General features: G+C 50.5%; 2 protein-coding genes across 2 annotated transcripts; both read left to right on the forward strand.

Moving 5' to 3' along the window:
• Positions 1-21615: 21615 nt before the first annotated feature.
• Positions 21616-60633, forward strand: TGM3 (transglutaminase 3). Its single transcript, XM_045810741.2, has 14 exons — positions 21616-21622; positions 24524-24635; positions 32271-32473; positions 32828-33070; positions 33698-33816; positions 35165-35293; positions 37934-38111; positions 38204-38339; positions 46732-46835; positions 49028-49273; positions 52541-52849; positions 55177-55334; positions 59555-59688; positions 60065-60633. Exons 1-14 carry the CDS (start codon positions 21616-21618, stop codon positions 60210-60212), a joined length of 2226 nt encoding a protein of 741 aa, XP_045666697.2. The 3' UTR covers positions 60213-60633.
• Positions 60634-90375: 29742 nt separating this feature from the next.
• Positions 90376-114337, forward strand: TGM6 (transglutaminase 6). The gene is made up of 15 exons (XM_087853951.1): positions 90376-90468; positions 90940-91057; positions 98018-98140; positions 100794-100967; positions 101502-101744; positions 102500-102618; positions 103891-104019; positions 105437-105614; positions 106148-106286; positions 108453-108556; positions 108634-108876; positions 109572-109913; positions 112764-112918; positions 113218-113351; positions 114184-114337. Exons 1-15 carry the CDS (start codon positions 90376-90378, stop codon positions 114335-114337), a joined length of 2448 nt encoding a protein of 815 aa, XP_087710077.1.
• Positions 114338-125944: the final 11607 nt, after the last annotated feature.

The raw sequence follows: 125944 nt of genomic DNA on the forward strand, positions 1-125944 counted from the left end.
CTTCCTGGAAACAGGTTGGCGTTAGCCATACAGCTGAACTATCGGGTAAAGTCAGAGTTCAACTTCTGTGTTGGGAGAATGACCCTACACAGGTATTTAGAAAGAGAGAGAGTGACTCTTAGAAAATACAAGTGTTGGAACCTCATTAAATAGATAATGATCATAAAATCAGCCACCATCACCCGTGGTTGCCACCCGAGCCGGCATTGTTAACGCACGTTCAGGTGGTAAGCACCGAAAAGTCATCCCTGACGTTGGTACGTGGCCTTTTAAGTTTGCCAAGTGCTTTCACAGCCCTGTCCCGTCGGAGAATCACAGCAGCTGTGCCTGGTAGGTAGGCTGTGTGTTATAATCCTTATTTTACAGACAGGGAGACAGAGGCTTACAGTGAGCAGCGAAGATGTCTGCAAGGGGCGGGGGTATTTGTTTTGTTTTTGTTTTTCATCACTACATCTTGCTGCCTTCCTAAGCTTCTCCAGAACTGAAAAGTGGCCCTGGTACCTCGTGCAACTGAGGGCACGTGCAGAACTTTGTAGAAGAGTGTGCATCTAGAGAGGTCCTAGCAGTTGAGCAGACTTTCTGCTAACTAAAGAGAACTCAAGCATAGAAGGAGGATGGCCATTCTTTCCTAAGTGTGGAGTCTTTTCACTTTGGACAGGATGGAAAGAAAGGAAAATAATTGTTCTCATCTACTATATTTCCAGTGGTATCAGCCACAAAAGAAGTAGGATTGCTGCTAAGAAACACTTTCCTAGAACCAAACGTAGTGGGCTTCATTGGGAAGGAAAAAATATTCCCGATCCCATCTTATATAGAAGATACAACCCCTTCTCTTCTGGGTGTACTTTACCATTTATGAAACTGTTCCACACAGATCTCCATCAATTCATATGTGTAGCAATGCCACAAGTAGAGAGCAGTCCGTACCTCTTACACACAGTGCTTTGCTGAGTGAATGAATGGCTGTATCTCCATTTTACAGATGAGAAAACTGAGATCCAGAGATGTTCAATGGTTTGTCCCAGCGAGGGAACCATGACTAAAACCCGCATCGTCTGAGTTCAGACCTGATCATGCTCTTACATGGATTCTCCCTTGAGATCTGGTTTCTAAACATGTATCACAGAATATCACGAGGGGAAGTAGTCATACTTTTCATGAAGTCAGGATTTGGGAATATCTCAGTTCTCTCCAATCATTCCTAATCACTTATATGTATATAAATTAAATCACCATTCACTCTCTGCAGCAGCAATAAAAGACCTAATTGACATTCCACCTGCCGAACAGCCTAAGGCAGAGTGGAGATGGCCGTGAACTGTAGCCACATTTCTAATCATCTCATCAAGAAACCAAAGCAGAAGGGTTAATTTATGAGCCATCAATCACAAGGGTAAAGTAATGCCAGCTTGGCAGCGAAGCTGGAAAAATACACACACACACACACGCACACACACACACACGCACGCACACACACACACGCACACACGCACACACACACGCCTGCAGAACAGGGTACTGAAATCCCAGTTTATGGGATCGATGTCTCAACAGAGAAGAGAATGCTTATTTTTTCTCCAAGAATTTCAAGATAGAAGAGAGAAATCTTACAAGTTGAGAAGTCCCTGCGTTTATTACCTAGTCTAAAAGGAGGGATGGCAGAGTTATTGGTGAGAGAAAGGATACGGTTTCTACAAATTCAGAGGTATTTGGAGAAAGGTACAAATCGTTTTCTTTCAGGAAGGACTCAGGCACTACTGGGCAACCTCTGCCCAGAAAAGCAAATGTCTTCTTATCAGGATTTTTCCAGAAGCCACACCTGCAAATCGAAAAGGACCTTAAGCTGACCATCTAGTGTAATGCCCTTGACCCTGGCTGATCTGACAACCGTCTCCAAAACATTTATGTCACGATCATCAAGCCTCCATTTGTCCTTCAGTGATGGGCAAATCCACCATCCCTTGACGTGCTGTTTCTCTTTACCTGAGCTCTGGAAAGTGTTGTCCTTACGTTGAGCTTCTACACTGGAGCCCATTTCAAACAAGGCCAATCCCTCTCCAGTGTCACAGCCCATCTGTTCTGAAGACCGTGATCATGATTCTTCTGTCTCACATAGCTAAACGTCTCTAAGCTAAATGTCTCCAGTTAGAGGGTAGTCCCTTAAAACATTCCGAGAAGAACTGGGTTCCCGGACTCACTATCCCCTTGGCCATCGTCCTGGCCAAATTTCAGCATTGACAGTGGGATACCGGAGATAACCTGAACTACAGAGGGCACTTCCTCTAGGGTAGTTACTTGACATCTACCTGTGACCTCAGAAAAATGCCCTCTCAGCAGGGAGACAGTGCAGGATGGAAGGATGGTCTCTGATCTCAGAGCTGGGAGCTTTAGAACTAGTGGGGTCCATGGCCCAGGACTGTTCTGGGTTGCCGAGGCAACAGGCAGCACCATGTCAATAGCTCAGCCCTGTATCAGGGCTTGGCCTTGGCTGAAGCCTGTGGCTGTGCGCCCAGCAGAGAGGCGGGGCCGCATTCTCCAGAAGATCCCTCAGGGGCAGGTGCACCCTCCCTCCCTGCAGCTCAGGCAGCAATCTTATCAGGCCACTCTTGCCACAGCAAGTTCCTTGTCATTTATACTCTGCCAGCAGCACAGCCTGCCTATCCCAGGCCTTGAGTCTCTCCAACACGGGTTCTATAACCTCAAGAGAGAAAATGTGCCCAGTAAATATCCAGAGATTAAAAAGGTGAGACAGTAGAGCAGGGACATGGAGAGGCAGTCAGGGGTCAGCCATGCTTTGGTCTTTGGCACGAAGCTCCCTCCCGTGGAACATTCACAGAACTATAGAGCTAAAAGAAACCTCACAAACCCAACTTTCTCCCTCTCGAAGATGAGGAAACAGGTCCAGAGAGCAGAAGTGATACCCACCCAAGGGCACGTAGTGTTGTAAAGGCAGAGGCTGGACCCAAAACCCACCTCCTAGAACGGCCAGTCTCGTTCTTTCTAGCATCCACAAGGAGACTCTGCTGCAGGAGGGCACTTGATGAGCGTGCTTCCCTTCCTTCACCCACTTTGCACGGATGGAATGCAAGCTCACAGACACTACGTCTTGACTTCCTACCTCAAATAGCTTAAGTATCACACTGTACAGAAACCGTGGGCTCACAAAGAGAGTGGGCACGCCATGCTGGACCCCGATGCCTGGGAGACCTCGGCTTCCAGGCTTCACTTCCCCGGTTTGTAGCATGGCGGGGATCAATTAGACACCAAGGTCTCTTCCAGCTCTGATTTTCTGTGATTGTCCTGTGGTCAGGCGCCCCGGGGACTCGTTTAGCTTATGTTGCAGAGTCAGCAGACTTAATAAGGAATCTATACCTCTACCAATTGCTTCTTTTAATGTCCCCAAAGAAGGAAGTGTTTTGAGGATGTGACAGGACGTGAAGTCCTAAACTGGCCTTGCTATCCATAATGTATGTCGGGGGTCAGGGTCCCAGGCTTTGGGTTCTTGTGAGGTGCCCTGGCACCCAGCAAGAGCAGAGTCCTTGGACCTGCTCAGTCGCCCAGGAAGCCTCCCTGCCCCCCAAGCCTGGTTCAAGGGCAACGCCATCATCAGCACCATCTCTGCACTGCATGGGGCTGTCTCTCCACTGTCTTGTTTACCCCCATGCCTGGCACGTGGTGAGTACTCGCCTCATTCCTAATGACAGAAAATGGGCAGAGCCTCTCTACTGAGACGGGAAGGCAAGACAAGAGCGAGGTTGTGGGGTGTTTGGAATTCCTCCGCTTCTGCTTGTCATATTACTTGGGCAAGTCCCCTGCCTCTTTTTTTTATCCTTAAAATAAGGGAGTCTGATTTGATGAATACTTTCCAACTGTTCAGTGAAATACTGGTTTCTTGGGTATTTGGTAGGAAAATAAACTGTCTCCTCGGGTAATTTGTTGCACATGGTAGCTCCCTCTTGGAGATTCACGTACACAGAATAGTGAAGACAGACTTAAAGACATTTATTTAATTTTATGCAAACCAACTTTCTTCAAAAGAGTCTGGGCTCCTCCTTCTATCTGAGGAACTGGTGTGGTGAAGCAAACAGCCTGGGAAATCCTGCACGAAATGATTTCCCCGTCCCCTGTAAACTATTTCTCCTTTAGAGACAGGGTCGCCTGGTATAGTGAAAAGACTGTGGGCCTTGGCGGCAGGTAGACCTGGGTTCAAATCTTGACTCTGCCTTTTAATAGCTGCATGGCCTATAAGCAAGTTACTTAATCTTCCAGACTTGCATTTCCTCATCTGTGAAATGAGCATGATAACCCTATTTGTTAAGCTTGTAGGCTGTTAAAACTATCAAATGAGATAACAGATATCAAATATCTAGTACAGTGTTTGATACACAATAGACCCGTAAGAAATACCAGTTCCTTTGCTCTATTACCCTTGACGCTCTTCTTCTGCTTCCCCGCATGCCCCCAAACCCAGAGCCAGCCACCAGCAGGGCGGAGAATGTAGCAGACGGGGATGCCGAGTCCAGATCTTCCTCACATGACACTGACCATGTTCTCTCAGTTTCACAGAAGAACTACACCCCAAAAGGACCAAGGCGAAGGGGCCAAGGGGGGAGGTGGCAGAGAATCTTGCCCTTCTTTGCCAAACAAGGTGTCTGTGCTAGGCAGCTAGATGCTGTCAGTAACCAGAGAAGATGAAAGAATGCTTTCAAACTGTTCAGAATGAACACCCACTGTCAGAAATGTGCTCCCTAAAATAGCAAACTCTTGCCAAGCCTCAACTTGAGGGCAGAGCCTTGGCTTGTCTGCCTGGGCAAGAAACTGAAACAAAAGTCATGATCTGAGTGATGGCAAGCACAAAGGGCAGGGTTCAGGGTGGCTTCCAGGAGACTTGGCACCAGGACAACCGTTGTGGGATCTGCCCTTGGAATGAAGCCACCACTTGACAAACACAAATCAAGCACCAGGTTTGTGCCAGACTCGGGTCTTGGCTGTGGAGGAGGAAACCAGGAGTCTACCAGGGAGGCAAGAATGGGCGGTGGGGCTTGGCTCTATGGAGACTGAATGAGCTGCTTGTATCAAACGCATCAGAATCTCTTTGGACCGATCTTGTTTCTGTACAGCTCTTTTCTTCCTCCCTGCCCACTGTTGGGCAGTGTTCGGAGAAGGACCACGGGCCTTAGAGACATAAGTAGTTTCCAGTCTTACTTTGTCTTTGCCAGTTTCATGGCACTTCTGGATATGAGTTTCCTTATGTGTAAGATAAGCAATCATCCCTACTTCCTAGGGTAGTTGAGAAGACCAAATGAGCTTATTTAGATGTATCCTGAAGTGTGGCACATGTAACTCTGACATGCGGACGAACATCTTTAAATTCTCATAGTTATATGTTGACTTAAATGTGTATTAGGAAAGTAACTAACATACCAAACCCTTTTAGAGATGTTATTGATAGGTACACGGCTAAAGTAGGTATGTAAGTCAAAGAAAAATGAAAAGAGAGTTAATTTAAAGAAAAATACTAAGTAAATATGGTGCGTAGATAGAATAAAACCCATGACATGCTATGGGAATGGCTGAAGCATGGGTAACTCAGAGTGGATACGGACCAAATACGGTGGTTGGCACATGGCAAGTACTGAGGGTCGTTTCCTCCTTTCTTTTTGGGGACTGGAAGGAAAAGAGACTAGGAAAGGAAGGGAGGAATGAGGGGGGAAGCAAACCTACTTACTTACCTGCCTACTTGACTTGAAAGTCTACTTCAGCCCTACTCTTCTTGTTCCAAGTTTTCCTTTACGTACAACTTGCTTCCCTTACCTGTGTTTCCTCCCCAACCCAGCTCTCAGCTCTCCCATCAGGACGTTCTTTTTGCCTTAAGCCTTCGGATATCTTCAGGCATCAGCAGCTCTAACCACCTATATATACCCAGTCCTCATCTCTAACACGCTCCAAAACGTCTCCCAGAGCTTTTTGGGAGAAAAGCATTGTAATAGACAATACAGCAAAGCAAAATCAAGAATACAAACCATTTGGGGCCCCTGGGTGGCTCAGATGGTTAAGCGTCTGCCTTCGGCTCAGGTCATGATCCCAGGGTCCTGGGATCAAGCACTGCGTCAGGTTCTCTGCTCGGCGAGGAGTCTGCTTCTCCTTCACCCTCTGCCGTTCCCCCTGCTTGTGCTCTCTTGCTCTGTCTGTCAAATAAATAAATAAATAAATAAATCTTAAAAAAAAAAAAAGAATACAAACCATTTGCATTTTGTTGAATGACACCCGAGGCTTTTCAAAGTCCTACATTCATTATAAAGATGCATCAACACTGGATCCTCTGACATACAGTTTTTGAATCTACTTTATATTTCTATAAATCGTGAACATCTGTGGTCGTCCGGTCGTTTTTTTTTAAAGATTTTATTTATTTATTTATTTGACAGAGAGAAAGAGAGACAGCACAAGCAGGGGGAGAGGAAGAAGCAGGCTCCCAGCTGAGCAGGGAGCCCCACACGGGGCTCCATCCCAGGACCCCGGGCTCGTGACCTGAGCTAAAGGCAGACACTTAACCGACTGAGCCACCCAGGCGTCCCTAGTCATTTTTTTTAATGGAAATTTGTTTTTTTGATTCTAAACATGTGTGATATGATTTATAATATTATTTATAAAAATTGAGAAAATATAGAATTTTATAAAGGATCAAGATCATCTTTTTTTGTTTGTTTGTTTTCAAGATCATCTTTTAATAACACCCCAGGGATGAGGGTTTATGTTGTAACACATTGTCTTCTGTAGACTAGACATACAGATTTTTTTCTGCGAGAGCAAGTATGTATATTTATGTATCACATTCATCTACAGTTGTCCAAACGTGTTCATTCATACTCATCATTTTGGTTTTTACTGAACATATCACGGACATCCTTCAATGTCAAATACACAAATACCTACGTCATCCTTTCTAATATCTGCATATGTGAATCCGCCGTGATTTAATAAAGCTTCTAGTGACCGAACACATTTTTTCTAAAATATTGCCTTTTATTAACAAACGTTATCAACTGTTGTTTTATATGTATTTGTATATGTATCCTTTTCCAGGTTTTGGTAGGCAGTGCCTCATTTTTTAATCTCCCAACATGTCAAAAGAGGACATGATAAATGTTGGGTGGGTGAATGAATAGAATCCAGAAGCAATTGTTTGCCCCTCCCTCAGATCTTTTTTCTTTTCTTTTGAGACCTCAGAGGAAGATCTACGGATCCTTCAGTCCACCCCCCTCCGAAGGGAAGGACCCAGATTAGAGGCAGGTGGTGCGTTAAACGAGCCACGTCAATTCTCTCCCTGAGAGGGAGTGCCTGGTTCTGGGTCTGCCTGGACGGGGCCTCAGGGCTGGAGCCAGAGTGGGCTTCCTGCAGCCAGCAGAGTCCCTGTGCCTCCCCACCGACCACACTCCCCTGGACAGCCTGCACCCCCTTTCCCAAGTTCTTCGTAAATCACATTTATACTCAAGCGACTTATGCTCTGTCATATGACAAGCCACACAGGTGTCATCCAAACATACATTTTTCTGAAACCCACTTAATATTAGCTCTAACATGAAGCGGGGAGAGAGTACCGAATTTGGGATCCAGAGTCTCCCATTGGAGTCTGGCTTCTCCTAAGATCCTGTGGTCCCTCTGGGCATTCGCTTGCTCCCCTGTAACAACGGCTGCTTCCAGGAGCTGGGTAAGGATCAGGGGAGACGGTGATCATAAGAGCAAATTTTGTGGCCGTTGTATTGAGTGCTTAACAATGTTAATAATATTTGCCGCTATTGATAACACGGACAAATCCTTCCCTACTCTTGCAGGCCACCCCGTAGGCCTTTCTAGGATGGGTTTCTCCCCTGAAAGGAAGGGGCAGGCTGGGCTGGTGCGGAGGAAAGCAGGTACAGTGAGCCAGAAAGGCTGCTCTCTAGTCCCAGGTGATTCGGGCTTCGGTGTCCTCATCGGCAAAAGGACAGGGGGACAACTTGACCAGTATACGCCCTGCGACACAGGTCAGTCAGTTATTTTGTGACCTCGGGCAAGTCTTTTCTCTGAAGGCCTGTTTCCTCATCTCTAAAATGACCAGGTCCAGCTGGATGACCTCTCGGATCGTTTCCTTTTCAGGATTTTACACAATCCCGGTGACCTGCTCTCTGACCGCCCTGACTTCCAGCATGCTCTCCGTGCCTCTGCCTGATGCAAACCACCACGTGGCCTTCCCGGTCATGGCCTCGGAGCCCGCACAGGACGGGCTGTGGCTTCTCTCCCCACTGTCTGGCTTTTCCATGGCTGGCTCACAGACAAAGGCTAGTGACAGCTGGGCAGAGGAAACCGCGGGTCCATCGGGAAGCCTCTGACACATGGCAAGCCGGGGCTGCCCACCACCCTACCTTGCCCACGCCTCCAGATGAAGTGCCCTCATTCTGTTTCGGGAGGGAGCAGGCCCCTCTGGCCCATTCTCACTGTCTTTGGGTGCCGAACATTCTCAATAAACTCGTTCGCACACTCCCTGGGCAGAGCTGCGTGCTAGCCTCCACTTGCTTTCTCCCTGTGATCTCAACCTTCAGGGTCTGCCCAAAAGGCATCCTCCTTGATAAATAACTCCTTATCTCCACGATGGTATAAATCATTCTTTCTGAACTCCCTCCATGAGCAGTATGCACATCTTTTTCGTTCTTGTTGGTTTCTGTCTTTTAAAAAAAGGTTCCGTTGCTCCGCATCTCTCTTCTCGGGGGCTGGGTGTCCCTTGGCACTGACTCCGCATGTCTTGCGAGCAGGCATTTGACGAGATGAGCACAACAGGACTTATAAGGACTTTACACATCTACTCTTCCTTCAAGGTTTTGTTTGTTTGGGCAGGAGTGGAAAATTTGGGCATAAACGTATCAAAGTGGAGTCTGATATTAGTCCTGGATGTGGGCTCGCCTTCCTGTTCAGCCCTGGGTTATTAATGCCATCATCACCAGGATCAGGGAGAGTCTCCTGAAAGAAAGACCCCGGTTTCACTGAACTGGAGAATTTGTCAGAGACAGGGTGGTAGAGACGGGGCCTCTGCTGTCAGGCAGCCCTGAATTCAGACCCTGATGATGCAACTGGTTAGCTGTGGAATCTTGGGAAGTTCTGTGGCTTCTCCCAGCCTCTGGTTTCCGATCTGTGCAATGGTATAGGAATCTCTCCCTCCCGGAGTTGTCAGGAGGCTTAAAAGCGAGCTGCTACGAACTCTTAGCACGGAGCCTGGCATCAGGAAATGGCAGCCAGCCATGTGGGCTGGCCCACTCCCCTCCCGAGGAAGCATCACTGACACATCTAGATGGTGTGTTGTTGGTGCCTGGTGAATGGCACAGGGTATATGTCCAACAGGCACCGAGGTGGAGGGAATCGATGTGATCTTGTGATTTACAAAGGGCTTTCCAGAAGTCATCCACGATTCCTCAGACTGCTCTAAAGTGCGAGGGGTGTGGGGATCATTACGTTTTTCAAAGGAGAACCCTTAGGCTCAGAGAGTTTCGGTGATTTGCCCAGGGTCAGTGTGATTATAAAAATACGTGCTCGCGATCAATGAAAATGTGTCTCTGAGACTGACACCTAGATTTGCTTGTCTCATTGCAAACCCTCTTTCCGCAATACACTGGCAGGATTGGGAGGGACGGAGAGACTTGCTTGGGGCCTTGGTAATGAGGAGAACTGGAGCCAGAAGGAATGGGAAGGTGTTCCAGGCAAGGGTGTTTTAGTGTAGAGGCAGGGACAAGCAGGTTGGGTTCTAGGAAAAAGATTATGTGTTTTGCTGAGAAGGAGAAAACAACGGAATTAAGGTTGAATATACACTGCAGGGCCCTGAATGCCAGACCAGGAAATTTGGGCTGCAAGGGGCCTTGGAGAGCCGTTGAAGGTTTCGGAGGAGGCGAGGAACAGGATCTCACCAAGATGGGGAGTGGTCTCTAAATCAGGACTCATCAGGAATGGTTGAAGAAACTGACATGGAACATGGAAAAGAGAAAACTTGTTGTGGGGCATGGGGGAGGTGTTTGCCAGATTTGCCCCCATGTTGAGGGAGAACATGGTCATGGTTGGGCGAAGGGAGAACGGACTTATTTCACGTGGGCTCAATGAGGGATTGGGGGGAAGCAATGAGGATAGCTGTGTAGATGCTCTAAGGGGACAAATTCTCAGTTCAAATGAGGAAGAACTTTCTGGTCCTCTCAATGCACTTGAACGGCAGTTTACTGAGAGCTCATGGCATGCCCCAGGCACAGGGACGCACTGGGGATCCAGGGACGGATGCAGACAGCTCCTGCCCTCGGAGAGCTTCTATGAAAAGGCGGAAGATACTCCTTGAACAGAAGCACCCCAGAAATGACTGTTATAGCCAGAGCTGGCTGGTGTGAGTGTGGGCTGCTTTGAGAGGGGCAAGTTCCCCACCATTGGAGTTTTCAAGAGAAATTTGTCAGGAAAGGAGATCCTTGGGCTTGCAAAGGCTGGGTCGATGACATCACATAAGATTCTGTGCCTCTCCACAGGTTGTAAATCTCCAGCAGCCCTAAATCCCTTACCTGGAGGGAAGAAAAAGGCAAATGATTCATTAACATTGCCTTTTTAATTTTCATTTAATTTTTATTTTTTTATTTAAATGCAATTAGCCAAGGTATAGTTACATCATTAGTTTGTGATATAATGTTCAATGATTCCTTAGTTGAATATAACACCCAGTGCTCATAATATCATGTGCCCTCTTTAATTTCCATCATTTAATGTTGTCTTTTATAAAAAGCCCCTATTTGGGGGTGCCTGGGTGGCACAGTCGGTTGAGCTTCTGACTCTTGGTTCTGGCTCAGGTCATGAGCTCAGAGTCGTGTGATCGAGCCCCATGTCCAGCTCCATGCTTAGTACAGAGTCTGCTTGAGATTCTCTCTCTCTCACCCTCTGCCCTTCCTCCCATTCTCTCTCTCTCAAATAAATAAATAAATCTTAAAAAAAAAAAAAAAAGAAAAAGCGCATATGTGCATGTTCCATCTTCACTGGAGTCCAGGGTGCAGAGTGTGGCCAAGCAGGAATTTCATCCTGCATGTAGCTGGGTGACTCCACCTATGAACTGAAAGTCATTTAGCTAAAATTGTGACATAAGCATGCAAATTACTGGGGCTGTGGCTACAGCTGTGGTGCAATCCGTCAGCAGCTAACATTAGGCCAACTCAGGGCAGACTCCGGGGTGGCACAGGCAGGGCCCTGCTGCTGGTCAGTCGGCAGGTTGCATGGGAAGCCGGCCGGAGCAGCAGGGAGAGGAGGAAGAAAGCCAGCCCTGACGTCTGTGCAGTGCCACCTTATCGACGGAGGAGGGTCATACGCAGGATTTCGTGGCGTTGAGCCTTGCTACAGCCCTGGGAGGTGTGGAGATAGGCCAGTGAGGAAACTGAGGCTCAGAGAAGTAAAAGAATTCCATCAAGGTCCCACGGTGGGCACGCCACCGAGCCCGGCTTTCCTTCGGGTCTTCTGAGTCCAACCTGGGCCTCTTTCTACCACACTGGGGTTAAGACTGATCAGCCACAGACCTTTCCAAGGGAAGACCAAGTGGCCAGGCACCACCATCCATGCTTGTGGGTCCCAGGGCAAAATCTGCACCACTCAGGACGGGAGGGTTCTATAAGGGTCATAAGAAGACTAATCATGTCCACGCTAGCAGACTGCACGGGGCTGTGCCAGGCAGACACTGGGCTGAGCACTTTTTTTTTTTTTAAGATTTTGTTTATTTATTTGACAGAGAGACAGCCAGCGAGAGAGGGAACACAAGCAGGGGGAGTGGGAGAGGAAGAGGCAGGCTCCCAGTGGAGGAGCCTGATGTGGGGCTCGATCCCAGAATGCCGGGATCACGCCCTGAGCCAAAGGCAGCCGCCCAACAACTGCGCTACCCAGGCGCCCCTGAGCACTTTTTTTTAAAGATTTTATTTATCTATTTATTTATGTGACCGAGAGAGAGAGACAGCCAGCAAGAAAGGGAACACAAGCAGGGGTAGTGGGAGAGGGAGAAGCAGACTCCCTGCTGAGCAGGGAGCCTGATGCGGGGCTTGATCCCAGGACTCCTTAAGCATAAGGACTGAGCCACCCAGGCACCCCCACTGAGCACTTTCTATTCATTGTCTCTTTTGATTCTTGCTGCACCTCAACCTCAACTTTACAGATGAGGAAACGGAGGTTCTGAGAAATGAGATGACTTGGCAGAACCAGAATTTGGGCCCATGTCTGTGTGACCTCGGCAGCACCGTCTCCCTGTCGCCTCTGCAAGTGGCCTCACCAGCTCGTTGAGAGTGTTGGGGAAGAAAAATGTCCTCTGCCCCTCGAGGTTCTTCTAGCTGCTCTCTAAATTACATTGATATGAAACAGATTAACAGGAGAAAATCAAATTTAATTCCATCCATGCAGAGAACCCACATAAACGTGAGAGTTTCCAAAGACAGGCAAAATGAGGTGTCTATGTCATTCTGGACTAAGGACTAAGGCGTCTGGAGCTTCAGAGGGAAGGAAGACCATGCTCGGGAAGAACGGGAAGGGTAAAGGTTTGGTGAGCAGATCTTTTTGCTGGGCTCCTCCCTGTCCACCGAACCTTGTTCATGTCATACTGCCATTATCTATGGTGACAGCTCCCTTCCTGGAGCAGGACCTCTCTAAAAAAACCCAAAAAAACACCAATCATTTTAGGCAGTTGGGGAAGGGGGGAGATCAAAGTTTCTTCCTGAATCTTGCTGGCCTTGATTGTTTTCAGTTCGAAATGACCCACATGCCAAAGTAGCACATCTTAAGGCAACTCGTTCTGAACCTCCGGGGTTCCCTCCTCTGAAACTTCCCTGGAAGTTTCACATCTTAAAAGCTGAGCCTGTGACTGTGGAGAGAGAAAACGGGCTAGTCGCTGAGTGGCAAGGGAGTTTCCACAGGAGGGAAGACACAGATTAATAGCGATGACCAACAGGAAAGAACAAGTAGAAACACATGTCCCCACAGCTCCTTAAAGCAGCTCTCAGTCCCAGGAGCGGGGCCATCCCATCGTGGGGCTGGGTGCGGCCACCTGGCACAGGGGATGTGCGCTCTGCACACGACCTGTTGAAAAGGAGCGCCAATAAGGGCAGGACACAGATTGAAAAGGCGTCCAGCGTGGCAACTTAGAGACAGGAAGTGAAACAGATTGAGACCCGTGCTCTCCAGCCAACTTTCTGATTCATGAATATGGAAAAGTATTAATAAGAAAAGGAGTGTTTTGTTTTGTGGTGGTTATTGGGTTGTAGTGTGAATGTAGGGTGTTTTTGTTTGTTCGCTTGCTTGTTTGTTTGTTTTAAAGGAGGGATAGGTGAAAGGAAAGTTGCCTGCTCCATGATCTTGGGAAAAGCTGTCTCCTTCATAATGCTGACGGCTTCTGATGCCTGGGAACTGGCCCCAGAAATCCTCCCATTAAGGTCACCTGTAGGGCTTGTCTCCAATGGTCTTGAGAGCAGTGATCAGCGTCTGCTTTGGTGTGGTTTGCATGAACCCAGGAGGACTTTTCTTGTATTTTGATAACAGCGTGGGTGGTTAGCAGTACCTTATAACGTCTTTCCCAGCGAGGCAACAGCACGCGTTTGCTTCTAAAGACCTGGATACACGCCCAGTCTCCCGGTCAGAAGAGATGGCAAGTCTCGCCCGTCAGTGGGGGCCATGCCTCTTTTACCTGTTGGTGATATGCTGCAAGTAGACTAGTTAGTTCTCACAGATAGCTGGTCATGGCATTAAATTGTTCACTTCAGTCCCTGTAATGTGCCCTTGACCACAGAAGTTTGAGAGATGCCCGTAGGCATTGGGTACCCAAATGCTACTTCAAAAGGAGTCAATCCATGTCCCCTATTTGGAGTATTCTGGATCTTTATAAGCGCCAAGAACAATGATTCTGGACATTTAAGTCTGGTTTCTTGACAGATGTTTCCTAAAGTCCTTTTTCTGTCTTGATTGTTATGTTCCACTTGCCCTGATGATCGAGGATGATACAGGGTATGAAATCTTAATGAGTACCCCAGAGTTTTTGCAAGCAAGTGGTTTATCTCTGCTGTAAAATGAGTTCCTTGATCTGATTCAGTCCCCAAAGGGATGCTAAAATGAGAAACCATCTCAGTTATTAATATCTTTACCGGTGTTTGTGGCATGAGCTTGTCTAGTCGGATGGCATCAGTCCATCCACTACATGTGCAGACAGTAACTGAAGAGTGCGAAGAGCCCAAGGCTGAGGGCACATGTACAAAATCCGTCTGAAGTACAGCAAAGGGCAGCGTGGTCCTACGGGGACTTCCTGGGCCATAGTGATTTCTTCCAGAAATTTGGTGAGATTCACAAGTAGTACACAGGAAAATAATGCGGTCAGAAATCTCGTGGATGCCAGGGCAAAACCAATTGGCTTTTAGCTCCTTAACTATCCCCTGTCTGCAAGTATGTCCCATTTGGTGGAAGAAAAGTACAAGCCAACAGGTTAAAAAAAAGAAGAAGAAGAAGAAGTCCGGGGCGCCTGGGTGGCTCAGTCGTTAAGCGTCTGTCTTCGGCTCAGGGAGTGATCCCAGGGTCCTGGGATCGAGCCCCGCATCGGGCTCCCTGCTCCGCTGGGAGCCTGCTTCTTCCTCTCCCACTCCCCCTGCTTGTGTTCCCTCTCTCGCTGGCTGTCTCTCTCTCTGTGTCAAATAAATACATAAAATCTTTAAAAAAGAAGAAGAAGAAGAAGTCATCCATTTGGCCCAATAAATATATAATCCATCTGATAATCGTTTGGCCCCCTTTTGTATGCTACTGTCTTTTTCAGATTGTGGGGCATCTGCCTGTAAGTTAATCACATCGGTCAAGGATGAAGGCAGGTTTGCAAATTGGGTGGAGAGAAGACAAGGGGGTCCGTTTTGGGCTGGGTATTTAGCAGCTCCGTGAGTCCTATCATTTCCTAAAGATACAGCATCCGTTTCCTTAATTTGGGAACAATGAACAAATGAACCACGGTGACTTTAGAAGGGAGGTGAATAGCTTGTAATAGGCCAACAATTACATGCCCATTGGCAATTGGAGTACCAGCAGAGGTTAAGAATCCACAGGATTTCCAAATTGTGCCAACAGCATGGCAGCCTCCAAAAGCATATTTGCCGTCTGTGTAAATAGTGGCAGTTTTCCCTCCTGCCAACGTGCAGGCGATCGTAAGAGCAAGGAGTTCAGCAGCTGGGTAAAAAATATGCCTCCGCTGTTTACATGGGGAAACTATGGCATACCCAGCTATTATGTTTCCCCAGAAATAGCATTTCTAGGAGTCATCACAAAACAGAAGTCAGTCTGGGTGTGTAAAGGAGTGTCTGAGAGAGCCTCTTGTGGCTCGGAGACCATTTCTATACTTGTAAGGCAATCGTGGGGAATAGAGTGGGCTCTCCAACACCGGGGGCAGTAAGGTAGCTGGATTTCAAGTGTGGCAGCCATCTAAGATGATGGAAGGGTCAGTCAAGAGCTTGTTCACAAGTGGTCTGGGTAGAGAGGGGCTGGGTTTTACGAACTTCTAAGAGAACAGACACCACATGGGGAACACAGAAGTGAATGTGAGTGCGTGGGCTTTGTCCATTAAGATGGCAGAAGCCACTGCTGCATGTAAGCATGGGACCACACCTGATGCCGGAAGGTCTAACTGGCACGAGAAATATGCCGTAAGATGTATCTGAGAGGCTCAAGGCTGTCCTAAGATGCCCATAGCAATCCCACGATTTTTATGGTAGTATAGATGAAAAGGGTTGTTAAAATTCAGCAAGCCAAGAGCTGGGGATGCTGACAGGTTAGTTCCAAGGCTTCGAAGGAGGTTCCTGTCTCTGAGGGCCAGGATATATGGTATCTAGGAGAAGGGCTTAAAGACGTTTAGCAAGGGTTGCAAAATTAGGGATCCACGGGTAGCCATAACCAGCTGCCCCTAAAAATTTGTGTAACTAACTGCTTTCTTGTTTTGGGAAAAGAGATGGACAAAACTGACTCAAGGCATTTTAGGGTGAGCTTTCAAATGCCCCGTGATTCTCTCATGTCCTAAGTAGGTAATAGTGGTTTGCACCCATTGAAGTTAGATCTGGAGGCCCTCTGGCCTGGTTCCGCTGGTGCCTTGAGGAGACTGAGGGTCTGTAAGAGCTTAGTTGGGTCGCAAAGTGAAAGATCATTCGCAGAGGGAACAAGCCGGAGCCTGGGGTAAAGGCTATAGAATCAAAGTCTGCTTTAAGTACTTGGAAGGTACTGAGGGAGACTCACAATATTCCTGACGTATTCGAGTCCGTCTTAATTGTCTCCCTCTGAATGTCGATGCAAAAAGAAATTTGTGAGTCAGGGTGCAGTGGGATAGAAAAGAAAGCCGAGCAGAGATCAATTACTACAAACCAGGCTGCCTCGGCAGGAATCGAGCTAAGAATAATAGCCAGATCTGGGACTCGGGATGCAGAGGAAGAACAAAGGTTTATGGCCCTTAGGTCTTGCACAAATAGATAGATCGGATTGCAGTCTCAGTCAAATTGACCTTCTTTCTTTACTGACGAGATTGGAGTGTTCCAGGGTGAAGACGTAAGGAAAAGTACACCTTGCTACGAGGGAAAGTCTGTTATAGATTCAACTCCTCACTCGGCCAGGCTGGAGAGAGGATCCAGGTGTCCCCCGCTTTTCAAAAGTTTGCATTACGTCACTTGGCTCTTACGGGAGCCCTACATTGGTCCCTGCGTTTGCTAACTGAAAGAAATCCCAAGAGGATTTTCGTTTTTATAGAAAAAAGGCGAAAAGCAAAAACAGCACTCAGCGTTTGTGTCGCAGGGAGCCCTTATTGAGGCCGCACATGCCCCCAGTGCTGAGAGCGGCCCCGCCGAGCTCCCTCCCCAGGACCTACACTCAGCGTCTCAGCGTGTGTCCGCAAGCACCTGTGCTTTGTCTGGATGTATTCTGTGCATCGGTCAGCAAAGATGTGTCCGAAGGTATCGGCAAAGCCAAAGAGAAGTTAATTTTGGGTCTGGGAACATTCAGAATTTTTTCTTTCCATATAAACTGATAGCAATTGCTTTTTTCATTTCCTGCTACTTTGGCTTGTGAAAGATTTCATAGGGACACTCTACTTATCTATAGCGGGGGAAACCTGTATTGAGCTACTGATGGAATCCATTTTTTCCTTCTCCAGCTTAATACAATGCACACAGGCTTGGCACTCGATCCAACTCCATTTGCATGTGTAGCCCAGGGACTAATTAGAACATCTTTTAAAGGCATCCTCTTGAGGGGCGCCTGGGTGGCTCAGTCAGTTAAGCGTCTGACTTCAGCTCAGGTCATGATCTCAGGTCCTGAGAGAGAGCCCCACGTTGGGCTCTGCACTCAGTGGGAAGTCTGCTTCTCCCTCTGCCCCCCACTCTGCCATGCTTTTTCTCTCTCTTTCAAATAAGTAAATAAAATCTTGAAAAAAGAAAGAAAGAAAGAAGAAAGAAAGAAAGAAAGAAAGAAAGAAAGAAAGAAAGAAAGAAAGAAAGAAAGAAAAACTAGAAAGGCGTGAATGGTGTCAAGAGAGCCTAAGATATTGGGATGGGCTAGGACGTGGGCAGTGAGACTCGGACAACCTGGATGGAATTGGAAGGGACAGGTGGAGGGAAATTCTCTGAGCAGAAGGTGGAGAAACTCACACCAGTGTCAGTTAAGAAATCCAGTTCCCCATCGTTTATTTTAGATTTAATGATGGGCTCTGGGGTGTGGCTAAGTTCAGCTGACCCCTCACTGGAGGGGAAATTGTCCCTCAGGAAGAGAAAAATGCACTTTCTGAGGGTGATGAGGTTTAGGGAAATTACTTCTTAAACTTTCCGTTTTTCTTAAGTCCAGCACAATATTTCTTTTAATGTTCTAGGTTCTTGCAACCGCTGCAGTTATCTGGAGGCAGATCCAGAACGGGTTTTGCATTCTCTCGGAGTCACGCTTGTGCCCTTCCAAAGATTCAGGTTGCAAAAGCAAGAATTGCGGCTCTCAAGTTTTTTGTTTTTTGTTTTTTGGTTTTTTTTTGTAAGATTTTATTTTTAAGTCGTCTCTACACCCGACGTGGGGCTCGAACTCGCGACGCCAAGATCAGGAGTTGCAAGTTCTACTGACAGCCAGCTGGGCGCCGCTGAAGTCTTTTTTTCCCCCCTGAGAGCTGGCACAGCCGAGCAAAGAGATCTTGGAGGGCCAGCCTCTCCCACTTCTAGTAAGTGCTCCTCCGACGATGGAGACCAGAGAGAGTATCCTCGCTGCTGGTCCTAAAGTGAAGCTCTCAGAACCCAGAACAAGATGAAAGGAAAAACCTCACCCAGTTTTTTTTATATGCACATTAACAACTTCAGCTAAGCCTTGGGTCCCTCAGAGGCCTGCGCTTCCGCCTGGGGGACTGTGCTGTCTTACAGAGCTCCTGGTCCCACGGAAGTGTCCTCGAGGTGGTCAGGTGACCTAGCGTCCCCCTAACCCACTCTGTGGCCCACTTATCCTCACCAGGGAGTCTCGGGGTTGGGGGGCACAGCTCTCAAGTGCTCCACCTCCACCCACCAATTTTGCGACTTTGGCTTCCAAGATGTCGCTTAGCAACAGCTTTACCTCGCTTGCACGTTGACCCACAGCACGTTTGTCCAAACACACGCTGGTCTGGTGAGACCCCTGAGCTCCCCGAGTCTGTAAGTCTGCTCCAGCTGCAGGCTTAGAGGACCTAGGCCTGCGTTGGTCGCCTACGGTTTTTCCTTCTTAGGACAAAGGACCTGAGAGACACAGAGAAAAGCAGTGACTCTCTCTGAGAGGAAATGGATGAGTAAAACTCAAAATTACCAGAATCACTAAACCCAAGAAACTACTTCCACAAGCATTTTTTCCCGCTAATCTCAACGTAGAGAGAGAAAAAGGACTCTCCCCACTTTGGCTCCACCAGACCCCACAGACAGTCCGGGCTGCTGACGGTAAGAATTCCTACTTCTGCTGGCGGTCCAGCCTAGGACCTCTCCCTGCAGCCTCTCCAGCCAGGGAAGTCTATTCTGCCAGCTAGGCCAACTACTAAGGAAGAAAAATCTTCCTCTGCCTCTCGAGGTTCTTGTAGCTGCTCTCTGAATTACATTGATAGGAGACACATTAACAGGAGAAAATCAAATTTAATTCCATCCATGCAGAGAACCCACGTAAACGTGAGAGGTTCCAAAGACAGTCAGGCAAAATGAGGCGTCTATGTCATCCTGGACTAAGAACTAAAGGGTTTGGGGCTTCAGAGGGAAGGAAGGCCATGCGGAGGAAGAATGGGAAGGGTAAAGGTTTGGGGAGCAGACCTTTGCTGGGCCATCCAGGAACAACAGGACAAAGGGAGGACTTGAATCAGACCCACCTTGCTGGGCTCCTCCCTGTCCACCGAACCTTGTTCATGTCATACTGCCATTATCTACAGTGACAACTCCCTTGCTGCAGCAGGACCTCTATAAAGAAAACATTGGAGGCCATTGGGGAAGTGGGGAGGTCAACGTTTCTTCCTGAGTCTTGTGAGCCTTGATTGTTTTCAGTTTGAAATGACCCACACGCCGTAGTAGCACATCTTGGGGCAGCTCGTTCTGAAAGGAAGGCCCAGGGTCCAGTTCTTCTCAGCTCCCAGCCAACAACGACAACGGGAGCACTAGTAAACAAACCCCTCTTGATGCCACACTCGAGAGTGTGCAGTGCACTTTCACACCCATCCACCAAAACAACGCACACAGTTCTCAGGGCTCCCGCAGGACCGACTCAGCCTAAGGAGGGCTTTGCTCGCAGTCACGGCCAGTGCCAGGGCAGGGGCCAGGACCCACAATCGGGGCCCAGCACTCCATGTCATACACCCCTCTGCCCTCTGCTCTCTTCTTGGTCATCTGCCAGAGCCAAGAGGGGGTCACATTCTGCCTGGCATGGGCGCAGTGCCACTGGATGTGGACCCTCCAGAGAACTCAGTCTTTCCCACCTCACTTGGCCAGCCAACGTCAAAGAGGCTCTGGAGTCGCTCACTTATGGGTGTGAACCTCCAGGTTGCAGAGACTCAAGTTCACCCGTTTCTCCCCGCGGCAAGATAGCAATAATAGTACTTACGCCATGGGCTTGCTCTAAGGATGAAAAAAGGTCATAGGTGGGAAATGTTTGACCTGCCCATGGTGAGCACTAAATTGATGGTAGTTAATATTTCCATGTTTATCGATTCACTTTTTCAAAAATATGTGTGCTCCTGCCATATGCCAAGCCCTCCTCTCGGCTCCGAGAATATGCAAATAGTACGCAGCCTGTGTTTGCAAGAGCTCGGTCCAGGGATGGGGGCAGACCTAAGCAGATGAACGACTGCAGTGAGATGCATATGGTCATCGGGGTCCCAAAGTGCGCCAGGTACGAAATGCTGCTGGAGCCGAGAGGACAGACGGAGAGGCTGATTCCTCTTTCCCATCCTGCCCGTCTGTCTGGTCGCCCCTTCCTCGAGGCCCAGACTTCCCACCTTCTCCCTAGAGACTCGATCTTGTCATCGAGGTTTGAGGTCTTCATTTCCACTCCACCCCCGGGGAGGCCTTGAGCAATCTCCGCTCTGTCATGACTCCCTGGACCATTATGATGTTTTTAAACCCCTTTGTTGATCGCAGGAAACCTTGGGACTTGTAAATATCCACACAAGGATTTGTGTAAATGACAAACCAGCCAACGCAAAATGCAGACGGCCAGAGTCATCCCCCTCCCCCCCTTCAAACCGTTGTAGAACCTGGGCCCAGAGACGGACTGTGACCTACCCTCCCTCCTGCAGAGAACTTGGGGCAGAACCGGGAGGAAACCGTGTCACCACGACCAGCTCTGTGGCTGTCACTGCTGCCTCTTTAGAAAGAACAGTCTCCCTTCGGTCTGGATTTACTCCATTGCAGTCCACATCCGTGCACTTCACACTTGTACCACCTCGTCTGATTGTTCCCAGCACTTAGGGAGCGGAGAAGGGTGGGCACAATCTCCCCTGGTCGCAGACAGGGCTTCCAAGGCTTTGCGCTTCAGTGATGGCCCAGGGCCCTGCTTGCGTCAGAACCCACGGCTTCAAGCTCCGAACCAAGGGCTCTTTCTGCAGCCCTGCAGCCTCGATCAGCCAGCTGTGGTGAGCGTCTCCTACCTCTTGTACAAGCAGAAAACACCAACACTGTGTACGTGCAGAAAGGACCAGGCCGTTTTCTGCTCCTGGGTTCTGTAGAAACATCCCTTTGACCTCCCCGAGGACGTCTTAGCACCAGTTCTGGACAAGGTACATTGAGCATGACATCATTTCCTAAACTCTACAATCCAGGAAGTGCATCTTAAAAAAAAAATCACAAAAGCAAACCCCTGGCATTTCTTATCTCCCTTCTCCTGCCCAAGCTGGTCTTGCCCAAGCAGGATGACCTTCCATTGGGTGACAAGTATGTCGTAAGTGAAACGTTTACAGGCACTACAGGAATGACCTGGTGCCTCGCCCACCTCATTAGAATTCTAATGAGATGTGTAGGAGAGGCTGCTATAAATGGTAAGGACATCCCCAGCCTTCTCACTACACCTTCCATCCGTCTGTCCGTGCCATTCCCACAGAAGAGGCAGAGGAAGGCGAACATGACGGGTGAGTGCATGGCATCTTCCCTCCAGGTCCTTGCTGGAAGCCCGGGCTTCCCCCCACCACCACCGGGGCCAGCCTGAGAGGCCCATCCGTGTTCGGCTAGGGACAGCTGCCCCGGGGCTCTGAAGGCGACACCTTAGTACTGAAGGATGGTATTTGCAGGCGCCTCTTTCTCGGGGGCCGCCTCGTCCCTCCAGCGCGATTCCAGGGGAAGAACAAGTTTGGAATGTAGACCCGAGTAAGGGGCAGGGTATTCCTCCCGGCTGGACATCAGGTCCCTTAGACAGATGGACAAGTCCCACCTTTTCAAGCCGGCTGAGACCTGCTTCCCCTGTTTCTCAATGCAATTGTTCCAGCCGTCAGTAACGCAGGCAAAGAAAAGCACGTCTCAGCGCTACAAGGGAGAGTGAGAGTGACAGCATGTAAGTTGATTTAAAAAAAATCATTAGCACAGCTGGAATGTTCCTAAGTAAACCACACATCCGGAAGCACTGCAGGCTCTTTGAAAGCAACTTGATGAGCTGAAATCTCCCGCGTGGCAGAAGGAGCAGGTGTGCTGTGGGGCTGTCCCTTCGAGCAGCACCGGGGCGGGGGAGGGGGTGAGAAAGAGCTACAGTGAGTACGGGTTCTCTGGCCCTGTGGTTACTGCCGAGGATCTGGGCTCTCGTTAGCTGGTGCCCCTGCTGGGCAGCGTGCTAATTACTGCCTGTCAGGGGTGCTCAGCCTCGTGGGTTGACAGCGACGCCAAACCCAAACAGGGCATGAGTCAACCCTCCTGTAAAATATCGTGAATGGTAGTTAGAACCTTGGGAAGGTTTGCCACGGAAGCCCTTCAGCATGATGCAAAAGGCGAGTGCTGGTGACTTCGGTAATCCCAAAGCCCAGGGCAGGGGGGCTGCAAACACGAGCCCCTCCTCCGTTCCCCATTGCCTCCTGGGAACATGCATTCTTGCCGGGTTGCTAACAAGAGCTCTGGACCCCACAGACGTTAGCACGAGGGGATGTCAGCGTCACCTAGGCCATCTCCCTCCCTCCGGTGGGCAGGCTTCCCCGGGGTCACACAGGAAGCTGGGAGCAGAGCCCAGACGAGGTCCCTGCAGTGCCCTTTCCACTGTCCTGTTACCAGAGCTGAGCTCGGAGATGAGCACATGTGACATCTGGGACGCGGGAAAACAGCACTGACCTTGGTTTCTCATTTGAGTTCTCTTCCCAGCTGCCTTTCTGTTCCTTGACATCACCACGCCCCAGGTTCCCGTTTGCAAGATGTGAGGCCTGGAGTCGACAGACTCTGGGCTCCTTCTGGTACTGACCGCTCTCGCCATGAGAGGAAACCAGGGGAAGGGAGCCTGGGTCCCGGCACGCACTCACCCCAGGGGTGAGTGCATGGCCATCACCCCACAGGCCCTGCAGGGACCCCCCAAATAGCCCGCTCGCGGCGAGACCATGCCACAGCCACACGCAGCATGTCAGTGCCCGTGACTTGTAGAGACGTTGAGCTCTAAGAGCTTAACATCTAAATCAGCCAGATATGGCCTAAAGTCATGACAGGGTGTAGACACTAACCAGTTAGAAAAAAGATCAACTTTTAAAAATGCAGGGGAGAGACAGGTGGATACCTTCATTCCCCTCAATTTGTCACGTTGTCACGCACGCCGTTCCTAGCTCAGCACCACGTCACTCAGCCAGGCAGTGCTCAGAAGATGTTTCTTGAATGAGTGAATTTTACGCGCGGGACATAGGGGAAGGAGCCACGGCGGGCGCAGTGGGGGACGCAGATATACAAGCTGTAGTCTCTGCCCTCAGTGAGCTCCAGCCTGACCGTGCTTGGAACACCAGTTCACAGGCAAGTGACCCGCAAGACGGACTGTCGTTCGCCTGCCTTGCAAACCCGAACCCAGCACTGTGGGGGCCGAGGGGAGGAGGACATTAGGCTCAGCCAGGGTTTGGGCTGGGGGAGACCCTGGGAAGCAGATGGCGTTTGGTCACGGACAATGAGTTAGGCCTGGTCAGGAGCCTCGTGGAGTGAGGAGTGTTTGGGGCACGGGGAACAGGAAAATGAATGTGGGTGGGCCGGCAGGTGTGAGCCAGGGGACCAGCAGGGTCCCATGGGCGCTGGTTGGAAGGCCTCTGAGTCCTGCTCCTAACTTCAGGTTCTAGTTGGAATCAGCAGGGGCTGAGGCATTCGTCCCCAGCTGGAGAGAGCAGCCTGGGCGGTGGTGGGGCTGACGGTGACAGAGGAGGGTGTGGCTGGCAGCCCTCTGCACAAAGTGGCACGGCATCCTGGGGCCCACCGTGGAGGGGGAGCCTTGTTCCCCACCCCCAAAGCCACTTGGGGGCCCTGAGTCAGAGGCAGAGTCCTCAGGGTCCACACCGGGGGTGGGGGGAAGGCCAGGACCTCCGTTCTGGGGACTAACCCTCTGCCCCCTGGGGCGGTGAGCTTTTCTTGCCCAACTGCTTTACTGGGCAGAGCACACACCTTCCCCGGCCTCGTGCCCAGTTAACAGAGGACCTGTGCCATTCGGGGCTGTGGGTCGGCCCCAACTTATTTTTCCTTGGAGCTGGGACACGGGCGGCTCTTGCTGCTGTGGGAGCAGCCGGGAAAGCCTCCTGGGGTCCTGCCCCCGTCTGTAAACCCAGGAGCGTGCAGCGCTCTCCTTGCCGGGGGCACTGGCTTCCTGTCTCAGCCCCTGGACCAGAGCAACACCTAGACTCCCTCTGCAGGCAGCTCACCCCTGCAGCTCAGGGGCTCGGGCTATAGCCACTCAGCCGCTCAGCCCCTTCCCTGTCTCAGCCCCCCACCCCGCCCAGCTTCCTGTCACCTGGGGCAGCCCGGGCTCCCTGCCCCCGCCAGCGGCTGCCTCCCCCTGCAGCAAGGGCTGCCTGGGGTTCCACTTTCGCTGCCAGGATTCCACAGGGGGGTAGAGCAGACGCAGGGTTACAAGTGCACGTCCTCGGATGTGCCGGGGGCTGACTCTCAGCGCTGTCCCTACCAGCTGAGTGACCTTGGGCAGGCTATGTAACCCGGCGTCTCAGGTTCCTCATCTCGAAAATGAGGCTGCTTTAGGGGCACCTGGGGGGCTCTGGCAGTTAGGTGTCCGACTCTCCAAGTCGGCTTAGGTCAGGATCTCAGGGTCATGGGATCAAGCCCTGCGTTGGGCTCCACCCTTAGTGGGGCGTCTGCTTGAAGATTCTCTCCCCCCCCCCATTTGTACTATATCTCGCTCTCTAAAATACATAAATCTAAATAAAATAAAACGGGGCTTTTTTAGTATCTACTTCATAGGCACTCGGGCCACATAGCTTATTATTACTTGGAAACTTCTTTCATGAGCCTGTTCTCTCACTGCCTTGGGGTCTGAAGAAAACCCCATGAGATAAAGTCCAGGTTTTAATCAAGGAGGACTTTCCAGGACCCTCTCCCCCTCCGACCCCCTCACCAGCCCCTTCTCAGCCCCAGTTCTTGCCGGTGTGCTGTTTCTCCTCACCTCCCATAATCTCTCCGTCTGTCTCCACCCTGCTGGGCCAGATCCACACATGGGGCAATGGTGCTCCCCAGGGCCCGCATGCCGGCCTGGGGTGTGAGCCCAGGAAATTCTTTTCCCCATCGCTTAGGAGTGGAGGGAACAAGGCCCCAGGGTTTCTGGTAGGGGCTGAGGGATGGGATCAGAAAGTGTCTGCCTTTCCTGCTCGTAGCTTCGTTTCCTCCTCCGTGATTTCCCCCGACCTCCCTCCCAGAGCTTCAGTGGGGCTCCGGCGAGACAGTTGGTGGGAGAGGGTGCTGATGTGTGTAAGACGGTGACTAGGCTTAAGGTAGGGATTCTCAGTCCTGCCTGCCTATTAGCATCACCAGGGAAGTTAAACCAAAGGACGAAAACCACCAATGCTGACCCTGTGCGTGAGACTCTAATTGAGGGGGCCTAGGAAGGGGCTCAGGCCACCATCACACTCTCCAGATGACTCTTCTGTGCAGTCAGGGTGGAGAACCCCTGGTTCAGGAGCTTTGGACCTCTCTTTGGAAGTAAAGGGGCCAAGGAGTCCTTCTTCCTTCCCCTCACCCTGACCACATCATGTCAAGGCAGGGAGTAGGCTACAGGTGGCTCTTTCTCTGTGACAGCTTCCTGGAACCGTGCCCAGGTCATTGACTCCCCAGTCACCTTAGCTGGCTGCGGGGCTGCAGCTCGGAGTCATGTGTAGTCAGCAAAACTGGCTTCCAGTCTGGGCTTGGGTCCAGGATCTGCCTGAGCGTGGGCTATGGGCAAGTGACATCACGCGACTGGACTTTCAGATCTGTCATCCGTGACATGGGGATAACGACATCATAGGGTTTTTGTCACTATGGAGGGACATAACGCAGGTAAGATGCACTGTGCCTGGCCCGTCTGAGGTCCTCAATGACAGCCCATTAAGAAGCTCAAACCCTCCTCTATCCTGTGTTGCTATTGGCATTCTGTATGGGATCCCAAGGGATTTATCCCCCTCACCCCCACTTCTGGGGGCCCAGGCGTTAGTGATGGGATCCCGATAATAACCCTACCAGGGAGGATGTCCCGGTCTCACTGTCCCCTTCTACAGATGGAGAAAGCGTCATCCAGAGATAAGAGCTCACCTGAGGCCCGAGGCCCTTCAGACCACCAGTCCAGAGCTCATTCCACATGACCCCAGGGGGCCTCGCTCAGCTGCCAATGGAACCCCATCTTCCCCACCACCTGGGTGGGTGCCAAGAAACTCTATTCCCCATGCTGCTCGGGGATCGAACATGTCTGAACATGGGGGGAGAACATAGGGAAACGGCCCAGGCTCAAGAGAGCTGAGATCTGGGAGGAAAACCCTGTGTGCCTGGGGCCAGTAGGGGGACTGGCCAGGAGCTAGGGGTGTCCCAGGTGCCCGGAGGGGAGAGGCAGGGAGAGGAGGGAGAACTGGGAATGGCTCACAGCCCCTCAGTGACCAGGATTCCAGACCTAGTTTCTGGGCCACGCTCTGCTTCAGTACTCCTCCTGAAATATGAGAATATCAGATTACATCACTGTTTTTTTCAAGCTGCCAGTTGTCACTCGTTAGAAGATTGTAAAATCAGTTTAGTGGATTGTGACCAGCAATCAAAAAAAAAAAAAAAAGTAGTAGAAGAGAAAATATCAGTACATTGTACAGAGTAAAAGTTAGTGTTGTTTTGTGAAACTCTGTATCTGTTATAGACCCATGTATTTCAACACTCTTAATTTCTTACTGTGGTTTCTAACAAAATGCTTGAAGACACTTGGTTAGACGATTTTTAGTATATCAGCCCTAATTAGCTCTAGAAATCTGTAAGATAAAAATCTGTCTAGAGAGGGGACATGGGGAATAGGGTCTGGGCAGGTGGCGAAGACCCAGGCGCTGGAGTTCTCAGTTACGTCGTTTGGACCACCTGCCAGCAGCTGGATGGTGTGGTCCCCTGGGAACAGGACGTGCAAGCCCCAGGGGCACACCAGGCAACCCCAGTCTGCTGCTGTCCTATCCGCGGCCGGTGGTTCAGTTATAGAGCCAGGCTGATAAAGACAGACAGCTGACTCCTAACACAGTCTGGAATCTGTTCTGTGCTTCTCGTCTTATCTCTGCCAAAGGTGGACCACAGACTGAGTGGGAGGGAGTTACTTTTCAGGTATATGGGATTAGGTTGGGTTATGAATGACCGTGAACTCCCAAACAGCCATGGCTTGGAGAAACAAGACAGAAGCTTGCTTCTTTCTTAAGCAATAGGTCTAGATGTGGGCCGTTCTGGGCGGGTGAGGCCGCTGCACACATCCCAAGGGCCCGACTCTGTCCAGGGTCCCAGTCTGCGTTCCCCAGGGGATGGGCCAGCATGGACTCAGATCTGGGCCTCGGGCCACATCACACCCACACTCCAGGCAGCAGGAGGGAAGAAGAGGGAGGGAAGCAGATTAAGGGCATTTGCCAACCGTTTTTAAAAAGAAGTGTCCTCAAAGGAATAAAAAACAGGTATTCAAACAAATACTCGCCTAAGGACATTCTTAGCGACACTCTTCCCAAGAGCCAAAAGGTAGAAACAACTCAAATGTCTCTCAATGGATGAATGGCTTAACAAAATCCGTTACAGCCATCTAACAGAATCGGGTGTAGCCGTAAGCAGGAATGAGCTCTGATAAACGCTGTCACATGGATGAACCTTGAGAACATTACACTAAGTGAAAGAAACCAGCCCTGAAGGCCGCAGAGCTGTGTGATTCCTTCTATCTGAAATGTGCAGAACAGGCAAACCCATGGCAACAGAAACAGGCTCGTGGTTGCGGGGGGGAATGGGGAATGACCACTAATGGGGGTGATGAGCAGATCTGAAACCAGACCACGGTGATGGTTTCACAGCATTGTGCACGACTATATGCCCCGAATCGTACACTTTAAAACGGCTGAAATGGTAAATTGGATGTTCTGTGAATTTTAGCTCAATTAAGGGAAAAAAAAGATGTTTCCCGGCAGCTATGTCATTTCGGCCTACAGGTCATTGGCCAGAACTCATTCCCATGACCCCCTGGCTGCAGGGGAGCCTGGGAAATGCAGTGCCCAGTTATATGGGGGCTTTTATTACCAAGAAAGAAGGGGCAATGGAATATCGGGATAGATACTTAGTGGTCTCTGCCATGCTGGGACCGCGGGTGGCACCGATATTCTCAGGGAACAGAATTGGAGAAATGGCCCCAGGCCTGACCCTGGAGCTAAGCAGTGACTCAGGAGGTGGCATGGAAATGCGAGAACACTGGGAGGAGAGTCCAGGGATGTCCCACCGTGGGCAAGCCACACTCCGGGCCTCCATGTGCTCACATCCAGAATCAGACTGGGAGTATATGCTCTGTCTCCAAGGTTTCTTTCCCTCTGATGTTTTTTAAGAGTGTATGTTCATAAGTCAATTGTAGGAGTCATGCAACTCTCCCTTTCTCCTTTCCTTCCATCCAGACTGGGGCAGAATACAGCCCTGAGGCTCATAAACATCCATGAGGTTATAAACTGGAGAAGAAACTTACTTCTCCTGTCCCCCGCCCCCACTCCCTGCCTTTCCCTGCCCTTCCCTTCCCTTACACTCTGGCGGAGGGGGCTGTGATTACTGTTATGCTAAAGGGTGGGGGGTGGGCAGAGCAATGGAAACTAAGAAATCCACAGACAGGACCATCAGATCCTTGATTTGGGGGCTGGCAGAGCCAGTCCTAGGGTTCAGAGACAGGACAGTGACTGAAGGGACAGTGACCGAAGGGGACAGCCATGGAAGCAGAAAGGTTTCCGAAACCACACCAGAGGCTTTATTTTATTTTATTTTTAAAGATTTTGTTTATTTATTTGACAGAGAGAGAGACAGCAAGAGAGGGAACACAAGCGGGGGGCAGTGGGAGAGGGAGAAGCAGGCTTCCCGCTGAGCAGGGAGCCCGATGTGGGGCTCAATCCCAGGACCCTGGGATCAAGACCTGAGCCAAAGGCAGACACTTAACGACTGAGCCACCCAGACGCCCCTCACACCAGAGGCTTTATGAGCGTGCACTCAACCCGCCCATCCCACTCAGGGATGTAGGAACAGGCTGCTCCCCTTTTGTCCACCTGCCATGTAGAATGAATGCCCTTTCGGAACACGTTTCTCTTCCAGGTGCTCACTCTCTCCTCTTTGTCAGAATACAAATGGCAGCCAGGAGGGTAACACATAGTGAGGTCCACTCACCACGTGGGTAACTTCTGGACTGAAGGTCCCACATGGGTCCCCCTTCCAGGCAGAGAACCGGAGACCACAGCAACAGGAGAGTGCCCCGGTAAGACCTGGGTTCAGAACCTGGCTCTGCCTGTTACTGGGTATATGACTTCAAATAAGACATTTATCCCCCTGAGCATCAGTTTTCCATTTGTATAAGGGTTCCAGCCATGATGTATGCCAAGCGCTCTGTATATTGTTAATAACAGTTGACATGCAGTTGACTGATGTCAAATGTGAGACCTGCTTCTCCTCACCTTGTAGCTCAGAGAAGCCTTGTGTATCCCACAAGTGCTCTCATGGGAAGCTTGGCTCCTTCGTGCCAGGGCTCGTGCTTGGTGTCAGGAAATGCGGAGATGACCATCACAGTCACTCTGTGCGGAGTCTCACCTCCTGGGGCACAGGGCTCCTCATCTCCTTCCAGTGTCTCTGCAGCCAAAGCCCCTGCAGCTCAGCCTTTTCTTTGTCATGTTCCCTACGAGCAAGCCGTTGGTTTCTGGGAAGAAAGGAAGAAGCCCCCACTAGAAACTTAGCACAACCTTTGGTGCAGCAAAGCAGGAGGTGGGCGTGTTGGAGGGGAGCCTGATGCCAGCTACAGACATGGAACCCCTCTTTCCCTATCCCTGTGCTTGCCCGAGGGCTATCTGGGGACATACCTTCTGCTCTCAAAAAGTTTATGGTCTAAAGTAGTGAGCTTCACATAGGGGAGAAAGGCACGCTTCCTTTTGGGGTTGGGGGGGTGAGGAATCTCTGGAGACTCATATGATCTGAGGCTACATGTGCCCCAGGTCTCTTCTTTTTTCTAAAACAAGACAGAGAGTAAAGCTGTCCCAGATCACAACTAGCAGGGATGAGCGGAAGGTAGTAAGCAAGTTGGTAGGAGACAAGGGTTGAAAACGATGGGACCATTGCCCTAGAAAGACCACGCAACTAACAAGCTAGCTCTCTGCAAGCCATGGAGAGCTCGATGTTTGCCCAGTTACACGGGGTCAGATCTGGGCTGTCACCATTCAATATTTATGCACAGAAACGTTAATCTTCTCTCTGCTCTCCTTTTACTCAATAGATACTTGTTGATTGCATGAATGTTTTCATTTCCCTCGGTTTGTGCAAAAGCTTATCACTTAATTTTCAATACTTTTCTGTTGAATGAATGAATGACTGAATGGCAGATGTGAATGAATGAATCTTTTGTACCCTGATCTGGTGGCAATATCACTCCCTGAACCCCCTCTCCAGCAGCAGTCTTTACTCACCACCCCAGACAGTCTGCATTTCGCTTGAGAGAGGATCAATGAGGAGCCTCTGCCCATCTCCCCCGCTGCTTGGGTGGGAGGCCCCAGCCCCAGGCCTGCCCTGGAGCCCCACTCTCTCCCACCTCACCTTTCTCTTGGGTGCAGAGCCTCTGCAGTAGCCAAACACACCTGCTTGCCCTGCCTTGGGATTCTCTCCCTATGTCCTGGGATGTGGGCTGCTGCCTCTGCATCTAACAAAACTCTCTTCAAGACCTGGCAGTTGCAATGAATCTTTTCTGATCCCCACAACTGAAAGGGATTCTTTTCTGCCTGCCTCTCCTAGGTACCTTTTACCGGGGGACAGTGGACTTACCCCATTGCATCCTTCATTCCCGCTTGTCTTACCCACGGCTAAAGCTCTTTGAGGGTTAAAACCACTTTTCATACATGTTCACGCCTCCAACGTTGCGCTGATGTAGTGTCCTACAAATAAAAGGTAGTCTGTGTATGTTTATTGAGTGAATGCCCCATACTCACCTTTCCTTGTGGGTTCAATTATGAGCACTAGTCATAGTGGTCATCACATGATGAGTCTTTATTTGTTCATTTATTCCGTCGTCCATTTGTCTGTCTACTTGTCCTAACGCAATCAAACAATGTGCTAGGCATCAGCATAGGAAGATCAAGAAGGCACATTCTGATGGAAAGAGAGAGACACACATTAAAAAAAAAAAGTTCTGCCCGGCCCTGGGACGTGTCACCACACTCCCATCATAAAGCCAGAATCCAGTTGGGTTTGCAGAGGAAGGGCGATAGAACATCTCAAATGCCACTTGAAGGAATACCATTTCTCAGAAGGTTTATCTAGGCTGCCCTCCTTCTACATCCCCGAGTCTGTCATAAACCCTTCTCAGTTATCTCCACAATCACATAAGAAGAATCTGGGGTGGGGTGGGGGGAGGCTCAAGGTGTTGGTCCTCAGGGTCTTATCCAGCGATCTCATGGGGCTTTGACTGGTTCCTATACACTGCTCTTGCCAGGGAGCACCTGAAAGTCCCCTCCAGGCCAGTGACCACCCGATCTCTAGGCCTAGAAATGCTCCTCGGGGTCATGCTATTCTCCCCAGCCAGCAGCAGAGGCCCAGCCGACACCCAGGGATTGCGCATCGAGAGAAAGTAAAGAATACACGAGTAAGCGCTTGCTGGATACTGGAGTGGGTAAAAAGCACTTGGTGTCTGGGCAGGTCCAAAGGGAAAAAGCAAGCAAGCTTCTCCTTTGGTGGGTGGCGGATTTGAGAGACACAGCCTCCTCCCAGTCCTGTCTGAGCCCCCCACCCACAAAGTAATGATGCTAACACGACACGAGGTGCTCACACCGAGCTGGTTGCATGGTTCTCCTGGCTGTTTGGGTGAAGCTACGCTGAGCACGTGGCCTTAGGGCCTTAAGGGCCAAGTGACAGGTGACCAAGTGGAGGGGAAGGTAGTCTCAGCAGTAGTGCGTGCAGAGGGCCGGCTGCCTGGACGGGCAGCATGGGGAATAGGTTACGAAGTGCTTGCTACGCTCAGTCAAGGTCTCTGAAGTTTAATGTAATTCGTCCTAGAAGGCTGGCTCTTCCCCAACCAGCGCCACCCAAAAGCTGTCCTTGTGGTAACGTACACCTTTCCCCACGCCACCATCCGTTGCCTTCCAGGACCTCAGGTCCCCCCTTCTGTCTTACAGCTTTAGAACTCCAGAGTGTCAACTGGCAGGCGACCTCCAACCGGCAGGCACATCACACAGACAGGTTCTCCAGCCGGGAGCTCATCTTGCGCAGAGGCCAGTCCTTCAGTTTCTCATTTAGCTTGAACCGAGGTCTTGGCGATGGAGAAAGCCTGGGTTTTATCGTCTCCACAGGTACCTGCTCACCGCTGCCCCCAACACACACCTGAGCAGCCCTCTGGGACTGTGCATCCAAAAGGTGGTGTGACATTGGGGTCACTAGGCTCTGGGCTCCAACCCAGCCCTGCCGTGGACTTGGTGTGACCTTGGGCAAGTTTCGGCCCGTCTGGGAGCCCGAGAGTCCTACTCTTCGAATCCAGAGAGCTTTGGCCCACGCGGTCTCTCTGGTTTCTTCCCGAGTCACCATGTGGTGCTTCCGTGGATGATGTCCCCCCGCAAAGCGCCCCTGTGGTTGTATTGGGACCCGATCGCTCCCCACAGTCTGGCCACCACTCCTTTGTTCTCATTGTCCTCTGTCTTCTTTTACAGGGCCTTACCCCTCAGAGTCGGCCAGGACAAAGGCTGTGTTTCCAGTCTCCAATGGGACAAGCCGTGGGGGCTGGAGTGCCCAGCTCGTGTCCAAACAGGACAATATTCTGACCATCTCCATGGCCAGTCCTGTCAACGCACCTGTCGGAGTGTACACGCTGAGCGCTCAGATCTCCTCCCGGGGCAAAGACTTCATTCTGAAGCTTGGGACGTTCATACTGCTCTTCAACCCCTGGTTGCCAGGTGGGCACCTAACCAACCCCACTTGCGGCCATCAGCTAAGCAGTACCGATGGAAAGGAGCTGGGGGGATGATTTTTACAGGCTCAAGTTTGATTAGGGCAAGTCTGTGGGCAATGGAAAGAGCATAGTAGCCAGGAGTCAGAAGCCATAGATCTGAGTTAAGCTCTGCCGCCTAACCAGCTCTGTAAGTCTGGTCAGTCAGTCTGTCCTTCCGAGCTGCAAATTCCTTACCATTAAATGGAAACCCTGCTATTTCCTCTGGGGCTATTGTGGGGATCTCATGAGCTTTTACAAAGTGCATATTATGGTATAACTTATAAGGGACAATGACCCCATACAATTCTACAGCATGGAGACAGCTTCCTGCCTGAAGGGCAAACATCTCACTCCTAGGGTCTCATTTTCAGATCCTCAGGTCTTCCAGCTTCTCTTTCAAGTTCATAGCTTCCACAGTATGAGTTGGAAGCATTAGAGTTCAAGGCTACAGTCCTTAGTGGAGGTTGAGGGAAGGGCTGCAGGTATCGTTTGCTCCAGCTACTAAGCCGGTACTCAGGAACAGGACGAGGACTGGTCTCTACAGTCCTCTCTAAGATTCTAGTTCGTGACATCTGGTTTTTGTATCAAACAGAGGATGGGGTCTTTATGAATAACCATGCTGAGAGAGAGGAGTACGTGCAGGAAGACGCCGGCATCATCTACGTGGGGAGCACGAATCGAATCGGCATGGTTGGCTGGAACTTTGGACAGGTAAAAGGGTCACAAGGAGGCTGGGGATACTGTTCCTATGACCCAAGAAGCTCTGCGGCTGGCTCTGCAGAGAAGTGCAAGTTCCCAACTCTATTTGCCCGCCCTTCTATTCGTTCACTTTCTCATTCAGAAGATGTTTACTGACCACCTATTACGTGCCAGGCCCCAGCTGCATACTTCTTCACACAGAAGATGGAGAAGACACATTTTCTGTCTTTGAGGGGCTCACCCTCTAGTTGGGCAAAACAAATAGATAGCTGAATCAATACAGTGAGGTTTTTACTGGTGCCATGATACACAGACGAGGATAAGGCCTAGAAGAGCCACTTGGGACAACGGCGTACTTCCTGTTCTTCTTTCCATGTGAGAATACGACCGAACTTCCCTGGTAGCAGCGTCTGGCCTCTCAAAGCCATAGCCTCTTGGTCCTTCATTACCGTGACCCCCATTCTGAGTCCCTAGAGAATATTCAGGGATTCCCTCCACCGCTGCTTCTTTCTAGCAGACAAGTGAAGATGTTAGGGTGGGGGGGGGGTGCCTTGGCTATTCCAGGAGGGGGTGGACAGAGCAGGTGCCTCCCGATCCCATTCTGTTGTCAACCAGAGCAAGTCAGCTGTATATTTTATATGTTGGAGTTTGGGGGCCAAATTTCACTGGAAGGAAGAAAAAAGAAAAAAAAAATGTGTAAAGACATGCGGTGCACCTCGGGGTGGGAGGGAGGTTAATTTTGATGGCGGGGTCTGGAAAAGCCTCTCTGAGGAAAGAACTTGTCATCAGAAACCTGAAGGAGGGCAAGGGAGTTAGATAGATGTCTTGGGGGAAAGCACTGGAGGCAGAAGGAACAGCACAGGCCAAGAACCTAAGGCAACAGAAAACGCGGCCTTTTCCGTTTGAGAAACAGTGACTAAAAATAAGTCTTATTTGGGGAAAATGGCTTCAAAATCTTCTTTTAGTGGGATATTTTATCTTTATAATTAGCTCCCCAGAAGTCTAAATGATATTCTCAAGATCATAGAGCCAGATGGAACTTTGAGATGAGCTTGGCCTGATTCCCTGTTATGCAGATAGAGAAACTGAGGCCCAAGCAGGCTATGTGATTTGCTCCCGAGGCCACGGCAGTGAGGGAGTCTCCTTCACTGTAGGGACCTCGGCACAGGGCCTGGTGGCTAGCCAGGGCTCTGGCTGGGTTTGCGGGTTAGAGGCCGGGCCAGGCGGCTACTCCTCGGGAGCTCTCTGTCCCGGAGGCCGCAGAGTGGAAGGCCCCAGGTCGGTCCTGTGGTTCTCACCAGTGTAGCTCCTGTACCCTTGTCATTTCCTTCATCATCACATATGGTCCCATTTTGAACAGTTCGAAGAAGGCATTCTGAACATTTGCCTCTCGATCCTGGATCACAGCCTGAATTTCCGTCGTGACCCTGCTACTGACGTGGCCCGCAGAAGTGACCCCAAATACGTCGGCCGAGTGCTCAGTGCGATGGTGAGTGATAGGAAAACCATGATAACCCATTGTTACCATAGATCGAACTCAACCATGGGTTAGGTATACATGTGTTCCTTACGCGTGTCATCTCATGGAAGCCTCATAAAATATAGTCGGTGCTATCACCATCCCACTTTGCACACATGAAAGGACTTGGCCTCAGACACGTGGTGGGTGAAAAACAGAGGCCGCGCTGGACCCAGGTCTGCCTGCTTCCAAGGCCCTGTCCTCTCTCTCTTGAGGCCTTTCTCAGATCAGGGAACTTGCCCTTTTGGTGTCCACCAGGCTAGGAGAACTCAAAGCCGAAACTCTGCTCCATCACTGGGCCTCCTGGGGAAAAGGCTAAGTTCCCAAGTGAGCCTGAGGTATGAACCTCCTTTGCTTTGATCCCTCCCCGCGACAGCAGCGGGCTCACGTGTCAGCCTGGGCAGCAGGCCGAGCCACGCAGCATCTCGATGGGGAAACCCGAGCAGCTGAAGGGACTGGCTCACAGCACACAGCCTCTGAGTCAGCCCAGAACAAGTCCTCCAGCGGCCTGCCCAGGGCCTCTTGCATTCACTCAGTCCTTCCATGTGAGACCTGCCCCCTCCCCGAACACACACACACACACACACACACACACACACACACACACACACACGCTGGGTCCTGGAGGAGTCTATCTCTCGCTACTCAGTGTGTGGACAAGGCCTCCCTCGAAAAGTGTCTGAATGTGGTTTCTACCTGCTCAAAAGTTATGAATTAAAAAGCTGAAAGTCAAAGAGTTCTTGTAGTGTAAGCCTCTGCAACTCATGGCCCGGAACTCTCTAATTTTTTTTTTGTTGTTAACGGCCTACACATTTCTCCGGCTCTTTCCTTTTAAGTTGGAGCGTATCTGAGTTAACGAGCCGGTTAGGTTGTTAGACATCGGAGCAATCTTCCGACTGCCGGATAACCAGAGGACTTCCTGTGAGAGTGGAAGCTGACACCAGGCTGGCAGGAAAGGAGTGGGGGGTGGCCCAGGGAATGCAGAGCCATGGGGGCAACGGGCAAGAACCAAGGAAGTGGGGCCTGGGCTGATCCTTGGAGATGGAGTGGCCTGGAAGGGGTGGGCTGGAGCTGAGGCCGAGGTTAAGGGAGGCTTAGCCTCGTAGGCCCAGAAGAGGGTGGGGGAGGCCGATCGACTCCAGCAGCTGCTGACTCACTCTGACCCTGGGGACAAACCAGGTTATCTCAGTGCCAAGTTCCTCAGCTTCACCTCCCTGCTGCTCTCTCCAGGCCTCCTGGTCGGGCTGGACCTTGAGCTAATTATGGCCCGTACGGGGCTTTGAAATGCTCAGCTTTCAGCCAGAGATGACCTGCTGATTACCACTTCGGTGGCTGGAGCACCTGTGACTCAGGAGATGGGATGGGCTACGTAATCTTCCATCTCGGAGAAGGCCCGTCTTGCCTGATTCTGCGATTATAGCCCAGGCCTTGCTGGAAGTGGGGGGAGGAGCGCACCCCTCACGCAGAGGGGCTCTGGAAGGCTGGCCTGGCCTCCGCTGGGCAAGGATCCTTCTGTGTCCAGACGCTATTCTCATTGGCCTCACCACATGTGAAGCCCCACGAAGCTACAGGGAGCAGGGCTCATGGCCTCTCACTGGGTGGTTGGGATCCATGCTGGTCTGTGTTTCATAAACTTTGAACACTCAGCTCCTGGAAGCTCATTTGTTTCTAACTTTCCCTGTATGGGAAGGAAGGTGAAGAATGGAGGCCCAGAGAGGTGAAATGACCTGCCCACAGTCACCCAGATGACAATGGCAAAGTTGGGCTTTGAACCTGGTTTCTCCTTCCTTTCTCTTTTAACTTTTTATTGTGGCAAAGCTCAGACCTTCACAAAAATAGAAGAAACGGTAAAACGAGCTCCCAGGTACCCACCACCAGCTTTTGTGGTCCCCTCCTCAGGGCCAGTCTGGTTTCAGCTCTGACCCCCTCCTTTATAGAGTATTTGATAAATCCCAGACATTATGTCATTTCATCTGTGAATATTACAATATGTGTCTCCAAAAGACAACACAACTCAGGGCTCCTGATTCCTAACCCGGTGCTCTGTTCCACACTGCATCCTGCCTGGGCTGCTTATACGAGAATCAGGCCTTCAGCTGAATGAATGAATGAGTGAGTGAATGAATGAATGAATGAATGAATGAATAAATGAAAAGCAATGTTCCATCTTTATGCATTCCAAGACGTTAGCTGCTAAAATTCTGAAGGCACCTTGGAAGAAGACCAGTACCCCCAAATTGAGTTTCAAAACATGGACTCCCAAGTCAACATCAACGAGAGCCCATGAGTCCTGGCAAGAAGTCACCGGCAGGCCGGTGTCCGGACCCTGCCTTGCCGTGTCAAGCCGTGGAGCTTCAGGTTACCACGTGAGCCTGCTCACGGGATGGATAGATGGGTTAGGGGCCATCGATCAAGGCCCGTTAAGCAAAACACTTTTAAATTAATAAACTGTTCAAGACCCCTAGAGGATCATTATTATAATTATCATCCCCAAAGTACCCGGGGAGACACAGAAAATCCACTTGACATCTCCCTGGTTTCCTTCCTCATCTCCCCCACCTTGTCCCCTGAACTCACCGCTCATGCATCTGGGGCTCCCCTCTTGCCCAGGTCAATGGCAATGATGAAAACGGTGTGCTCTCCGGGAATTGGAGTGGCAACTACACGGGTGGCCTGGACCCACGGAACTGGAACGGCAGCGTGGAGATCCTCAAGGAGTGGAAAAAATCGGGCTTCAGGCCAGTCCGATACGGCCAGTGCTGGGTCTTTGCTGGGACCCTCAACACAGGTACTCGGGGTTGGTGGGCAACCCTGGGGGGCAGGGTCCAAGGTGCCATTTCCCCTGCAGCCTGGGTCCTCATACTGCTCCTTGACTTGCAGTGCTGAGATGTTTCGGGATTCCCTCCCGAGTGGTCACCAACTTCAACTCCGCTCATGACACAAACCGGAACCTCAGTGTGGACGTGTACTACGACCCCTACGGGAACCCCATAGAAAAAGGCAGTGACAGCGTGTGGTGAGTAGCTGACCCTTTCTGAACACCAAACCTGATCGGCTTCTTACCGAGACCCCCCCATCCCCCGCGTCCTGGGACCCGGCTCCAAACAGAAGCTGGGAGGCAAGTAACACAGGAGCACAAGCTTTAGAATGGGAGTGTTGGCAGTGCCGATGAGATCTCTAGTAAGATCCCAAACAACGCTTCCCAGGGCTCTGCGAAGTCCGAGAGTCCACTGTCTCCCTTCAGATGAAGGGTCCCATACCAGCGGGAGTAGTGGCTCACCGGCTCTGCGCCAGTGCCCTGAATTTATCGGGTCCGCTAGCCCCTAAGCGACTGTAGAAACTCTTGATTTTCCAGTACCAAATATGAATTTCTCTTGTTTCAGGCAACCCATATGACTTATAGTCTTGCTTAAAGGAAAGCAGGGCATTTTCTCTTACGCCTGTGTACTTTTCATGCACCTTGATTGATAGAATAATAAGGCAGTATATTCTGGATTTCGAGTGAAAATAAGAAGTTTTGACCATAATTGAACATATTGAACATATATATTGAACATATATATGTATATACATATACATATGTACATGTAGTTGAACATATATATTTCTAACCGTAAATATGACAGGTGCACATATATCTTTATACACATATATGTATGTAATGTCTAATGGGTGGCACCTGGGAGTCAGTTGTATGAAACTTACAGAAGTGTATCTATCACTTCATATAGTAGTATATATACATAAGTTAAATATTATTACAGCTATTTGAGATCATAGTATATGCCAAGTTATTACCAAGTGGTAACTGAAAATGAGTATATCTACATGTACGTAGATACCTATGTGCCTATATATGCAAAGAGCTACATGCCTATGTCAACAATCTATTGTTTTAAATCCATTTCCGAGGATACCCCCTCACACACACACACACACACACGCACACACACACACTCACTCATATGCATATAGGGCTAAATAACCTGATAGCAGATACCATCTGATTTCCAGACGTTCAATTCTGAGATGCTCTGTATAAGATAGTTCCTATTACTTAATACTTCCAGAATACGGATGTCCAATTTTTCTGAAATGTGCTTAGCGTAACCAATTGAATAAAGTCAAAGGAAAAGAAATACAAATGGAAAAAGTTGTTAAAACAAGGCAACAACAATCCCAACACCAGCACCGGAATTAAGATAAATATCCCTCACCTCTGAAGGAGAGTAAGAGCTTATGTGATCCACCCAAGGCCACGTGGCTACTAGGGTGTAACGAGGAAGAGAAGGCTTGTTTCAGGATGTCCTTTCCTGATCTACACACATACAACTTTCTAATGACGTTGCCGCGTTAGCAAAATGTTGTTTCCCAGCTACTCATAAATGAGTATTTTTTTTTCTCCTCCCTGGTTTTTTCTTCTGTTGTTTGTCCCGAGTCCCACTGCAACCTGTTTTCACCGCTGGGGCAATGCCATTCCTGGCCTTGGTTTCCTTCGCAAGAGATGATTGGTCCAACATCATTGGGGAAGGGAGGTCCCTTTGGGCGTAACCCTTCTGGCATTATCCTCTGTGCTAGGATCCGCAGAGGGACCAGAAAGCTGGAGAGTCAATCCTCAACCGAAAGCATCTGGTGCTGTTGGAAGCTGGGGAATGGGGAAGCCATTAGTTAAGGCTGTTAGCAACCAGGGCGGTGAATCAGACAGTAAGCCCCGTGGGCGCGCAGGGAAGGAGTCGCCAAGGAAGGCTTCCTGGGAGCAGAAATGTGGGGCTTTTAAGCTGAATTTGGAATTAGGACCCAGATCTCTTGGTTACTGGTTTACACTACCACCCCGCATTAGCTTTATAATTCATTTCAAATATAATTATCTTGGGACAAGTATGGGCCCGTGGAGACAGTCTGCAGTGTCTCCACTGTCATATTTTTTTTCTTTTGGCCTCATTAGAGGGTGTCAGGCCCCAAAGCTCTGATTTTTGCTGGGGGTCTCCTCCTCCCTTACCCTCTCACCACCCGCACCAGCCTTTCTGGTGAGAACAATGGCCCCCAGTGGTCCCTACCCGACCAGCTGCCAGTCAGCTGCAGCTGGAGAACCAGCCCTGGATGGAATGAGGACAGGGAGTCCTGAGTCCTGGTTCCAGCCCCACTACCGTCTTGCTCTGGGGCTTGTGTAAGCCACCTCATCTTTCTGGCTCCAAGTTTCTCCATCAGTGAAATACAAGGGTTGGTCCAGGACTAGGTGTTCACTTAAGTCTCTTACTGGCTTTAATTTTTTTGATTCTCACCCTCCTCTTTGTATGAGAGCTACCCTTCCCAAGGGACCTCTATAGTCCCTTCTGCATAGATGCCACCCAGGAGGAGATAAATCACGAGTCATTCTCTGCCTGGAGTGCCTTTCCCAACCTATTATTATAGGGACCGTTTGGGTTTGGACAGAAACACTTGGATCTGAATCTCTGTGTTTTGCACATTTCGGAAGCTTTTAGAACCTTGCACAATAGAAAGTAGGGATCGAGTGTGGTTAAGCTTCTGAAATTTCTTGATAATAACAGCACCAGCGAATAGTCTGCTGAGCAATTTCTGTGTACCAGGGACTTACTCTTCAGAAACAATGGGGGAGGCACTATTATCATCACCCCATTTTAGGAAACTGAGGCACAGAGTCACTCACCCAAGGGCTCACAGCCAGCAAATGGTGGAGCTGGGATTTGAACCCAGGCAGCTTTGTAAACCATAAAGCACTGGAGAGATGCCAGGGAACATTGTTATTATTCCCTATTAATGTTACCTTGAGCAACCGAACATTGCTTACCTTGAGATTTTCCTGGTTGGCTGGGCACCAACCAGAGCTGTGGTGAGGTTGGGTGCCGTCCAGCCCATGCAAATGGAGAAGCTGGGCTCTTTGGTTCACACCTCAGCGGCAGATGGCACTTCTCTGTAAGACTAAATGCTACCTCATGGGCTCAGTGAGGAGAAATGACTTGCCCAAAGTCAAGCTGTGAATTCGTGTCCAAGCTAGGGGTGTAACACAGATCCTGCCAACAGGACTCTCCCAAGTCAGTCTTAGTCTTAGGACTGGAAGGATCTTGGGGAGGGACCTGCTGATTTCATGAGAATGAGAAAACGAAGCCCCAGAGAGAAATAAGAGAGACATTTAGGCTCTCTAAATAAGTGTATGACTTTATGTAAGTTCCTTAATTCTTTTGTGCCTCAGTTTCCCATCTGTAAAACGAAGGGCTAGATCAGGGGACCTCAGCAATTTCTTCTAGATCTTCTTTTTTAAATTACATTCACTGAATCCACTGGGGTGCATTTTCTTCTTAACCATTCTGTTCACGCTAGTGGTTTGTCTTACGAGGCACAAGCCTCTAGAGTGTTCGCTTCTTGGAAATCAGGCTGCTTTGCGGTCCTGCCCCCACAGGTTCCCTTCTGAGCCACTGTAAACGAGGACCCTGGGGCTTGATCAGTCACTGAGCAGTAAGCAAATGGTGTGGAACAGTAGGACCCAGGTTATCTTTACCTTGACATTTCTAGCTTGTTTTCTTCATTCGTTTGACTTGATTCCCTAATTTCTAGAGTCACAGACCTGACTCTACTTGGAGACCTTCTGTAGCTCTGAGATGGCAGGCACGGGGAGATGGCCCTGCCCTGTCACAGGGAGGTGGAGCGGCCCAGTTCTGGGGAAGAGCTGTTGGCAACCACACCTCGGCCTGAGCTCCTGGCTCCCAGTGCAATCTCCCCATGGCTCCCAGCCTCCCACTAACACTCAGCCGCCCCAGCGTACCTCGCTCAGACGTGCAGCAAGGCAACCAGCTCCAAGAGCGGCTCGGGCTCCAGAAAACATGATTAAGTAGGTACCGTGTGCCAGACCTGCCCCGGGCACTAGGCACCAAGAGGGGGAAGAGGCAGGAATGGTGCCAGAGGAGCTCACAGCTGCATAAGAAGACAGGCAATTATGGAGGAGAAAAAGCGAAATAACTGAGTTACGTGCAAGATGCAGAGATAGTGCAGACATATGGTTGGCAGGCTGCCAGCACGTCAGGAAAAGACTGTTTGGAGGAGGTAGCATCTGGATTGCATTTGGAAGGACAAATGCCTTGCCAGGGGAAGGGAAGGGGTAGGGGTGTGAAGGTCACTTTCTAGACAGGGTCTCCTGACCCCGTGAATTCAAAGGTAAGCACAACTCGGAGGCGGTCTCTAGGGCAGTGGCTTATAAACTTCCAGAAGTACATTAGAATTGACTTAGGTTCAGGGACATAGAGGAATCCCTATCTTTTAGTAAACGCCTCAAGGCGTCTTTTTCTTGAGCTCCTCCTCCTGAAACCCCTCAAGACGGAAAGAGAGCCCAAGGGTGGGAGGAGGGAGAGAGCACGGCACACAAACAGAAACAAGCAGGATGTCCATGGCGGCGTCCTTGGACATATGAAAGGCACATGCATCCCGAATAACTGTGAGTAAAGCACTGGCTTCCACAGGAGGGGGGGACCAGGATGTTATCTGCTCCATCTTACATTCCCGCCTTGCAAGTAAGTATTAAAACACAGCTGCTTACCAGTTTTGTTATCAACCAACCTTCCCCTAGGGTTCTCTGCCAGGAACCAGAGGAACAAGAAACTGCTTTCTTATCCCGGTCCTGTCTCTTGATCACCTTCCCACACTCCCTGCTTTCTCCTGGGCGAATTCTCACTGATCGTGAAGGCCCATTCAAAAAGACACTTTGTGGGTCTTCCTAGGGATAGTTTTTAAGAGAGAGAGCTTGCACCAGGGGGGGTTGTGGGGGAGGGGCAGAGGGCGAGGGAGAGAGAATCTTAAGCAGGGTTCATGCCCAGAGCAGAGCCTGACATCGGGCTCCATCTCATGACCCCGAAATCTGAGCCAAAATCAAGAGTCTGATGCTTAACCGACTGAGCCACCCAGGCACCCGCACTAGGGATCATTTTTATGATGGCTTTTCCCCCCCACAATTATAGGAAATTTCAGGATAAAGAAGTAAAAGTGGTCTGTAATCCTATTTTTCACATATTTTTAATATTTGATAGTTTTCCAGCCAATCTTTTCTCTATCAGTTGTTGTCATTTGTGGAATCGGGATTATACATTTTACAAGGCATGGGTACAAAACAGAGTATGTAATAGCTGCATCCTACTTTTTCCCACACCTGGAAGCCAACTTTGCAGTTTTAAATCACGTGTTTTTGCCAAAACACTATATTTTGAGCATTTTCCCTATGTCGTTAAATAACCATCAAAAATAAGATTTTAAGTGCATTGTATTCCCTTGTATGGCTAAACCATTATTTCTTTTCCTACTGTCACTATTATTGTTCCCTAAATTACTTATTTTCTTTCTTTTCGCTGTTACACATCACACAGTAATGGGCATTCTTCTATGTCAATCCTGCACACGTCTGTGATTAGTCCTGTAAGAAAGATTCCTAGAAACGGTATGTCCTGGGTTAAAGGGAATGAGCATTTTAAAGGCTTAGGGCAGCTATGACTGTTGCCTTCCAGAAAGATTGTGATGACCCGTGTCTCATTGCCGCGGTAAGAGTGTTCTTTTTCTCCATTCATACCGTTGGTTGGTATTATTCGTAATCATCTTTTCACCTCTTAGGGCCTTGTCCCCTTCTGCTTTGCTGTGAAGCTGATTTTTGATATCTCCCCTGGTTCCCTGAAGGACTTACGGGGCACCTCCAGCTCCTCCAATAGCCGTAGGGTTACAACTCCCCTTTGTACAGAGATCCCATCTGCCCCCGCAGGAAGCCTCTTCCAAACATGCACAATGAAAACACGATTTTTCCCGATTATAAAATAATAAAAAGTAGGGGCGCCTCGGTGGTGCAGTCGGTTAAGCATCAGGTCGTGATCTCCTCCGGGTCATGGGATCAAGACCCACAGTTGGCTCCGTGCTCAGCAGGGAGTCTGCTTCGAGTCTCTTCTTCTGCCCCTCCCCCTACTCACTCACCTGCACACTCTCAAATAAGTAAATCTTCAAAACTAATACTAACAATAAATAAATAAGAGTCATTAATAATGTAACAATCCAAAGGAAAACACGAATAACATTTTGAGATAGATCCTCCCAGACATTTTATTGTGTTTATAGTCACACACATTAGATGTATGTGTGTTAAGTTTAATTACCCAAATAGGATCAAGTTAAACAATCTGTTTTATAATTTCTTATAGCTTTCTATGTCAATAAATAAAAATTCAGAGAGATAGTGTCATTTGGTGGTTAAAATCATGGACCCTGCACCATTTCTTACTTGGTATATTCTAGACCTCTTCCCATGTAAGTGCGAAATTGATTTTGCTCATTGTGTCGGCCAGCTCTGTGATACTCTGTTGCAAGGCTGTGCCACAGTTTCCTGACGATTTCCCCACTGATGGATTTTTTCTCCTTTATTTTTGCTATTACAAACAATGCTACCATGAACATCTTTCCACGTATACCTGCGTCCACTCATGTGGATTATTTTATAGGAGAAATTCCTAGAAGTGGAAATACTGGCTTAGTGGGTACGTAGGTTTTTAAAGGTTTTTCATACCCATTGCCAAATGGCCCTCCATAAATATCACGCCAATTTCAACTCCCACCAGTGGGCTCTGACCGTGCCTGTCTTCCCATGCCTGGAAATGAGGATCACACAATCACATGTATCATCCTGGGCTTTCATCTTTGTCATCTTATGAGTGTAGTGGTATCTTTGTCACTTTAATTTGCTTTTCGTGGTAGTGGGATTAAAACTGTTTCCGTATGTTCAGTGATCACTGGTATTTCTTATAAAAACTGCCTGCCCATCGTTGTTTATTGGTGTGTTTCACTTGTTCTTTTTTGTGTTGTTCTTACTGATTTGTAAATACTTTATAATATTAATTACAGTAAATCTCTGTCTATACAAAAGTTGTTCCCTATTTTACTGATTTTTTTCTTTCAATCATTTTTCTCTTTCTTCTTCAGCTTGGACAATTTCTACTGGTCTATCTTCAAGCCTACAGACCTTTTCCTCTGTCCTCTTGATTCTAAGCCCATCCACTGAATTATTTCATTTAAGATAGTGGTCTTTTTTTTCTAGTTGAAGATTTCCATTTGGTTCTTTTTTCATCTTTTCTCTTGCTCTGCTTAGAGTTCCTCTCTTTTCCCTTGTTGTTGCCCTATTTTCTTTTATTTCGTTGAGCTGAGTTACAATAGCTGCTTTAAAGTCCTTGTCCAATAATCCCAGCATCTGTACTCTTTTAAGGTTACTCTGTTGATTGTCTTTTCCCTTGAAGGATAGATCCCGTTTTTCTGGTTCTTCTTTGTTGAGTCATCTGGGTCTGTATCCTGGGCATCGGGTATGTCGGGATTCTGTTAGTTTCGTTCAGCAGCCTTTCTGGGGTGGACCCAGACTGCGAGCCCCGTCTCACGTGTGGCTGGCAACAACTCAAATCTCCGCTCACTTTTTTTTATCAGTCAGCCAGACTGCTTGTCTGCACACACGCATGGTCAGAGTCCCTCAGAGGCTCAGGCGGAGTTTATGAACTAATCTGGGATCTTCTTTCTCTGAGTCCTTCCTTTCCAGAGCTTCCCCCTCACGCTCCAGTGGCCCTGGTTGACCCGGGCTGTTTCTTGGCTCCTCAGGTCAGAAAAAATGTGGGTTGTCTGCTATAGTTTTTACTGCCCTGCTGTTCACCCCAACTGTGGCCTGTCCTTAGGGCCAAGTTACCCAAAGTGCAATTCGCCCCATGCTGGCTCCTTCCTCCACGTTCTGACTCCCTTCCAAAATCGTCCTGTTTTGTTCACTGTTTGGTAGTTGTATTGTTTTTTTGTTTTGTTTTGTTTCGGAGTTTATTGTTCTCTGCAGAAGGGACCATCTGTTATGAGCTTACATACAGGAAAGAGAATTACAGTTTGTTTCGCTGGTTGGCATATGCAAGTTTAATGGAAGGCTGTGGCTCTTAGCCAGAGCTGTCCCTTTCGCTGCAGCCCCATCCGTTGTCAGCCGACAGGAGACACAGGTGTGTACCCCAGCAGGACGCACACGAGAAAGCCGTGTGGGCTTGCCTGCTTGGTGGCTGGCTCTCACCTAGAGCCATTCTGCTCCTCAGTAGAACATCGTGGTCAAGGACCCAGGTTTGGGGGTTAGGCATACCTGGGTCCAAACTTTGACTCTGCCATCATAAGCTGCTTAACTTCTCTGGGCCTCAGTTTCCCCTTTTATGAGATCAGCAGAAAAACGGTAACTGTTTCATAGTGCTGTGAGGACTTGCGAGAGACAGTGCTCGGCCAGGTTTAGCCCAAGAGCTGGGGCAGAGTAGACTTACTTGGTGAGGAGGGGATGTGGCACTGTCCGGCCAGAGATGGGGTATTTTGTCACCTCCTGCTGGGTGGCCCTGGCCAAGCTCCGCAGTCTGTGGTTCTGTCTGCAGGAATTTCCACGTCTGGAATGAAGGCTGGTTTGTGCGGACTGACCTGGGCCCTTCGTACAACGGATGGCAGGTTCTGGACGCCACCCCCCAGGAGAGGAGCCAAGGTAACCCTCTCCTGGCCCCGCTGGCCACCCCCTTCTCTGAGTTTCGCTCTCTGTCCTGGCCATCGATTCTTTACAGTGGTGGACACCGGCAGAGGAAAGCCACCGAGGGCTCCCCATCTCTGGAAGGCACGGTGGAATGAAACCAAAACTATTTTCAGAGTAGGCTTCGCATCCTAATTTTGCCTAGCTCAGGCTGCTTTTCAAACGAGTGGCTTCCCTGCGCCCACACGACTGTTGTCACTGCTGTGGTGGCCCTGGCACGTGCCAGGCAACAAGGGAAAGAAGCCGAGCTCTGCCAACGGGGATTTCCCCACACTGCCTCTAGATGCCTCTGTCTCCCTGCACGGAAACCATTTGGTCCCCGTTGCCTGGGGATTTAGTTCCCCAGCTCAGCTGGAGGTCTCCGTGATGATGACCCCAGCGCCTCCATCCCACCCACAGCATCCCTCTGCCAAGCCAAACTCTTCTTGCAGTCTGGCCCTGTCCCTGCCCCTGTGCCCAGGGCTTCTGCTCCCACTTCTGGCCACTCCTTTCCCAGCTTGGGTCCCAGACTCTCCGGGAAGTTTTCTTTACCCTCTTATAACCTCCAGGGCATATCTTGTTTGCTACCTTCGTTTTGAATTATTTTTCTCAAACTTAAAAAAAAAAAATTATGGGGCACCTGAGTAGCTTAGTCAAGGAAGCGTTCGACTTTTGATTTCAGCTCAGGTCTTGATCTCAGGGCCATGAGCTCGAGCCCCGCATTGGGCTCCACACTGGGTGTGGAGCCTACTTTTTAAAAAAATTAATTATAAAAGAAGTATGTGCACATGATTTAAAAAATTCCAAACCATTCTAAAAGGATCCACAATAAAAACGAAGTCATACCTCCCTCCCCTAACCCAGCCCCTCCACCAGAAGCAATGAGCATTACTGGTTTTGGGGTGGGGGGGGGGTAAACTTCCAGATATTTTCCAGGACTCTGTATTTCACACTTTTCACTGCGACCCATTAATTGGTTATAAAATCACATTAGTGGGTTGTGGCTATCATTTTAAGAAATGAAGTCGAACGGGGACGCCCGGCTGGCTCAGTCAGTGGAGCGTGTGACTCTTGATCTCGGGGTTGTAGGTTTGAGCCCCACACAGGGTGTGGAAATTACTTAAAAATAAATCTTTTAAAAACAAAAGAAAGAAATGAAGCAGAATGGCATGGAATGGTGGGGGGAGAGAAAAGGAAAAAATGTTGGGAAAAGAAAAAAATATCAGGGTGCATTGGACACAGTAAGAACAAGTATTGTCCTGTAAAACTTTTGTCTCAGGACCATCTATGTGCGGTGACCTAGAGATCGTGGTTTAAAAAAAAAAAGTTGAAAGTCATTCTTCCAGACATATAAGTACATGTATTTTTTTTGTTTTGCTTTTTTGGAGTTTGTTTTGTTTTGTTTTGTTTTTAGAGAGAGGGAGCAGGGGAGAGGGAGAATCTTAAGCAGGCTCCATGCTCAGCGCAGAGCCTGACATGAGGCTCAATCTCACAACCCCGAGATCATGACCTGGGCTGAAATCAGGAGTTGGATGCTTGACCCACTGAGCCACCCAGGGGCCCCAAAGGTGTCCTTTTTGTCTATTTGTCTTGTAAACACAAATAGAATAATCCCCTTCTCTCTATTCTGCGGCACCTTGCTTTTTTTCAGCTGGGCACTTCGTGAATGAAACTCTATCTTCTGTATCTATTTCTACATCTGCATATCTATCCACATCTCTGTCTGTCTGTCTGACCTACCTGTGCCAAATGCTGGAAGAGGAAGGTGATAGGCAGGGCTTGGGAGCTCAGAGGAGCAAGACTCCTATGGGCCGGGTTTACGGAATTCTTCCAGGAATAGGGAGTGAGGAGCTGGGAAGGATGATTTGTGGGGGTAGAATAGAGACAGCCGCGAGCACAAGAGGTAGAAGGGAGACAGCCCGAGGGCGGGGGGTCAGCATCCACCATGTGCCCACGGAGGGCAGGATAGGGTCTGTCCTGCAGAAGGGCACTCTGAGCAGGGTAAGACCCCGGGACGGTCCGTGCTGGGTGCCACATGAGGGGGGCAGGCAGCGAGGCCTGAGGCGTGCTGGGGGGAGAGGGAGGGGCGTGGTGCTGCTAGGGGACGGGTCCTGGGGTGGGCGGTGGCGCCTGGCTTCCGTACGCACGCAGTCTCCGCTCCTCCCCACCAGGGGTGTTCCAGTGTGGCCCCGCTTCCGTCGCTGCGGTCCGAGAGGGCGACGTGAACCTGGACTTCGACATGCCCTTCGTCTTTGCCGAGGTAAACGCCGACCGCATCACCTGGATCTACGATGCCTCCAACAACACCCAGAAGCAGAATGCGTCGGACACTCACAGCATTGGAAGGTACATCAGCACCAAGGCGGTGGGCAGCAACTCTCGCGTGGACATCACGGAGAAGTACAAGTATCCAGAAGGTAGGAAGGGCACTGGTGGGGCTGTGCCGCCCAGGGCGTGCTGGTGGGGAAGACAGCTTTGAGGGTGGAGAAGGGGAAATTCCTCTTAGTCCTCCTGCGTTCTCAGTGCGTTCTGCCTGAATGGTAGGACTGCTTCCTGGCACCTGACCCCCAGCTCGGCAGACTATATACGGTGGGGACGGAACGGTCACAGGCAGGTACGGTGCCGGTGGAATTTTACTGTGGGGCCCAGCAGCTGTCAGCCCAGCTCTTCTCCAGCTGTGTCCCTTTCCCACAACTGGGGTGACAGCCTTGTGATTGGACATCACAGGGAGAAGCACAGCCCCTTATGAGAGGCTGCCCAGGGCTCTAGGAGAAATTTCTCGGTCAGCCTGCGCTCCTAGCCTCCAAGAAATGCAGGCAGGAAACACTATCTGAACAAAGAAATGGACGAAGACCCTGAGGATGTGGGCCCATGCTATGCCTGCATCAGAGGCCCCCCAAGAAGCCTGAAGCACCCAGATGAGTCACGGGGAAGGCTCGTTTCTACAAAGCTCCGCAAATTATATTAGCTACTCGAGTTTGGAAGCTGCTGTCAGTCAGCAGCCTGTCTCGCTGGGGACCCTCCAGAGTGACAAAGTTCCACGTGTGAGGGTGACGTCCATTTGTAGAAACAGCCAAGAGTAAATGAACACTGGCTCTAGCAAGCCAGTCACTCGGTAACGTGTCCCCTCTCTCCTTCTAGTATGTTTGGAAATAGATACTTGGGTTGATCCTCACAGAACACAGGTTCTGAGGGGGCCAGCAAAGTGCTCTCCTAAAGGCACCCAGAGCACACCCCAAAGTGAACCCCAAAACTCTCACTACTGCTGTCTGTTGGTGTCAGCCACAGTTCACAAAAGAGAAAAGCTGCAGAAAGAGCTCAGGAGATGGGGTCTGACTCCAGGTCCAGGTGGATGACCCCTGCGGGTAGTGGTACTGGTGGACATTTGGAGGCATGGGCCAAGGGTCATGAGACTGATGGCCTCAGGGTGGTCCCCAGTCTGCCTCTGCAGGCCCTCCCATGGCTAGGGTCAGACAGCCCTTCTCTCGGTCAATACACACGTACTGAGACCCACCCAAGTGCCCGCTCCATGCTCGGCTTTGGGGAGGCCCTGAGGGACATGGCAGATGGGGCCCCGCCCCCCCAACCTCACAGATAAAGGAGAAGTATTTTCAACACTGTCCCAATAAAGAAACAAGGGTAGGGGCCAGGGAACAAATAATCAGGGGATGGAGGTCAACGCCAGTCCTACAGTGCTCTCCAGGAGACCTCAAGCCGGAGTCTTAGGATCTCGGATCCCTTGCTTCCTCACCTGTAAAATGAGAGTAGCAATGCCTGTCTGCAGTAGAACGTAGATGAGCTGGTGTGCGGGGAGTGCCAAGTGCGGTACCCAGCCCCGAGTGAGGACTTCTGAAATAGTAGCGGTTTATCCACTGGGACATCTGCAGCATCATTGGGATAACGACCTCCCAGGATGCCTTTTGAAGCTCACCGCTTTCTTGGCTACATGTCCTGTGGGGTTCCTTCCCTTACTGTCACAACTTGATATTCAGGGGCTCTGTCTGTCCCAGCCAGACCTCCTAAACCACGGAGAGCGGCCAGGCCATGGCCAGGTTGGAGGTGACTCCAGGCAGGACTCTTGGCAATGCCCCAGCCTCTCTCTGCGTGACAGCAGAGCTGGTCATCCTGCCTGTTGTTGCCCCGTTCTCCTTACCTAATGATGCCAGCTTGTCTGCGAGGGCCCCAGGGAGGAAAAGCTCATAAAATCGGTTGCTAAGCATTTGTGCAATGGCAACACCAAAGGAGGAAACAGTAGCAGGAAGCTTAGTCTTGAGTAAGCCCATCAGGTGACCTATATAGGTATCTGGGCTCTGAGCCTCGTTGTGCAAACACGCTGGCTTTGAGGTCTCCTGGGCACAGAAGACTCAGCTCCCTGCACAGACATCAGCCCTGGGTGTGGACATACAACTCCGCCACAGGATGGGAAGGCACCAGAAAGAACCCAGCCCACCAGGAGCTATCAGCTTGGGTAATCTGGCTGCCTGCCTCCTTTTCAGTAGGATGTTGTGGGGGGGAACCTGGGCCTATGGGTGTAGACACCTGGGGAATGCCCCCTCTCTGCCTCTAACCCCCAAATTAGAGCAGTTGCTTGGACCAGTCACTTCTCATCCTTAGGATCTTACTTCTAACGTGATGGGCTTGGATGAGTTGGCCTCTGAGGTCTCAGGCAGACATGGAACTTATGGGAAAGGCCTCACCAAGTTGTAAAGTGCTTGTAATAAGTTATCTGGTGTCTTAAAAATTTCACAGTGGTTGGGGAAGGTGGGGGCCCTAAGTATGGTCTGCAGATATAAACATGGTAATTCTTCTCTGTGTATGTCTGCCCACGTTCCTGGAAAGTCAACACACCTTCTCCTAACAGTGGATCTGTCTTCAGGTCAAGGCAGGGGGCCTTATGTGAACCGTGTGGCCACCAGGGCCCAGAGGCTTAGAAGTGGTTACTCACCTTAATGCCTAAGAGCCATGACTTTGAGGGTCCACCATGGCCACGCTCTGGGGGCCGTTTATACCATCACATTCCGCAGCACGCACAACCTGAGTCAGAGTCAGAAAATCTGGCCTTTGTGTCTTTAAAACCTGAAGTCTCTCAACAACTTAAACCAGTCATAACATGGAACCAAACCAACCATGGGAAGTTCTTTTTTGGTAAGGGCGGAAGAGCCACTCTTTGACCTCGAAGCACCTTTAGAAATAACGCAGAATAACATGGAAAAGCGGTTTGGGAAAAAAAAAAAATTTAACGAAGCCAATTCTAAATCATAACTTTTTTTTTGTTTTGCTTTTTTGCTTATGAACGCATTCCAACCTTTTTTCGACTCAGTTTTTGTTGCTTATGTTTAAAGGAGCTGTTTGTTCTCACAGGGACCTTTTCTCCAAAAATAAAGAAATACATAAAACGAAGAAAAGAAAGAAGAAATCTAACTTAATTAGCCTGAACCAACTATCAGGCCATACGGTCATTTTGTACAGGTGCTAATAAAGCTTTCCCTGCAGCTCGTTTGGAAATGCAGAGCTGACTGGGAACCCGCACGGACCAGCTGGGCAGTGAGCCTCGCGTTAAGGAGAATGAAATGGAGAGACCCAGAGGGCGAGGACACTTGCTTGGATCAGAATCGTTGCAAAGCCAACGAGTGCCAGGCTGCCACCCCCTCCCTGAGATGCTTCCCTCTTTTCCCACCACACAGGTTCCAGCCAGGAGAGACAAGTGTTTCAAAAGGCTTTGGGGAAACTTAAACCCCACGCGGCCTTTGGCGCCACGTCTGCAAGACACCTGGCAGGAGAGGGAAGGGAGCCCAGCATCTCGGGGAAGTTCAAGGTCACTGGCCTATTGGAGGTGGGCAAAGAAGTCAACATGGCCCTCTTGCTCAAAAACCTGACGAGTGACATGAAGACAGTTACTGTGAACATGACCGCCTGGACCATCGTCTACAACGGCACGCTGGTACACGAGGTGTGGAAGGACTCCATCACAATATCCCTGGATCCCAAAGAAGGTAACTTGTCCTGTGGTTTGTGGGGGATGCCACCAATGCAAGGTGGCTGATGTTCTTTTGGGGTTGGAGAGTTCCTGTTGGAACGGATTCAGCTAAGAGAGGAGCCACACGTGGCCGCTGTGGTTAAGCCATGGACTTTGAAGCTTTGGAAGTTGTCGTGGGCAACAGTGCAAATCAGGGTGGCACCGACCAGCATCCTTCCACACCAGGGGGAGGAAGGAGGGACATGGCGATCGCCCTTAGAGGTATATACCACTTCGCTCAGCACGCAGGTGCTTCCTTAGACCCTCTCTCGTTTGACCTTCTAAAAAGGGCAGATTTCAGTATCACCTTTTACAGAGGCACAAACTGAGGCTTGGAGAGATTGTGACTTGATTACGAGATGAAGTGTCACAGCTAGTAAGTGGCGATCGCGTGGTGTTGGTCCTGGGGTTCCTAATGCTAAATCCAGGCCCACCTCCCTCATCTTCTAGATGCTATTTCTGCTACCCCTCCCACCTGCCACCCCCACCCCACAGTGAATCACTTTTCAGGTTTGACCCCCCCACCCAGAAGGGCTGCAATGTACAGCAGGGTCTTAAACTCTTGTCCGATGTTCCTCCCCACACGGCTGCCAGGTGGAGAGTCTCCTGATTCCCGAGGGCAGTGATGCCTGAGAATCTGGGAGGAACAGAGACTCACGGCCGCTGGGAAGGGAGCGAGGAGAAGCAGTGGAAGGCTGGCGCTCTGGGAGGGTTCGCGTGCAGGTGTGCCCACATTGGCAAAATCCTCCAAGCTGTTATGAAAAGTTGAGCCTTACAAAGCGGATTAACAAGGGTGGGGTGGCTATTTGCTTCACATAAATAAAAACTGATTAATTACACAGCCCATCTTGAAAGAGCTCTGTCTGTAGGGAAACTGAGATGTTTCACACCTGTCAGAAGGCAGCATCCCTAGCAACCGGGCTTCTGGCGGAATTTGAGCAGAAATCTTCCCCACGCCAGAAGCAACTGCCGGGCTGCTAGCTACCTTCAAAGCCCAAGGGAAGAGTGATTCTTACAGGCCAAAAATAGTTCACATGAGGAAAATGGGTTAAAAAAAAAAAAGAAAAAAAATTCAACCATTCTGCACGTTCATCTGCCCATTCAGGGCTGGCCGGGCTCGTTCCCCCAGTGCGAGCAGCAAAGGTAGCTTCCTCCTCAAAGAGCATATGAGCCCATGGGGGCCGGGGCTCCCCCAGCCACCCAGCATGACCACCGAGAGAGACATGGGAGTGAGCTGGACCGCAGAGGAGGGAGAGGGGCCCTGAGGCCTGGGAGGCGCAGGTAAAGGGACAGAGGCCGGGGAAGGCATTTCCACTTGAGGAAACCATGCGTGTCCCAGCACGGAGGTGACCACATGCCTGTGTTGTCAAAGGACCGATGGGAAACATGGAGGACTCTGTCAAGGGAGAGGGGAGTTAGGGTTCAGGGACGCAGGGCCTGATTCAGGGGTCTGAACTTCATTTCTGAGGCAGTAAGGAGCCATGGAGAATTTCTTTTTTTTTTTTTTTTTTTTTTTTTTTAGATATAGATATAGATTTTAATTTTTTTTATTTTTTTTAATGATTTTTTATTATATTATGTTAGTCACCATACAGTACATCCCCGGTTTCCGATGTAAGGCTCGATGATTCATTAGTTGTGTATAACACCCAGTGCACCATGCAATACGTGCCCTCCTTACTACCCATCACTGGTCTATCCCATTCCCCCACCCCCCTCCCCTCTGTAGCCCTCAGTTTGTTTCTCATAGTCCATAGTCTCTCATGTTTCATTCCATGGAGAATTTCTGAAGGGCAGGGAAGAGGAGCGTGATGTTGGGGTGGGCGGCAGCCTTCTGAAGCCGCTTCGGCCGGGTGTGTGGGGGTGACTGGGAAGCAGGCGAGACCAGAGGTGGGGAGGTGGCTCAGGGCGATGTCACAACAGAATCCCAGGCTCTTAGTTGGCCTGGGAGGATCCTGAGCCGTAGGGAGCCAATCCCTGGCTTCCCTTCCTCATCACTCTTTGTCGTCGTCCTTAGGAAATCGGTTAGCATTTGTATTCTCTCCCGCCCTCTGACATTTTCCAGGATGGGAGGAAGCTTCAGTCCCTACCAGCCCATTCTCCTGGGAAGCTGCCCAGCCAGCCAGAGGCCCCGTGCCTCCCCGGCCCCTGCTCTGGATGTTGCACAGAACGGAGGCGGGTTTCCCACAGAGCCGGGCAGGGAACTAGGCTCAGTCAAGCTGCCTTGGCCTGGCCCCAGCTCTGAAGGTTCCAGAAGTCAACCCCACTCCCTCTCACTCTGCCGTCCCTGGCTTCTCCTTCCAGAAATACAGCACCCTGTGAAGATCACATACGCTCAGTATGAGAAGTACCTGAAGGCCGATAACATGATCCGGACCACGGCTGTGTGCCAGGTGTCTGACGAGGCCGAGGTGTTGGTAGAAAGGGACATCATCCTGGACAACCCCAACCTGACCCTGGAGGTAAAGGGGGCTGAAGGGGTGCCTCCTCGGCCAGCCCGGCCCTGCTGGCATCCCCCCGAGCCACAGGGAAACTCCTTCCCTGCTGAGAGGGGCAAGGAACAGGGCTCGGGTCCAGCCTCTGCCACATGGGTTGGCCAGAGTTCCCGCTCAGCCCACGTCCTTGTTCCTTGTGGTAAATGGCACACCTGCCCACAGGCTTCTTTGGTTCTGGGCCCAAATGCACTGGGGGCATCAGCTGAGAAGCCGCTGGAGGGACTCCTCGGCTCCCTTGCCCGCTCAGCTCTGAGCACCTGCTGTGTTCTGGGCTCTGCCAGGCGCAGGAAGCAAGAAGAGTCACAAGGGGAGGGTCCTGCCCGTGGGGAGCCCACAGCCCCGCTCCCGCCATGTTGGTGGAGCGCATCAGAATTGGGCACCGTTCTCTTGCATCTCTCCACATTCAAGAACACAGGGTTGCAGAATCATGGACTCTTAGGAGCCTGCTCTCGTGCTCCCATACCCGCCACTTCACACATGAGTAAACTGAGGCCCAGAGAGGAGAAGGGAACTGCCGTCGCTGCCAGAGCCAGGGCTGGACCTCAGGCCCTGGGACTCCCAGCCCAGGGCCCCTTCCAGGTGTCTGGGTGTGATCACAGCCAGCAACAGCATCTTGGTTGAGGATGAGGATGTCTCTGTCTCTACTTTTAGGTCTTGCTTTTGGCTGTGACTTGCTCCCAGCCTCCCAGGGTCCTTCCCAGGAGCCCAAGTGTGGCGGGGGGCTGGGGGAATGGGAGGAAAGGCGGGGCTTGCAGGTGTACTGAGACCCCTGGGACCACTCTGTTCCTTCCTCAGAACCAGGCCAGTACTTGTGCGGACTCCAAGCCCGTCCCTTCCTGTCCAGCCTACCTGGGACCTACCCACCCTTACTTCCCCCAGCCCAGAGCCAGAGAGCAGCGATTGGAGGGCCGAGGTGCTGGCAGAGGAGATGAATCTTCCTGTGAGGTCCCAGGGAGAGCCTCATGGGTCGGGTCCACCCACATCTGCTGTCTTTACTGTCCGCCCCAGCTGCCTAGACAATGCTTGCTTTTTCTGTCCCATCACAATGCCACCAGCATTCCAAGCCCCAGATTTCTAGAGAAGCCAGATCATTGGGGCCGCCCTGGTCCCACCCCTCCCTGAGCTACACCCTAGCTGCAGGGATCCCTGACCTCAGAGGGCAGAGACCAAGGGCACGCGCTCCCAGGCAGCCAGCCGGGGACTGAGTTCTTTCTCTGTCCTGGTTGGTCTGGACTGTGCTTCAGAATGGGGATCGGTCCCCCACCTCAGAGGGGGAGCCAGTGACCGGACTGGCAGTCTGGGGGAAAGCAGAGAGGGTCAGGAGTTTAGCCGTTGAATCACCCCCGTGAATCAACAGCCACACTGAGTAAACCTTGATCTCTGTGTCTCAGGTGCCCCTACGCTGTTATGGGGATAATAAAATACTTCCCTTGCAGGTGTCCTGTCCTCAGAGAAGCCTTTCCCTTACGTGCCCCCTCCCTGCCCCTCCAAATTAGGCGTGGTCTCCAGCTCCACGCCCTTGAGAGTCTTCTGTCCTCTCACTCTGTGGCATTTGTTCAAGTTGAAGTCATACCTTTACTCGTGCACTTGTTTCGTCTCGGTCTCCTACCAGACTGTCAGCTCCACCAGGAGAGGCGCTGGCCCTGCTCTGGGCCCATCACTGCCATCCCTGGTACAATATCTTAGAAGCTAATCAGAATTTATAAAATGATCATAACTGGAGCCGAGAGCTCGTGCATTCTGCCCCACCCACCAGTCTTCACTGTCAGTCCGTGCTTGTCCTCTGTGTGCCGAAGCCTCTCCTGCTTCCCAAGACATTTCCAAGAACTGCGGCTGGTCCCTGCAGACATGATGGACAGCCGAGGGCTGATGCCCCCGCTCTGGCTGGGAGGTGACACCGGGTAGCAGCCAGTTCAGCTAGGAAAACATTCCGTGTTAAAATGATCAGTGCTTAAAGGAAAGTAGGGTTTTTTTTTTTTCCCATTACAGTCCTTTATCCTCAAACATTCTTATAGCTTTATCTTTTATTCAGCATTTCTGCTCTACATCTTTCGGATTTCCATATCAAGTCAGCTCTGTCTTTAAAGAGACTATCATATCTTTAGAAAGGAAATCGGAATATAAACAGGCTGAAAACGTGCCACCAAGAACTTTCTTACTTAATCGTTTAAAAAGGCATCTGAGGGGCGCCTGGGTGGCTCAGTCGTTAGGCATCTGCCTTCGGCTCAGGGCGTGATCCCAGAGTCCTGGGGTCGAGCCCCACATCGGGCTCCCTGCTCCGCTATGAGCCTGCTTCTTCCTCTCCCACTCCCCTTGCTTGTGTTCCCTCTCTCACTGGCTGTCTCTCTCTCTGTCATATAAATAAAGAAAATCTTAAAAAAAAAATAAAAAGGCATCTGAGGGCCCCTGGGTGGCTCAGTCGGTTGAGCACCTGACTTTTGATTTCAGCTCAGATCATGATCTCGGGGCTGTGATATTGGGCCCCATGCTGGCCGTGGAACCTGCTTATGACGCTCTCTCTCCCTCACCCTTGGCCCCTCCCCCACCCTCTAAAAAAAAAGGCATCTGATCATTCTTCTTTTGGACACCTTTGTGTGAATTTCCTCCCAGCACAACCTCACCTTTTCTTCAGCCTTCAGAGGATCCACACATTCTTGTCTGGATGAAAGAATCAATGCATAGCTTCCTGGGAGCAGGGCACAGATTTTTAAACTCACGAGGGTAATCTGTATGACAAGATAATCATTGGGGTGAAATCCCGTGATCTTATGTGACACTATTGGCAGCAGGCATTGAGGATGTTCCATTGTGGAATCGGACCATGAAATCTGAACTTTGTTCCGAAGGGTGACGTCCTTTCCATTGGCCCATGAACCACTGATGATCAGACATACAGTCCTGGTGGCTCTTACCCTCTCTTTCAGCTGCATATACAGATTGGGGTCAGTGGGCCAGGGTGGGAAGCAGCAATGATGGAAGAAGAGCAACTACATGAAGATGTCAAACTGAATATCGATGTGAAAACTACGGCCCTGTTTACGTAGCCTTGTTGTGGCTCAATGGCGTAAAACTATGCTTCCCACTTCACATCGCGTCACAGCCGCGAGGGGGTTCCGTGGGAAGAATTACGGTGGAGATCATGGTATGCACCAAGTATCGGTAGACATTCCAGGGCCTGGTAAGAAGAGCGAAGTTTCTGGAACCAGAGAGCCCTTGGTTGTTGAACTGATCTGAACCGAAGCTTCATGGCCGCCAAACGGTGGCCGTGCGCATGAGCGGCAAGAAAAGAAAAACCACACCAGCAGCAGGTGATTCTCCAAAGAAGGAGAAAAGAAATCCAGCAGCCACACCGTTTCGGGTTCTATTTCCCAGACGTTTTCTTCTGCATCCACGATCTCATTTGGTTCCTTCCGTGCAAGGCGGGGAGGGACGATCCCCCCCTTTCTCAGATGAGGGAGTTGAGGCCCAGAGCGATGACGTGGTCTGCTCAGTCACGGCTGTTTCTCGGCAGAAGCCCAGCTCTCTCTTCAACAGCAAACAAATAGTCCAGGTGGCTTTTCTGACAGGAAACCGAGGCTTCTCCAGCCTCTGACCAAGGACAGTGGGGTGCAGGAGCCCTGCAGGAGCAGGGAAGCTTTGGGCTCCAGAAGTTTCAAAGGGCGTCGATAGACTGGGGTGTCATCAGAGGAGAGTGGCCTGAGTTGAGGTGGGGACCCAGTGCTGTGGGCTGTGGAGAGGAAGGGGTGTTGGGGGGCTGTCTGAGCAGGCTTGGGCCTCCCAGGGAGAGTGCTTCCAGACTAGAAGGGAAGAAGCAGGACCGGTAAGTCAGAGCCTCAAGGAAAGTACTGTCGCTAAGTTCAGGATGAAATAGCCCCCCGCCCTCTGAGCAGCCCACCAGGAGCTCGGCCATCCTGGGAAGCGGGGCTGCCCTTCCCAGGATGACCAGGAAGAGGGGCCCGTGAGCCCGGCATGGGGAAGCTACAGTGCTCTCAGCCCCTACGATGTGCCGCCTCTCCCTCCGAGCCTGGGCGTCCCGTCCAAAGCATGCGTGTGACGGCAGTTTCCCGGGAACCCCTGCATGGCTGTCTCCCCATCCCCAAGTTGCCCGCCCAGCCCAGTGGGCTCTCACTGAGCGGCAGGGGAACTCAGCAGCCAGGCCCTGACCCGGTCAACCTGTCTCCCCGTAGGTGCTGGACCAGGCCCAGGTGCAGAAGCCCGTGAACGTCCAGATGCTCTTCTCGAACCCACTGGACGAGCCGGTGAAAGACTGCGTGCTGATGGTGGAGGGCAGCGGCCTGCTGCTGGGCAGCCTCCGGATTGAGTGAGTCCCGGGCCTGAGGGGCCAGTGTGGGATGGCGGGAGGGGGCCCGAGGGGGCCTCTCCATGGCCCCCGGGAGAACCTGCTTGTGGGGGTGCACATTCGCCTCTGGTTGGGGGGTTTGCCAGACTTGAACTCCCAGGAAGTCAAGATCACCAGAGCTCGGAGCTGGTCCTCGGGCCTTAGCGTGTGGGGGAGATCACAGAACTCCCTCCGTCCCCTGCTGAGGGACGCCAGGGTTCTCGGGGGCCCGTGACCCAGGGAGGCAGCCAGAGGGAGCCACCTCACCAGCACAGGACTGGAGGGCCACAGACAGCCCGACTTGCCTGAGGTCCGGGGCGCCTCCCCATCCACACTGACCCGTGCCCTTCCCCACCAGCGTGCCAACTCTGCGCCCCAAGGAGCGGTCCCGGGTGCGTTTTGAGATCTTTCCCACCCGGAGTGGAACCAAGCAGCTGCTCGCCGACTTCTCCTGCAACAAGTTCCCTGCAATCAAGGCCATGCTGTCCATCGACGTGGCTGAGTGAAGGGCCCGAGGGGCCCCCCTACAAACTTGGGTAACACGGAGCAGGCAGGGCTTACCCGTGGAGTCAGCCCCCTGCCTGGGAAACCCACAACGCCCCCCAAGCGGCCTGGACTGGACTTCCGCCTCGGGCACACACCCTCTCCCTCACTCCCAGGCTGGCGGGCCCCACCCCGGCCTGGGACTTCTCACTTTTGCACATTCCCTCAAGCCCCACGGCCCTGCTCAGCCCTCCAGCTCTTTGGCGCTGCAGGACAGAGTGGCACCTGCCCCAGCGACTCTCTGAAAGGATACGGGGGAGAAGACTGTCTAGACTGTTGCTGGTCCCAAGCCTGCAGTTGGGACATTCCTACTCCGCCCTCTGGCCACCGTGGGGCAATGGGAACGTTGGTGCTCATGTCTTTACGCTCAAAATAAAGGTTAAAGAGAACGAAACCAGCCTCGGCTCTCCAAGACTGCTGCTTTGTCTAAGGAGCTGGAGGAGAAAGAGAGGTGGGGGCCCTGTTCTTCGGGAGAAGGGAGGACCCACAGGGGCCTTTTTCCCCACATTCCAACGTCCAAAGGGAGCGGGCTTGTTCTGTGTGGCTCCGGGGGCAGAACTAGAGAGACAGTTTTAGTGAATTTAGGAAAACTTTCTACTACGATGTCCAAGCATAGATCAGGCAGCCTGGGGAGGGAGCTCCTTGTCCCAGGCAGGCTTCGTGAGCTCTCTGCGTGGCTGCCGACCAAACTCTGCAGGTGACCAGAGCAGGAAGGGGTGTCAGAGTCTTTTCTGGAACCCTTTCAAGGAACAGTGGTGGCCCCGCCTCTGCTCCCACGGGGCTCTTCCCTCCTCATGCCACACTGCCCCTCCCGCAGCCAGGAGGCCACCGCCTTGCTAACTCAGCCAGAACCTTCTCTGCCTTCACACACGCTCTGAGGGCTCCTCAGTCTTTGCCCCTTGAGATGACCCCAAGTAGAGCCCATAGCTTTCTGGTTACTTGTGCTGACGAATCCCATTTTGGCAATCGCGCCTCACTTTCTGAATCTAAGGGACAGTTCCAGGACCCAGGGAAGATTCAGCCTCACCCCCAGCTCCAAGCGTCTGCCCTGTGCTCAGCTCAGGCCTGACCCACTCCTGTCTTCCACCCCCGCCCCCCTCCTATTGCTGGATCCATCGGGGTTGGAGGAACCCAACAGAGGCCTGTGTCACTGGTGCTAATGCAGCCTGGCCGCTGAGGCCTTCTGTGTGGCTGGAGTGTAAAGGCAGGCCTTCTGCCCTGTGTGTTCCATGAGGGGACAACACGGCCCTCAGTTTCAGCCCCTGGAGGTGCACCCCACTACGTCTAACTGCATTGGAAGTGCTTTCGTGATGGCTTGAGCCCATTTCCCTTTCATGGGGCCCACTGGCCCATGGGACGCTCATGCCTCCTTGATCCACCAAACAGGGGCTGAGCTGGCTGGCCCCAGCTGCCCCTCTCCTCCTCCTGCCTCTCAAGCCTCTCCAGGCTCAGCTTCCCACCTCCACAACTCCCTGGGGGCTGTCAGCACAGAACCTGCCCCCACCTGTGCTCCCAAGGCACCCTCACCAGGCCCCAGCTCCGGTGTCTGGACGCAGCAGGCTTCCCCCATGGAGCAAGGGGCTTGTCTCTCTCCTTGCAAGCTCTGGCACCCTCTCCAAGTTCTGGGGGCCTTACGCCCAGACTCGGCCTGGAGATGGGGTGTTCCATTCCTCCTCATGAGATTCTGCACCAGTCCCCAGTGAAGAAGGAGAGGGTGAAATGGACAGACACCTGCTCTGGTTTCTGATAGAAAGAAGGAAATCCAGAGGTTTCCCTCTCTTCCCATCCCTGTGAGGCCCGCCCCAGACCTTAACTCCCTCAGGCAGCATCTCATCAGCAGGCATTTCCTCAATGCTTACTTTGCACCAGACTCTCTGCTGGGCATGGGATCAAGAGAGATTGAAAATCAACCACAGCCTGATCCCTGCGCTTGGGTTTCCACCCTCAAGGGAGACTCCTAAGGTGTGACATTAAAAAAAAATCCATGTGGCGTTTCTAACCAACCCCAGGCACACGTGTCCTGTAAGAGTTGTATCTAACAGACGCCCTCCACCCCGTTTGCATTCTGGGGAATTTTAGCAATGAAACAAAAGAAAGCAGGCAGAAGCCACAGCACTATGCTGCTTTCTGGGAGAACTGAAGTTGGAGATTGCAGTGTATTTTGATGCTCTGTTGTTCGGCCAGTGCACATCAAGGATCGCCATGCCTTCTCGGAGAATTGACCTCCTTATCATTATGGAATGCCCTTCTTCATCTCCCAGAACATTCCTTGCTCGGACATCTGTGCTGTCTGAAAATAATATAGTTACTCCCACTCTCTTTTGATTAGCGTGGTATAACTTTCTCCATTCATTTACTTTTAATCTACAGGTATCTTTATACTTAAAGCGGGTTTCTTCTAAACAAAACAGAGTTGAGTCTTTTTTGACCCATTCTGACCATCTCTTTTTTTTTTTTTAAAGATTGCTTATTTATTTATTTATTCGACAGAGAGAGAGACAGCCAGCGAGAGAGGGAACACAAGCAGGGGGAGTGGGAGAGGAAGAAGCAGGCTCCCAGCAGAGTAAAGGGAGCCCGATGCAGGCCTTGATCCCAGGACCCTGGGATCACACCCTGAGCTGAAGGCAGATGCTTAACGACTGAGCCACCCAGGCGCCCCCCATCAAAGACATTCTTAACTTCTGTTGCAGTGTTTCTGATCTCTTGCATTTTTTTTTTTGTTTTTTCTTAGCCTTTCCGTGTCTCTGCTTTCATCTCCCACCTGCTCTTGCACTCTGTCTACTTTATCCATTAGAGCTCTTAGTGTATTAATCACAGTTATTTTAAATTCTTGGCCTGATAATGCCAACATCCCTGCTATATCTGAGTCTGGTTTCGATGCTTGCTCTGTCTCTTTAAACTGTGTTTTTGCCTTTCAGTATGCCTTGTAATTTTTTCTCGCGAGCAGACATCATGCACTGGGTAAAATGAACTGCTGTCAGTAACCTTTAGTAATGTGGTGATCAGGTGTGGGAGGAGGGGAAGCATCCTATCGTCCTATGATTCGGTCTGTTTTTTAGTGCGTCTGTGCCCCTGAACTGTGAACTTCACATATACTTCTCAGTTCCCGCCCCTCCTCCACAGGGGAGACTATATGGCTAGAGGGTCTGGAGATGTGTATTTCCCTTCTCCCACGTGAAAGGTGAGAGGGGGCCAGGGTTGAGTATTTCCCTTCCTCTGGGTCAGTTGGGCACTGACAAAATCCCAACAGATCAGGCTCTGACTAAATAGTTTCTCTTGAGGGCAGACCTTGTTTAGAAGAACAGAATGTTCTGGCATAGTTCAAAATATTTCGAAACCCCTCTTCATGTTCCCTTCCTCCTCCCAAAGCATGAGGGGATTTTTCTCTGATCTTCACTTGGCGAATCCGGTAGGGTAAAAGTCACAAAGATGTGGAGTGCCCTTGGAGGGCCCCTTGGAGTTATGAACTCTCAGGCTTGTCCACACCGAGCCTACAGCAATTCATCGATCACAGTTCAGGTCCCCCCCCTCCCAGGACCGGCTCCCACAGAAGAAGACGCTGCTCGGGGGGCTCTGCTCCCATAAGTTACAACTCTATATTTGCCCATCAGAGTCTCCCATTTTGGGGTTTGCACTGTGACCTCACTTCTCTCATGGCTCTAAGAAGAGTTGGTTTGCTCAGTGTTGTACCTGTTAGGGTGGAGGGACGACGTTCAAGCTTTGCACTTGCCAGACCAGAAGTCTGTTCTAAGCGTTTTATAGGCATTTGTGGATTTACTCCTTCCAACAATCTTTTGAGGAAAAAACTAGTATTGCCTTCATTTTACAGAAGAGACAACTGAGACTCAGACCGTTAATTAGGTCACGGGAGAGTTAGTAAAGGCAGTGCTGGTACCCAGGCAGGCTGGGTCCAGTGTCTAACCCCTGTGTTATGCGGTGCTACCTACACAAATTCTCAAAAGGTATCCAGTGATAAATTCTATCACAGGTTTACAAAGAGACAGGGAAGTAAATGATGCAGAAATTCAAGGAAGTGTGTCTCTGTCGTGACACCCAGCCCTGGAGGGGCATTCTTGGCTGCCTCCTCCCAACCTACTTTCCCGCAACTGCTCAATTATGGGCTCTGCCATTCCCATACCGACGAGCTGCCATCAGCAGGGGCCCCAAGAGTCCCTCTTCCCAGAAACAGCCTCTCCATCCGCCCTGCTTCTGGCTCTCAGCCACTCCTCCTCCCGACCTTGATCACACATGACTCAGAAATCAGCCTTAGACCAATGGATTCAACCAGCAGCTCCTGGAGCCCACCAGGGAGGAGGGGTTCCCCCATTATGTTGTTTCTCCTCCTGGCAACCTTCAAAAAGGGGACATTAGTGACCCACCCTTGTAGCACGAGAGGCCAGAGCAAGTTCTCTCTATTCTTTGCTCTCATTCTAACCTTCATATGCCCTTATGATCACCTGTATTTTATGGCAATCATTTATCTGTCAATGGTTGCCGATCTACAGGGTGGAAACATAGGCAACTGTGCATAAAAATGATGTATGGATATCACATTAGAATATATGATACGTTCAATGACCTTACCTGATAAATGCAATGTGTTTGAATTATTGCACAGCATAATTTGTCGTGCCGTGCAAAACTGCAACAAAATTGGAGTGTTAACGCAGCGATTCCATTAATCCTGCATGCTGCCTTGGTTGATCTATGTCTCTGATTTTCACTGAATAAACCCACAGTTTTAAGCACGCTTCGGAAGATGTAATCAGGGCGGTTCGATCTGGAACAAAATAAAATAATATTACTTATGTCTTCTGAGTTTGTGGCCACTCTGTAGTAAATTAGCTTTCTCTCTTGTAAAATAAAAAATCTAAAATATATACAGACACATTTATTAAAATATTTTTATACAAATATAGTCACAGTATAAAAATTGCTTAAATGCAAAAGCACAGAAGTATGAAAAAACAGTTCCCTTTCCCCACTCATCTTCCCTTTTCCCCCCAGAGAACACGCGAGTTTTGAGATTGGAATGCGCCCTTCCCGATTTTTCTAAGCCCTGGAGGGATGAGAGTGGGGTGCCTCCTACTGTTCCTACTGTGGAATTGCAGGCTTTTGTAGAAGCATCTTATGGCCTGCGCTTCAGACTGAAAGCCTAGCCTTCTGTTTAAACTTTTTTTTTTTAAGAGGAGCCTTTTTTTTTTTTTTTAGATTTTATTTATTTATTTGACAGAGAGAGAGACAGCCAGCAAGAGAGGGAACACAAGCAGGGGGAGTGGGAGAGGAAGAAGCAGGCTCCCAGTGGAGGAGCCTGATGTGGGGCTCGATCCCAGAACTCCAGGATCACTCCCTGAGCCGAAGGCAGATGCTTAACGACTGAGCCACCCAGGTGCCCCTAAACTTGAAATGCCTGTGGGGACGGGAGGCGTAACTCTACAGAGAGATTTGGATATTTTTGTGTATGCCATTGGCAATCTGACTCAGCTTATCCTGGAAGATGTGACCTCTCAGGGTCACCAAGCCCTTAAAAATTCCATGGCCAAGGTCTCCCTGAATCACAGATGATTGAAGAGTCCCTACTGTGTGACCAGGTTCTAGGGACTCAGCACAGATGATCTGTGCTTTCTGGAAGTCTGTCATCAGGGGGAAGCAGAGGTACAGGGGTGGATGTGTGGAGATAGGTAATAAAAGGAGTGATCAAGTAAACACAAAGGATAATGGATGAATAAAATCCAGGACGTGGGTATGTGTGGGGGAGAGTGTGGATAGCGGAGGCCCTCTGACAGGTGATAGCTGGGTAGAAACCCAGCGTGGACTATGACGGAGAGCCGAGTGATGATCTAAAGGAGTGAGTTCCAGGGACAGCGGGGCAAAGCTCCAAGGGGGGAGTACCCTTGGAGGGCAGAGGAAGCGATGCTCCTGCAGTGACCAGCGGAGGCCCGGAGGAATCAGGATAGAGACAGAGCGCTGGGGGAGGGGGAGCGCCCACCGTAAGGCCACTGTAAGGACTTCGGCTCCCACACTGAATGAGATGAGGAGCCCAGCACGGTTTTGAGCAGAGAAATGACAGGATCTGACTTGTGTTTTTAAAGAAACTCTCTGGCTGTTGTGTGTCGTCCCGTGGGAGGGGGGGCGGCTCAGAGCAGGGGTGGCAGCCGTGTGGGGTGAGAAGGGGTGCAGAAGGCAGAGCCCTCCGGATGTCCCCAGGGATTGGATGTTGGGCTGTGAAGGAAAGAGGCACGAACAACATTCTGTGGTAGCCCGAGCTATTCGATGATTCCAGACCTCCAGGAGCACAGCTGTTTTGCTCTTCCTCCACCATGTGAGCCCTGGGAAACTGTGAAGCGGGAGGCTCTTTACCTCTTTACCCCCTCCGGGCTCACTCCTGCCCCCCATCGGCCACCTTTCTGCACCCAACCCCCTAACCACTGTGCTGGGACCCCCTCCTAAGCTCAAGAAGCGTCTTCTTCCGTCAAGGTCCCAGGTGCCGAGAGCTCCATGCCAGTCCTGGAAGGAGGAACAGGGGCGTGGGGCAGGGGGAGAGGTGGGGGCAGAAGGCTTGAGGTCCAGCTGGGGGGCTGGGGCAATCAGGGAGGACTTCTCAGAGGAGCTGGCCTGGAAGGATGTTAGGACTCCCTCATGTTCAGACAGGGGGCCTGGGATCCTGGCAGGGGGCGACAAGAGAAGGAGGTTGTGTTGCTAAATGTGAGAACAGCAAGGACTGGGGAGAGCCTGACCCCGACTGGCCAGAGTCAGTTTCAGTTCGGTGGGGACGGAGCAGGGGGAAGAGCCCTGTAGCAGATTAAATTTTCCATTTTCCGAAGAGGACCACACGCTAATTAGAATTCCATATGCTCTTCCAGACTCAATCAAAACGTGGAGTCTAATTTCCTCCCTTTCAAAGGGTTGTCCTTTGAGACTGTCTTGACGAACAGAATGCAGTAGAAGGGGCGCTCTTTGACTTCTAATAAGTCACACAAGACAGCAGGGCTCTTGCCTGGCTCTCTCCCTCAGGGCACTTACCTTTGGGAAGCAGCCTCTATGCCGCGAGGCAGCCCAGGCCACACGGAGGGGCCTCCTGGAGGCCGGCCAGCTGAAAGGCCAGCTAAGGTTCCTGCCACCAGCTGGTGTAACCACCAAACCGTATGAGGCAACGAACCTTCGGGCGGCTTCAGCCCCAGACGTGGAGCAGACTTCAGGCTGTCTCTTGACTTCAGGCTGAGGCCCCAGACGTCTTGGAGCAGAGACGAGCCAGCCCCCCCAGGCCCTGTCCGAAATCCTAGCGCATAAGAACGACTGGTGGGTGTTTCACACCACTGAGTCGGGGGGGAGTTTGTCACGCGTCAGTCGTAACCGGGAAAAGCTCCACCACGTCAGCCCGGGGAATAATTTCCCAGGGTCATTTATGTCTCCCTATCACGTCCAGGCTTATCCATGTCTAGGTAGGCATTATGCACAGGCATTAAGGCTAATTATAGCCTTCTTTCTAAATATTGTTTTAATTTTATTCCCCATTGTGCTTGACCGGTACCTGCTTGTTGGGGAGGCAGGCACCGTCCTCACCCGGGGCAGGGACAAGCCCTTGTGGTCCCGTGGAAGAGCAGGGATTTCTCCTCCTGATGCTCTCTCGTAGTCAACGAGGTGTCTGTTCCTCACAAAGGAGGAGATGTGGGGGACTGAAGGCATGAGACCAGAGGGAAGGGGCTTCTCTGCCCATCGGTGCTTCTGGCACTGACCCGCACACGCGTAACACAACGGTCCGTGGCCTCGTGGAGTTTACATCCTCACGAAAGACACGGCTGTTGTCCTGGGGAATAACAGGCTACCTTCCCTCCGGGCCAGGGAAGCTCTCTCTGAGTTGTCTTGCAGCTAAGACCGGAAGGAGCCAAACTTGGTAGCCCCGTCTGCGAGCAATGGAAACTGGCTCTGGCTGGATCAAGGAGAGGAGGAAATCTCCAAAGGACCTCAGGGAACTCACAGACCCGAGTGGAGAAGACAGAGGACCAGGCTGAGGAAGCAGCAGGAGCAAAGGGGGAGAGACAGCATCACAGACAAAAGTGCATCACACAACCCATGGGATGAGTACACGATTGGTGACCTGAGAATAAGGTAACACTAGAATCCAGGTTGGCCACCAGAACCATCACCATCGTCCCCCAGAATGGAGTCCTCATTGTCCCCATTTCTTGTCACAGGCTCCCAATTAAAAATTCCAGGTGAGAACATGTGCTTGGCTGAGCCTAAGTCATGTGACTGTGCTCTTGCTGCATCAGAGTCTGGGGACTTTGGACGAGATACCTGGATCTGCAGCAGCCATCTTGTCACCATGAAGCAACAAGCGTGAAGAAGAAGAAGAAGAAAAGCCAGCAGCCAAAGATAATGTTGGAGAAAGCTTAAAAGAACTAGGTCCTTGATGGCCCGGCTGAGACTATCTAGTTCTGGGCATTTTATTAAACAGACAATAAAGATCTTGAGAACTTAAGCCCCTGTTGCCAGAGACTCTATTGCTTGCCACTAAAGCACTTTTAACTGTGGTAGAGGGAAAGAGAGGCATGCTCAAGTCACTTGCATTTAAAATGACCAGTCCGATGAGCTCTAATGGGGGGAGGGGGCAGGGCAGTAAGGTGTCTCACATTTCTTAATAAATCAGGAGTAACTAGGAGTGCTTGTTAAATGCCGATTCGCAAACTCGCTGGCTCACAATCGTGAGGCATACGTGTTTTATGCCATCCAGACGGCTCTGATGTAAGCGTTCCACTGAGCATCCTTGATGGATTCTGCCCACACAGACGCCTGGCTCAGAGCAGCTTCGGGACAGACAATGCAAGCCCACTCCATTCTCTGACTCCCGCTCTGAGTTCCAACTTCTCATCTGCAAAACTAAATGTGGCCGTGAATATCAAGCAGTTCATGGTGCCTGAACACAGAAACGACAAAATAAATGATTAACAATAAATTCATCATTAGACCAATTATTTGAATGATTTAATTAATTAAATGAATAAAATTATTTAAATTATTTAAAGTAATGCATACTATTATTTATTATACCAGACTGCCTGGGGAATCCCAGCTCTGCCTCTCAACTGACTATATGACTTTGGCACATTACTTAAACTCTCTGTGCCTCAGTTTCTTCATTGGTACAAAGAAGATAATACGGGTGCCCACCTCATAGAGCTGAGTTAATCACGGTGAGCTCTTAGAATGATGCCTGGCAAAGTTAAGTGTTCAGGAAACGGCAGCTTTAATTATTATTGCCAGAGCCAAGCAGTGGGGCAAGCATCGTCCTAGCCAGAGGTTCCCCAGCTCTATCCGAGTACTAGGGCTTGAGAGTACTAGGGACGACACAACCATTCTGCCCCGAGGTAACCAGGAGGGCTTTTGAAGCAGGGGGGATCTGACCTCCCCTTCAGTCAGGGTGGTCTAATCAGGGCTGAGTTGGAGGCACCAAGGAAAGACCCAGGCTGAGGCTCAGCTCAGAGCCTGAGGGTTTGCCCAGAATAGAGCAGAGACCCTCCCCCTTCTCTGGGGAATCACAGGGATAGACACTGAGAGCTGTGCCCTGGATATTAAGGAAAGACCCAAGGGCGATGAGGGCTGGGGACCTCCTGCTGCAATCTTAAGGATAACCAACAGAGGGAGCCCTAGACTGGAACCAGCCTCCAAAATTCAGCAACTTGGAAGAGACCGACCCAGGAAACAGGTGATGTCACCGGATCCCAAGACAGAATCAGCACCGCAGAGAATGAGGGCATCCAAAGCACCAGGGGAGCTTGTTACGGCTGCGTGTATTAATCCAGTATGGATTTTTTAAAACGACAACAGCATAAAACAACACCAGACTGCCTAGAGTAAAAGAATAAAGGGGAAAATAGAATAAAGGACATAATAAAAAGAGCAAAAATAAACGAAATGGAAAATGTTCAGGAGAAAGGCTGAACAAAGCAAAATATCGGTTTATTGGAGAAAAATTAATGAAACTGACAAACCTTTAGCAAATTGATGAAGAAAGAATTATAAAACTACGTTGATGTGTTTATAACGTATAAGGATGTCATTTGTATGACAATAATGACGCAAAGGATTGAGGAGGAAAGAGAGCCCTCTAGCCTAGCGTTTCTATATGCCGTTCACAGTAAGTCAGTATGAATCCAAACAGGATTGGTTTAAGGTACTAATTGTAACCCCTGGGCAATCACGAAGAAAATAAGTTAAAAATTACACTGAAAGAAGCAACAAGGGAATGGAAATGGTTTACTAGAAAACACCTACTCAACCCAGAAGAAATCAATAATCCAGGAAGGAAGACACAAAACAGAAGACAAATAGCCCGATGGCGGATGTAAATCTTATCTTAATGGTAATTGCGTTAAATGCTCTCAGTGTCCATCTCTGCGATTTCCCCCCACAGAAAGGCAGAGGTTGGCAGAATGGATAAAAAATAAATAAACCAAACTCTGTGCTGTCTACAAGAGACCACATCAGCTTCAAAGACACAAAAATGTTCAAGGTGAAAGGACGCTCAAATATATACCACGGAAACAACCACCGAAAGAGAGCTGGAGTGGCTCTCCTAATGTTAGACAAAATCGACTTTCAGACCAACGTGCTTACTAGAGACATGGGAATGCCCGCTCCTGGTGCAGGATCTGTGTAGATGGAGCCTAGAAAGAGACATACTTACCTTCACTCTAGAAGGTTCTCTTGAACACTAATGTTTAAGAACCACTGGTGTCGGTAGTAAGCCTATAAAGGATTTAATCTGGCCCCTACTTTGGGATCAGCCCTGCCATCTTTTGGAGGGACAGTCCTCAGGGGTATTCCGTACAGTTCTTCAGAAAGTAACCAGCAGGGTTAAGCCCCAGTCGCCCACAGTAATTGTCTTAGTCCTTTCGGGCCGCTCTAGCAAAGTATCATAGCCCCGGTGACTTATAAACAGCAGGAATTCACTTCTCACAGTTCTGGGGACTGGAGTCTGAGATCAGGGTCCAGTATGCCCAGGTTCTGGTAAGGGCCTTCTTTCAGGTTGCAGGCTACTGCCTTCCCTTTGCAGCCTCGTGTGGCAGGAGGGGCCAGGGAGCTCTCTGGGGTCTCTTTTATTGTAAGGGCGCTAATCCCATCCATGAAGTCTCAGTCCCCGTGACCTAATGACCTCCCAGAAGCCCTGCCTCCCAATACCATCACCTCGGTGGGTTGGGATTTCAACATATGAATTTTGGGTGGGACACTTATGAAGGCTAACACATACTTTCTTGACATTCCTCCCTTCCACGTCACTCGCAATGCTCCTTCACTCCGGCTTCCTTGGATCACCTCCCAAGTCGACTACATGCCCCTAGCCCTTGTCCTAAGTTCTGCTTTCAGAGGAGGCCAAACTAAGACGCCGCTCATCACTGCCCCCAACAAGCCTCTCCAGACACGTGCCAGGGCTCCTCCTCGGTGGGTGAGCACCGTGGCCCTGAGCAGCCCTAGACCCCGGGCTCCTTGACTACTGTGGCCTTGCCCTCTTCACCTCCAAGGAGCCATCTGGACTCAGGAAAAAGCAGCCAAAAGGAAACGATCGGTGCACCTGACTTCATACGATACTGAAAATACTTCACATAAAATGAAAGCGTGAGAGACAGGCCATGGTGACCGGAAGAGGGAGTTGAGGGTCAGGAAGAGCAGAGGAGAGAGCCGGGGCTCTGGCGGGGGTCGGAGGGTGGGAAATGAAGCTTTCGGAGCAGATTGAGGGTAGAGAAAAAGAATGGTCTTGGACGCGTGTTTTTGGTGCCTGAGGGGTATCCTGGTGGAGGTCCCAGGAGACATTGGTTATTGGTTTCTAGAATTCTGGAGACAGAGATTCAAAAGACATCACGCTGTAAATGACACTTGAAATCATGGGTGTGGACGAGGTCACCGAAGGTGAATGTTCAGAGCAGAAAAGAAACTTAAGAATCACTGTTTTTCAGTTAGGAGTGATTTCTGAGGGGGGTTTTCATGGCAATGAGTGAGTGGCTATCGAATAAAACTTCTATTTTAACTTAGACACTTCTCTTTTGAGGCTTTATGGAGGTAAAATTGACAAATAAAATTGTAAGATATTTAAAATGTACACCCTGACGATTTGATATGCGTACACATTGCGAAAGGACCCCCCATCTAGTTAAGGAACACATTTATCTTTTTTTTGTGAGAACCTTTGCATTTCATTCTCTTAGCAAATGTCCATTACACAATCCAGTATTATCGACTATAGTCACCATACTGTACATTAGATCCTCAGACCCTATTCATCTGAAAGTTTGTACACTTTTACCAACCTCTCCCGGTTTTCCCCACCAGACCCCCAGCCCCTGGCAACCACCATCCTACTCTCTCTATGAGTTCATTTTTTTTAAAAATACATTTTTGGTTTGTTATTTTAGACAACTTCATCTGTAGTAGCTGAGGATGAGAGAAGAGAAGCAAAGACAGAGTCGGGGAGACCCCCATGTTGGAGCCGCTGGAGGACTGACCTCGTCTCCCCACCTGTAGGAGGGGCTCCGGCTCTCAACACAGGCCCCAGCTCCGTGGGCAGGCTTGTTCCATCTTCTGGACGTTAACTGTGCCGGGCCTGCCCAGCACCCCAAACACTGCATGCCATGGGGTTTGCTCAAGGGAGGCACAGCGGGTTTATTTGCTGCGTCACCTGATCCGACAGATGCCAAGTCCCCCGGGCCGTTTCAGAGGGCAGCTCCCCGAGATAGGCACCGGCCTGCTCTCCTGCTGAAAAGCGCCACCTGTAACACCCAGGATGAGACGCCACCCCCCTGAAGGCTCAGTCCCTCAGGAACAACTGAAGTCTGAGCAGCGAGGCCTCCCCCATGGTCCGGTGGGAGCCACGGAAGCCAGAGATGGGGAGAGCAGGGGCAGAGTGGGAGAGGGGCCACAACCAACAGCAGTGTGGTCTTTGGCCGAAGTCTCCTCTCTGAGCCCGGTTTCCTCATCTGCAAAACGGAAATAGTGACACATTTTCAGCCTCTTGAAGCAAAATTACATGAGGTGATAAATTTTATTTTATTTTATTTTATTATTTTTTTCTTACCAATTGTTATGTGCTGAACACGCTGACAAGGGACTGTTGTTATTACTCTGACTGCTGTCACCAGGAGTCTCCAGCCCCCAAGCACAGGGATTTGTGACGTCTCAGAGAGGACAGCCCCAGAGGTCACCTGTCCCCAAATCCCAAACTTGGGTTAACGGTGAATCATCTTCACGACTTTCACATTTTCCTGACAAGTACTGCTTCTGCCAACCAACCACCACAAGAGAACCTTCCAGAAGAAAGGTGGTAAGAGGAAGGTGAGCCGGTTAGAGACCCCAGGACTCGGGGAGGAACACAACAGCAGGGCATCTAACCCCCACCACCCTACAAGAGGGTGACCGACAGCCAACCCCAACCCCTGGTCCCGCCAGGTTTACTCCTTCCCTGGATCGAACAGGAGTCCCGCCGACACCACCCAGCAGACACCAGCACTGGCAAGGGGGACCCGTCCAATCCCATAGGCAGCCAGGGCTTCCCTCCCCACACAGAGATGCGGGTGCTGGGAGATCCCGCCACAACGAACACCGAGAAATCTCCGAGCCCAGATGGTTTCACTGGAGAATTCTACCAAACATGAAAGAAGAATTAACACAAAGCTTGTGCATTCTCTACAGAAAACAGAAAAAAGAACACTTCTCAATTTGGGGTTGGTATCAGGATGACATTGACCTCCAAGTTGTTGTGAGTCTCAATATTTCATTCCTCTTTATTGCCGAGCAGAGTTCGATGGTGTGGCTGTTCCACCCTTTGTAAACAGTTCGCCCACAGTTTAGGTGAAGGGGCTGGTTGATTTCTACTTTGGGATTTTACAAATAAAGCTGCTATGGAGGTCGGTGTCCAAGTTTTTGCGTGAACATAAGTTTTCATTTCTCTGGATAAATGCCAAAGAATGCAGTTGCCGCGTCCTCTGGGAAGCACAGGTCTTGTTTTATAAGAAATTGCCAAACTGTTTGCAGAGTGGCTGCACCATTTTACATTCCCATCAGGAACGGATGAGTCGTTCTGGTTCTCCACGTCCTCCCCGGCACTTGGAACAAACTATTGATACCCACAGCTTAGATGAGCTTCATGGCGATTACGCCACGTGGAAGAGAGGGAAAAAGCCAATCCCAGGAAATTACACACCATGTTCCTATTTACATAGCATTCTTCAAGCATCAAAATGATAGAAACGGAGAACAGATTACTGGTTTCCAGGGGTTAGAGATGGGGAGGGGGTGTGCGGGAGGGAGGTGGGTGTGATTATGAAAGAGCCACAGGAGGGGTCCTTATGGTGATGGAACTGCTCTCTGTTTCTTGGCCGTGGGGGTGAATGCACAAACCGACAGTGGTGATAAAAATCTGCGTGAAACTAAATGCACACACGTCAATATGAGTAAAACGGGAGATCTAAATAAAGCACATGGGCTGTATTAATGTCAGCATCTTGATTGTAATATTGTGCAATAGTTTTGTAAGATGTTACTGCTGGGAGACTCTGGGTTAATGGTACCTGGGATCTCTCTCTGTTATGCCTTACCACTGCGTGTGATTCTGCCATTATCTCCAAATTAAAAGTTTCACTGAATAGAGACATTGGGCCATGTTCCAGGGTCACTGCGCCATCGGCCAATACCCAGCCCTTCTCAGATCTAGGGGTACACACAGCAGTGTCCAATCCACCGACAAGAGGACCCACTTGGGGAAGAGATCTCTTGGGGACCGATGTGGGGAAGGAGTTAGATGCCACTGAGTGGTCCCAGAGCATGGGCAAGATTAAAGATGGCGTCACAAGCTCCCTGTGGTCATGACCTCTTGGCTTCCCAGAATTCTCTCCATGGAGGGGGTGGGGAAGGGAACACGGCCCACGACCCAGGTCTAGGGACAAATCCAATGTCTCTACAAGGTTTGTATGGAAAGCATCAGTCACCCACTTCCTTTTTCTTTCCCTTTTTGTGGTAAACAGAATTCTAAGATGGCCACTGTAATGGTTAATTTTTTTTCTTTTTATTAAAGTATAATTGACATACCACATTTTATTAGTTTCAGGTATACCATGTAATGATTTTATATTTATATATATTGTGAAATGCTCACCACAACTCATTAACATCTGTCACCATACATCGCTACAAAATTTTTTCTCGTGAGAACTTTGAAGAGTTACTCTCTTAGCAAGTTGCAAATGTGCCAAACAATATTATTAACTATAGACACCACACTGTACATTATATTCCCGGGATTTATTTATCTTGTAACTGGAACTTTGTAACTTTTGACCCCCTTTATCCATTTCACCAACCTTCCCCCACACACACCTCTGGTACCCACCAATCTATTCTCTGTATCTATGAGCTTGGTTGATTTGGTGTCATGGTTAATTTTATGTCAATTTGACTGGGCCACATGGTGCTCAGATAATTTGGTCAAACATTATTCTGAGTGTTTTTGTGATTCTTTTTGGATGAGAGTAACATTTAAACTGATAGACGGAGTAAAGCAGATTGCTCTCCCTCAGGTGGGTGGGCCTCGTTCAATCAGTGACTGCCTTCAAGCTGGGACACTGGCTTGTTTCTGCTTTTATTTATTTTTTGTTTTTTTTTAAAGATTTTATTTATTTATTTGACAGAGAGAGACAGCCAGCGAGAGAGGGAACACAAGCAGGGGGAGTGGGAGAGGAAGAAGCAGGCTCCCAGCGGAAGAGCCTGATGTGGTGCTCGATCCCAGAATGCTGGGATCATGCCCTGAGCCGAAGGCAGATGCTTAACAACTGAGCCACCCAGGCGCCCCTTGTTTCTGCTTTTAGACTCAAACTGAAATACTGGCTCTTCTTGGGTCTCCAGCCACTGACTTTCAGATTGGAATGACATCATCAGCTCTCCTGGTTCTCGAGCCTTTGAATGTGAACTAGAATCACACCATCAGCTCTCCTGGGTCTCCGGCTTTGCAACTCCCCAGCTGATCTTGGGATTCATCAGCCTCCATAACTGCATGAGCCAATCCCTTCTAATAAATATCTTTATATACACTTTATTGGTTCTTTGGAGAACCCTGACTATGACAACCATCAATAACCCTTGCGCTTATAAAAATCGCCCTCTCGTTTGAGTGTGGATAGAAACTATGAATCACTCCCATGATGGTGTCACATTACATGGCAAAAGAGAGATTATGCTGAGTGGGCCTGGCCTAATCAGGTGAGTCCTTCAAAAGCAAATTTTCTCTGCCTGATTGCAGAAGAGGAAATCAGAAAGTCCTGCTCTGGCTGGCCTGGAAGAAAGCAAACATCCATGCTGCAAACTGTTTATGGGGCCACTCGGCAAGTGGCTGCAGATGGCTTCCGGTAGCTGAGAGCCGTCCCCAGCTGACAGCAAGACAACGAGGACCACAGTCCTACATCTGCAGGGTTCGGTCAACAACCTGAATGAGTTTGGAAGAGAAGCCCAAGACTCCAGTGAGAGAGCAGCCCTGGCCAACAACTTGATTTCAGCCATATGAGGCCCTCAGCAGAGACTCGGATTAAATGAAGCCCAGACCTCCAGAAACTGTGAAATTAGAATTGTCTGGGGTTTTTGGTTTGGTTGGTTTTCTCAAAAACAGAGCTTTAGGGACACCTTGGTGGCTCAGACAGTTAAGTGGCCGATCTTTGGTTTTGGCTCAGGTCATGATCTCGGGGTCCTGGGTTCAAGCCCTGCGTTGGGGATCTGTGCTCAGCGGGGAGTCTGCCTATAGATTCTCTCTCTCCCTTTGCCTCTTCCCCTCCCTCTGCTCATGCTTTCTCTCTCTCTCTCTCTCTCTCTCTCAAATAAATAAATCTATCTTTAAAAAAAAACAGAGGGTTATTTCACATATGCCGGGTCATAATTTCTGGCTATTCCTCCCCACACTGGAGAATAGAGACTTTATATATTTGGTTACTACTCAAGTTTAAGAGGCTCAGAACATTTTCAAAAGACACTAATAAGCACTCCCCTCCCTCCATTCTTTAAAGGGAAGTGTACTACTCCATTTTGGGGAATAGAATTAAATCGGAAAACACAATGGAACAGCCAAAGAAGGAGGGGGAGCAGGAGAAAGTTATAAGACTACCTCGTGGTAGGTACCCTTCATCAGGTTAGTGGGCTGCGACACACGCTACCCAGAATGACACCACACAATTAGATGACATAGGGTTGTTTTTTTTTAATGTGGTGAAATTCACATGACATAAAATTAACCACTTCAAAGCAAACGATTCAGTGGCATTTAGTACATTCACAGTGTGGTGTAACCACCACCTCTATATATTTCTGAAACCTTTTCATCCCCCAAACGAGAACCCCATACCCATGAAGCAGTCGCTCCCCATTTCCCCTCCCCTCAGTCTTTAGCAACTGCTGATCAGTTGGTCTCTCTGGTCTACCTATTCTGGACATTGCATAAACAAGGGATCATACAGTGTGTGGCCCTTTGTGTCTGACTTCTTTCACTTAGCATAACGTGTTCAGGGTTCATCCACGTTATATCAGGCATTAGTACTTCCTTCTCTTACTGGCTGAATAATATTCCATTGTATGCATACCCCACAATGTGTTCATTCATGCTCCGTTGTTTACCCCTTTTGGCTGTTGGAAATCATGCTGCAATGAACATGGTATACATGCCCTTGTTTGAGGACCTGTTTCCAATTATTTTGAATATACACATCTCAGAGTAGAATTGCGGGCTTATAAGGTGATTTTAGGTTTAACTTTTTGAGGAACCACCAAACACTTTTCCATACATGTTGTTTTAGCTGCTATTTGTGATAATTTATTATGCAGAACTAAAACACAAGTACAGCTTTCTTTGAACTGACTTTTAAAAGTCTATATCCAGGGGCACCTGGGTGGCTCAATTGGTGAAACATCTGCCTTTGGCTCAGGTCATGATCCCGGGGTCCTGGGATCGAGCCCCGCATCGGGCTCCCTGCTCAGCGGGGAGTCTACTCCTCCCTCTGCCCCTCCTCCCACTTGTGCTCACCTGTGCTCTCTCTCTTTCTCTTTCTGACTAGTAAATAAATAAAATCTTTAAAAAAATAAATTAAGTAAATAAAAGTTTACATCCATGTCTTCAAATAACATGCTCTGGATAATTTAATTGCTGCTTCTTTATCTTTCAGAAGTATAGTAATAACTGTCCCTTGACTTCCCACCATGGAAAATGAGGGTCAGGTCCTCTTAATTCCCACCGCCCCACCCCACCGGCATACAGTCTTCCCATCCTTTTCTTCCCAGGGTGCTTATGTCCTAACTCTGGTAAGATGAATATGTGGTGCTTACATCACTATAACAACCAGGCAGCGGCACTGTGCTTATCGTTCTTTTCCTGCACAAAATTGGTTTTCGCTGGAGTTAAGGATTTAAAATCTAGGCTTTATGTTTGCTTCATTTTCTACGTACTTATTACTACTTCAAAAATCAAACACTGGAAATTGTTGAAGTCCTGTCTAGATTTGTGGACACCTCAGCTCTTCCATCCATTTAAACATGCTGGAGAGGCTTCTCAGAATCTTCTGACCTGCTGGGCCCTGGACTGGTTGCTCCTTATGCCCAGTGACCAGCTGGAGTCCTGGGGTCTCCCTTCTGGATCATTCTGGAATTTGCTCCTCTTCCCCGTTGGGGCTCCTGTTTCTTGTATCACCTATCTTTTCCTCTTACCTGACTTACCGCCCCTTTAATGTTGCAAGATATGCTCCAGTAATTTCCCAAAAAAGGGTCCTTGGAGGTAAATCTTTTGAGAACTTGCATGTCTATGAATATCTCTATTTTACCCTCACACTTGGCTTCCAGCTTGGCTGGATCGAGAATTCTGAAGCGGAAATTATTTTCCCTCAGAATTTCCTTCCTTCTAGTGTTATTGAGGAAATGGAGGCCACTTCCATTCCCAATTTTTTGTATGTGATTTGTTGTTTCCCCTGGGGGCTTGTAGGATCTTCTCTTGGTGCTTAGTATTCTGCAATTTCACAAGACCGGCTGGTGTCCCTATTCATCCGTAGTCCATTCAATTTGTCATTCAGAAAGTCCTTTCACCCTAGAAAGGCATGTCCTCCAGTTCTGAGAAATTTTCTTTAAATATTTCATTGATAATTCACGTCTGTCTCCATCTGTGTCTTTATGAAACTCCCATGGCTCGGATATTGGACCTTACAGACCGGCCTTGACATTTTCTTATCTTTTCTTTATCATGCATACTTCCTTGTTTTTCTTTTTACACTACTCGTGAACAGTATCTTCAACTTTTTTTCCCAAGACTTATATTCTAATTTTTCATTTCTGCTATCGAGTTTGTAGTTTCCTAGACCTTTTTGTTTTGAATGTTCCTTTCTTTTTTTTAATCATGCCCTATTTTGTTCCATGGCTACGATATATTCTCACGGTTCTGAGGACACCAAGCATGGTTTGCCTTCCTGAAATATTTCTCCTCAAATAGGCATTTTCGTCCAAGGTTCTTGTTTTAGTATGTTTAATTTTTTCCCCCTCTTTCATGATTAGAAGTTTTCTGCAGATGTCTGGTGATTCTTGTCTGCTCAGGGTTAAGGATGGGGTCCCAAAGGGCTGATAGGAGGCGCTGGGGGAGGTCTGGGGATGCCTGGGGACAGGAGCATTATGGTGCGGTGACAGCCTGGGGCTGTTTAGCTAGGGAACTCCAGCTCTGCACCTTGCAAAGTCTTTCCCTCGGAGCTGGTCAGCCTCCTGACAGGTGTGCCCTCCCGGCTGCCAGCATCATGGGTGGGAAGTTGAGAGGGAGGCGAGGGCGGGGTGGGCCAGCGCCTCGGCGTATGCTATGCAAGCGTCCCCTTGATGAACCTGCTTTTGGGCGGTACCCCAGCCCTCAACGGTGGGTGCTGTGCGCCCGCCTCTGTTGTGTTCTCCTCAAAGAATAGAACGCCAGGCTTTATTGGGCCGGGGAAGGGGAAGTCATTCAGCTCACACGGGTGGGAGGGCGGGGGGTGTACCACTTCATAAACAGATTTCCAACCCATTCTGATTTTATTACCATGAATCCCTCCACCCCGCCCTCCAGTTATGTCTGCTGCCGTCAGTTCCAGAGGCTTTGGGGGGCTCTGCAGTAAGATGAGTTGGTTTCCACCACTGCCTGGCTCTCCCCATTGGTGATTCCAGGTTGGCAAGTGTTTTTCAGATCTGCTGGTGATTTGCCACTCCTGCCGCTGCTCTCCATATTTCCAAGTTTTGCGGCTGTTACCTTCTCCCTGGCTCTCCCACCCTTGTGCACGGATGCATTTTTGCACAGAAATTCCTTCCCACCGTTTTGGGGAGGGCTCAGGAAACGCCTGCGTGTACTTACCCCAGCGCCGTTCCTGGAACCCCTCCCCTGCCCCTCCCTGTTCTGCGAAGCTCTCAGTCAAGTTGTGGGGGAACATCCCCGGCTGGCTTTGTGGGGTGACTGGCCTGAGAACCATCTAAGTGGTGCTGGCCTGGACACAACCAGAACCAGAAGACTCTCACTCATTGTTCATCTTTTTCTTTCGGTTTCATCTCCTTTGAGAGTTTGAAGAATGCTTGGGGGCGGCGGTGGGATTGGGAATTAAGTTGTGAGAGTATTTTTCCCAACTGGTTCCATTTGAGATTTAATTTAAAAAAAAAAAAAAAAGCACTCAGAATTCACGGGAAGAACATCCTTCTCCTAACAGAATTAAATTACTTTTAATTCGTTTCCTGGGAAACTTACTGGAATGGTCTCTCCCAGCTCTGAGCGAACCCATTCTCTCTTTATCCATTTCTTGGGAATCATCCATTTCTACCATGTATTGTGATTATTTGGGGGTATGGGTTTTATCTCTCTTACAAACGTTGAGTTTCTTTAAGGCTAGAGACTCTGTCTTATTCATTTTATTCTCTCTCCCCACCCCACCCCCATTGTCACTTTGCCAGGAGCAGGTGTTAATAAACAGTTTGTAAATGACGGAGTGAATGAATGAATGAATCGAGGGATTCTGAACAAAATAACGCCTGGTGGCAGGAGTGTGTCTGAGTCCTGATCTTCCACGGTGCCTTGCCCAGGTGCCCCACATGGGCGCTAATATGCGTTTGGTGGCTGGCAAGATGATATGGGGAGACTTCGACAGGGATACCTGGGCCAGAGAAGCAGGAGCACGGCATTGTCCTTGGGTCTCTGCTGTATTCCTGCTGTGTCTAACTCAGCCCAATAAATAGCACCAGCTACTCACTGAGGAAATGAAGAAATAAAAACTTGCCGTGGGGCTGATTCACTGCATAACCCCGTGGTTGAGAACACAGGCTCCGGACTCATGCTACACGGTTCTAGTTTGGCTCTATCAGTATTCAAATGTGTGACCTTGAGACCTATCTGGATCCTTTCTGAGCCTCGGTGTTCTCCTCTGAGAAGTGGGGACAACACTGGGGACTAATAACACATGAGAAGCAGGTTAGAGCAGCGGGACATGGGAAGTACAATAGTAAATGGTAACCATTACAATTTCTCGAAAAGGTAAAGAAAATATGGCTTGTAAATGTTCTATCAGGATCCAATCTTCGTGAGCCCTGATCCTGTCCAGAAACAACGGATTTTAAAGGTGGGTCAGTCCTTCCTTATTCTTCTGATCCAAGTGACCCGTAGTGATGACCCAGCCCCTCCTGGATGAATGCCCAGCCTCTTGAATCTCCTTCTCTCCACGTTTTTCTCCAGGACCGCATCTGGGGCTTATATCATGGAGTCCTCCGATCACAGAGAGGCTACCCGTCTGCTCCTTAACTGGTGACAGGTGATGTGTGCTGGGTCCCATGTGGCCCTCTGGGAAGGGAGCTGACTCCAAGGGCGGCAGGCTTTCACTTTTTACTTGGTGCTCGGTGACCTACCTAGATCTGTGATTCAGTGGCTCACATTAACTTGGGGAAATTCTCACTCATGACTGCTTTGAATATGTCTTCTGTTTCTTTCTCTGTTTCTTGTACTCTGGCAATCGCCTGATGCAGACGTTGCACTGTTTGTAGTTGTCCCATAATTCTGGATATCCTGTTCTGGTTGGGGGGAGGGGGTTGTCGTTTTGTCTTTGTTTGCTTTTGTTTTCATTCTTTTTTTCTCTTTGCTTTTCTTTTTTGGAAATATCTATGGATCTACCCTCAAGGCCACTGATTCTTTCATTAGCCATTTCCAGTCTACTAAGGAACCCATCAAAAGTATTCTTCATTTCTCTTACAGTGTTTCTAGCATTTCTTTCGGTTCTTTCTTAGAATTTTCTTCTTCCTGCTTACATTGCCCATCCCAAGCATATTGTCTGTTTTCTCCATTAGAGCCCCTAGCATATTAGTCATTGTTATTTTAAATTCCAGTCTGATCATTCCAACATCCTTACTATATCTGAGCCCAGGTCTGATGTTTTCTCTCTTTAAACTGTGTTTTTGCTTTCTAGTATGCCTCGTGACTTTTTCTTGAAAGCTGAACATGATGTACTGGGTAAAATAACTCTAGTAAATAGACCTTTACTGATGTGGTAGTGAGATGGGGGGACAGGGAACATTCCGCGGTTCTATGATTAGGTCACAGTTTTTTAGTGAACCTGAGCCTCTGGGCTGTGACCTTCACAAGTGTTTCTCAGCCCCTCAGCCCCTTCAGTGGGACAGGATGGCTAGAGGGAGGTGGAGTTGGGTATTTTCCTTGCCCCAAGTCAGTTAGGCTTCTACAAAGCCACAGTAGTTTAGGCTGACGTTAGTCTCCCTTAAGGGGAGGCCATGTTGAGAAGAGCAGAACACTCTGACCTATTTCTAGATGGTTCCTTTTCCCCTGCCCCTGACTGAAGTATGGGGAGGGCGGCGAGGGCGTTTTCTCTAATCTTCACTGTAAGAATCTAGTAGGGCTCCTGGAGACAAAACTCACAAAGGTGCGGGGTCCCCTCTAGGACGGCCCCCCTGGAGTTTTTCTCTCTCAGACTTGCCCACACTGAGCCTCCAGCAATTCGTCAATAACAGATTAGGTTTTCCAATCCCAGGACTGGTTCCCATGGAGGTTTCTGCTCCAGTAAATTGCCATTCTCTCTGTCTGTCTGTCCAATCTGGGGGTTGGTAGCTTGCCCTGTGACCTCACTTCGACAAATCTAAGAAGAGTTGTTGATTTCCCATTGCCTACTTGTTAGAATGACACAAGGACATCCAGGCTTCTTACATGCAGGACTGGGAACCGGAAAGCCTCCTCCCCCAGCCCTTTCAGCATCCCTGCTGCCCAGCGGCACGTGGGAACATCTAGACCCCCGCCTGTTACATACAGGAGGGTTGCTTCAGGCCCGCCTCTCAGGCCTCCTCCTTGGCAACTGCTGTTTGCAGGGGAAAAAAAAAAAAGCTTATTAAAAGGATACGAAGGACCCACGAAATCATCAGGACCTTCTAGGAATGAGACCTGGAACCTCACAACTGGCCTGGAGAGGAAACAGCAGGTCCTGCTGAGGCTCCTGCCCCTGCCAGCACCACCCGTGGGGCAGGAGCTCATCCTCACCATGTCCGGGAAAGCGTAACCGCCGTAGCAGCTGTCATGGCTGGCAAAGACAGGCTCTGCACCTGTCATGCCAGCAAAGGCCAGATGTGCAAGGACCACGCACTTCGAGCTGGAGTCTGGGGGGATTTGACGAGTGTTGGTCACAGGCCTGCATCCTAGCTACAAGGGAGGCCGGGCTTTTCTGTGTTCTGCCATTGGGTAACCGGACCCCTGGGGCTGGAAAGTCAGCAAACACAGCAAGGGCATTCAAAGGGGCCTGGGCAGCTAGACAGGATGATGCAACAGGGAAAGAAAACTCTTTTTCTTTTTTTTTTTTTTAAAGATTTTATTTATTTATGTGACAGAGAGACAGCCAGCGAGAGAGGGAACACAGCAGGCGAGTGAGAGAGGAAGAAGCAGGCTCCCAGCGGAGGAGCCTGATGTGGGACTCGATCCCGGAACTCCGGGATCACGCCCTGAGCCGAAGGCAGACGCTTTAACGACTGCGCTACCCAGGCGCCCCGAAAACTCTTTTTCATTTTATTATAAACATGTTCACACATACCTTTTATAAAATTTTGTCAAAGAATTCTATAGTAAACACCATATAACCCACCACCTAGATCCCACCGTTAACGTGTGACTCTACTTGGTTTATCACACGTCTCCGCATCCATCCATCCACCTCATTTCTTTGAATTTCAACTGCACCATCATTAAATTGCAGACATCAGTACACCTCCCTCTAAATAATTCAGCATGACTATCATTGACTAGACTTTGAAATTTGCTTACAGCTTTCCTTAACTGTTAAATTCACATACAAAGAAATATGCAAATATTCCTTTTCATAAAGATTTTTATTAAGAAATCTCCACACCCAACTCACCTGACTTTGAGTGGGGCTCGAACTCACAACCCCGAGATCAAGAGCCCCATGTTCTACCAACTGAACCAGCCAGGAGGCCCGAAATCTACAAATCTTAAGCGTACATTTGTTGAAGTTTACCAATGCCTGTGTAACAAATATCCCAATCAATTTTCCCAATCAGACTATGACCCCAGAAAGTGCCTTCATGTCCCATCCCAGTGGATCCCTGTTCCCAACTCACCCCCAAAGGTAACAACAGCTCTGAGCTCCCCGCACAGGCTAGTTGGCAGTAATCCTTTTAATTTCGGCTTTCCCCTCAAACTCTGTTACCAACACCTCCCTGCCTGTCCTCCCGTCTTTCTGGGAATTTGGTCTGGAGAGACGAAGTCAGGTCAAGAAATCTTCCTACTTCTCCTCCTCTGGTCTCCCTTCTCTTTCCTGCAATCAGCAGAGGAGGGCTTCCTTCACATCCCGCCTGGAAAAGATTTATATGGGATAGCCAGAGATCTCTGGCCCTGGCTTGTAGGAACCTTGAGGGTCGCATCCATTAGACCTGGCTCCTGATTGCTAGTGGAGGTCTAGTGTTTAGCTTTAAAGATCATTGTCTTGATCGAAGCAAACAGAAACCAGAACACCCAATCAGGGAGCCAGTGCCTGACATCCATTCTCCACTTCAGCGGGTGGGAACTCCCAGGGCAACATAATCTATAAGACGTACAGCTGAAAATACTTCAAACACGCTATCCTCCATGAAGAATGAGGGAACCAAGTATGAACCAAGGGGAGGACCTAGAATAGGTTGTTATATAAACACTGATTAAAAAAAAAGTGTCACAAGTACTGAAGTCTATGTAAGTTCCACAGAGATTTATTTGCTCCTTAGCTGGCATGGAGAAGTCGTTGTTGAGTGAATTTGGGAAGGAGTGATGAATGAGGAATGACTGTCTAAGTACATGAAGGGATCGTGAGCGCCCATCGCAAAAACACAGTAAGCTGTGAACGCTCTGTAGCTTCGTTGCCCTTCTAGGTCCTGATGATGTTTGATAGACGGGCAGTGGATGAACAGGGCAACACGTAGATACCGGGGGCAGGCTGCTTGTGATCTCCTGGCTCACCCGCAGCTTCTGGTCCTCACATAGCGGGCAGTAACCAGGTCTGCTGAAGTTGGTAGAATGGAGACCTGCCTTCCGGCCGGGCAAACATCTCCCTCCCAGAGCCTGGACGCTGGCTAGCTCTGTCACCGTGGTTATTGCTCTCAGGACAAAGTGATGTAGAGATGACTTAGAGCTTCCCAGTCTTTTATTAGTTACCCAATGACTTCACCCAGGGGTGGAAGGGAGCAGTAGCATCTCCTTGTCAGAGCTCAGGTTGACGGAGGCCCCGAGAGGGGAGACGACAGCCTGCCACCAGACCAGTCCAGGTCCAACTGAGCTGGGTCCTTCTGACTCACTGTCCCGTGAAGATGAGCTCCCGAGACAATGTAGCAGACTCCCAGGTTGAGCGCACAGGGGATCGTGGGTCCAGCTGGCTGCTCAGAACTTGGGATTCGCCCACAGACAGCACTGGGCTAGCAGGCGCTCGCTGGAAATGAGGGTACCCAGCACCACAGGGCTCCGTGGGCGGCCCCTGCAGAGCACAGCTGCCCTGGGAGTTTTCTGGCCCCTGGCCTTGTCTTTGCTTGAGGCGACAGCCTCAGGCCCGCCCTCCACTTCCACTTTCTGGAAGGAAAGTACGCCCTACACCAGCAGTTTTCAAACATTGCAGTTTTAGGACCTCTTTACGCTCTGAAAAATTCCTGAGAACCCTAAAGAACGTTTCCTCACGTGGGTTATAGCGATGGGTGTTTACTGACTTAGAAATTAACACTGAGAAACTTACAAAATGTTTATTCACTAACTCATTTTAAACACTAAAAGGGGCGCCTGGGTAGTGTAGCCGTTAAGCGGCTGCCTTCGGCTCAGGGCGTGATCCCGGCATTCTGGGATCGAGCCCCACATCAGGCTCCTCCACTGGGAGCCTGCTTCTTCCTCTCCCACTCCCCCTGCTTGTGTTCCCTCTCTCGCTGGCTGTCTGTCAAATAAATAAATAAAATCTTTAAAAAAAAAAACACTAAAAAACACACTGCATCTTAACACAAATAACATGTATTCATGAAAAATAACTATATTTTCCAAACCAAAAGAATAATATTGGTAAGAATGGCATTGTTTTACTTTCTTTTTTTTTTTTTTTTTTTTGGAAAATCTCTTTAAATAAAAGTTTTCACGGGAAAACAGCTATAATCTCATATCTGCTCTTCCATTCAGTTTTTTGCCATATGGTACCACACACTCCACGTACACTCATGAGAGAATAAAAATGAAATTTAAAAAAATAAGGGGCTAAGAACTAGAATGATCAGTAGGGGAAGAAAGGGATAAAGAAAGGGGGGGTAATCAGAAGGGGGAATGAAACATGAGAGACTATGGACTATGAGAAACAAACTGAGGGCTACAGAGGGGAGGGGGGTGGGGGAATGGGATAGACCGGTGATGGGTAGTAAGGAGGGCACATATTGCATGGTGCACTGGGTGTTATACACAACTAATGAATCATCGAGCCTTACATCGAAAACCGGGGATGTACTGTATGGTGACTAACATAATATAATAAAAAATCATTATTAAAAAAAAAAAAAAGGGGGCGCCTGGGTGGCGCAGTCATTAAGCGTCTGCCTTCAGCTCGGGGCGTGATCCCGGTGTTATGGGATCGAGCCCCACATCAGGCTCCTCCGCTGGGAGCCTGCTTCTTCCTCTCTCACTCCCCCTGCTTGTGTTCCCTCTCTCGCTGGCTGTCTCTCTGTCAAATAAATAAATAAAATCTTTTAAAAAAAAAATAAGAAAAAAAAATAATAAAAATAAAAAAATAATAAAAAACCTTAATAGTGCTATGAAAATAGGATTGACTTCACGGATTCCCAAAAAGAACCTTGAGGACCCTGGACCTCCCTTTGAGAATGGCTGCTGTCAATAGAGTTTCTCAAACTATATTATGCATATGAATCATGGGAGGAACTGTTAAAATGTAGATTATGCTTCAGAGGGTCTGGGGAAGGGCCCAGGAGAGTCTACATTTCTAACCGGCCTGACGGGGGGGGGGGGGGGGGGGGGGGGGGGGGGAGGGGTGCTGATGCTGCTGGTCCGAGGCACACATTCTCAGATTCACCGCTCAGTCTCTGACACTCTCCAGACAGATGCCCTGAGTTTTGGAAAAGTCACAGTGCTCTCCAATCCATATAATTAAAATAAGAGTAAATTCGAAATTAGATAAACCCCCCCAGATCCTTCTTTTTCCTGAAGTGATCGCTTTGATTTTTTTTTTAATTATTTTTAAAAATTGTTTTTGGTGCCCACACTTTGCTGGTCTGAAGCCTACGAGTAATCCATTATTGTTCAAAGGGCAGAGATCCCGCCTAGATCTCTGCTGCCCTGCACCCCCCCACCTCAGAGAAAGCCTCTCCCCCATCCCCCACTACCCACGAGGAGGCCCCTGTTTTTCTGTATTCCCCCCACCAAAAGGACAGGGGACGTTAGCGTGACCCCCCTCTCCACCAGATCCAGGGCTCAGTGCTGGGAGCAGGTGAGAGGACAGACAAGCTCTCCAGATGTCTGTCGTCAAGGAAACGGAAATGCAAGGACACCAAAACAGCTCCGCAAAGAGCATGACATTTCTTCCTAAAGACAAACACCTGGGAAAAAATGACATTCCCATTAATTTGGGGAAAGTGAGCAAAATTATGTAAGTTAGCACTAGAAATGCCACTAGCGGTGACTGTGCACGCGTGTGTTCTGTGATCTGGAAAGGGAGCACGATATGAGCACGTCATATGGGTAAGTGAAAAGGTTAGGCTATAAAGCCACATCTCTGTACAGCGGGACATATGCGAATTCATTTACATATGTTTGCAGGGATACGCAGGCATACTTGCTTCTTTCTCTACGATGCTTGGACTTTCCACATGAGCATATATTATCTTTATAGTCAGAAACGAGTTTTAAGGATTTTTATTTATTCGGAGTGCCTGGGTAGCTCAGTCGGTGAAGCGTCTGCCTTCAGCTCAGGTCATGATTTCAGGGTCCTGGATGGAGCCCCCCATCAGGCTCCCTGCTCATCAGGGAGCCCGCTTCTCCCTCTGCCTGCCATTCCCCCTGCTTGTGAGCTCTCTCTCTCTGCCAAATAAAAAAACAAACTCTATTTATTTGAGAGAGAGAGAGAGAAAGCATGAGCAGGGGGGAAGGGCAGAGGGAGAGGGAGAAGCAGACTCCCCTCGGAGCAGGGAGCCTGATGCAGGACTCTATCCCCAGGACCCTGGGATCATGACCTCTGCTGAGCGGGGATGCTTAACCGCTTAACCAACTGAGGCACCCAGGCATCCTGCAAAAGCAAACTATTTTTAAAGCATGTGTTTATTCCACAGGCACGGGTTTAATTTGTGAAGCAACACTGGGGTCCTGAGTTGTCCCAGTCTTTGGTTCCTGCTTGATCTTGTACGATCAGAGAAGGCCAGAACCAGTAAGATGTAGTCTGCAATCTTATTAGGCACCGAGGCCCAGAGAAGGTACGTGACTGGCCGAGGGTCACACAGCCAGTTTGGCCTGGAGATAGCAGAGCCCAGTCTCCTGGCTCTCATCCCAGAAGACATTGCTCTCTCTAAGCTTGAATATGAATTGTCATCTGGGGTTGTTTGGGGCTGGTGGAGGGGGGAGGTGCTTTTAAACACCCCAGTTTCTGGAAGCCCGAGTCCAGGCAAACCCAAGATGAAAGATAAAGGGCCCTGGATGAGACAGTGATTAGTGGGGAGGAGCCAGACCCGCACAGGCAGAAAAGCAGCTTCAGGAGGGCCTGGGTCGGCAGGCTGCAGGGCAGGTGGGAAGGAACAGCATGGCCGGGTGCCAGGGGGCAGTAATTAAAGGCAGTGTAGGCCTGCAAACAGCCCATTAAAGATGTTTGCCCTGCCTCAAACTGGCGAGCAGAGCTCAACCGCTCTGCCACTTTCCACATCAAACGCTTGGAGGTTTTGCACTTTCCTGAACGCTCAGGTGGTCACAGGGAGCAATGGCGCAGGGCACTTGCTGACCTTGCCCTTTCTTGCCCCTCCTCTTCCAGAGTCTCCGTCCCCCCACTCCCCCTTTCCTCCCTGACCCAGCCCCACCCAGCCTCTGTGGGCCCCAAGTCATCCCCTCAAGGCACTTACCAACACAGAGAAATTTCCCTCCCAGCTTTCAGGAAGGTAAAATTCCTTCTATTTCATTCGACAACGTTGAGACTTCACAAGCTTTGAGGCCCGGAATTTTGGAGCCCTGGGATCATAGCCTTTGAGCTAAGATGATGCTTCATACTTTAGGCCAGTCCTTTTAGGTCACAGGTAGAGAAGCCAGGGTTCTGAGATGATGAGGTCTTGCTCAAGGTCATGGGCATGGGTGGCTGCCTGGTCTCTGAGCTTCAGGCTGGAACCAGCTCACAAAGTCAGGTGAATGAGCCTTGGCTAATTCCAGAGCCGCTCCCCGCTTTCTTACTGACCTCCCCCAAAGAGCCTAGGGCGATATCACTCCTGGCGGTTGCGTTGACACAGGGAGACCCCGCAAGAAGTCCAAAGAATCACACTGTCTGGGCCCAGACAGAAACTGGGCCTCAGTTTCTCCCCCAGGGTCTCCTTCCAATTCCCAGGGTAGATTTCAAGCAAGCAGAGCAGCAGGGCAGCATGCCAACCCCGTCGCCCCAGCCCAAAGCTCAGAAGTCCCGAACTGGAAAGTCTGCAGCCTTTGAAGATTGGGGGCATGCCCAGCGGAGGACTGTAGGCCTTACCCCTGTAGATACCTCTGGAGCCCGCACAGAAGAGAGCACTGTGGCCCAGAGTCCCCTTCTCTCACCCAGGATGAGAGAAGACGGCCCCAGACCAGCTGCCGTGAGCCCTGGGCCCCAGCCCCAGCGCCGAAGCTTATCACCATGGACCTCGAGGGCAGCCTCTGAGCCTCCCTTTGCTCATCGGAGCGCTGCTGGGAGGGTGAGAACGGGAGACCACAAACCCAGTGCCCGTGGGCTTTCCTCTCCCCCCTCCTCTGTTCTTGCCAGGCTTGTGACCTCCCTGGGCCTCACTTTCTCCCCCAACCAGCTCCCAAATCTGTATTCGGAAAGCCTCTTGGCTGAAGCCACTCCCACACTGGACACCCCGGAGGTGCCAGCCAGGGCAATTAGTGGGTGATTCGGTGGCGCTGCCAGGGCAAGGAGGGCCACGCCTCCTCTAAGATTCTGACTGTCCTGGTAGCAGCGCCCGGAGACCCGCCTTGTGCACGCGGGGCTGGCTGGCTGCTCCGACACGCCGTCCAGACGGTCTGCACAGCGCGCGCAGAGGAAGCAAGGGCAGGCTGGCCCCGGCATGGCAGGTGAGTGGGCCGGGCCTGGGGGCCTCGGGGCACAGGGCCCCTGAGAGGAGCTTCAGGAAACGGGGTGTCTGTGCGGTGAAACCTTGAGCATGGAACCTTAGGATCGCCTCGCTGCACGATCCTTGTGCTCTTCCCTCGTGTTCCTGAGAACATGGAGGCCCAGAGATAGAAAGAGCCATCGCCAGATGGCCTGGCCAGGCCGTGGCAGAGCCCTTCCTGGCCTGGAGCCCGGTCTTCCCCACCCGTCTGGTGAGCAGGGAAAGAGAGAGGGGGCAGAAAGAGGCCTCTTCAAATTCCCACCCCAAAGACTCAAGGGCAAGAGCAGCTCTGTCTGAGGTGAAAAGAACTATGTGACCTTGAGCAGGAGAATTTGCCCTTGATGCCTCCATTTTCCCATCTGTAAAATGGGCATTATTAGAAATCATCTCATGGGCCTGCGGTGAGGAAATAATGAGACTGAACGTGCCAAAAGCCCCACAGTATCTCAGGGGCCTCGGAGGCAGCAGACTCAGAAAATGCCCACCCCCTGTGGGCCCAATATAGTGAGGGGCAAACTCGCCTCCACCCCAGGAACGCATCCGCTAGCTAGCAACTCCGTATTTTACACGTCCTCTGGCTCAGTGCTAGGGTCCAGGGGTGAGCAAGCCAGCCCACGCAGGAGTCCTACTCTCTGAGGTCTTAAAGGATGTTCCTAATTTTATGCTTCCTGTCTTCTACTGTCCAGGCTCACGTGACAATCATAGCAGTCAACTCTTGTTTATTTTTTGACTTTCAAAGGCGCGTAGTTTAATTTCTTTGTTACATTTGAACCTCTTCTCACTCCACCCTGGCAGTTGCTAGCATTTTCGGGCATCCTGGGCCCTCCTGGCTCTCGGGCTGGGTTTGCCCCCTGAGGGCCAGCCCCCGCCCCAGCTCACACCCCAGACCGCTGTTTCAAGACCTGGGCTAATCCGCGCTGTTAGCCCTGGGTCCAGGGACTGGCTCTCCTCCCTTCGGGATCTACTTTTCAGGGTGCACCTAGAGGTCCCTCTGCCCTAATTATCTGATATACTAGCAGCCTTAAAGTTGACAAAGTTTAATTGCTGAGAAAGGACCCTTCTGGGAGCAGAGTCAGGGACAGGGGTTCCAATGTCAGATCTGTTACTAACTTGCGGGGTGGCCACTAAAGCTCAGTGTGTCCACCTGTAAAATAACAGGGGGACCCATCACATCCAGCAAAGAGAAGTGACAGGTCGTTAGGCTGAATTCAGTTCCCTGGTCTTCTGGGTCTTCCTGGCTTCTTGGGGACCTACTCCTCTGGGCAGCAGGGACCTGCCCAGGGTGCAATCGGTGTGTGAATGACCAAGACATCGGAGTCTGAAAGCAAAGCGGTGGCCTTCGTGCTGCCGCTCTGCTCCCCGCTGTCCACGGCAGACATCACTAGTGGACCCCCGAACTACCCCCTACAGGGCCCGGAATTCTCCTCAACATAGTTCTTCAAGTATCCTATGAGTCGATCCATGCCAGCAAATGAAATGAGACCCTTTCACCATTATTGGATTGTAACAAGCTTTCAGCTCGGAAATTCTAAGACTCGAGGGACATACTCTGGGCAGGGTGGGTGCTGGCTGGGATGTTCTCACTATTGCCTACTGGTGAGAGAGGCCAGCAGCTTCCAACAGGCCCAGAAAGGAAAGGGAGATTGGGCAGTGGCCCCAGGCAACTCCCCGATTAATCATTTAGCTCTGGAGGTCAGGTGTTCATGATGCGTACTAAGGAGAGGGTCATAATGGGGCCCATTAAAAAACAATTACGCGGAGTCCAGAGTCTGGGAGAGGTTGTTGGCGTCAGCAGAGCCTCCTGGGCTCAGCCCCACTGAGATGTGGGGAGGAGAGCATCACCACCAGCTGTCCGGTGTCACCCAAGGGCAGGAGGAGAAAGAGCTGGGGGGTGAGCGAGGGCTGGGGGTGGATTGGTGGTGAAGAGCTGGGGGTGCGGGAGGCAACCTTCCATCCAGGTACGACTTAGGCTGACGTCTGGGGCCGGCTGGTGAGCAAGTGAGCTGGAGAGAAGATGCGCTTGGCCGGGAGGGGAGCGGCAGGCAGGGGCAGATGGTGAGGGACCTTGAATGGCAGCATCATGGCTGTAGGTTTGATGGCTCTGGAGCAGGGGAAATGACACGCTGACCCTCCTGCAGTCAGAAGAGTCCCTTCTCCTCTCCGAAGCTCGGTTTCTCCATAGTAACGGGCCGCACTGAACAGCATGAGCTGGAGTATGCTGAGAGGCTGCCGGAGCCGTGCGGTGATGTAAGCAAGAGGTGAAGAGGGGAGAGTACAAAGAAAAACAATATGTGTGGGAACAGGGAAGGGGAGGACCGAATGGTGGGGGAGATGTGGGGAGAGGAGGAGCCCCCCCTCCCGTGCACTGACCCAGAGAACTGTGGACCCAGCACCGAGCTAAGTACCATAGGCAGATGGAGACCGCTCACCCTGACTGAAGCTTGTTGCCCGAGACTGTGTATTAATGGCTCCTCTCACTCTCTGCATTTCCAGGCTTAGGGGATGCATTTTCTCCTTGCCCTACTTATGGTCCTTACCTCATCTTCCCGAAAAGTCTATGAGCAAAGTATTATGATTATTGCCACTTTTCAGAGAAGGCAATCTGAACCTCAGAGAGGCCCATCACTCATCCAGGGCCACACAGCCAGTAAGTGGAAGATTCAGGAGAACACTAATTGACAGAACACCGGACAGGCAGCCCGCAGCTCTTGCGCAAGTGCTGACGGTAATCGGATTCACAGCACGCACGCGTCCTGAGCACCTCACGTGTGCAGGTACTGCTCTCAGTACTCCACGTGACTCGTACACTTCAGTGCTGCAACGGGAGGGGGCGGCTCCTATCACAACACCCATTTTCACCAGGAGACCGAGGTTCAGAGAGGCTCAGTCACTCGCCTCGGGTCACACAGGCAGGGACGGGTGAAGCCTGCATTTGAACTGAAGTGTGTGCCTCTGAAATCGGGCGCCTAACAGCCGTGGAAAGGAAGGCCAAGAGAGGAAGGCGGGTAGGAGAAGGAAAGGAGAGCAGCTGGAGGGGCCACGAGGCTTTGGGGTGACAGGACAGGCGGAGAGAATGCTCTTACGGCATCCCTCTTTCCACGTGTCTGGAGGGTACAGCCTCGGGTTTGTTGTCCGTGGGGCTGGAGCTCAGGGCTGGAGCTCGCCCAGCGTATCCCCAGGGCGGGGACCCGGGGCTGACAGCACGTCCTCCATTCTGTCCTCAGGGTCTCAGGTGTGCTGTCGATCAGAGAAGTCCTCCTCGATGGGACATTGCCTCTCCCATCCCTTCCCTGGTGCCCACCCAGGGCCGGTGTGACAAGCCCCCATCAGTGCGCACTCAGGGGGCTGGGGGAGCATATTGTGGGGAAGGGCTGAGAGGAATCCCGGGGGTATCAGAAGCCCTTGATTCAGCAAACTGCCAACAACCCAAACCGGAAAAGCTCTTCTGGACTCATTTCACAGATAAGGAAACTGAGGCCCAGAGAGAGGAAGCAACTTAACCCGAATCCCACGGGGAGCCAGCGGCAGGAGCTTCCCCTAGGCCCGTGACTGCAGGAGGAAGGAAGACGCGAAGGAAGGGCAGGTTTTGGAATGTGGCGGCTTGACAGAGGGGATTATGGGTGGGTGGGGGGGACAGGGTGTGGGCCGCTGACGGGGCACTGGTGTTGATCCCCAAGGGTGTGCCAGGAAGCTGGGGAGCTCCCCTTTTCACACCCTTGCTCAACTGATGGACAGGGGGGGACATTCATTCAGCCAACATTCACTGAGGCTCTAACTCAGCCCTGGGCCCTGAGTGGGGCTCAGACAACCCAGAGAGAGTGAGACCCGGGCCTTGCCTTCACCGCGCTGCCGGGGAAGGAGAGAGACATAGAAGCAAACAATTGTCTGGGCTTCCTTGATGACTGATCGGAGACACAGCCTTCATCTCGGCAGACTTGGAGTGAGCACAGGGAGGAGGTGACATTGGGTTTATTTTGATAGGGGTTCTGGAAGCCATCCCACATCTGTCTCCTGGCCTTGGGCTGCCCCATATGAAGCCTCCCCTCCTCTGTGCCCAGTGGTCCCCATGAGGGCTGAGGAGGACACCGGTTAGGGCCCAGGTGGGCTGTAATCACCGGAAGAATTGCTTTCTCCCTGCGGGATCCTGCCCCCACCCCCAGCGCTGACAATCAGCCCACAAATGCCGGGTCACGAGGGTGTGATGGTCATGTAGACGGACGGCGCAGGGACCAGAGCAGTGACATCCTGGGTCAGGGCAGGTATGGCGTGGGTGGGGTGGCGGCTCAGGGTTTCCCAGCCACAGCTGTGCAAAAGTGACAAGGGCTAGAAGGGACGGCGGTGGTCTGTGAGGGTGAGGGAAAGGCTGAGCGGGGACAAACGGGGGAAAGCTGCAAGAAAAAAGTCTTTGGTTCAGCCGAAGGAAGACCTTTTTAACATCTGGGCGGTGGGAGAGCTGCCTGTCCGAGGTATGCGAGCTGGAGCTATGACCCTGTAGCCACCGACGAGAATTCGGAGGAGGGACTTGACTTGGGCAGGAAGTCGTGAGAGAGATGGTCTTTGAGATTTGGGGATAATGATGATAATGGTCGTTGTGACTCATCCCACCTCTCTGCCCACTGTGATGAGACTCCAGATGGCCAAAGGGCGGAGGGAGCTGGTTTGGGCTGTGACAGGGAAAGGGGAAGCCAAGATGGGATCCTTGGGACTTGAACCCATGACCTGGAACCCAGGGACTCTTTTTACCTCCTAACCATCCCCCTTGCAAGGATCCCTGGGGCGTGCCAGCACTGAGATAATTATCACCCCATAGCCTTATCTCCGACCCCTCACTCATCCCCTAAAAAACAAAACAAAACAAAAAATAAAAAACAATTGCATCCTCTCTGGCCTGTCACCGCACAGGGTATGGCTGGACTTGGTGTCCTCGGGCAAGAAGTCGTTTTCTTTCTATCTCTGGGTTTTAGTTTTCGTCAGTAAAATACAGCCCCGGGCTTCTGATGGCCCTTCCAGCTCTGGGGCTATTGGACAATCCCATATATTCAAGGTAACTGGGGTTCCTGCCTGAGCCTGCAGACTAAACAGAGGCCACCTGAGCTCAAACTTTGGGACTTGAGAGGAAGGTTCCTGACCAAAAACTACTGGGGGTAAACCGGTGGCAGGTTTCCGTTCTACTTTCAGATGTGAGAATTAGCGTGCCTGTGCGGCCGGGTGGGAGGGTGAAGTCCCTGGCTCTGCTCTTCAGGATACCGCCAGACGGGGTCACTGTGGGAACCAGTCCTTGCTCACCCACCATCCCAAGCTTGGGATTCACGTGTCAGCTGTGTGAGCGCCCGTTCACATGCTCAGTCATTACCCCCAAATCATGATGCCCCGTGAGGGCTTCCGGCCTAGTTAGAGCTAGCTAGAACCAGCCTTTTCCACGAATCGAGACTGTAGCACCAGCCCGGCTCCTCGTAAGTGGACACTAGCTGAAAGACTTTCGCAGTCTAGACAAGAGAAATGTCCATAGCTTGGCCTAGGGTCGTGGTGGGGATGGAGGTGTGTGGTGGGCTTGAGGCATGTTTTGGACTTGATGATGCCTCTGATAAGGGATGCGAGAGCAAAGGGGAATCAAAGAGTCCTTGGTTTGGGCCTGAGAGCCAGGGCACGTGGGGCATCATCTAGGAAGACACAGGAGAGCAGGGATTTGGGGATGGGGTAGGGAAGAAATCGAGAGTTCTGTTTTGGGCTGGGTTTGCCTAGAGGACCCCCCAGTGGAGATTTCAGGTAGATGGCTGAACCTATTGTTTGGGTTTCAAAGGAGAAATCCCAGTGGAGATGTAAACTTAGAGGGTATCAGCGGCAGACCTCCAATCAACACTGCTTCAGGGGACACCTGGGTGGCTCAATTGGTTATGAGTCTGCCTGTGGCTCAGGTCACGATCTCAGGGTCCTGGGACTGAGTCCTGCATCGGGCTCCCTGCTCAGCAGGGAGTCCGCTTCTCCCTCTTCCTCTGCTCCTCCCCTCCCCGCCGCTTGTGTTCTCTCTCTCTCTCTGGCTCGCTCGCTCTCTACCTTAAATAAATAAATAAAATCTTAAAAGAAAAAAAAGACCACTTCAAAGAAAAACAAAGACCACTCATTTTATCAAAAAACCTCCAGTAGGGGCGCCTGGGTGGCTCGGTCATTAAGCATCTGCCTTCAGCTCAGGTCATGATCCCAGCATCCTGGGATCAAGCCCTGCATCGGGCTCCCTGCTCATCTGGAAGCCTGCTTCTCCCTCTCCCACTCCCCCTGCTTGTGTTCCCTCTCTCTCTGTCTCTCTCTGTCAAATAAATAAAATCTTTAACAAAAATAAAAACCTCCAGTAATATTGAACCTCGAAAGGCAAGAGTTTAGGGACCCCATTCTGATCCTCCTGAGTTCCTCCTTATATAAATGTACCCACCCCAGGGTGCCTGGTGGCTCAGTTGGTTAAGCTTCTGCCTTCGGCTCAGGTCATAATCTCAGGATCCTGGAATTGAGCCCCACATCAGGCTCCCTTCTCAGCAGGGAGCCCACTTCTCCCTCTGCCTGCCACTCCCCCCACTTGTGCTCTCTCTCTCTCTGTCAAATACATAAACAGAATCTTAAAAAAAAATTTTTTTAATTAAAAAAATAAATGCACCCACCCCTTCCCCAGTCTCATAGACCAATTAGGACCTGGAGGAGCTGCCTTTTCCAGGCCACAGAAGTCCCGTCATTCCTTGCCCCCGAGAGGGCCACCACGTGCCCATAGTCTATGTAGGTAAAGGAGGCCACACAAGGGAGTTTCTTTCCCTCCACTTCTTCATGGAGAGATGTGATTTCTGAAGTTCTTCCTCACTGTAGCTGCATTAAAAAGTCACCCCCAAGACACTGGTTTCAGACCTTAGCTGTCATTCAGTATCCCTGTCGCTCACAGCTCTGATGCTGAACGTGGACAGCCAGGCAGCTGCGGCCCAGCATCTCCCCAGCCTTGCCGTCCGCGGAATCGTCGTGAAGTCGTCTTCCCGCCATGTTTGGTCCTTGAGCTTCTCAGACATCTGTATCTTGGTCTTTCTTCAAGGCCTTTCCAGCATGGTGGTTTCCATGTTGCTGAACTTTATCAGATGGATAGATCATAGATAGATAGATAGATAGATAGATAGATAGATAGATAGATAGATAGATGATAGGGGACCCAGAGAGAGAGTTGTATTAAGGAACTAGCTTGCACGATTATGGAGGCTGGCAAGTCCAAAGTCTGCAGGAGAGGCTGGCAGGCTAGAGGCTCAAGGAAGAGTGGCAGCTGGAGTCCAAAGGCAAATCTGCGGGCCGAATTGCTTCTCGCTCGGGGGAGGCTGGTTTTTGTTCTACTAAGGCCTGAACTGATTAGATGAGGCCCCTCCCCCCATTACGGAGGGCAATCTGCTTTATTTAAAGAGCACCGATTTGACTTTAATCTCACCCACAAAACAGCTTCACAAAAACATCCGGAATAATGTTCGACCGAATGTCTGAGCACCGTGGCCCGGCCGGATTGGCACATGAAATGAACCATCATATCGTACAACAGGAGAAGGAACGAAATGGACATTCAGTGAGCACTTGATGTGTGCCAGGTGCTTTCCACATGTCATCTTATTCAATCTCATCAGTAAAGCTGCAAGCAAGCCCTTATTATCCCCATTTTGTGGGTGAGAGGGGTGAAGTCATGCTCAAGGACACGCAGTAAGCAAATGGCCTATCTAGGGCGCTGACCCACGTCTAAGTGACCCCACGATGGGCTACTCTAAGAGTCAAGGGTGGGACAATGGGTGATGGCAGGTTGGAAAGTGGGGCTAGCCTCCCAGTGGAGGTCTCAAGAACGAGGCTGAGGAGATGAGACTCTTCCTTGGAGGAGGAGAAGCCCCCCGAGAAGTCGTGGAAGCTGGGGGCAGAGTGCCCACATCTGTGCTGTTCACAACTGCCTGTCACTGGTCCCCAGTCGTTAGATGCTGCTGACGAGTAATCCTGGGACCAGATCCATCCCAGCCACGGTGGAAGGATAGGAAGAATTACTTACAGGGCCTGCCTCAGGGCTCCTAGACCGCACAGAGGACTTGGCCTTGGCCTTGGCCGTGGGAGGAGGCAGAGGGAGAGCAGGAAAAGGGACAGAAGACTGTGCTATCAGAGTGCAGGTCCCACCTTCCCCAGAAAGATGGAAAGAACACGCTTGCTGAGTGCCTACTGTATGCAAAATGCCTCAGCACTGAATTTCCTGCGGGGGCAGTCTTTTGGCGGAATCCTTCCAAGAATCTTGTGGAGTAGGTGCTATCATGGCCTCCATTTTTAGATCAGGACACGAAGACTCAGAAAGGTGAGGTGACATGCCCAAGGGTGCACGAGAATTGACCCAACTGGGGTCAGGGTCCAGGTTTGCCCGGCTCCAAATCCTGTGTTTTCTCCATCCCACACCCAAATGACTCAAGACAATACCTGATCTGGGTCCTTGATCACCAGAGAGGCAGGATAGCGTGGAACCCTAGCACCACTCATACTACCTGTGTGACCTTTGTAAAGTTACTTTACCTCTCTGTGCCTGAGTTTTCTCATCGGTAAAAAGAATCATAAGAATAGTATTTACCTCAAGGTTGTTGTCAGGATTAACTGAATTCATAAATGTAAGTCACAGAGGATAATGTCTAGCTCATGGTGAGTATTAAATATATATGTATTAACTATTCATCTTATTACTCTCATTATCATACTTGGGGGCAGGGTGGCTTTCACATCACCTGGGAGAGTCTTATGAGGCCTCTGAGTTAGGATCTGTGTATTGGAAAGAAGCTGAATGTTCTTGTTGAAGAAGAGTCCTAAAGATTTATCCAAATACCAGAGCTGCTTGTTGAAAAGTTTAGCAGGTATGAACTGACAGCCCAAACTTGGATGTGAAAAGTATGTCATGGGGTGCCTGGGTGGCTCAGTCAGCTAGGTGTCCAGCTCTTGATTTCGGCTCAGGTCATGATTTCAGGGTCATGAGATCCAGCCCCACGTGGGGCTCCACGCTGGGCATGGGGCCTACTTAAGATTCTCTCTCCCTCTCCCTCTGCCCCACCCTCCTCTAAAAAAAGAAAGGAAGGAATGGAGGGAGGGAAGAAAGAAGGAAGGAAGTTCACATTTACTGATACTATTTAAACGAGATCTAACTTTGGGTCCTGATCCTACTGGGCTTGTTGGAAATTTCCATCTCAGTTATTCCTGGGGCACCTGCGTGTTCCGGCTATCTCCTGCTGTATAACAAATCACCCCAACACTTAGAGGCTTAAAACCACAGCAATCATTCTTTCACTCACAAACCCATAGTCCAGGCAGAGCTCAGTGGGGGCAGCTGGTTTCTAGTTCATTTGGGATCAGGGGAGGCAGCATGACCAGAGGCTGGAGGATTTGCTTGCAAGATGGCTCAGTCCCATGGCTGCCAAGTCCAGTGCTGGCTGTCAGCTGGGCGCTCAGGGGCTGGGGTTGGGGGTCAGGTAATGGGTTCAGTATTTGCTAATTCGGTGTTCACGACGGCTTTAAGGAATGTAAGTACTGCGAATAACCAGAACCAACTGCATATGATAAAAAGTAGCCGCATGAGCAAATGACTGGCAGGTTGAAGCAGGTGCGAGGTCAAGGCAGGCGTGGATGAGACACATGTCAAGGGCTTGGCCTCACCTCCCTGTCCTCTTCCTGCTCAGGGATCAGAGTCACCGAGGTGGACTGGCTGAGCCGGAAGAACGGTGCTGCCCACCATACCCAGGAGTACCCTGGCCCTGAGCTGGTGGTTCGCAGGGGCCAGGCGTTCACCTTGGTGCTGGAGCTGAGCAGACCCCTGGAGGACCAGGAGACCATCATCTTCACGGTGGAGACAGGTAACTGTCTCGCCCGCGCCCCCTGCTGGTCTACATCCAGAAAGATCTGTCTTGCAACCAGAGACCTGAGACCCTTTGGTCATCAGCCCAGTTTGGAGGGAAGCAAGTCCCAGCCCCTGCAGGGGGGCTGAGCTCTGACCCCTAAAGGCTTTTGATGACAGCCTGCTGCGGATGGCTGGCAGGCCCTGCCAGCAGGCGGTGAGATAGATGACGTAGTTCTGGAATTCTCTGCCTACTAAGGAATCGAAGGGTCTGGAAAAATATGGAAATTCCTCGGGACTTTTGGAGCCCAAGCTTTTCTTTCCTAGACAGACAAATGACAGACTTTGACTTCAGGGGTCTTGTTACTTTCTCCTAGATCCAGAAGGTGGGTGGGAAATCGGGAACAGCAGAGGTGGCCCCCAACAGTGTCCCGGCACTTCGGGGAGTGAAGGTTCGCGTTCCAGGCTTGTAGCTTCCCTGCTTCTCTAGAGCTGGGTTTCCGGGGGGGGGGGGGGGGGGCTGGGTCTCCTGATTCCCTCTCCTCTCTGCCAGGACCGCAGGCTTCTGAGGACCACCACACCAAAGCTGTGTTCCAGATATTGGAGCTGGGAGTGGACAAGACCTGGACGGCCGTGGAAGAGGCTCAGATGGAGAACACCGTGACCGTCAGCATCGCCAGCCCTCCCAACGCTGTCATCGGCCGCTATCTGATAAGCACCAGGGTCTCCTCTCGCCGAAAACAGAATGACCGGAAGCTGGGCAAATTTGTTCTCCTTTTCAACCCGTGGTGCCCAGGTAGGAGCTGGCAAGTCCGAGGCAGAGGATTTCCTGGAAGCTGTCCTAGAGGTGGGCCTACCCTTAGCAGGGGATCTAGGAGGCAGATCTAAGCAACAGGAAGGTGAATGCCAAGAGCTTGGGGGGCGCTGGGCCTGGGCAGGGGAACCTGGGCAGGGTCCCAGGTGCTACGAAGGATCTTGGGCTAGAGGGGCAGGAAACAGTGGTTTTGGTGTGCGGGGCCAGTCTGCAGGGATGGGGCCCTGTGGGAGCAGAGGCCCAGGCTGTCACCATCAGCAGCCTTGGTTGAGGCCCCGCTCTGCTAAGTCTCCTCCCTCTGTGAGTCTTGGTTTCCCCATCTGTGACATGAGAGTAATAACAGTGCCTACCTCTTGGGATAATGGTGAGAATTCATAGTGCTAATGCTTGTAATGTACAGAGTATGTCATAAGGAATACTGCGGTCAGTATTCTGATGAATATTTAAGAAATGTGAGGCTGCTGTCCGCACTAAGCAAGGTCAACCAAAGGGTCAGGATTCCTAAAGCCCTCAGTCTTGGGCTGGGTTGGGGTGGGTCTCTGCCTGGGGAATGCAGTCCCCCAGGTGGAATGGGGCTTGGCCAGAAGGCAACCTAGGAGCTCATAAGCCCCTCTGCCCGCCCCCACCCCGTCCCAAGCCCCCAGGCACCATCCCGCCGCTCTCCCCAATGTAGCCTCTGCCCCAGGCCTGCAAGGCCAGAGCCCCCGCTCATGCTGCGCCTGACGACTGCTTTTCAGAGGACGACGTGTTTCTGGACTCAGAGGAGGAGAGACAGGAGTACGTGCTCAATGACAGCGGCATCATCTTCCGAGGCGTGGAGAAGCACATCCGAGCCCAGGGCTGGAACTACGGGCAGGTCTCCAGGGGCACAGGCCAGACGGGGGATGCAGGCTGGGGTGTGCAGAAAGTCAGCCCAGGAGCCCTTCTGTCTGCTCACTTCCACGCAGCAGGGGCAAGCCCGGCTGACTCCTAGAGCGAATCCGCTCATTCACTAACCTACTATTAGCTGTGCCAAGACTGCGCTGGGTCCTTGGGAAGGGGAGGTGCTTTGGATACAGTGCATTGTAGAAGAATAAGCCGCCTTGAGCAGGGGTTCTCAGGCTTGTGCATGGATCGGAATCCCACGGAGGGCTCTTAAAAACACACAGACGGCTGGACTCCATCCAGGGTTGCTGATTCAGGAGATCTGGGGTGGGGCCTGAGAACGTGCATTTCTAACGAGGTCCCAGGTGGTGCTGATGCTGCTGGTCTGGGACCACACTCAAGAGCCACTGACCAGATAGACAGTTACAATAAAAGGTGAGATGGCGGAGGGGAGGAGGGCATCAGAGTGGTAGAGGGAAGTCAGAAGAGCGTGAAAGAAAATTCCACCTCGGGGATTCATTGCGGAGGCCTCGTGGTATTGGGGCTGGGTGTCCCACGCTGGGCGCGATGTGGCCAGGCAGAGGGCAGAGCCCACAGCAGCACGGAGGTGGGAGTCAGGGAGCAGAGGAGATTCTGCTAGAAGAGTCGGGTTGGTCTGGGCTTCGGGTGCCCTGGAAAAAGGTTGGCGGGGCAAGTTACGGACCCTGACTGTCACGCTGAGGAGCCAGAGGTTAATCTGGGGACCAGGGACTGGAGAGTCTGGGGTCCACTTAGGGTGTAACCACTCCTTAGCACCTGCTTCTTCTTGCCATGTGGGAAAGTGAACCCAGGGCTCCCCAGACCTTCCAAAGACCCTTCAGGGACTGTCAGAGACCAGAAATCTTAATTCATATGCAAAGATCCTCCAGTTTTTAAATGTTGTCCATTCATTCAAATGTCTTTGGAAAAGTCATTTAAGCCAAAGGGGTGTGGCGGCAGGATAGATGTGGCCCCAGAGTCACCTGGTTACCAACGCTTTGCTGTGGGTAGTGGGGAGTCTGGGGGTGGCGAGTGAATGGGGAGGGACATGACTAAGGTTGAGCTTCTGGTTCCCAGTGACTCTTTGAGGGAGGGTTCCTGAGACTTGGGGATGCTCTCTGGTGTCCCCGGGAGGTGGCAGGCAAACTCCCCTGCATGACACAAGGGACCCACTGGGTAAGCATCATGGGAGGCTCTGGAATACGGGCGAGGCTCTGGCCTCTAAGCACAGCCTCTCTGGGGACAGTTTGAGGAGGATATCCTGAACATCTGCCTCTCCATCCTGGACCGAAGTCCTCTTCACCAAAACGACCCCGCCACCGACGTGTCCCGCCGCCACGACCCCATCTACGTCAGCAGGGCCATCAGCGCCATGGTGAGGAGCCCCACCATCCCTGCATACACACGTCCTGCTGGGTCCCTGAGCCAACCCCAGGGTCACACTCTGGGATTTTCCCAAGTCGCCTTTTGTTCTCATTCTCTATCGCTGCCCCAAATCGCAACCAAAACCCAGTGGCACAAAACAACCCCTTATTGTGCTTCGAGTTTTATAGATCAGGGGCTTGGGCAGCGCACCGTGAGGACACCCTGTCTCTGCTCCAAGATGCTTCAGCTGGGGGGTGTCTGAACGGCTGCCGATGGCTGGACTGGTTTCGTGAGACCATATATCCGGAGCCTGGTTCTAGCAGACAGGGGTTCTTTGGTTCTCTCCCATGCTGTGTCTGCTGGCTTGCTCACTGTCGTGTCTGGCCCCAGGGCTGGGCTGGTTAGAACAGCGAGGCTGGCCCAGTTGTGGCTCCCTCTCTCCATGCAGCCTTTCCAGGGGGCTAGCTTGGGCATCCTCACAGCATGGCGCTCTCTGGGTAATCAGACAGAGCCGCTGGCTTCTCCCCAAACGGTGGTTGTGAAACAGAATTTGAAGCTAGAAGCTTCGAGTCGCAGAAGGCCTGGGCCTGGAAATCGGCAGCACATCCCTCCTGCCCTAGTCATTGGTCAGAGCAGTCCCAGGCCAGCCCACATTCAGGGAGGGGGTACAGAGGCCCATCTTTCCGTGGAAGGAGTGCCGTCTTTATTCTGTTACCCCCCACGACAATGCCTCCTCCTCCTCAAAAGAGAGCCGGAAGGGCTGCTGCAAGCAGGTGCTAAGATCAGTGGGGGGGTATCTGTGATTCCAAACATGTATGAAGCCGATTTTCTCATGGTTGATACTCTTCATTCCTCGAGACCTCAGAGAGTTGTGGGAGCCCAGAGACTCAAAAGCAGTGACGGGCTCCAGACGGGGCAGTGCAGCAGCCCTGGGGGATAGCGGTACAGGCTCCATCAAAGTCCTGAACTTGGGGGTCACCCACACCTTTTGCTAACTTGCTGTGTGACTTCGACAGGTCCCTTAACCCCTCTGAATCTGTTTAAAAAAAAAAAGAAAAATAATGAACCCTCCTTTAAAGTGGGTTAATATAGTGTGCACAGAGCCCTTAGAATATGGCCTGCACACAGCAAGTGTCTAATGAACGTTAGCTGCCTCTATAATTGTACCACCAACAGTTCCTAAAACTGATCATTTAAAAGAGGAAACGCTGTAAAATCATAGGTGATTTTCAACAATAGAGTATTCCAATGGAAGGGCGTTGAAAATGATCCATGGTACCAAAAGCAGGCATTTTAGGACAGCAGATGCCCCCAGTTTCCAGCTAATTTAAAAGGAAGGGGTGGTCCAAACATGAGATGGTGTTGCAATGGCGTGGTCCCGAGAAGGGAGCCCTGCACGCTGGTGGACCCGTGCCCTCCTCTGCCAGGTGAACAGCAACAATGACCGCGGCGTGGTTCAAGGCCAGTGGCAGGGCAAGTACGGCGGCGGCACCAGCCCCCTGCACTGGAGCGGGAGCGTGGCCATTCTGCACAAGTGGTTCAAGGGCAGGTTCAAGCCAGTCAAATACGGCCAGTGCTGGGTCTTCGCTGGAGTCATGTGCACAGGTACCCGGGGAAAGAAGGACCCCCCCCCCCGGCCCCCACCCCCACCCCCCACCCCAAGCCGGCTCCCTCATTTGCCTATATTTCCATACTTTGCACAGACCCCTCCCCCAGTCTACCTATTTTGTCCATGGGAAAAGAGAAGTCTGGTTAAGGATGAGAGAAACCAGATAGTTAGTTCATTTACATGACTTTGGATCTTTATTTTGCAGAAGAAGGTCCAGCTCCTCCTGTCTTGAGCTCTGAGTGCCCCTGAGCAAGTCCGGTGGCCTCTAGGCCTCCGCTCCCTCAGAGCCTGCCTATTCTTACGGGGTGGCCTAGTGTCTTCGGAAGTCCCTGGAGAGGTTGTCCAGGGAAGGAGACGCTTCTGAGAGTGAAGCAGGCAAAGCGGACAGACAGAGACAGGGAGGGGCTGTGGCAGACGTGGGTCCCTGCCATCTGCTGGGGGGGTCCCTGCCACACCCCTTGCCACCGGACACTGGGGTGGGGGGGTCCCTGCCACCTGCTGGGGGCCGCACCAGCCTCCTGCTTTTCAGTCCTTAGGTGCCTGGGGATCGCCACCCGGGTCGTGTCCAACTTTAACTCGGCCCATGACACGGACAGGAACCTGAGCGTGGACAAATACGTGGACTCCTTCGGGCGGACGCTGGACGACCTGTCAGAAGACAGCATGTGGTGGGTCCTAGTCCTCTGGGTCCCCAGCCCAGCCCCAGGGCTCCCTGAGCCTGTCTGCAGGAGGGGTGGCCCCAGGACACGTGACCCAGAGGCCAATGGGGGGGGGGACTCAAGATCTGACTGCCTTGAACCCCAGATCCCCCTCCGTGGGACTCCGAGCCTTGCCTGAGATTCCCTCTGTGTCGTTACCCCCCGTGTCCTGTCCCTGCTGCTCCGTCAGCAGCCTGCACCCTGAATGTGTTTCGGGAGGGGGAGACCACCTCCCTTCCCAGCTCTAACAAGACTCTTCCCAGAAAGCTTTAAATAATTCATTTTAACTTTTTTTTTTACTTTTTAAAAGATTTTATTTATTTATTTGCAAGAGAGAGAGCACGCAAGTAGAGGAGCAGGGAGCAGGGGGAGCGGCAGAGGGAGAGGGAGAAGCAGGCTCCCCACTGAGCAGGGAGCCCCAAGGAAGGACTCCATCCCAAAACCCGGGGATCACAACCTGAGCTGAAGGCAGACGTTTAACTGACTGAGCCACCCAGGCGCCCTAATTTAATTTTTTAAAATAGGAAATACATGCATGTGCATTAATATTCTAAAGGTACCCAATGGGCGACAGCGGTAAGTCTTCCTTCCGCCCGGTTCCAGCCTCCCGTCCTCCTCACGGAGGCGACCTGCGACTAGGTTCTCACGCCCCTTCACAAGAAAGCTCTGCAGATACGAGGACATACACACTCACATACACACTCGCGGTCCCCTCGCTCCCCCGCTTTTTACCCACGTAGTGTCGCAGCATGATGGAATGCTGTTCATCTTGCTCCTACATTTCACAATTTTAAAATAAAGTTGTAGAAATAATAATAACACCACGCCCAGTGGTGTCTACGCCAGGCCCAGTTCTGAGTGTCATACACGTGCTAACTCATGCTAACAGTCTGCGGGCAAGCCAGCAGCATGATCCCTAGTTTGTCAGTGAGGAAAGCGAGCACAGAGAGGTTAGGTAACTTGTCTAAGGCTACACAGCAAAGTGGGTGCAAGAGCTTGGGTATGAACCTGGTCTGACTTTCAACTGTATAGAAAACCATGGTCAAAACCAGGAAAAACCAGGTCTCTAGCCTCATTCCTTCTCCCTGCCTCTCTTCTCCCCTTTCCTCCTCCTTTTGGTTCTCCTCATTCCCTCTCCCTGCAGGAGCACCAAAAAAGAAAAAAAAAGGTCTTCTCTTGTTGGGGCCCCCTTACCAGAGAGATTATCAGTTTATACCCAAGTGCTTATCTAGATATTCTCCCACACAAATACCACTACCTCCTTAAGAGGAGTCCTGAGGTCAGCTAGAAAGATGCCAAGTCAGGCAAACCAGGGTTTGTCTCTCCTGCTTCCGTACTGTGTGAACTTGTGCAAATGACATCACTTTGCTAGACTCATGTTCTCATCTTTAACACAGGAAACTAAAGTCTGACCTCCTTACCAAGACCTACCAAGCTCTGCATAATCTGAATCCTACCTACCCCCGTGCTGACCGAAGCCCAGAGATACGTACTTTCTGTTCCTTGAAGACACAAACATTTTTCTTATCTCAGAGTCTTCGCACATGCTGTTCCTTCTGCCTGGAACACTGTTCCCATCCCTCTTCCAATGGCTAATCCTTTCTTATTGAAGCCTCATCTTAGATGTCATTTTCCTAGCGTCGATCTCCAACAGTTACTCACCACTCGGGTCTCTCTCTTTCTTCACAGCGTTCCTTGTTCCTTGCACTTGTTTTATCCATCTGCTTCTTTATTTTTGCCTTCTCTCCATCCCCCTTCTCCTTTCCTAGAATGTAAGCTCCATGAGGGCAAGATCTTCCGTCTTATTTGTGATTGTATTTCTGGTACCTTGAACAACAGGTTCTTGATTGATATATAAATACATATATATATATATAGTTATATCTACACACATACATATACCTACATATATATGGAATATATATATATACACACATATATACATATACCTATATATATATTTACTATCAGATTGTATAGAGAACTGTTCACCAATATGGTTCAGTGAATGGCTCCTAAGATTCAGCCCCAGTACCGCAGTTTGGGGCCAGGGCCGGACTCATAGCAGGAACTTGCCATCCTCTGGGCCTCTGTGCTCACCGAAGGCCCCCCTGCCCACTCCTCTCTCTGCGGCAGGAATTTCCACGTCTGGAATGAGAGCTGGTTTGCCCGCCAGGACCTGGGCCCGTCTTACAATGGCTGGCAGGTTCTGGACGCCACCCCCCAGGAGGAGAGCGAAGGTATGGGCTCAGCCGGGCGGCTCGCAGACCCCCGCTTACCCTCACCCGAGCCGCTCACGCCAGTCCCTCCTGCCCAGGCGTGTTCCGGTGCGGCCCGGCCTCCGTCACCGCCATCCGCGAGGGCGACGTGCACCTGGCGCACGACGGCCCCTTTGTGTTCGCGGAGGTCAACGCGGACTACATCACCTGGCTGTGGCACGAGGATGAGAGCCGGGAGCGGGTGTACTCGGACACTAAGAAGATCGGGAGGTGCATCAGCACCAAGGCCGTGGGCAGCGACTCCCGCGTGGACATCACCGGCCTCTACAAGTACCCGGAAGGTAAGGGCAATATGACGGCCTCTGTCAGTCTCCCAGTATGACCTGCGTGCTGCGGCGGGACACCAGCAGGCCAGCCTGGGCCGGGCCCTCCCCCGGGGGCTGTGATGGCGAGGGGAGCAGCCGTTACCCAGCTCGAGACCATCACCCTGTGCAGACAGTGGGGAGGGAGCATGAGTAACAACATGGAATTTGGAGCCAGACGGCCTAGGTTCAAATCTGGAGTCCCTTATGAGTCGCTTTACTTCTCTGTGCCTTGGTTTCTTTATCTATAAAATGGGGATGATATTAGCACCGACTCCTGGGCAGGGGGGGGGGGGGGACATGACATCTAGAACGGCAGTGCGTGGCCCGGAGCAAGGCTGCAAAAGTGTCGGCTCTCCTTATCGAGCAGCCTTCAGACCCAGTTGTCAGAGAGCTGCCAACCTGTATTTTTGTGAGAAATTTCCCGATCTGAAGCTGTTGGCGACTGATGTAAAATGTATTTCAATGGTCCAGGAACCAAACACAGCGCATACGGCTGAGGTATGCATCTGGGGCCGGGCTGTCAGCCGGAGACCTCCCACGGCCGGGCCAAATCGAAGTTTTGAAGGAGGGGTGGTTTTGCCTGGAGAGGAGGGGAACCGAGCAGAGAGGCCCTGGAACAGGGTGGGGGCGGGGAGGGAGGGTGCCCACCTCACCCTTCGCGATGCCCGCAGGGTCCCGGAAGGAGAGGCAGGTATACCGCAAGGCCGTGAGGAAGCTCTTCAGCGTGGAATCCTCTGGGAGGAGGACCCGGGTCCGCAGGGGGGGCGGCCGTGGTCTTTGGCGTGACGACCTCCTGGAGCCTGCCACCAAGCCCAACATCACCGGCAAGTTCAAGATGCTGGAGCCGCCGAAGCTGGGCCACGACCTGAGCCTGGCTCTGTGCCTGGCCAACCTCACCTCCCGGGCCCAGAGGGTCCGAGTCAACCTGAGCGCTGCCACCATCCTGTATACCCGCAGGCCGGTGGCCGAGGTCCTGCACGAGTCCCACTCGGTGCAGCTGGGGCCGGAAGAAGGTAGGAAGGCCCCCGCTTGGGGGGACCTCAACCGTCCAACCCCTTATGGGGCGGGGAGCAGAGCGGGACTTCCCAGCATCCTGTGCTCATTCCCGGGAAAGAAGGGGGTGTTTCTGAGCACGTGTTCAGTGCCTTGCCTCTTGTCCCCACTTGACAGATGAGAAAACTGAGCTCAGAGGGGCTAACTAATGAGACTAGTAATAAAAGCCCACAATCATCTGATGGCGAACTGGTATGGGGGTGAGGTGACCTCAATCCCTGTGAATGTTTACACCCCGAACAAATACCCGCTGGGAACATTTCACAATCTATGGAGTATGCCTCGTCACCTTTCTAAAATCCAGCAAATTCTGGAGCCCATCTGGCTGCAGGTGTCCCATGTGAGAGGCATGGACCAGTCAGCAATGGTTACTAAGTGCTGACGTGTGCCAGGCCCTGTCCTGAGAATTTTACACACGTCAGCTGTTATCCCCACAACGTTCTCTGTCTCCAGCCCTCCTTTCCTTCCCTCCTGTTTCTGTCTGTCTGTCCCTCTCTCTCGCTCCCCCCCTCCCCTCTCACCTAACACTCTGCACTCTAAGGATTCAATTAAACAAAGAAATTGTTCCTCTGGGCCCAGTTTCTGGTGAAGCTTGTGTGTTTTGACAGAGGGAAAACATGTGAAAGAAACATCACACACCTTTTCGCTTTTTTGCTTTTCATCTTTCACGAAATCCAGATCGCAAAATAACGCTTCATAAGGAAATATGAACTAACGTGCACTTTCTCCTGGCTTTTTTCATATTAGAAGTAATATGTCTTCGGGGCGCCTGGGTGGTACAGCGGTTAATCATCTGCCTTCGGCTCAGGGCGTGATCCCGGCGTTATGGGATCGAGCCCCACGTCAGGCTCCTCCGCTATGAGCCTGCTTCTTCCTCTCCTGCTCCCCCTGCTTGTGTTCCCTCTCTAGCTGGCTGTCTCTCTCTGTCAAATAAATAAATAAAATCTTAAAAAAAAAAAAAAAAGAAAGTAATATGTCTTCATTAAAGATTTTGACGGCACAGAGGAAGGTCACCTGGGATCCTGCCGCCCACCTACCAACTGTTAACATGTTTTCCTTCCATATTTTTAATGCCTGTTGGTTTTTGCCAAACAGGTCTGATTACATTGTGGGCACTCAGTGTTTATTAGTGCCTCTCTCTGTTCACATTCTATTGTTATTTACGTATTTTTATAAGCTCTTCATCCACATCATTTTAATAGATGTGTAATCTTTAAATAAATACACAGATAGTTCTTGTTATATGTGGTGGGAGTCAATTTGCTAATATTTTATTGAGGAGCCTTGGAATTTGCATTTCTTTTTTTTTTAAGATTTTTTAAAAAATTTATTTGACACAGAGAGAGGGACAGCCAGCGAGAGAGGGAACACAAGCAGGGGAGTGGGAGAGGAAGAAGCAGGGTCCCAGCGGAGCAGGGAGCCCGATGTGGGGCTTGATCCCAGGACCCTGGGATCACGCCCTGAGCCGAAGGCAGACGCTTAACGACTGAGCCACCCAGGCACCCCTGGAATTTGCATTTCTAACAAGTTCCCAGATGATGCTGATGCCCCTGGTCCCAGGACCACGCTTTGAGAACCACCGATCTCCCGCCACGCAAGGCGTAAATGATATAACACGTGTAGGCTATTTGGGGTAATGTCTACCACCTGAGGAAAATGCAATTTATTGCAGGAATTAACAGGATTATTGAGATGATAAGTTGGGGATAATAATACTTGCTCATGGAACTGTTGTGAGGGTTGAATGCGTTCATCGACGAATGTGCTTCCAGTGCCCAGCAGTAAAAGTTAGTAAAGGTTAGATTTTATAATTATTGCTGTTATTGTGTTAAGGATTCTCCCAGTCATGACCTCCTGGGCGAAGGAAACCCATAAAGCAATGTAGAGTTTTGACAGATGGCTCGGCATTCATGCATTCAAGAAGCACCTACTGTATGCAAAGCTCTGGGCAAACATAAAGTGAACCAAGCTCAGATGCTTTAAGGACATTTTCCACAGGATGAAACCCGACGCCCTCAGGGGCAGGAATGAATCAGACATGGGAAGAGCAGTAGGGGGTGGTAAGGTCGGGAGCAAATCAGAAAGAACACATTGTACCTAAAGGAAAAAACAGGTAGTGGTCCCAACACACCCAAACACGACAGGCATCCGCTGGGGCCTGTGGCGACCCATGCTCAAGAGAAGGACATGCCCGGGCAGGGTGTCTGCGGCTGGGGAGAGACCCAGATGGCCAGGACCAGGGGAGCTCAGAAGGCAGAGGGCAAGAGATCACTGAGTGGGGTACCCGTGAAGGCTTTCCACCTGGGGGGCTGACTAGGATGGGCCTTAATGGGGAGGGAGGATTTGGAGAAGCAGCAAAGAAGTGGGCCTCCTCGCTGGATTGGAAGCTTGAGGCAGACCTTTGACCCCCCTCTTCTCTGCACATAGCACATAGTAGGTACTCAATCAGTAGTGAGTGGATTCCTGATAATGGACGGAGAGACTTGCATCTGGGATAATTATGGAAAGTTTAAACACACCTCCGGGAGTTCTGGAGAAACCATCTGGTGTCGTGGAGGCAACTGGCCTGAATTGGAATCCCACCTCATCTTGGCTCCTTGATTTACTTGCTGTGTGACATTGGACAAGAAACTAACCTCTCTGAGCCTTAGGTTTCTTCATCTGTGAACTGACAGTAATAATGCCAGTCTCAGGTTGGTGGCAAGGACCAGAGAGAGTGTAATTAGGAATGGAGCCTTCCCTTCCTCCTCTTGGGTTCCGTTCAAGGAGAACATTGGACCCCTAACTCCCTCCTCTGCTTTCCCTTCCAGAGAAACAGATCCCAATCACAATATCTTACTCTCAGTATAAGGAAGATCTGACAGAGGACAAGAAGATCTTGTTGGCTGCCATGTGCTTTGTCACCAAGGGAGAGAAGCTCCTGGTGGAGAAGGACATCACTCTGGAGGACTTCATCACCATCAAGGTGCGTCCCGTCTGCATCCACCACCCTGCTCCCGGCAGGCCCCCTTCACAGCTGGGGGAGGGCATCAGAGCCTGGCGGGTTTGTGCGTTTGGCTCGGGCCTCAGCTCTCAAGGCGGAGACAAGGGGCATGGATGCAGGGGCCAGATATAATGATGGAGCTCGGTAAGGGGGTAGGTGGACGCAGGGCATAGCCATGATTCATGCCCACGCCAGGCTCCAGCCAGCGTCCTAGCCGGCACCTGTGGGTGTCCTGGGGCAGTGTGGAGGAGGACAATGACTGATGGGGATCACCCCTCCAGGTGCTGGGCCCCGCCGTGGTGGGGGTGGCGGTTATGGTGAAAGTGACGGTGGTCAACCCCCTTCTGGAGAGAGTGGAGGACTGTGTGCTGATGGTGGAGGGCAGTGGCCTTCTCCAGGGACAGCTCAGCATCGAGTAAGTGTCAGCCTGGGAGCGGGAGCCCTACCTTCCTTATACGACGGGCCACAGAGAAGCAGCCGACAGAGGGGGGTGTGGGAGAGACTCTGGACCCCCAGGACCCGGCCTAGATACACCAGCCTTCGTTTATTGATTCCTTCCTTCGTTCATTTAGTCATGAGCTAGTCGTATAACTCACCCACTCACTCGTTCACGTGACCCTTAATCATCATGACCTGTTCCTGAGCCACGTGGCAACGGCTGGGAACGCCAAGATGAACAGACGCGGTTCTGCCCGGAGAAGTGTTCTCACAGACGGGCAGTCCTTCAAAGGAGGACAGTGCGATTTGTGCAGAGAAATGGATCCCCAGGGCGAGGGAATCAAAGGCAGCCCTTAACTGGGGACGGGATGGAACCAGGGAAAAGGTACAGTGGAGCTGGCCTTAAATGAATCAAGAAGCTTTTCAGGTATCAAGAAGGATGGAGGTCTTCCCAGTCAGAGGTCTCAATGGCTGGGGTCGTCAGGGAAGGTCTCCTGGAAGAAGAGGGACTTGATCTGGTCCTTGGGTGCGATTGGAATGGGAAGGGCATCCTGGGTGGGAGGAACAGTGCAGACAAAAGCCCAGAGAGAGGGAGTGTATGGTCGGTTCAGGGCACGGGGAGGGGCAAGCCTGGCTGGTTGGAAAGAGTGAGAAGCGGTGAAAGGGAAAATTAAGCTGGAAGCATATTGACAAGGCTTGAGTGTCAGTGTCAAGGTGTGACCTTGATCCCAAGGGGTCTGAAGAGGGCGGGCCAGACTCGGAAGGAGAGCGGGCTGATGGTCTGCCTTTCTCCCACCCCCTTTCCCCAGTGTGCCCAGCCTGGAGCCCCAGGAGAGGGCCTCGGTCCAGTTCAACATCACCCCATCCAAGAGCGGCCCACGGCAACTACAGGTGGACCTCGTCAGCCCCCACTTCCCGGACATCAAGGGCTTTGTGGTCATCCACGTGGCCACAGCCAAGTGACTGGCCGCCACAAGGGGCTGAGGGGGGAGGAGGTGGCCCCCATTCCCTTCCTGTCCACCTCTTGGTCTCTCCTGCGTGGGAGCCAGGAGGCCCGGGTTCCAGTTCTCCTTCAGTTTCTGCCCCACTTTGTGAATTTGGGCGAGTCCCTTCCTCTCCTGGGCCTCAGTTTCCCCATCTGTAAAATGAGGTGTTAGACTCAGCAATTCTGAAACTTCTGGACAACGACAGATGATGCAGGGAGCCTCTCCCACCTTCACCGATCACCCTCACTGCTGGGAGGCTGACAGACCAAGCCTCGCAATAACCGAGGCACCCCCGGCTCTGCCACCTGCTGCCCTGCCAGCTCCCCGTCACCCCGGCCGACCCCCAGGCTCGCCTTGCTTCTCTCTTGGCTCCTCTGTGCTCGGACCAGCTCCAGACCCAAGAACGTCCTCCCGGCCCTGAAAAGGAACCCAGAAGTGTTAGAGCTGGCTCCTGAACACCCCTCCACGCTCCCATTTTACTCAGAGGGAAGAGCCTCACCCGCGGCCACAGGGCGAGCTAGAGGCCGAATTGGGGCCCGTGTGCCCGCCACTCACACCCTCTAAGCTTTACCCCAAAGGCAGGCGCTGAAAATCATTCAATTTGAAGCAATGGGAGATCTTCCCTCCGTGAAGACCCCGGCCCAGCATCCGAGGGGCTCTTGCTGCCTAGAAGAAGCTGAAGACGACAAACCTGATTGTATCTGAGGACGAAGCCCCAGATCTTATCTCGGCGTGGTCAGGGCTCTCCCACCACCAGCCCAGGGGTTATTTACTTTCTGAGAACAAGAACCGCCTTAACTTTGCAAAACACCCCCCGCAGCTTACACTGCACACGATCATGTTCTTAGCCTCAAAACAGGACAGAGGCCTCTGGGACAAGGACTGGAGTGGAGACCGCTAGGACCTGAGGATAACTGCACAGGTCCTGGACATCGGCTCAGAACGTTCTAGATAGCCAAGAGAATTATAACTAATCATAGAATTTAAGTCATCTGCACAACAACAAAACAGACTCATCGGCAGTGAGACACCTCCTGGAGGCGAACGCAAGTGGAAACAATTTACATAGAAAGTCTTTGCTAAAAGGAGGTCAGGGAAACACACGGACAGTGTGTGATGGGTGGTCCTTGTGACCGAGGCCTCAGTGACGGCATTTGTCCCATGATTCTACGCAGCATGACGGCTTGCAGAACCCAGATGTGTGGAGGACCCGCTTTCCAGACCTAGGTTTGGGATGCTGAGCCTGTCCATCTAAGAGGGGCAGCCGGAGGTCCCGAGCGGGCAGCCACTTCCTCAGGGCTGAGCATCAGGAAGGGGTGCTGGGGGGCTGACTACAACAGAGGGCATCTCCCACCCTTAGTAAAAGGGACGCTCCTTTCAGCAAGGAGACCGTCTTAACCCCCCGCAGTGGCCCCAACTACTTCATCCTTCAAGCAAGTGCCAATTGGCCACCTTCTTAGGCTTGGCTGTGCCAGGTTGCCCTTCCCAGGAGGCCAACTCTGAGACAGAGTTTAGGGTGCAGGGCTTTTCGTGAGGAATGACCTGGGGGTCCATGCAGTGGAAGGGACGGGGAGGAAGCAGGATGGGCAGAGGGAGAAATCGAGCCATGACGCAGGGCCGGTGACAGCCTGGGCCCCCCACCCGCCATGGGCAGCTCTGGAGCTAGTGTGGCCCATGAGAGTTGTCCCAGGTTGGGCCAAGGTGGCCGGGCCTTTCTATGCCCGCATCGGTGACTGATTTGCCCCAGAAGAGGCATGGCTGTGGGCAAGATAGCTCTCTACGGCGGAGGCCATCCCTGGGGTCATGGGCAGTCAGCCCTGCCGGCAGTCGGGGCAGCAAGCCCTCTGCTGAAGGAAGGGCCGGACGGTGTGTCTCCACCTGCCTTCTGTTCAGCCAGAGCAGGGACATTACCGGTTCCCTGTGCTCACAGCACTTACCTTCCAGCGGGTGGAGACAGGTGCTCAATCACCACATTTTAAAAGGTGCAAAAAGTTAGAAATAAGAGCAAACAAGTAAAAAATCCATGGATAAGCTAATTGCATGTAGTGACGTGTGCCAAAGAGCAAATAAAACCCACTGTCGCCTCTCCCGGGGTTATGGGGCACAGGATAGCACCACTTCCCTGTAGCCTCAGAGAAAGAGTCTCTGAGGAAGTGATACTCGAGCTCAGATTTTAATAGTTAACCCAACAGTAAGTAGTGGTGTTGCAGGTGCCTTACATATATTAATTTATTTAATCTCCTAACAACTCAGCGATGTACGTATTATTGTCTCCGTTTTCAACCTGCCTCGTGGCCCAGCCTTGACTCAGACAGAGATCTGGATGGAGGGAATGCTCAGCAGGCATCACAGGTATGGAGATGGTGGAGGGGGCGGAGCCCCGGGCAGTGCCCGAGCCAGGTAATTTCTGCTATGACATCGTTGCCAAACGTTCCGGTTACCGATCGCTGTGTAACAAACCACCCCGTGACTTAAGACGTAAAATAACGACAGCAATTATTCTGCAAAGGAATCTGCAATTGGGTCAGGGCTTGGTCGGGATCTCTCGTCTCTGCTTGACTTCGTGGCGCGGGGAGTCTTTCTGCCCTGGGGCTGGAAGTCATCCGGTCCCACTTCCGCCACATTCGATTCATCAAGGTGGTGACGAAATTCCCCCATGTTTCAAGAGGAAATAGACCCAATTCGTGATAAAAAGTGGAAAGATTCCTGAAGAGCTTATAGGACTGGAAATATTGCCATAGATACTTGTGGAAATACACAGTCTGCCATGCTGTTTCCTGCTGCCTGCTTCTCGACCCTCTGAAGACCTGTGGAATCCTATATTGCCCTGTGTCTGATCTGTCTCTTACTATCCTCTCCAATTTGCACTCAATTTCTACACCGCCTCCTTTGCTTGAGCCAACAAGAATCCGTTTCTTCTGCTTGCAACCAAGAAGTCTGACTCACCCAGACACTGAGGTGGAAATGAGCTTGGTCTCCCAGGGTCCGAGTGAAGGCCAATGTGTCCAAGTGCTCTATGGCTCACCGCCTTCTACTTGGTATTGGTCAGCAGTCCCACCCTTCAGTCCCTAGACGGTAACCAACCAGGGGGATTTACAAGCCAGTAGCTTGACCCGGACCCTCCAGCAGCTTTCCATGCATGGTATCTGTGCCGACGATGCATCCCTAAAAGCCTGTCCCCACGAAAGATCCCTGGCCTCCTCTTCAATGGTGATGCTCAGTGGGTTCTAGGACTCTCTCTTAAATTGAAGCAGGCAAGGCAGAAACGTGGTTGTGGTAGTGGTGGTGCTTGTGTTCACCGGGGTCCTCCAGAGAAACAGGACCAACAGGAGGTATATGTTGGACTTGTGAGCCTCCATAATCACATGAGCCAGTTCTGTAATCAACTGTATTCCTACGGACTATCAACGAGCAATCCAAGCCAAAATTTATTTTTAATTTACACTTGTAATCCATCAAAAAAAATACGAAATATGTAGAAGTCAACCTAACAAAACATATGGATTTACATGCTGAAAACTACAAAATACTGATGAGAGAAATCAAAGATCTAAATAAGTGGAGAGACATCTCTTGGTCCTGGATTGGAAGAGTCAACAAAGAAGTCAATTATCCCCCAAACTGTTATACAGGTTTAGTGCAATTCCCATCAAAATCCCAGCCAGAAAATTTGATAGATTGGATTTCATCACAATTCAAAACTTTCACATCCGTGACAGATCCTTTTAAAATAATGAAAGACAATCTCCACACTGGGGGGAGAAATGTTTGCAAACACATATCTGACAAAGAACCAGAATCCAGAATATAAAGAACTCTCAAAATCCAATGATAAAAAACAGTCTAAGAAAATGGGTAAAAGACATAACCTTTTCACTGAAGAGGATATACAGACAGGAAAAAAAAAAAAAAACACATGAAAGGCTATGCAGTATTATTAGCCATTAGGGAAATGCAAATTAAAACCACGAAGAGATATCACTATATACGAACAAAATGGCTAACACTGAAATCCAGTGGCAATACCAAATGCTGGCAAGGACGCAGAGAACCTTGATCACTCTTATCTTGCTGGATTAAATGTAAAATGCTACAGCCACTGTGGAGATTAGTTTGGTGGAAGGAAGAAAGGAAGGAAGGAAGGAAGGAAGGAAGGAAGGAAGGAAGGAAGGAAGGGGAAAGAAAGAAAGAAAGAAAGAAAGAAAGAAAGAAAGAAAGAAAGAAAGAAAGAAAGAAAGAAAGAAAGAAAGGGAGAAAGAAAGAGAAAGAGAGAGAGAAAGAAAGAAAGAAAGAAAGAGAAAGAGAAAGAAAGAAAAAGAAAGAAAGAAAGAAAGAGGGGCGCCTGGGTGGCGCAGTCGTTAAGCATCTGCCTTCGGCTCAGGGCGTGATCCCGGCGTTCTGGGATCGAGCCCCACATCAGGCTCCTCCGCTAGGAGCCTGCTTCTTCCTCTCCCACTCCCCCTGCTTGTGTTCCCTCTCTCGCTGGCTGTCTCTATCTCTGTCAAATAAAATCTTTAAAAAAAAAAAAAGAAAGAAAGAAAGAAAGAAAGGAGGGAGGGAAGGAAGGAAGGAAGGGGAAAGAAAGAAAGAAAGAAAGAAAGAAAGAAAGAAAGAAAGAAAGAAAGAAAGAGAAAGAAAGAAAGAAAGAAAGAAAGAAAGAAAGAAAGAAAGAAAGAAAAGAAAGAAAGGAGGGAGGGAAGGAAGGAAGGAAGGAAGGAAGGAAGGAAGGAAGGATGGAAAAGAAGGGGAGAAAGATGCAAGTAAGATACAAGCAATTGCTCTCCTGGGCATTTACTCCAGGAAATGAAATTTGTGTGCACACAAGCACATGTGCATGGATGTTTAGATTAATTTGTAGCAGTCCCAAACTGGAAACAAGCTAGATGTCCTTAATTGCTCATTCAGCTGTGGTCCACCCACAGCATGGAAAACTACTCAGGGTTAAAAAGGAATGGACTATGGATACATGCAACTCCTGGAGGAAGTTGCATCCCATAGAATTATGCCAAGTAATAAGGAAAGAAGAAAGAAAGAAAAAGAAAGAAAGAAAGAAAGAAAGAAAGAAAGAAAGAAAGAAAGAAAGAAAGAAAGAAAGAGAAAGAGAGAGAGAGAGAGAAAGAAAGAAAGAAAAAGAAAGAAAGAAAGAAAGAAAGAAAGAGAAAGAAAGAAAAAGAAAGAAAGAAAGAAAATAAAGCCAATTCCAACAGGCGACATATTATATGATTGCATTTCTACCACATTCTTGAAATGACAAAACTCTACAAATGGAAGACAGATTCATGGTTGCCTGAGGTTAAGGAGCACTGAGGGTGAGAGTCGGGGTGGGTAAAACAGGGCAGCACAAGCATCTCTGGGATGGAATGTTGTCGCCCTTGACCGTATCAAGGTCAGTGTCCCGGTTGGGAAGCCGTACTGTAATCTGCAAGACGTTACCGTTGGGGCAAACTGGCTGCAGAGTACCCGGGATCTTTCTGTATTGTTTCTTACGACTGCATGTGAACTATTGTATTCTCAAAATAAAAAGTTTAATTTAAAAAATAATGATGGAGGTTTGTTTTATGGTGTAGCGTATCACCTATGCTCAAGAATGTTACCGTGTGCGTAGGAAAAAGGTGTATTCTGCGGTGGCCAGGCGGGGTGTCCCATAGATCTGTTGGGCCAGCATATTGGTAAGAGCTGCTTTGAAGTCTTTGTCTGCTCGGAGATCGTGGTATTGACTGTTTTGCAGGGAGAGGGGGAGGTGCGTGTCTTATTATTTTTTACTGAAGACTAGACATTTTATATCAGATATTCCTCCAACTCTGAGTCCTGATCCCTCCCAGGAGGGGCCGTTGCTACTGCTGTCTCTTTGTTTCTTTGTGTCCTCCTTTAGCTGGCCTGGATTAATTCTGTGGCATCTATTTCCCTTGCATTGTGTGGTGGCTGATCTCTCGACTTAAGAGTTTGAGGGTTTTTTATCCCTGTTTTTAAGTCTGACTTCTCCGAGGTCATCCCTGGGTCAGCAGATGGTTAGTCGGAGGTTGGGCTGAAGCGCCCTGAGCCAGCGAGCCTTCTGTCCTTTGCTGGTGTATCTGCGGGTAGTTTCAGGAACGCTTTCGAAGTCGAGGCAATTTACAAGTGGGCCCCTTCTTTTAAGTTCTGTGTGTACAACACCTCGCGCTCAGCCAGGAAGGAGTAGCTGGCTGGGGTTCTCTGTGCTCTCTTTTTAGGGGCTCACAGCCTTGGGTATGACCTCAGCCTTCCAGACCACCGGGGACAAGTAGGATCTTATCAGGACCCCATCTGGCTGCCTCCTTCCCACATATCCGTTGTTAAATTTCTGGCTCGTCTGTCTGTGTGGTGCTTGCCCAACCAGTATGGAGGCCTTCGGCTAACTGTGACGTTGGCCTTCTCTGATCATTTGCCACTGATCTTGCCATCACTGCTGGGCATGTAGTACTCTGCACTTTTCTCCAGTAAAGTCCAGCCCCTTCATCCCCAGAGCCGCAGCCCTCATGGCCTGCCTTGCCCTGGTAGGACCGCAGAGCTGGGGGTAGGGGACCAGCAGCTCTGCGCCAAAATGCCACGGACTCCCATTGGTCTTACCGAGGTTTGGGAGAGTCTCTTAAATAAATGCTTCTCATTTTGTTGTGTCTAACATAACACATCCAAAATCAAATCTAAATCTAAATCCAAATCCCTGATTCCTGGCACCTCCCACTGTAGATGGGAGCTCCCTCCTGACAGCCTTTTGGGTCAACAACCTTGGAATTATCCTTTACCCCTGTTTTCCTCTCATCTCACGACATCCAACTGCAAACCTGTCAGTTCTGCCTTCAGAAGATGCCCAGAATCCATCTGCGTCTTGGCGCCAGCGCCACGCCCCCTCGGATCCCAGCCACCGCCATCTTTTGCTTAGAATATTACACTAGCCTCCCTGCCTCTGCTCCTGCTCCCCTTCTCTCCTTTGTCCCTGAGGCAACCAGAGGAGCCTTCCAAATGTAAGTCACATCATGTCGTTCCTTTGTTCAAATCCCCTCCATGGGCCCCCATCTCACACAGAGTGAAAGCAAGGGTCCTCCGGGGCCCCCCAGCCGCTCTCTGGCCTCTCCTATCACCCTCTTACTTACCCACTCCTCTGGAGCCAGAGGGAGTGTATCAGTCAGGATGTCCCAGGCGGTAATCTTATGGGGAAAGTTTAATATAAAGAATTATTGAGGGGCGCCCGGGTGGCGGAGTCAGTGAAGCGTCCAACTCTTGATTTCTGCTCAGGTCATGATCTCAGGGTGGTGAGATGAAGGCCTGCACTGGGCATGGAGCCTGCTTAAGATTCTCTCTCTCCCTCTGCCCCTCCCCCGCTTTCTCTCTCTCTCAAAAAAAAGAATTATCGACTATAATGGAAGCTGGAGTAATCGGAGATTAGCTAATAAGAAATAAAGAGCACTCCAAAGAATTTAGAAATTTCGCAGTTAACGAGCTGCTACTAGCCCTAGGGCAGAGAGAGCCCCCAGGAAGAGCCCACTCGCGCCCCCCACCAAGGTTGAGATCAGGCTTGCTGTAGAGGACATGCTACGTTGAGCACATTAGTGGAGAAGTCGCTGTGTGCCTCACTGCTGGAAGTTGCTGGAAATCTCAGATGCAAGGGAAAGCCATTCATGGTAAGGTATCTCTCTGGGGGCTCTGCGGGCGTTCTTACAAAACCGCCCGGGGCGGGTGCCCCCGGGAGGCTGCTGGCCATGGGCAGCTGCTGGCCGGTGCATCGCAGGAGGCGGTGCTGACAAAGCCGTCTTCCGTGCAGAAGCTGGTACTGCCCAGACCACCCCGGCGGTGGGAGCCAGGCCCCGGGAAGCAGTGCAAGCTGCGGGAGCCGCCTGAGAGCACAGCAGAAGCGGAAAACAAGCCCTCTCATCCTGCAGTGTCTCTCCGGCGCCCTCTACCGACAGGCCGTAACATCGCGCCGGCTGGCCAAAAGGGTGGGTTTGGAGCTGAGATGCAATGAATTGATGACTGGCGCCTTGACCTTGTTGATGTTTTCTGAAAAATAGGGAGCGTTGCCACCTCGGTGCCTTTGCAGTTCCTGTACCCCCTACGTGGAATCCTTTTTGTCCATCCCCAACCGCACCTGCCAGGTTTGCTCCCTTATTCCAACAGGTTTAGGCTCCGACCGCCCTAATGAAATAGCGCCACCCCCACTGCACTTCACATCTCCCTTCCTGATCTGCTTTCCTCCATAGCATTTGTTGTCATCGGACCTAAAGGATTTACATGCGTATTACTTACTGTCCATCTCCCCCTTCTAGAATGAAATTCATCAAGTACAGAGAATTCTATTTTGTTCATTCTTATACCCAGCAGAGTTGAATAGAACAGCGCCTAGTACACAGTAGGCATGCAATAAATACTTAGGGAATGATAGTAAATTAGGAACATACAGAAAGAGAAGGGGAAACACCAGCCAGAGTCTCGTCATCTAGACACTACCACGGTCAACATAATGGTAAGTTTCCCTTGAGATTTTCCCCAATGAAAATTTCATTTCCATTTTTATAGGGGCTTAACATGCATACAGAAATATATTCATATCAAAAGTGTGCAGCCGTGTAATGAGCACTGGGTGTTATATGCAACTGAGAAATCACTGAACTCTACCTCTGAAACTAGTAATACGCTATGTGTTAATTAATTGCATTTAAATAAAATACAATTTTTTAAAAAAGGGTGCAGCTTGCTGCATTCTCACAAACTGAACCCACTCAGGTAACCAGCACCCGGATCAAGAAACAGAACATTACCAGCACCCTAGAAGCTGCCTTTGTGCCCCCTCCCAGGTAACCATAATCCTAAAGGGTAGAAGCAAAGATTAGTGTTTGTGCTTTATGTGAGCGGAAGTACACATCGCTGTCACTTGACATTTTATACAGAAGATTCATCTATATTGCTGAGAGTTATTGTGGCTTCTTCTAATGCTTTGATCTGCCGTATTCCACTATGTGCCTATACTACAATTTCTCTTTCCTAGCTTTCAAACTGTATGCTACAATTTATCCATTTTCCTGTTGATGGATATTTAGGTAATTTCCAGTTCTGGCTATTACAAATAGAGTGGCTATATACATTCTCGTATGTGTCTTTTTGTGAAAGACGCCAGCATTTCCGTTGGGGATGCATGTAGGAGCAGAAACGCTGGCTCATAGACCATGCGTATGGTCAGCTTCGCCTGCCGACCTCCCCACCCCCAGCCCAGCGACCCTGACATAACCCGTGTGAAGCGCCCAGCACCATGCAAGGCCCACAATATGAGGCATTCGGGAAATGAGCGTGTTCTTTCTCTGATTCCACACAAAGCACTGTAGCTGGGCCACTGGGATGAGACAGACAAGCGAAGCCGTATCATAGGTGAGAGCAGCCAAACCCCATGACTATATAGATCTTACTCCAGAAAAAAAAAAAATCTAAGGTTATATTCAAAAGAAAGAAACTCTCTTTACAAAGTGAGGATTGAAAGACTCAAGAACAATAATAATGGCAACTGATCACTGACTGCTTCCTTTGGGCTGAACTCATTACGTATATAACGTCATCTAGTCTCCAGTGAGGCACTGTTCTATCCCGCTGGCATACAAAACCCAACTTCATTTCTCTATGTTTGACTGCTGACCGTTTCAAGCCCATGAGAAAGCCTGTGGATTCTCTCCCTTGGGCACTGTGGTCCCTCTCAAGGGCCCCACCCCCTAAGCACAATAAAATGGGCCAGTCACCTCTCCCTGCTCTCTCACAAGCCATTTTCAGACCCGCTTAGGGGCCTGCCTGCTCTGTCCCCAAAACCACTTTATGTCAATAATAAATCTTCTCATAGCCCCTCGATGCATGCATAGGGTCATCAGTCCCAGCTGTCCAACCAAATTTGGGCGTGTACGGAGGTCAGTATTCCCACAGGACAACACTTGCATTTTATAGATGAGGAAACCGGAAGCTAGGAAAGTTATTTCTCATCCCCTCATTCAGCAACAGGTGCTGAGCGCCCAAAGCCACGGGGCAACAAGGGGAAGGCATTCCCTGCCCTCATTAGAGAAGGGGAAGTCGCTCACAGAAAAATAAACATAAGCTACTTTTAAATATATGAAAACATCACCAGCTTCTCTTATAACTAAATATTTACTAATTAAAACAAGAAGTTTTTTTTTTTAACTTATCAGATCAAACAAGATCTAACAATGTAACAATCCACCCAGTTCGCAAGGATGTGAGAAACAGAGGCCTGCCCACACAGTTGGAGGGCTCTTTATCTGGTGTATCTAGCAACATTTTAAATATCCCTCCTCTTCCTCTGTAATAATACTTTTAGGAATTTATACACATCATACAGAGGTATGGCCCCATCACCAAAGAGGGGCAGGGCTTGACACTTCCTTCTTTCCTCAAATAAAGTGTATTTTATTTCTGTAAGAAATATTTATTTATCTGTAGAAGGTTAGAACAATGCAGAAAATGAGGAATCAAGAATTCAACCCGCAATCCCAGCAAGGGTGCCAGACTGAGCGCATGTTCCCTTCCTCCTGATGGAACACAGCTGCCTCCTGGTGGTTTTTTTTTTTTTTAAGTACATTCATTATTCACCATTTTTAATTTTTTAAAATGTACTGAATTTTTTAAACTAGGGAATGCATTCAAATGGTTCATAGTTTAAAAGTTCTAAATGGCACACAGTGGGAACTTCCTTCCGTTCCTGTTCCCCTTGAGCTGGATTCCTTTCCCCACAAGCAAGCAAACCTGCTAATCTGTGTAGACAGCCCTCCAGAGATGGAAATGAGAGCTTCTTCCCAGTGCCTGCCTTTGGGTCATGAATCTGTCTTCTAAAAACCTACAAAATTCAAAGAAAAAGTATTTTTACATGAAATATTCATTACCGCCTGGTTGTAGTCATAAAGAATCAGAGATATGAATTCCCAAAATGAGAAGAATGACCAGGTTATATACATCCATCTGTAATCGTTATCAGGACTTAAGCTATAACATGGGGAAATGTCTGTCACAAAAGTTTCTTTAAAGACAATATGCAAAAGAGGAAAGTGATAATTTAAGAATAAAAACAAATCCCAGGGCGCCTGGGTGGCGCAGTCGTTAAGCGTCTGCCTTCAGCTCAGGGTGTGATCCCGGCGTTATGGGATCGAGCCCCGCATCGGGCTCCTCCGCTATGAGCCTGCTTCTTCCTCTCCCACTCCCCCTGCTTGTGTTCCCTCTCTCGCTGGCAGTCTCTATCTCTGTCAGATAAATAAAATAAAATCTTTAAAAACAAATCCCCACCCTTGGAAATAAAAAGAACACAATGATATAACAATGACATATCATTTGCAGCAGCCAAACTGGGAAAGTGTATTTCCCCTTGATGACAGTTATCAGTTCTGAGGGGCGTGTTGTGAAAAGTGTGGCCGTGTGTTTTGGAACAGGACAAATCAATGCAAGTTTTAATGAAGTTAACGAAAACGTTTGCAACCTTTGACTCAGAAATTCCTTCTGAATTACCTAAAGATAGGATGATCTTTATGTGAAAATAGGATCATCACGTTATCTGTAAGTGAAAAAGCTAAATGTCCAACTACAGAGG

The sequence above is a fragment of the Ursus americanus genome, chromosome 22 (assembly GCF_024610735.1).
Source record: "Ursus americanus isolate L20-20 chromosome 22, mUrsAme1.1.p, whole genome shotgun sequence".
NCBI classification, from domain to species: Eukaryota; Metazoa; Chordata; class Mammalia; order Carnivora; family Ursidae; genus Ursus; species Ursus americanus.

Excerpts from the sequence above, each read along its gene's own strand:
- TGM6 (XM_087853951.1), top strand. The coding sequence starts at position 90,376 with ATGCCAACCCCGTCGCCCCAGCCCAAAGCTCAGAAGTCCCGAACTGGA. Across the intron at positions 91,058-98,017 it reads GGCTGGCCCCGGCATGGCAG|CTCTGATGCTGAACGTGGAC; the intron begins GTGAGTGGGCCG and ends TGTCGCTCACAG. Across the intron at positions 101,745-102,499 it reads TTTCAACCCGTGGTGCCCAG|AGGACGACGTGTTTCTGGAC; the intron begins GTAGGAGCTGGC and ends ACTGCTTTTCAG.
- TGM3 (XM_045810741.2), top strand. Across the intron at positions 38,340-46,731 it reads AAAGGCAGTGACAGCGTGTG|GAATTTCCACGTCTGGAATG; the intron begins GTGAGTAGCTGA and ends TTCTGTCTGCAG. Across the intron at positions 46,836-49,027 it reads CCCCCAGGAGAGGAGCCAAG|GGGTGTTCCAGTGTGGCCCC; the intron begins GTAACCCTCTCC and ends CCTCCCCACCAG.